The sequence below is a fragment of the Doryrhamphus excisus genome, linkage group LG4 (genome assembly GCF_037039965.1).
Source record: "Doryrhamphus excisus strain RoL-2023G ecotype Guam linkage group LG4, RoL_Dexc_Guam_v1.1, whole genome shotgun sequence".
Classification (NCBI taxonomy): Eukaryota; Metazoa; Chordata; class Actinopteri; order Syngnathiformes; family Syngnathidae; genus Doryrhamphus; species Doryrhamphus excisus.
The window spans coordinates 19,147,452-19,265,453 of NC_136360.1; the positions used below are offsets into that span (position 1 = coordinate 19,147,452).

At 40.5% G+C, this 118,002-nt stretch overlaps 1 protein-coding gene across 9 annotated transcripts; it reads right to left on the minus strand.

The window, feature by feature from the left end:
* Positions 1-997: 997 nt before the first annotated feature.
* On the minus strand, positions 998-115,801 carry ttll7 (tubulin tyrosine ligase-like family, member 7). Of its 9 annotated transcripts, none has more exons than XM_078790328.1 (24): positions 115,470-115,801; positions 106,699-107,056; positions 104,739-104,864; positions 101,213-101,334; positions 98,473-98,540; positions 97,573-97,731; positions 90,935-91,151; positions 87,259-87,423; positions 85,049-85,207; positions 69,715-69,809; positions 66,344-66,491; positions 63,807-63,880; positions 60,483-60,618; positions 54,985-55,071; positions 50,618-50,831; positions 45,057-45,352; positions 42,953-43,087; positions 36,357-36,437; positions 29,956-30,116; positions 20,457-20,630; positions 17,587-17,684; positions 11,933-12,040; positions 7,049-9,892; positions 5,217-5,440 (listed from the first exon to the last, which is right to left on the minus strand). In XM_078790328.1, exons 2-22 carry the CDS (start codon positions 106,721-106,723, stop codon positions 11,958-11,960), a joined length of 2,823 nt encoding a protein of 940 aa, XP_078646454.1. In that variant the 5' UTR covers positions 106,724-107,056; positions 115,470-115,801; the 3' UTR covers positions 5,217-5,440; positions 7,049-9,892; positions 11,933-11,957. The 9 variants fall into 9 exon arrangements, with proteins under 9 accessions (XP_057928649.2, XP_078646454.1, XP_078646458.1 ...); XM_078790331.1 differs by lacking the exon at positions 5,217-5,440 and adding an exon at positions 16,705-16,831 and having other exon boundaries at positions 9,851-9,892; XM_078790332.1 differs by lacking the exon at positions 17,587-17,684.
* Positions 115,802-118,002: the final 2,201 nt, after the last annotated feature.

Here is a 118,002-nt window from a genome sequence, read left to right on the forward strand (position 1 = left end):
AGAGATATGGTGACGTTGTCACACGTTACAGTAAAACGTGAGGCAGAATAATAATCATAAGAAAGCTGCTTTTATCAGGCGCGTAACTGCTTCCAACTAGCAGAGGTACATGTACCGCACCAATGTAGGAGGTGCAAGGAAGGTAAATCAGGGGTCAAACTCCCGGTCAATTTCTTATTTTTTTGGTGTCGTTTGTTCAAGTAAACAACCCGTGTGCAAACCACATCAACATCAACTGCACTTTTATAACGGTATGATGATAATTATATTATATTATATACGTAATTATGATAATGATATTAATATTATATTATATATTTCACATATTTTCACCCTTCTGCGGGTAGCGCTTCAGAAGAAGAAGAGTGGTCAAACGGTGGGGCGGGTCCCCCTAGGGTGTACGGTCAACTTTTGGTGTTCTCCCCCACCCACACCCCATCCCTCTCAACTCCTTGCAGCTCCCCCTTCAGCAGTGATTCACGACTGGTGGGCTGAAACCCAAAAGTGGGTCGTGAAGTTGCTTTCAAAAAGACAAATGTAATAACCCAATGTCCATGAATGCATCCTGCGTTTTTGTCTGTGCTATTCGCTTGCTACGCCGCCATGGGATGCATGCCACGTTTATTGGCAGCTTTGTCAAGTTTGAGCAGGAGGGAGTCTGTCCGAGACACAGCTGCACATATCTGCTGGAGAAAAGAGATCACATTGTGTTGCAAATAATCCCTTCATGTTTTTTGAGCTGAAAAATATCTGCAGTTTGGATCGCCGCTTGTCATTGAGTGGTACCAAAAATATTCCAAGCAATGTTGATCTAAACAATGTGTATAATGAATGTAGCTTACGTACAGAAAGTGGTCTGAGCCGCATCTTTGGCATCATTTTTCCTGTTCAGCTTGAGAATAAAATAGTTAAAGAATAATAAGCAGGAGTCACTGACTTCCCCTCCTGTTTCCCAGGCTGCCCGGGGGGGGGGGGGGGGGGGGGGTATTGATAACATCACATTCTGCAAGGCTCCACGCGTCCCCTGGGGCTCTCTGCAGCAAATGGATGAAGAGTCCCGGGACGCTCTATTGGCTCCATAGCCCAACTCTGCCGAAGAAGAAAGGAGGCAGGTACACACACACATGCCACATGTTCCCCACACCTCATTTATTCTCATTGTGCCCCCCCCCCCCCCCCCCAAGACTCCACTCCACTCCACTCCACTCTCACTGGCTGCTGAGACCAATGATCACAGGGTGAAGGGATGGACAGTCAGGTCGTCTACCATCACATGTGCTAATGCAGCGAGCAGCCCGACTTGTTAGGAGCCCAGATGGGAGAGAAAGTCACTTCCTGGCCTGCGTGTTCCCTCTCGTCAATCCTTTACTGATCGCCTTCATGCGCTACACACGCACACACACACACACAGTCGGGGTAAGACTGTGTTGTGAATGATGGTCATATGCAGAGCTGTGCTTGTCTGCAGCCACCCCCACTCCCCACCCGCCCCCCATGGTGGGAGTCTTTGGGTGTCAAGAGCAAGGTCACTGAGTGAAAGCCATGCAGGCAAGTACGACCCTGCAGCTTCAAGGGCGGGGTCAAAAACCATCAAAGTTAGTCAGGTGACTTTATGGCTGCAAGGCCATGGCTTTCAATATAATAATAATAATAAAGAAATCCTACTTCATGGAAATTCACTTATCACTGGAATCAATTAACCATGATAAATGAGGGACTGAATGAATGAATGAGTAATTAATCAATCAATATAAGTGTATAACGGACACTGAACGCCATTTTTTCACCACTAAAGTCTTATTGGTTTTGTTTTTTTTAAAGTTGAAGTGCAAGTTTATTTTAATGCTCTGCAGATGTAAAAAACAACGTCTAAACCTCACTTCCTGTCCGCCCCTCACTCAGGGAATATGATGTAATATTTAGTTAGAAACGCATCGATGATCAAACAAACCCAACTAACAAGTCCAATTTGTGCTCTCTGTATTTGTTTTCTCATAATATGGTGGTTGCAAGTTCAATCCTTGAGCATCTCCCGCATTTAACCTGAACTATTAAGATACTACATACGTATAATATATAATACCACCAGCTGTGTTTGGTAAAAATGTCCCAAAGGAGTTTATGACATAAGCATCCTGGAATTGTGATTGGATCTTATAAATATTGTAATGGAATGTTAACAGCGTGGGGTTCGAATATTTGCCATAAGTAAGTGCATACGTTTGCAAGGGTCATTTGGTGAACGCGTATGCAAGCAGATGACAGTAAATAAGCACAGCCCCCCGACTGTGACGCCTTTGTGGCTCCTCGGCATGTTGCTACATGAGTTGGTCCGTCGCTCCAGGATTTTTTTTGGTCTAAAATCTTGGATTTTGAAGCAGTTTGTGATGTTTGGAGGCTCTTTTAAATGTATACACTACCGCTGAAAAGTTTGAGATAACTTGGAAATCATTTTGGCCAGTCTGCTTTTTCTTGGCAGTCCTGCTATGAAGTCCAGCATCCTGAAGTCGCCGCTTCACTGTTGATACTGATACAGCTCTCTGAAGGGAGTAGTTAACAGCGTGGTAAGAGATTTTAGTTTTAGTTTAGATTTTTAGATGGCTTTTCTAATCATCTATTAGCCTTATAAAATGATGAACTTGGATTAGCAGCCATACCAGGAGATTGATGCAAAGGACTGACAGTTGTTGATAGTAGGCCTCGATACAAAAATGTACATCCTTCTTTGAAAATCATCTCATTCATTTTAACTGAAATGGAAACAAATGTTTGTGAAATGCAGGAAAATTTGTTTTTCTTTGGAAAACAAAGAAATTTGCAAGTGATCCCAAACTTTTTATACATATATATATATATATATATATATATATATATATATATATATAAAACGTTGCTTTATTACAAGAATTCAACAAGTCTATTCATGCCCCAATTTTTTTTTCTTAATGGCCAAATTACAGGAGTTGATATGTCCATAAAAATGTTACTAATAGTACCAAGTTAACATGAGAGGTTTTAAAAACTCCCTCCACACTTCAGGCTTCACATTTTACAGCCTATTATTAGTCCAAAAGCATTTTTCAGCCTTTTTTTTTTACACATTGTTTGCCCAATGCATTTTCAAGCATAAATGAAGTAATAATGAAGTAAAATACAAATATAAGGCATTGTGGTATGTAGTATTCTACACTGGTCACTAGGTGTCAGTGACGTTACTGTAATGTTGGGTGACACACAAGCACCCTGATCCCTGACACGAGCTACTGCTGGAGCTAAAACGTCTAAACCTCACTTCCTGTGTGCCCCTTAAGCACTGATACACATTTGCAGCAGACCACATGTCTTATTTATGTCTTATTTATTTATTTTATTTATGTCTACTAAATTGAGAAATAAGAGTGTAACGGTGACTGTAGGGGTGTTATTTCATGTCTAGAGGGCTCTAATTATGTTAATAAAATCCTATTTAGAAGGTTGTTGACAGGGTTTCTATGCTCCAAATATTCCATTTATAAATAAGGAATCCTACTTTGTGGAAATTGACTCGGCATGGTTGGGTCGGGAACCAATTAAAAATGAGGGATTACCGTAAATCCAACTGCTAAACCAATTTTAATTTGGTTTTATTGGTTTAATAAACTAAAGGTGAAGGAAATCTAAGCGTTTTTTTGTTTGTTTTGTTCAATTTCATGATAATGGCTTTCCTTTTCTTTGGCGCACTGCTGTTTGCGAGACATAATGGTTTGCTGCGATGTTGTGGGAGCGAGTTCCTAATCACAGAATGTCGTAAACGGAGAACTACACTGCATTTGACATATGTGAACGCATGGTGCACCATATAGGATTTATCATTACACTCAACAGGGAGCAGAGATACACAAGCTGGACACACAAAATAGTCCTCTGATAAGAAAGTGAAATCACTTGGCTGGAATTTTGTCGGAGGGGAGGGAAAAAGAAGGGAAGCCATGCTTGGAAAAAACATGTTCATAATGACAGAACAAATCACAGTTCTCTTCCCCCCCCCCCCCCCCCCACCCCACCCCGTGTCAACTGAAAATGGCGGATTAAGAAACAAAAGAGAAGGACATTTTGGAAGTCCGGCCATCTGTAGGAGCTTTCGTGCTACGTTATCCCAGCCATCCACCCCTCACAGTTCCCAGGCCAAGGAGGTCGGCCTTGGCCCCTGAAATGAGGTCATATGGGTCTTGGTGGATACTCTGCTGTCTGGACTTTGCTGGGATTAAAGAAGCCGGGGTTGGTGGTTGGTGGCAGGGGAGCGTGATGAGTGGAAAGGTCAGGACGGAACAGTGCAGCCTCGTTGCAGGGGGACGCTTTTGGACGGCACGCCAGGCTCACAGAGTCAGACTGTCAGTCTCTGCTCTGTAGATGTCACGGTTGGGGGGGGACGGGTGTACAGTAGATCCTCCATTTTTGCTGGGGGGGGGACGGGTGTACAGTAGATCCTCCATTTTTGCTAGCATTATGTTCCAGGACCATCGGCTAATGATGATAATGATACTGTCCTCTGATTTTGGATCAGCATTTACAATATCAGTGACTGTTGAAATTAAATACACCCAAACAACACAACATGTCAACACACGACACACAAGGTAACCTACACGCAATACCCATGCCTAAAAAACACTGGTATATTTCTGCTGCAAGGCATTCTGGGTAGTTTGTGGTACTCTCTCTCCCAACATTTTGCCATAAATTTTTTCTAGATTTCAAAATACATTATTTTATTAGTCACAGCTCATATTGTCATTGCATCTGGACTACCCAGCATGCCTAGTGGCCATTTGGAAATCACACGTTACGTGATTTATGCAATGCATTAACTTGCTGTGGATGTGTTGGTTTTGTTGCACCGTGAGCAAGTATGTTGTTCTGCTTGATGCCACCTATATCTACAAGCCCCCCCTTGTTAATCAAACAAACATATCAATAGGCCCTTTCGTTCAACTCCAATGACAAAACAATGACTTTTTTTTAAACATTTTATTGCTCTGTAACCTTAAAAATGGCATTCCTCCATTAAAACCTGCCTTTGAAATAACACATATCCTGTACATAGTCCAGCAAAGCTAAGTATTTGGTGTGTAAATTGTAGTCCGAATATGAGGGGAGTCGAAAACGACACTGCTGTTATTTTACTGTTTGGCACACTGAGTCAGAGCTGCTAAACTACTTAACACACAACACGTCTCTCCAAAAACAACATGTTTATTTCTTTTTTTTACCGTACTTCAATGAAGTACTACGCTGGTTTGTGATATATTAGCATTTACACGTGAAGTAGGTGTGCTTCTTACTGGCACACTCCTCCGTGTTTTATTCATTTTTAGTATCTGGGCTGCGGATCCCGTTCAGTCAACGAGCTGCACACAATCCATGAGTGAAAAAACACATCTTCATCTCAGCTGCTCCTCTGCTTACAGTGAAGAAAATAAGTATTTGAACACCCTGCTATTTTGCTATTTCTCCCACTTAGAAATCATGGAGGGGTCTGAAATTTTCATCGTAGGTGCATGTCCACTGTGAGAGAGATAAACTAAAAAGAAAAATCCAGAAATCACAATGCATGATTTTTTAACAATTTATTTGTGTGATACAGCTGCTAATAAGTATTTGAACACCTGAGAAAATGAATGTTAATATTTGGTACAGTAGCCTTTGTTTGCTATTACAGAGGTCAAACGTTTCCTGTAGTTTTTCACCAGGTTTGCACACACTGCAGGAGGGATCTTGGCCCACTCCTCCACACAGATCTTCTCTAGATCAGTCAGGTTTCTGGGCTGTCGCTGAGAAACACGGAGTTTGAGCTCCCTCCAAAGATTTTCGATTGGGTTCAGGTCTGGAGACTGGCTGGGCCATGCTAGAACCTTGATATGCTTCTTACGGAGCCACTCCTTGGTTTTCCTGGCTGTGTGCTTCGGGTCGTTGTCGTGTTGGAAGACCCAGCCACGACCCATCTTCAATGCTCTGACAGAGGGAAGGAGGTTGTTCCCCAAAATCTCACAATACACGGCCCCAGTCATCCTCTCTTTAATGCAGTGCACTCGTCCTGTCCCATGTGCAGAAAAACACCCCCAAAGCATGATGCTACCACCCCCATGCTTCACAGTAGGGATGGTGTTCTTCGGATTGTACTCTTCATTCTTCTTCCTCCAAACACGCTTATTGGAATTATGACCAAAAAGTTCTATTTTGGTCTCATCTGACCATAAAACTTTCTCCCATGACTCCTCTGTATCATCCAAATGGTCATGTGCAAACTTAAGACGGGCCTTGACATGTGCTGGTTTAAGCAGGGGAACCTTTCGTGCCATGCATGATTTCACATCATGACGTCTTAGTGTATTACCTACAGTAACCTTGGAAACGGTGGTCCCAGCTCTTTTCAGGTCATTGACCAAGTCCTGTCGTGTAGTTCTGGGCTGATTCCTCACCTTTCTTAGAATCATTGAGACCCCACGAGGTGATATCTTGCATGGGGCTCCACTCCGATTGAGATTGACCGTCATGTTTAGCTTCTTCCATTTTCTAATGATAGCTCCAACAGTGGACCTTTTTTCACCAAGCTGCTTGGTAATTGCTCCGTAGCCCTTTCCAGCCTTGTGGAGGTGTACAATTTTGTCTCTGGTGTCTTTGGACAGCTCTTTGGTCTTCGCCATGTTACAAGTTAAAGTCTTACTGATTGTATGGGGTGGACAGGTGTCTTTATGCAGCTAACGACCTCAAACAGGTGCATCTGATTCAGGATGATACATGGAGTGCAGGTGGACTTCTAATGGGCAGACTAACAGGTCTTTCAGGGTCAGAATTCTAGATGATACACAGGTGTTCAAATACTTATTTGCAGCTGTATCACACAAATAAATTGTTAAAAAATCATGCATTGTGATTTCTGGATTTTTCTTTTTAGTTTATCTCTCTCACAGTGGACATGCACCTACGATGAAAATTTCAGACCCCTCCATGATTTCTAAGTGGGAGAAATAGCAAAATAGCAGGGTGTTCAAATACTTATTTTCTTCACTGTATGTATGATTGCCGTTCCTAGGCGGTGATTTTTGGTAAATGAACTCCAATGTCAATCACACGGTCCACAAAAAAGACAGTTTAGTTGTTTTACGGGGCAGATGGTTTGCCATGCTACTGTAGCAACATGACTGTTGTGTGGAGTGTTGATGTTGCTGATGTTGTTTGGGCCTGTTTTGTTTGTACCAGCATGGTGAAAAATGAAAGGCTGAAACAATTTTATGCCTTTGTTATATACACTCAAGTGAAAATGTGTCGTTCATATCAACGTTCCCCCATTTTTCCTTGTTTTTTTTTTTAGATTTTACAAATATTTCAGCTTTCTTCTTAAATAATCTCCATACCTTTTCTTATTGTGACTTAATTCCCATAATATTTTAATTTGATTCCCCCTTTTTCTGCAAACAATTTCGACCATTTTTTCCTTGTAATTTTGACTTTATTCCCATAATAGTTTGATTTTATTCCCATAATATTTTGATTTCATTACCATGATTTCTCCCCCAACCTAATTATCCATAAATTTTACCTTTATTTTGTTTTATAATATTACAGCTTAATTTCAAAATATCATAAAGATTTCAGCTCTAAGCTACTAGAATGACTTTATTTTTCTTCATATTACAAGATTATTTGTGTAAAATTGTGACTTTTTCTCGATAGAATGCAATGTTTTTTCTTAATATTTGGACTTTGTCGTAAAAGTACTGTTTTTTTCCATTTTTGACATGTTTCTTTCAGAACTATGACGTTATTCCCATAGTATTTTGACTTTATTCTCCTCTTTCACAACCCTAATTTTCCAAAAATTACATTATTCATCATTTTGTTTTTTAATTATACAGTATTATAACTTTTAAAAAGTTTTTTCAAGTTTTTTTTATATTCTGTCTTAATAGTAAAATGATGCAATGTTATTTTTTCTTGTTAGATTACAACTATTTTTTTTCTTGTGTTTACGAACCGAAATTACCGTATTTTCCGGACTATAAGTCGCACTTTTTTTCATAGGTTGGCTGTTCCTGCGACTTATAAATGAAAAAACTGTTTATGTTACATAAACACTGGACACCTTTTCTGTTCATGTTTATTTTTTGTGTAGCTGAATAACCATTGTGTTAGCATATCTTACACCTGTTCAGCCTGTTTTCTATTCTGTTATTGTTAGAACTTGCCTTCCAAGAGGTAATGTCTGATCTGGTCAAATAGTCTGTTTTGGTCAAATGCGACTTATACTCCAGTGCGACTTATGTATGTTTTTTTCAACCTAATTATGCATTTTTGGCCTTGTGTGACTTATACTACTGCTCAAAAGTTTGTGATCACTTGCAAATTTCTTTGTTTTCCAAAGAAAAATAAATTTTCCTGCATTTCACAAACTATTTTTTCCATTTCACAAACATTTGTATCCATTTCACAAACAATGAAAATTAATCAGATGATTTTCAAAGAAGGATGTACATTTTTGCATAGAGGCCTAAAGGCCTAAAGAAAAGCCATCTAAAAATCTAAACTAAAATTAAAATCTCTTACCATGCTGTTAACTACTCCCTTCAGAGAGCAGCAAAAACTGGGTCTAACGAGGACAGAAAAACGCTGCACAACTGTGCAAGAAGACAAATATCTGAGAGTGTGTAGTTTAAGACAAAGACGCCTCACAGGTCGTCAACCTGGCAACTGCATAAATAGTAGCCGTCAAACACCAGTGTCAGCATCAACAGTGAAGCGGCGACTTCAGGATGCTGGACTTCGTAGCAGGACTGCCAAGAAAAAGCCCCCAAAAATTTCCAAGTGATCCCAAACTTTTCAGCAGTAGTGTATACTCCGAAGCGACTTATAGTCCAGAAAATACGGTAAGTTTTTAATGATCTATGCATACAGTATGTAAACATGGACAGTCGTAACCCGAGGACCTTCTGTAAATGTTAAAGGGAAATGTTTGGAGGGGGGGGGGGGACTAATTTCAAGTATCATCCCAACTCAGCTCCTCTGTCTCGCAGGCTAAAGTCTAAGCATGCAAGCACGACTGCAAAGTGAACCCATTAAAAAAATGTTCTCATTCTTTTTCTGGGACAAACTGCAAAGTGCATATTTGGAACTAAGTGCTCGGCGAGACGCCGTGTTCTCTATGTGGCAACACACTTACAGTACATTCTGTTGTTGGAAAAAAAACAAATCCACACTTAATAGGATGTCCCCTCTGCAAAGTGGGTCATAAAGTCGCTATAAAGATAAAGACTCAGAGAAAAATAAGTAAAATTCCATGTGAATAGAGAAATAAAACATTGAAAACAGCCAGCGAAAAATAAGATTTGCAACTCATAGCTCTGTGGTTATCATTCCATAACGACATTCTGCGTCCGCATTCACTGCATTCGTGGAACATCTGAAAAAAATAAATAGATCCATAAATAAAATCCTTGCTTCGTTAGATACGTAGGTCCAGTTTCCTTTGTCGGTACCAAGACTGGTCACTGCAGTGCGTTGTTAAAATAAAGCAATTACAATTTGAGCGGTCTGCTGTTCTTGGGGTGAAGGCAACGTTCAGGTGGTCTGTTGGCACCGCCGACCTAAATGAAAGCTTTTTTCGTCGCAAACCCCCTGGCTTGTTCTTGGTCTTTCTCTTTGCCTGGCGTTCATCAAGCTCCGTCAGGTACTCCGAGTTAAAAAAAAAAACACACTGAGATCGTCCAGAGTTTGGCTGGGAGAAAGTCAAAGGCAGTGGCGGTGACCTCAAAAGCGGCCCATCCTGGCGGCGAAAAGGCTGCGTGAGCGTGGCGCGGCTGAGGTGTTGGATGAAGGCCACTTCATGATGAACTGGGAGGTCACTGGCAGGAGATACCTGGACAGACGGCGGCACGGATGTAATGAGAGGATTAGCGATGCGAGGAGCCACGTTTAGAGGTCAGGATGCTCGGCACTGACATCCAACCTCTCGGGTTTTCCATATTCCGTAAACGCTCCGATTATACCCAACCTTTATTTACTTAACGTTGGATGTCCGAGTTTGAAAAAAAAATGTTGTTTTACAATATTTCACTCAGGGACCAAAGAAAGTTGTGGGTACAATTCCTGCATGTATAATAATTATCTATTAATGTATTTTTGTAAATAATTTTGGCTGTCTGAAACAGATTCAGCGGTTTTACATTAACGTCCCTCGTTTAATTGGTTCCAGACCCAACCCCGATACATTTCCAAGACTTATGATTCAATGTTAATACATTTCATATTTTTGTAGTTAAAGTATAGAAAACCAGTTTATGACTTTTGAAATATGTATTAGAGCTCTGTAGACATGAAATAACACCCCTATAGGCACCTTTACACTCGTAGCATTCACTGTACACTATACAGACTGAACTGTCACAACAATATTTAGATTTTATTCCTATAATATTTAGACTTTATTCTCATAATATTTTGATTTTATTCTTATAATATTTTGATTTTATTCCCATAATATTTTGATTTTATTCCCATGATTTTCCCTAACCTAATTATCCATAAATTTCACACTATGCAAAACCTATGAGCAATGCTTGCTAATTTATGCTAAATTAATTATTGTCTATAAAAGTGTTGGATTTTCAGGGATTTCAGATGGTCACGAGCTGACAAGCTAGCAATATAAACTTAAAAAGGCAAAAATGTACCACTTCCACACGAGATGGGAGGATTTTTTTTCACACATGCCATGGCTGACAATATGACTTCATGCAGCGTTTATATTACTGATTTTATTCCCATAATATTTAGATTATATTCCCATAATATTTTGATTTTATTGCCATAATATTTTGATTTTATTCCCATGATTTTTCTCAACCTAATTATCCATAAATTTCACCTTTATTTTGTTTTATCATATTACAACGTAATTTTTAAAAAAGCATAAAGAAGCATATTTTTTATTTAATATTTCAGCTTTAAGCTACTAGAATTACATTATTTTTCCGCATATTACAAGATTATTTATGTAAAATTATGACTTTCTCAATAGAATCCAATGTTTTTTCGTAGTATTTGGACTTTCTTGTAAAAGTACTGGTTTTTTTCAATTTTTGTTTCAGAATTATGACGTTATTCCCATAGCATTTTGACTTTATTTTCCTCTTTCACAACCCAAATTTTCCAAAAATTACATTATTCATCATTTTGTTTTTTAATTATACAGTATTACAACTTATATTACAACTTAAATATTCTTTCTTAATAATACTAAAATGATACAATGTTCTTTTTTCTAATGAGATTATTCTCATAAGATTACGTCTTTTTCTTGTTAGAGTGCAAGTTTTTTCTCCTTTTTTGAGCCTGGCCTAAAGTAGACTTTACCATACCGTTTTTAACCTTCGTTGCTGTGCGGATCTCGTTCTCGAGCAAATCTCGGATTTACTAACCAAAATTAGGTTTTTAACGGGATTTCAGATGGTCACAAGCTGACAAGCTGGCAATATAAACTTAAAAATGCAAAAATGTACCACTTCCAAACGAGATGGGAAGAATTTTTTTTCCACACATGCATGGCTGACGACATGACTTCATGCAGTGTTTACATTACTGACGCCTAGTGACCAGAATACTACATATCACTTGTATTTCAGTGTTTTGACAAATAGGCCATAGTCTACCACGGCACAGCCATAATTTACTCATTAATTCATTTATTAGAAACCACAATATAGCGAGGGAACGATAACCGAATGGCAATATTGCATGGACTAGAGGATAATAATTGGAGCATTTACGGTATCAACTCTACTGTTATGGCCGTGTAATGTATTATTCGTCTACTCTATTATTATTCTACTCTAGAAAGAAGTACTGTATGTCCGATGTTTATAATACTAAGACCTTAACATGATCGAGAAATCCTCACCTATCATTCGGCGGCGGCACCGACGTCAGTACCTCTCTAAGACCTTCCTATGACACCTTCCACCGAGACAGAGCAGTGAGGCAGCTCCTGCTAACAGCGTTCCAGTACCTGAGAATGAAACCAGCGTCAGCTTGAAATGCCGCTCATCTGACAGGAAATGAGTCAGATATGGTTGTCAAAGCAATGTCAGATGAGATGATTCAATCCGGGCAACCTTGACCGTGAGGAATATTTCTTCCAAACGATCATTTTGGAAGAATTGCTCACATTTGAGATCTGCGACATATCAGAAATCTCCACAATCGGAGATCTTTACTTTAAGTGCGGCTTTCTTTTAGTTAAACAAACAGTCAGGAGAAATAAGTTCCTGAGGAGACGTTTCCGTCAGTCTAATGAAAGAGGGAGAAGCGGGCGCTGAGGATTACACAGTGACGGCTCTCTTTCCTCAGCAAATAGCTTTCGGACAAATTTGCTAGGCCGGTGTCTTCTAATGTCGACCGGCAAGAATAGAAAGCGTGTCGCTGAGGGCGTTCGCTGCAACCCCCGCGCCCAGGAGAGTTAGGATGGATTCAAATTAACTTCACTCCGTCCGACGAGTGTCCTTGAAAAGGCTTCAAGTGGGCCGTAGGAATCGGTGTGGCGCTCCCTCTGCTGTCATGAACTCCACCAACATCTCACTTCAGCTTATGTAGATCGAACGTATACGTAGAATTACAGTTTTGCTGTTTATTATAACTTTTTATGCCTGCTCGGCACCATATTGCATCACTGTCCGGTGATCAAACTAGGGATGCACGGAATCTCATTAACTCGTTCAATACCCAATACTCAACCCGAACACCAGATTCTGACAACATATTAATACGTCTTTTATGGTTTTTGCTTATGAGGCTAAAACAGGTGATACTTCACTAACACATTTGGCTTCAAAGCAATTTTAAGCAATACAAATGGCCACTAGGTGGCAGGAAGTGGGAGAGTGTGGTGTGGAATCTTACGCATGGTAGGGGAATTTTAACTCATGCATAGTTCAGTCGAAAATATAAAAAATTGTACATTCATTCATTTTCTACCGCTTACCGCTCACGAGGGTGGCAGGGGGGTGCTGGAGCCTATCCCAGCTGTCTTCGGGCAAGAGGCGGGGTCCACCCTGGACTGGTGGCCAGCCAATCACAGGGCACATATAGACAAACAACCATTCACACTCACATTCATACCTATGGACAATTTGGAGTCGCTAATTAACCTAGCATGTTTTTGGAATGTGGGGAAAAAACTAAGTACCCGGAGGAAACCCGCGCATGCAAACTCCACTCCGAGGGTAGAATTCAACCCCGGTCTCCTAGCTGTGAGGCCTGGCCACTAACCACTCGTCCGCCATGCAGCCCAAAAATTGTAAATTCATAAATAAATTATTTTGATGTAAAACAACCCCTTGTTTGCCTAGTTTATGTTGGTATAATTGTTGCTGGTTTTCCTGGTTTCTTGAAAACGTACCTTTATTTTACCGCTGCTCAGCTAAAATCATCTACTAGTAGTCTTTGGGAAAATGGCTGCTATTGAATGCGCTGGTATTGAAATCTGGCAATTGAATAACTGCGGGAATATACACTACTGCTCAAAAGTTTGGGATCACTTGGAAATGTTTTTGGACCAGTCTGAGGTATGGCTTTTTCTTGGCAGTCCAGCATCCTGAAGTCGTCGCTTCACTATTGATACTGACACTGGTGTTTGACGGCTACTATTTAGTGCAGCTGCCAGGTGACCACCTGTGAGGCGTCTTTGTCTTAAACTACACACTCTCAGATATTTGTCTTCTTGCACAGTTGTGCAGCGTTTTTCTGTCCTTGTTAGACCCAGTTTGTGCTGCTCTCTGAAGGGAGTAGTTAACAGCATGGTAAGAGATTTTAGTTTTAGTTACGATTTTTAGATGGCTTTTCTAATCTTCTATTAGCCTTATAAAATGATGAACTTGGAACTTGTACATCCTTCTTCATCTGATTAATTTTCATTGTTTGTGAAATGGAAAAAATGTTTTTGAAAATGTGTTTTTCTTTGGAAAACAAAGACATTTGCAAGTGATCCTAAACTTTTGAGCGGTAGTGTAAGTGTTACACAACTCTTGATTGGGCTATGTGAGTGTGTGTGAGTTATTAGACTGAAAATGGTGAATAATAATAATGTCTAGAATAAATAATAATAATAATAATAACCATACCAATTGGTTAGGATGATTCAAAGTCTGACTCTAGCCAAAATGGACACTAAGCGAATACATTTTTCCCATCAAAAATAATGTCAAATTCATCAATTTGTTTCAGAAAGCCAAACATATTAATACAAAATTTAATAATATCGGCGAAAATACAGGAAAAAAAATTTTTTGACGAGTGTGTCTCCCTGTGGTTGACTGGTGATTCCTCCCGTACTGCAGTGGCACGGGATGAGCTGAGGTGATTGGGGGTGGCCCCTAGACACCATACAGATAAAGCTTCCGAGCTTGCCCCCCCCCCTCAAAAAAAGAGTATACTGTAAGTGCGGAAGCACGCACCTCATTTCACCCCGGAAACATCTTTTTGGAGGTACACGTCAACCCAGGCCGACTGAACTGAAACTGAAATGAGTAAAATGCGTACCTAGACAGAAACAAGTGTATACGTGTATTCAATAGACGGAAAGAATCACAGCAGTGGTAGTAGTGAACATCTTCCTCTGTTACTGCCGGCTACATTTAATTGGAAACCTCATTCGTCATATTCAATGTTAGCCATCACTTTGATCACGAAGAAGATCTTGAGTGGGAGGTTGAACCTTCTGCTTTGAAACCCAAATCACCATTGCTTACCTCCATGTTTACACACTAACAGCAGTCGGGCTTTCTATGCCACCGCCATGCTGGATGGGCAGGTCGGACAAAGAGACTTGTCGTCATGAGGGATGCGGGGGGAAGGGAGGTGCTACAAAAGCTGACGCAATCACAGACCGACAAGTACAAAGCGCCTTCAAGGTTATCTGCGACCGATACTGGACTCGACACCCCAATTAACCCTAATTACTTCTCAGTCCGATGAAAGCTGACAGAATCTGAAACTTCTTGTCATCATGGTGAAAATTGTCTTGAGGATGGAGACACTTCATTTCAGGCTTAACAAGGAAGTCATTAGTGGATCCATTTGGCCACTTCTTCTCATCCGCCCACACAGACTGAAGAACTCGCATGCCTGTTGACACACCCAGTTAGGGTACTCCGTGGGGGAGTGATGCTTGAAACAAGGTGGCAGGTGTGGGCAACAGCAGAGAACCTACACACCCCAATGGCAAAAGCCTTTGGATGAATGCCCAAGCTCTTGGGGCCTGTTTGTGTGGGGGTGGGAGTGAGTGGGGGGTTGGCGGGGTGGCGGTGCATGCACCAGAGATGATTTGTAAATGTTAAACGCATTTTCCTTGTCTCTGATTTCTAATTACACAGAGTGGTTTATGAGAGTGAAGTCACTCGCCGAAGTGAATCGGGTACTTGAATCACTGGTCACCCGGGACTCAGTTAAACTCGAGTGTTAGCTGGGAGTCCATGAGTCCATGAAACCGGAGTCTTGATCTATTACCCATGAGTCAGTGAAACCGAGTCTTTATCTATTACCCATGAGTCAGTGAAACCCGAGTCTTTATCTATTACTCATGAGTCAGTGAAACCAGAGACTTTATCTATTACCCATGAGTCAGTGAAACCCGAGTCTTTATCTATTACCCATGTGTCTGTGAAACCCGAGTCTTTACCTTAGCCGGCCCAATTTTAGTCTGTGTCAACCCGTGAGTCAGTGACAATCCGGTCTTTGTCGAACACCCGTGAGTCTTCCTGAACTCGTTGGTCAATGATATTCGCCAGCCCAGTGAATAGTTTGTTTTGTTGAGTCTGTGATGAATCTCAGGCAGGAGGGGCACAGGAGAGTTGATTTCATCTGATACAAATGCAGTTACACAATTAACTGTTTATTTTTTTAATTAAGGTAGCATGTGTAACAAAGTAAATGAGTTATCAGAGATAAGTAGTTGTGAGTCCCCTTGCAGTAAAACAAAACAACCATTGGAATGATTCGTTCATGGCTGGCATATCTCCACTGTAAAGGACTGTATCATTGGATTAGACTCCATTTTACTTGAATGAGAGCTGGTGCTTTTGTTTTTATTAATTGCATTTTATAATATAAATTTACGCTTCGATCGCATTGGTAGATTCAATAACTGAGATTTTGTTATACATCATTTAGTGTAAAATCCACCCAATATTCTTAATTTTCTATTTTGGACACGTCCAACAGTTTGGTGAAGGGACCTTTCTGTTGTAGTGTTGTAGTGTTGTAGTGCTGTGGTTCCATACAGGCACATTTGGATGAGTCCGGTGTCCAAGAACCCCATCAATCATCTTTGGGATGAACTCGGCCATCGCTTTGTCATCACTCACCTCTGACTACAGTAAGGACAAAAATTCCTGTAACAATCATTCTGAGCAGAGTTGAAGCCATTATAGACCTCAGGGGACCAACTCTATTGGGTTCAATGTAAACAAATATGCCTGTTTTACTCTGACCCATTGTTTGCCTGTTTTCTCTCACACTGGGTCCCCCCCTCAATCCATCCATTGTCTTCCGCTTACGTGGGGACAGCAGTCTAAGCAGGGAAGCCAAGACTTCCCTCTCCCCGGCTAATTCGGCCATCTCTCGGGCATTCCCAGGTCAATCAAAGACATTATTTCTCCAGTGTGTCCTGGGTCTTACCAGTCGGACGTGCCCTAAACACCGGCCCAGGGAGGCATCCGGGAGGCATCCCGATCAGATGGCCGAGCCACCTCCTCTGGCTCCTTAGCAGAGGTTCTCCTGGATAACAGTGCTTCTCACCTTATCTCTAAGGCAGAGCATTCAGAACATTCAGCAGCTTGTACCCACCATCTACCCAAAACGCATGACCATTGATGAGGGTAGGAAGGGAGATCGACAGGTAAATGGAGAGATTTGCCTGTCGACTTGCTCCCTCTTCACCACAATGGATTGATGCCGAGTCCACTTGGGGCACCCCACCATTCTCTGGGTATGAACAATGGACTCGGATTTGGAGGTGCTGATTCTCATCCCAGCCGCTTCACCGTTTTTCCTCCAGGTTTTGTAAAAGAAGCATCTCTAAACAGGCAGACTTGATGGGAACACGCCGTCCATACAGAGTTAGGACAGAATGTGCCTGGAAGAGTTCATGCTTGGGAGAACTAGCTAGAGTTCCGCCATGTGACACAAATACTCTTTATTAATACTATTGATGTGCAAGTAGGCCCTTTTTTAATAGAAAGTGCACTCAGGCAAAGAAGCATTGAGTGAAAAGCTGAGTTTTAGCCATGTGGCAGCAGGGTGACGCACAGCAAGCCAGGCCGAAAGGTTGCAGCATCGATAAACTCCAAACAGTCTCTCCTTCCCTTCAAAAGACTTACAAACACAATTTGGAATTGATTTCATCCAGAATGGGCCCTCATTTGATTGCACATGAGAGGAAGGAGAGGAGAGCATGCTCGACTGTTCTAAGGCAGTGGGCAAGCAGAAGGCAGTGAGTTAGGGACAGTTGCTGAAAGATGGGGGGGGTTGGGGTTTAGCACAACTAAACCAAGCAAAGACCTGAATCGGGGGGCGAAGAGGCGGAGGAAGAGGAAGCGGCAGCGACAGCAGCAGGGGTGGAGCCATGGGTAGAGGCTGGTCCAGCAGCAAATGGTACGCTTTTTTTCACATATACAAACACAGAAGAAATAAGGAGAGACAGGCACGTGCATGCTTGAATAGACTCTCAAGGTTACTACACTTGTTACACAAACATGGACTTTTATCATGCGTTACATTTACTTCTTAAAGGGACAGTTGGGATTTTTTTACATGAATTTGTATGACATCCCCATCAGCACCCCCCCCCCCCCCTTTTGTCCTGTGAACCGAGTTCTGGGTGGATTGTTGGTTGTTGAAGGAAGTACCGTACTTTCTTGTGAAACTTTGAACCCTGCCGCAATGCGCCATATGCAGCCACAAATTTGTGACAATTGTTTAAATACTGAGCCGCTCACGAGTCAGTGAGGAAATGGTAGCCTTTTTTTTGGCAGGAGCCAATCACAAGCTGACGGTGTGACAGCAGTCCAACCCACAGTGTCATTTTTCTAAGAATGCTTTACTAACACTAAATTCATCAGACAGCAACTTAACACTCAATATGTATGGCTCAAATATACAAGCATCTACAAATATGAGTTGGAAATGCAAAAACACGCTTGGTTTTCCCATAGAGCCTTCTCCATCGGTGCCCCCACCCTCTAAAGATGCCCCATTGATTCCGTGCTTGCCTTTCCCAGTTTCAAAAAACAACTAAAAACCCACCTCTTTAAATCTGTTTTTAATGTCTAATGTTTTATACCTGACTGCTGTGCCCCACTTTTACCCATGTTTTTGCTGTGTATATACGAATGAATGTTGTATTTTATTGTATCTTTTATTCTGTTTATTGCTTTTATTCAACTCCATTTTTCTGTAAAGCGTCTTTGAGTATTTTTGAAAAGCGCTATACAAATAAAATGTATTATTATTATTATTATAATACATAGCGTATGAGCAATGCATTCATTGTGGCGCTATAATGACGTCAGCCTCCCTCTGGCCTCCGGGTCCTCTGGCTCTCTCTGGTGGACCAAAGCAGCATTGCAGCACCATCCACCATTTTCTATGCTGCTTGTCCTCCAATTAAATGGTTTGAACGAAACATGTACAAATCATATTTGTACATGTTTCTATATTTCTGAGGTATACACTTTGATTGTCAAGATGCTGTGTGATGAGTTTGTTTGTAAAATGACACCGTGAGTCAGACTGTTTTTCAGTCAGATATCATTCAAATATAACAAACACCAGGAATTATGGCAGGGTCAAATCCTCCCCACACATCGTAACCAAACGAGAGTCGACCACGCTAACCAGTCAGCTAAAAGCGGGGGAGTGAGTTTTACTCAACGTACTATCCACACGAACTGGTGTCCGTTACAGAACACAAAGCCCACACACTTCTTGGGTTTTTACACTGTGGGTGCTAAGTGATAGCCTGTTAAAATATGCGTGAGAGTTATGAATCATGTAAAATGAGGCCCCGGGAAAAGAGGAGCTCTCTCTCTCTCTCTATCTCTCGCTCATAAGGTCATTTGCTGCACAGGCTCATCTGGGCTCTAATTGAATTAAGCAGGCCTCAGGGGGGCCCCCCCAGCTAACCTGAGCACTAATCTGTGGACCATTTTTTCCTATTAACGGCAGACTCGCCCAACCCCCACCCCCCTACTCCATGCTCTCTCCTGTGTGCTGGCCCAAAGCATGTGCACTTTAAAAGTTCACTCACTAAATCTGAGCGCCTGCTTCCTGCAGGGCTGGAGCTGAAAGAGGATGATTTTTGGTGGCCTTTATTAAATCCTTATTGGGTTTTGTGATGGAGATGATGGCTTGGAGCGCTTTGAAGGAGATGTGACAAGTGTTTCCTGGGAAATTAAATTGTTCAACATTTTCTTGACCACGTTTGGATATTTGTTCATGTATTCCCTGCATTTCATGTGATATTTCAGCGCCTGATCAAAGGGGTTTCAACCCGGTTAGTGTAATCTGAATAATGAATGCTTTCAAGGAAAAGTGCACTATGTTTTGGAATTTTGCACATCATCTACAATACTTTTATGAATCATGACCACATATCTTTACTTTCTCTGTGCATTCTAAAGAAGGAAAAACAGCTAGCATGTGGGAGCTACAGGACACACCCTAAAAATAAAACCCAAAACACGGCAAAAATGTTTGAGTTTACATGACAAGAGACTCATTGCAAGTTATTGCAAATCCTTGATTGCAGTTGCTTCTGCAAAGTGTGGCCAAACTAGCTATTACGTAGGGGGACAATCACTTTTTCATGCAGGGTCATCTAGGTTTGGAATTTTTCTCCCTTAATAATAAAAAGTTTCATTTAAAATCTGTTTAGTGTTATTAAATATTTCAATTAGTGCACTATTTTGTGGAATTTTGCACATCATCCACAATCCTTTTGTGAATCATGACCACATATCTTTACTTTCTCTGTGCATTCTAAAGAAGGAAAAACAGCTAGCATGCAATAAAAAGTTTCATTTAAAATCTGTTTAGTGTTATTAAATATTTCATTTTGTTTGATCTGAAACATTTTGGATGTGGGCAAACACTTTTTCACATGGTGACGATAAATCATCGAAGTTCCTTTATAAGCTTTATTCTAGGTGAACTTTTCAAGAGTTTAGACTAGTAACGGTCTTCCCGGAGGTAAAGCTCAATATCTCGTGCCAGGATTTGTGCAACCTGAGAGCAACTAGTAGATTAGACTTCTTAAATCCTTTCGAATGTATCCTTCAATCTTACCCGGCCACCCAGATGGGGAAGTGCGTTTACAAAAATAAGCTTCACAGGACAAGGGAAACTTCACAGGGATGTTATTTTGTCCTCACCTGGTGTCGTCCCATTCCGGGCTGAGCCCAGTCAAAGAGCCCCGGGACTCGGAGACAAACTTGTAGACGACCAATAAACAGTCTCGACACAGCTGCACCAGCCTGCGGCAGCATTGCAGTTCCTGAGGCGAAACCACCTCACTGCTCTTACTGAAGATGCTCTCCCATGATGAACTAGAGGAGGGCAGCGGAGATAAACAAACAGTTTAGTTTGCGGTTCAGGTCACATTTTAGACATATTAATTATTAGTATGGAGACGAGGAAGGCCCTGCATGGATGCGTTCAAACACTTTGACATGAACTGGAGTGGAGACAGTGTTCATCAGTGACCTCACATATGTAATTCCTCAATAATAACCTAATAATAATAAATTCTTCCCAGAAGAACCCAATTCAATCCCTCAATTTCCTGTCGGTGTAATTGGCCTCTCAGCTGGCCCAAGACGTCAGGCCGTATCAGTTTATTTATTGAATATGTGGATTTTACAAAGACTGAATTATACCCTAGTTCAGGGGTGTCCAAAGTGCATTCAGGGAGCCATTTACGGCCTGCGGCTGTTTTTTTTGTTGGGTTTTTTTCAGTCGTAGTATGAAAGGAAAATGTTGTATTCCAAGAAGAAACAAAAACCTGTGATATTACAATAATAATAATAAATGATGATAATAATAATATACAATAACAAATAACAATAACAACAATGATAATATATGATAATAATATATGCCCTGTGATTGGCTGGCGACCAGTTCAGGGTGTACCCCGCCTCTCGCCCAAAGACAGCTGGGATAGGCTCCAGCACCCCCCGCGACCCTCGTGAGGAAAAAGCGGTAGAAAATGAATGAATTAATGAATGAATGAATGATAATAATATATAATCATAATAAAATAATAATCATAATAATTTTAAAAAATGGAAGTAAACAAAACACCGAATAATGTTGTAACTTTTGAGAACTTTTGAGTTGGACGATATAGAAATATGGATTTTTGGAAAAAAGGGTACAGGCCTAGGGTAAATAAATAAAGTAATTTTTTTAAAATAATATATAATGTATTTGTAAATCTATTTTTTAGTAATTTTATGAAATTAATTTATACATGTATAAATTATAAAATAATAAAATAATAATGTATACAATTATAAATATAATGTAAAAAGATATACAATTTCTTTTAAAATAATTTTTAAAATCCTTTCTCATTTTCCAATTCAGTTTCTGTCTTTCGGGGATTAAATTCACCTTCCAAAAGAGGCCAAAGTCATGCATCTACTACAAACAGATCAAGGACAGCTTTCATTTATTTTGGGTGCGACTTTTTTTTTGCCGATTTCGCCCAAAAACAAATCCCAGAATGTTACACTTTTGAGTTCGAAATCACACATCCCTTCCGTCACACAGACGGACAGATGCACAAAAAGGAAGGGTGAACCAAATCCGAGTACAGTTAACCCCCTTTAAAGCCCAGACATACCGCTGACTGAGCGAGAGCTTCAACAAAAGAGCCGCACAACCCTGGGTGATGCGTTTGATGTCTACCCTCTTGCACTCCTTGGGGGGTGGGCGCTGCCTCGTCTGAAAGGTTTCAAAACTCTTCCATCCCCTCCTTCTTAAACATTTCCAAAGCCTGTTGAATGCATTGGCCACAATGCAGCTGGGCTGTTTGATTGTTGCTAAGTCCCTAAGATAAAGTATCAAACACCAGAGAGGAGCGGGTCAGAGGGGTTACACATGGATTTGTGCTGCTCTTCTTTACTGTAGCCGCCCCCCGCCCCCGGGAGTCTATCCATGTTTGGGCCATGACACGCTGTTGGGAGGTCCTGCATGGACAATATGGATGCAAGCTAGCTGGATTAAGCAGGTCATGCTGTGATCACAAAAACGCTCCATGAGGTGCAGCTGTTAGTGGTAGCATGAGAAGCTAAGCTAATCCTTGTAGGCCGCTGAGCCGTCCACGCTTTCTCTGCCCGTTTTTGTGATGTCTCACTTTGAACGACTTCAGCTTCAGCTTCAGCAACCTTGACTGCTCTTCTGACATTGTGAGTGTCAAAAAAGTAACCTGGGAGTTGAAAATAACTGTCAAGTCTCCCCTTTTTGCTGGGAAACTCTCGTAATTTGCCGCTGCCATCCCATTTAAGGAGGACAATTCAAGATGTCCCTGATCCATCCGCTTATCCGAGGTTGGGTCGCAGGGGCAGAAGGAAAGCCAAGACTTTGTCCAGCTCCTCCCGGTGGATCCTGACGTGTTCTGGGTCATCCTCCAGGTCTCCTACCATTCGGATGTGCCCTGAACACCTCCCCGTGGAGCCATCTGGGAGGCATCCTGTCCAGATGCCCGAGCCACCTCATCTGGTTCCTCTCAATGCAGAAGTTCTAATCTGAGTTTCTCTCAGATGACAGAACTTCTCACCTTATCTGTAAGGCAGAGACCAGCCACCCTGCAGAATAAACTAATTTTAAACTTGCTTATACCCGCCATCTTGTCCTTTCGGCCACTACGCAAAGCTCATGACCATAGTTGAGGGTAAGAACATAGATTGACGGGTAAATTGGGAGCTTTGTCCTTTGGCTCAGATTCATTCATTCATTTTCTACTGCTTATCCTCACAAGGATCGCGGGGGTGCTGGAGCCTATCCCAGCTGTCTTAGGGCAATGTCTTGGGGCGAGAGGCGGGGTACATCCTGGACTGGTGGCCAGCCAATTACAGGGGACATATAGACAAACAACCATTCACACTCACATTCATATCTATGGACAATTTGGAGTCGCCAATTAACCTAGCATGTTTTTGGAATTTGGGAGGAAACCGGAATACCCGGAGAAAACCCACGCATGCACGGGGAGAACATGCAAACTCCACAAAGAGATGGTCAAGGGCGGGATCGAACGCAGGTCTCCTAGCTGTGAGGTCTGCGCACCAACCACTCGACCACCGTGCAGCCTGGTGCCAACTTTGCACCTGAAAAAACACTTGAAAAGGGGTCTCAATAAAAACCTGTGGGCGTTAAACCCCCCAAAACCCCCCAAAATGTCAACTGCGCTAAACTGGAAGATACTGACACTTACTGACACTGACACTTCAATCTGGTTCCTATCCAACAGCACTAAACCCAAAGAGAGTAATCCCTCGTTTATCACGGTTAATTGATTCCAGACCTGACTGTGATAAGTGAATTTCCATGAAGTAGGATTTCTTATCTAAATGGAATACATTTGTAGTAACAGTATAGGTTTTCTTAGCATTTTTAGCGTTTTTTAGCATTACTAACCATGAAATAACACCCTCAGTCATCTTTACATGAATTTCTGATGACCAACCACAAAACAGTGACAACAGAAGGATCCAACAGAAACACACTTTGTCAACCAACAAACGCTAAAAATATGAGGTCGTCTGAAAAGCAACGAGAAACAGCTCGAGCAGCAGACGGGTTTGTTTAGGAATGCGATATCAAACTGCTTTTGTGTTGACTAACTTATTGTATGATTATTATTGTATACCATCTTTGTTTTCTGATTTCACATTGGAAAGGACGTGAACCTGCAGTCCTTGCAGTGACTTCTACCACGCTTTGTCACATCAACAAAGTATGATAAGAATAAGCTTTAGGAAATACATTTCAGAAGCCTTCACAGTTTCCCATAACAAGCTCGAGCAGAGGCAGTAAAAGGCCGTCAATCACTTTTACGTCTCAGTGTTGGTCTCTATTGCTTTCACCTGTGAATGTGTCCCGAGACAGCCCCCCCGATTGCTGACCTTAATTTGCACTGCGTCGCCACACAGTTTCAGGAGAGTGCAAGTGGGGTCGGATTGGTTTTGTCAGTCACGTTTTGCCATTTGCTTCCTCAAACATGTCAAAGTGTCACTAGTGTCAATAAAAGTGGAAAAATTATGAATAGATCACAGGGGCCTGCGGACATTGTACTCTCGGGGCACTGAATACGTCACAACTGGACTGTTCAGAAGAAAGGTAGTCTGTAGCCACGTTTACATGGACCCAAACATTCCAATTCCATTCGGGTTATTTGCTCCTCATTCTGAAAGAAAAGTGTATGAATATACAGTGAAGAAAATAAGTATTTGAACACCCTGCTATTTTGCTATTTCTCCCACTTAGAAATCATGGAGGGGTCTGAAATTTTCATCGTAGGTGCATGTCCACTGTGAGAGAGATAAACTAAAAAGAAAAATCCAGAAATCACAATGCATGATTTTTTAACAATTTATTTGTGTGATACAGCTGCAAATAAGTATTTGAACACCTGTGTATCATCTAGAATTCTGACCCTGAAAGACCTGTTAGTCTGCCCATTAGAAGTCCACCTGCACTCCATGTATCATCCTGAATCAGATGCACCTGTTTGAGGTCGTTAGCTGCATAAAGACACCTGTCCACCCCATACAATCAGTAAGACTTTAACTTGTAACATGGCGAAGACCAAAGAGCTGTCCAAAGACACCAGAGACAAAATTGTACACCTCCACAAGGCTGGAAAGGGCTACGGAGCAATTACCAAGCAGCTTGGTGAAAAAAGGTCCACTGTTGGAGCTATCATTAGAAAATGGAAGAAGCTAAACATGACGGTCAATCTCAATCGGAGTGGAGCCCCATGCAAGATATCACCTCGTGGGGTCTCAATGATTCTAAGAAAGGTGAGGAATCAGCCCAGAACTACATGACAGGACTTGGTCAATGACCTGAAAAGAGCTGGGACCACCGTTTCCAAGGTTACTGTAGGTAATACACTAAGACGTCATGATGTGAAATCATGCATGGCACGAAAGGTTCCCCTGCTTAAACCAGCACATGTCAAGGCCCGTCTTAAGTTTGCATATGACCATTTGGATGATACAGAGGAGTCATGGGAGAAAGTTTTATGGTCAGATGAGACCAAAATAGAACTTTTTGGTCATAATTCCAATAAGCGTGTTTGGAGGAAGAAGAATGAAGAGTACAATCCGAAGAACACCATCCCTACTGTGAAGCATGGGGGTGGTAGCATCATGCTTTGGGGGTGTTTTTCTGCACATGGGACAGGACGAGTGCACTGCATTAAAGAGAGGATGACTGGGGCCGTGTATTGTGAGATTTTGGGGAACAACCTCCTTCCCTCTGTCAGAGCATTGAAGATGGGTCGTGGCTGGGTCTTCCAACACGACAACGACCCGAAGCACACAGCCAGGAAAACCAAGGAGTGGCTCCGTAAGAAGCATATCAAGGTTCTAGCATGGCCCAGCCAGTCTCCAGACCTGAACCCAATCGAAAATCTTTGGAGGGAGCTCAAACTCCGTGTTTCTCAGCGACAGCCCAGAAACCTGACTGATCTAGAGAAGATCTGTGTGGAGGAGTGGGCCAAGATCCCTCCTGCAGTGTGTGCAAACCTGGTGAAAAACTACAGGAAACGTTTGACCTCTGTAATAGCAAACAAAGGCTACTGTACCAAATATTAACATTCATTTTCTCAGGTGTTCAAATACTTATTAGCAGCTGTATCACACAAATAAATTGTTAAAAAATCATGCATTGTGATTTCTGGATTTTTCTTTTTAGTTTATCTCTCTCACAGTGGACATGCACCTACGATGAAAATTTCAGACCCCTCCATGATTTCTAAGTGGGAGAAATAGCAAAATAGCAGGGTGTTCAAATACTTATTTTCTTCACTGTATAATCGGATGCACAGGGGTGGAATATTCCTTTCCCCAATCCGATTGAGGTATCTTGTACCCGCTCAAACGGAAAGTTGCTGCGCGTTCTTTCAGCGAATGCTGAGATATGACGTAACACGCAGCTCGAGACATTCTTCGATTTAAAAAAAATGGAGATGAGCAATCTGCACTGGACTGCTGCGTAAAGTTTGTTTTTGATTCAAACTAAATTTCAAGACTGAATGAACGAAAAAATGGCAATACCTAGTTATTCCAACAAGTGAAAGAAAAACTCGAAGTCGGTATCACGTGATGTTGATGTTTACGTTTTACTGGGCATGCCCCATTGACTATTCTGGTTGATTATAGCGGCGCATGGAGACACGCGATTGGAATATTCCTTTCCATGTATACCACTGCTTTCGGAAAGGTCATTCGGAAAGATTCCATTCTAAAAGAGAAGAACTCCTCATGTAAACGTGGCTAGCGATTGTCCGCTTATACCCACTTTCTTCATGTGTCGGCATCATTAGCCATGTTTACATGAGGAGATTTAGCTCTTTCCGAATGTAATCTTGACGTACCGTCTGGAAAGGAATATTCCAATCTCCTGTCTACCTGCACTGCTATAATCAAACGGAATAGTCAATGGGGCAACGTAAACATGATTCATCGAAGATGGCGGACGAGAGTGTGATTACCACGGTTGTTGGGACAGTTGCTATGCTTTTTTTACAACAGCAACTTGAACTTTCAGTTCTTTTAAAGTTTGTATCAAAAACGAATTTTCCGCTGTAGTCCAGTGATGACTCCTACGTCACAGCTGAGCATGCGCTGAAAGAACAAGTTTCCATTTGAGCAGGTACAAGATACCACAATCGGATTGGGGAAAGGAATATTCCACCCCTGTGAATCTGATTATATATTCATTTGGATTGGCAATTTTCTTTCGAAATGAGGTGTATACAAAGGTTACATTCTTTCAGTTTGAGCAAATAACCCGAATGGAATTGGAATATTTGGGTCCATGTAAACGTGGCTACTGTAAGACCAAGTAATTCAAGAAAACAACCATGTTGTATTGTATCTACACTACTGCTCAAAAGTTTAGGATCACTTGCAAATGTCTTTGTTTTCCAACAAAAAACACATTTTCATGCATTTCACAAACAATTAAAATTAATCAGATGATTTTCAAAGAAGGATCTACATCCCCATGCGTAAACAAGTAGGTTGTCTCTTTATAGAAACTCTAATTACAATTAGTTATTATTAAAGCCACAACAAAAAGAAACCAATCATATTATGAGAATGATGAGATGTTATTTCACGTAGAACGGGCTTATCATGTGAAAAACTGTATTCATAAAATCGTAAACAGGCTTTTTAAGCTCTAATTTATGAAAAAAGGAAGCCTACTTTGTGGGAATTCACTTATCAAGGCCGGGTCTGGTACCAAATAACTACGATAAACAAGGGGTTACTGTATGTGCCCTGTGATTGGCTGCAGCCCAGTCCAGGGTACAATGAATGATGTTCGAAAGCTGAAGTTTTCTTTTCGTTCATCATATACACTGCTGCGCAAAAGTTTGGGATCACTTGCAAATTTCTTTGTTTTCCAAAGAAAAACACATTTTCATGCATTTCACAAATTTTTTTTCCATTTCACAAACAATTCAAATTAATCATATGATTTTCAAAGAGGGATGTACATTTTTGCATAGAGGCCTACTATCAACAACTGTCAATCCTCTGCATCAATCTCCTGGTATGGCTGCTAATCCAAGTTCATCATTTTATAAGGCTAATAGATGATTAGAAAAGCCATCTAAAGATCTAAACTAAAACTAAAATCTCTTACCATGCTGTTTACTACTCCCTTCAGAGAGCAGCACAAACAAGGACAGAAAAACGATGCACAACTGTGCAAGAAGAAACAAAGAAACAAACAAGAATTATTCCATATGATCGGTGTCGGAATCGGTCAATTTCACTCATGGATGATTGGTACCAAAATCGGCAACATAAATCCCTCGTATTTACAAAGTCATAAACAGATTTTCCGTGCTCCAACTACAAAAATATTCCACTTATTGACTTGGAATCCTATATCGTGGAAATAAATTTATCACTGGCAGGTCTGTAACCAATTAATTCAACCAGGGGTGACTGTAATCATGAAGACAAAAAAAATCCTTAGCAATAGCACAAACTGAGTCTAACAAGGACAGAAAAACGATGCACAACTGTGCAAGAAGACAAATATCTGAGAGTGTGTAGTTTAAGACAAAGACACCTCACAGGTCATCACCTGGCAGCTGCACTAAATAGTAGCCGTCAAACACCAGTGTCAGTATCAACAGTGAAGTGGCGACTTCAGGATGCTGGACTTTATAGCAGGACTGCCAAGAAAAAAACCCAAAATTTCAAAGTGATCCCAAACTTTTGAACGGTAGTGTATGTCATCAATCAAGTATGTATGTTACAGTTTTCTCATACAGGTGATATAAGGGACATTTTTGTTTTTTGGGGGGTTGAGGGACCCCCAGTGGGGGGAAACTGTATGCTAGAATGACCCCAGTGCTGCGGATTAGCAAGACTTAAAGACCACAAAGCTAGACAGGCCGCTAACCAAACAATTCAATCCTGCTCGAGAATATTTTAATAAATGTCAGCTCTTATATCAATGAGAAAAAAATATCACTACTCCTCCCTCTGACCGTGACGCTGTGTCTGAGTGCATTCTTCTGATATTCCACAACATTGTCAGTGAATATTTTCATTCCCCAAGTCACTGTATTCTCAGAACATTGAATCGATCACAGATGGACTGTGAAGGTAGTTTTAGACGTTGCGCCTCTTGTCAAGGGGAAACTTTCTGCTGACTTCAAAATAGACAAGAAAAGTTCTTTGAGAATAATAATGGCACAATTTAATTTCAAGTAGACGGATCAATACAACCTGTCTATAACTTCTACAGGAAAAATATGTTGCTATTTAGAATATGCATATGGGGAGAGGGGAGAGGCTAAAGCTATCTTAAAATGCCCACACACCCATGGATGTAGAGTAGAGCATGTGAAGAACTTGTTCTAGGGACAAAAGGCGTCTAGCCTGGATCAGATAATCATAGCAAGTCTGTGTGACATGAATCACAGCAAAACAAATGTATGTTAGTGCTTATTTATAACTATTACTAAAATGGACACTAAACATTGTATACGTATGTTTCAGTAACAAACCATATTTTCCTGACATGTGTCATCCAAGCCAACTTCATCAGCATATGCTGGAAGACTTCGTAGGACAGCTCTATTCTGAAGGGATGGTGCAAAATTCGAAGTATTTATCCTAGAACGATATTCACTCAGAACCGCTACAGAGAAGCCTCTGCCAGCCGATGTCGGTCATTAGCGTTTGTATTTCATTCAGTTGTAGGAATGGCGGTATTGATGAGGTTTGCGACACCACCTTGCTCCCATTGCTGTCATTTTACCCTTTCCTAAAGAAAATCACTCATAAATAATTTGGTTTCAGGTGCATCCATACCCATTGTCAAGCAATGATGATCAACAATTAATCAATTGTGGTGGCACCAATTAATTGATTAATTGATGGTTAATCGATTATTCAATAAATAGACTATTTTGGGAAGAGAGTCATCATGATTGTTGGTGTTTCTGCACTGATTTGCTTTGTGACTTCCAATTTATTTCTTAATAAAGCGACTGATTTTTTTTTGTTAATCGATTAATCTAAAAATTAATCAACTGAATAACTGATTAGTTGTAGCCCTACAATCAATGTCAACTTTTTTTTTTTTACTTTGAGGCACGGTCAAACCTACCTGGAGTTGGAGAAACAGTTCCACAGTCCCTGGCCGTGACTCCAAAGTAGTCGGTTGAAGACGCGGTTAAAGAGGCGGCACAGGTGAAGACTTTCCAGATCGGGCTCCTTCCAGATCCGCTGCAGTGCAGAGCGCACATTGGTCCTCACAATGTCCAAAACCTAGAAAAGAAAGGAAAAGGCTCAGAAGAAAATCGTAGTAATGGTAATGATAATGGTTTTATTTCATTTGAACATGCATCAGATTACAATTGAGTGCATCCCATAATCAGTTCACAGTTCCACATGTCCAAAAGGAGTAGGAAGAAGCAAAGCTTATTAAATCCCACCCCTCCATCTGGTACTTTTACAATCAGTAACTGTTACATTTTTTCACTTCCTGCTTTCCTAATATAGTTTAAGTTGCAATTAATTAGTTTGAGTTTTTTTTTTTTTTTTTTTTTTTAATTTAATTTAATATTTTTTGTCACAAACCAAAGTACCAGGTGATATGTCCACACATGACATAATGGGTACCATAGTATATTGACAGTTACAGTTACTGACAGTAACTTTCAATAGTATATTGACAATTACTATGGTACCCATTATGTCATTGTATGGTCATATCATATCATCATAAATAAAAAAATATTCATTCATGAATGAATTAATATTTTTTATTTTATTAATTAATTTTAATGTATTTTATTTTCATTTCATTCATGAATGAATTTTTTTTATTCCTTTATTTTAATTTATTTTATTTTTTATTTTTTTGGCCCGTACCGAAGTATGAGGTGATATGACCATCCAATGACATAATGGGTACCATAGTAAGTGTCAATATAGTGATATATATAGCACATCATGACTGGTTCAAGAACTTCATCTTCATCCTTCATCCTTGTATTTAGCAAACATGTGTGTTGTCATTTGTTGTAGAAGTTGTGGTGTTTTTAATCATTTTATAAGCTTAGCAATGACTAAGAACTAATGCATATGTTCCATCCTGAACTATATGCCGCATGTTTAATAAGCCATCTCGCATATCTCTGCATGTTATGTTCACACATAGTATATGTCTGGTGTGTGTGTGTGTGTGTGTGTGTGTGTGTGTGTGGAAGAGACGATGGGAAGGCGTACCAGGGCTCGGACTAATTGCTGTAACCACGTCAATCTTGGACAGAATGTGTCAGAATGTGAGGACACCTTCCATCTTATCCTCCTTTTTTCGTCACCTTTTCCCTTCCTCTTTTCCACCCTCCTATCAGAGAGCCGCGCTGTGGCTTTTTTGGACTTTTGATTCCTCGCTCCTCATTACTGACGTGCCTGTCAGATTGTGCGGGCGTGCGTGTGTGTTTGCGGTGGGACGAGCCAAGATTTGCCTTCAGCAACGCGAGGCGAGCGAGACATGCGTACACGCTGTCAGACAAACTGATAGATGAGTACACACACACACACATAGGCATGTTTTGGTATGGTAATCAGATGGCAGAGCGGTGGGCGCTTCATTCCTGACCTCTGCCTGCTGCTCATTAGGCTGCTCCACTCCAAATCAAACATCAGCACCACCGCAGCCCACAACAAAGCCGAGCACAGCGGGTGGCTGAGAGATGGCATCATTAGGGGCATGCCATTTCAAAACTCCCCCCCTCTTCTATTTTGTTTACATCCTCTTTCAGGTTCCTTGATGGCATGGTAATGAGCCTCATGTTGGTCTGAGTTTTTCTGGTTTGATGTTACATTGTGTTCATGTAACACATGGAGAATCGTGTTATAGATTTCGGCGCGATGCTGAATATCCTCGCACATTGGCCATTCTGAATTGACCGCACCGTAAATTAGAGATCCAATAATAAGAAATCATTTTAAAAATGTATATTTACAAGGCCATAAGTTTTTCAATTAAAATATTCCATTTGTAACTGAACATTTGAACTGGTTAACTGTGATGAATGATGATATACCAGGGGTGGGCAAACCTTTTGACTCATGGGCCGCGTTGAGTTAACAAAATTGTGCGGGGGCCAGAACATTTATTTAACACACACACACACTATTTTACACTCTAATTTTATTTTATAAAAGTGTCATACTATCAGCTATATGTTCTCATTTCCCTCAAACAATGAAATTTAATTTTAATTTTTTTTTACTGATAAGACATCATGTTAAAAGTTGAAATACTCTGAAAGTAAGTATATACGTACACTACCGCTGAAAACTTTGGGATCACTTGGAAATGTTTTTGGCCAGTCTGAGATATGGCTTTTTCTTGGCAGTCCTGCTATGAAGTCCAGCATCCTGAAGTCGCCGCTTCACTGTTGATACTGACACTGGTGTTTGACGGCTACTATATAGTGCAGCTGCCAGGTGACGACCTGTGAGGTGTCTTTGTCTTAAACTACACACTCTCAGATATTTGTCTTCTTGCACAGTTGTGCATCATTTTTCTGTCCTTGTTAGACCCAGTTTGTGCTATTGCTAGGGATTTTTTGGTCTTTCATGATTACAATCACCCCTGGTTTAATTAATTGGTTACAGACTTGCCAGCGATAAATTTATTTCCACGATATAGGATTCCAAGTCAATAAATAGAATATTTTTGTAGTTGAAGCACGGAAAATCTGTTTATGACTTTGTAAATACATGGGATTTATGTTGCCGATTTTGGTACCAATCATCCATGAGTAAAATTGACCGATTCCGACACCAATCATATGGAATAATTCTTGTTTGTTTCTTTGTTTCTTCTTGCACAGTTGTGCATCGTTTTTCTGTCCTTGTTAGACCCAGTTTGTGCTGCTCTTTTCTAATCATCTGTTCGCCTCATAAAATGATGAACTTGGATTAGCAGCCATACCAGGAGATTGATGCAGAGGACTGACAGTTGTTGATAGTAGTGTCACGCCCTGTGTGGGTTCCCTCGTGACAGTTTGTTTGGTTTCCTTTCTGGACTCTTATTTTGTATTTAACGTCCTGTTTTGCCCTGTCTTCCTTGGTTGCCTCACTCATCCACACCTGTCCCTAATTTGTATTGGTCTATTTAGTTCAGGTGTGTGCTTCTCCCTGTGTGGGATTATTGTTGTTTGTCCGTCAGCGAGTTGAGTTGCATTTTCTTCTGCTGCTATTATAGCGAGAATAAATATTGTTTTACCTGCATTTGGTCCAGCTCTCTGCATCCTGGGGTCGCACCGCAACATTGACATGCCGTACCGTGACAGAATAATCCCACCTAGTGACAACGACCTCGCGCAGAGTGATTTTTGGACCTGGCAGCTCCTCAAGGCCATGGAGGACGAGGAGATCGCGATACCGCCATAGGAGATGGAGGACTTGGTGCGCGGTCCGGACGACACGTTCGTCTCTACGGCGTGGCTGTATCCCGGACCCACCGACGACACTCCAAACCCTCTGTGACGCCGACGCAAGCCGCGGCGCCAAAGAGCGACGTCACATTCGTTCTCTCCTCCACGCCAAGCTAAGGTGCACCCGCCCTCATGCCCTGCCGGCTTCGACGAACCCGACGACGATCTCGCGGAGCTCGACGAATGGACCTGGCAGTTCTTCAAGGCGATGGAGCAGGAATGTGCATGGTACACACCGGAGGAACTGGAGACCATGGTGTGGGGGCCGGACAGCACCCTAGTGCCCATGGCATCGGTGTTCCCTGTACCCGCTGCACACCCCCCGACGCGACGGCGTCGCCAGCGCGCGGCACGTCGCCAAGAGATGTGGCCGCCCTCTTCCGCCTCGCCATGTCACGCCACGCCACGGCACAGTTCAACCCTCTCGCTGTTGCCGAGTCGCAGCCCGTCGTGCATTCCCCGACGGCTTCCGTGCCAAGTGGCGAGGCATCCCGAATTCCTCCAGTGCCCAAGCCACGCAGCCCCAGGGGTTTCCAAGACCCGGCTCCCGTGCCAAGCTGCGTGGCGTCACAGATTTCTCCAGTTCCCAAGCCACGAGGCCTCTGGGGTTCCCAAGACCCGGCTCCCGTGCCAAGCTGCGTGGCGTCACAGATTCCTCCAGTTCCCAAGCCACGCAGCCCCAGGGGTTTCCAAGACCCGGCTCCCGTGCCAAGCTGCGTGGCATCACAGATTCCTCCAGTGCCCAAGCCACGCAGCCCCTGGGGTTCCCAAGACCCGGCTCCCGTGCCAAGCTGCGTGGCCTCTCAGATTTCTCCAGTTCCCAAGCCACGCAGCCCCAGGTGTTCTCAAGACCCGGCTCCCGTGCCAAGCTGCGTGGCGTCAAAGATTTCTCCAGTGCCCAAGCCACGCAGCCCCAGGTGTTCTCAAGACCCGGCTCCCGTGCCAAGCTGCGTTGCCTCACAGATTCCTCCAGTCCCCAAGCCACGCAGCTTTAAGGTTCCTCAAACCCCGGCTCTCGTGCCAAGCTGCGTGACTCCACAGATTCCTCCAGTCCCTAAGCCACGCAGCCCCAGGTGTTCTCAAGACCCGGCTCCCGCGCCAAGCTGTGTGGCCTCACAGATTCCTCCAGTCCCCAAGCCGCGCAACCCCAGGGGTTCCCAAGACCCGGCTCCCATGCCAAGCTGCGCGGTGTCCCTGATTCCTCCTGTGCCCAAGCCTCACAGCTTCAAGCCCAAACAAGTGGCTGCAGCCGGGACTGCTGACCTGGAGGAGCCAGTGACCCTTCTCCAAGCCTCCCTCCTCCCTTCCCTGGTTTCGGCTCCCTCTGATGACGGCGTCTGGGATCCGCCTTCGAGAGGGGGGGCTAGTACCACCAGCTGGGCTATGCTGGAAGCACAGCCCAGCCCGCCGATGGAGGGGGGGATGGCGCCACCTGCTGGGGGAGTGAGGAGGCACAGCCCACTCCACCTGCAGGACGAGCAGCAGGGCTTGGTCAGATGGAAAGGCTCTGGCATGGACGACGCCTGCTGCTTCACCGTCGCCGCGTCAGGGACGGACGCCTGCTGCTTCACCGTCGCCGCGTCAGGGCCGGACGCCTGCTGCTTCACCGTCGCCGCGTCAGGGCCGGACGCCTGCTGCTTCACCGTCGCCGCGTCAGGGCCGGACGCCTGCTGCTTCACCGTCGCCGCGTCAGGGCCGGACGCCTGCTGCTTCACCGTCGCCGCGTCAGGGCCGGACGCCTGCTGCTTCACCGTCGCCGCGTCAGGGCCAGACGCCTGCTGCTTCTACACTTTCTGCCGGAGCCCAGGTTCTACACCCAGGGCGGCGCTTGGTCGAGGGCGCCCCCCGGAGGGTGTTTACCGACCCAACCATTCCCTCCATCACTTGGAGGGGTCTTGCTGGCTCCGCCAGTCCTGCCGCCCCGGCCGACCCCCTGAAGGGTCCCGTCGGCGACCCACCTCCGGTCCCCCCACCACCCATCCCTTTTTGACTTTTAACTGTCTTGGACGTCTGGGATCCGTCCCTGAGGGGGGTGTACTGTCACGCCCTGTGTGGGTTCCCTCGTGACAGTTTGTTTGGTTTCCTTTCTGGACTCTTATTTTGTATTTAACTTCCTGTTTTGCCCTGTCTTCCTTGGTTGCCTCACTCATCCACACCTGTCCCTAATTTGTATTGGTCTATTTAGTTCAGGTGTGTGCTTCTCCCTGTGTGGGATTATTGTTGTTTGTCCGTCAGCGAGTTGAGTTGCATTTTCTTCTGCTGCTATTATAGCGAGAATAAATATTATTTTACCTGCATTTGGTCCAGCTCTCTGCATCCTGGGGTCGCACCGCAACATTGACATGCCATACCGTGACAAGTAGGCCTCTATGCAAAAATGTACATCCTTCTTTGAAAATCATCTGATTCATTTTAATTGTTTGTGAAATTGATACAAATGTTTGTGAAATGGAAAAAAAATGTTTGTGAAATGCATGAAAATGTGTTTTTCTTTGGAAAACAAAGACATTTACAAGTGATCCCAAAATTTTGAGCAGTAGTGTATATCCATATTATTCATTGGATATGTTTTTCCTCCAAAAATAGCTCATTTTTAATTCTTAAATATATTTATTTTAAAAAGAGGTATTTCTAAAAATAAAAACTGTTCCCATTTTTTTTATTTCTCCACACTCTACTAGTGTATAAATAGGTGATTATACAGGTAAGCTACAAATACTGTCCAGTACATTAGCCGTGTGCTATACATGATGTTATGTTGTTATGTTGACATTGGTGATAGTGTGTTTAAACATGAGGCATTAGCTTCCCTTTTCAGCGCCAAGAGACTATCTAGGCCGCATTAGCACATCTCTGCCGACAGCCTTTCAGCCTGATACAGCTGTTGATTTAAATGAGCATATTCTTGCGTTCTGCTCTTAATTATGCATGCATTGACCACAAGACGCAGCGATGTAATAGATCCACATAATTGCAAATATCAAGAATGTTGTATGAGGCAAAACCGGAGGCGATATTCTCATAAGAGCATCAAGCGAATACTTGCACTTACCTTCCGTTGTTTGGTGGAGTCCAGCTTCACGAGCCAGTAGGAGGCTACCTTTGGTTTATGGTACTTCCAGTTGTCAAGGATCTGTTATGTAAAAAAAAAAAAGTCAATTGTTTGATGGCTTTGCTTGTCATGAACTCCACTATAAAAATGCCCGTTTTATATACTTCTGTTTCTTCAACTATTATTTCATGATGAATCGGAAAATGCAACCGTTGCTGAAACCTTTTGAATGTTGCCTTCACATTGGCTGCATTGTCTTTTGCGTAACCATTTTCAATTCTCGTATATCGATAATGTTTGATCGCGAATGCTAACCGGACGTAATACAGAAACTGTGTGTCCTAATGAATGCTATTTAGTTATTTTTGACTGACATATTATCATGTGTACTTACCTTTATTGCCGTAGTGAATATAATTATGATATCAACTATTTGAATTATCTGTCAACTTTGAATTTTAAACTAGAAAAGTATTTCAAATTTTACTGGTTAGATTTTACATATGTTATATGTTATGCTGAAAAGTATACACGTGTGTACACTGAAAGTAACCTGCATGTTTTCTGAGACACGGGGCTTAGGTATCAAGTAAACACAGTATGTTTGCTCACTGTATTGAATGTAATTATGATATCAACTATTTGAATTATCTGTAAACTTTGAATTTTAAACTAGAAAAGTATTTCAAATTTTACTGGGTAGATTTTACATATGTTATATGTTATGCTGAAAAGTATATGTACACGTGTGTACACTGAAAGTAACCTGCATGTTTTCCGAGACACGGGGCTTAGGTATCAAGTAAACACAGTATGTTTGCTCACTGAATCTTTCCAGTCTGTTTGCACCTCGTCTGGTGAGCCGCGTGCTCATTTGTCACGTTGGTTATAATAGGCACACAAATTACCCTCAATTAAAGCATAAAAAAACACACTTGATGCATTTCACCTTTCAATGGTTGCAACCAAAAGCGGCTTTTGCGCGTGTGACAAAGGAGGTAATTAGTCCAACAGGCACACACGTCGTTAGCACAACTTGATCTCAACTTGAAACCATGGGGGACGTCAAACATCGAAGATTGTTTTCATGCTAAGTGCGGGCGGAGAACAGAGCCTTAGGTGTGTTTCTCTGGTGATATCATGAAGTACGCTGGAGCCTATCCCTGCTGATTTTGAAGGAGAGGTGGGATACATTTTTCTCAAAAATTCCTTTCTAAAAAAATGCTTTATGCTGCTGAGGGTACATTGATAACACTGGGGAACACTCAAAATGTTGCATTTAAAGTAAGACTTGTTTTTAGTCAATTTAAGTGTGCTGAGTTCAAATCTGAAGTTAGTTTTTTTCTGCAAGCTACAGATTTTATGCAATCTTTAATTTTTATTAAAATTATTATTATTAAATTATTATTATTATAGGATATTGCAATGTCAGCCACAAATCAGTATATTTAACAAGGCAAAAGAAACAGAACATTAAAATGTGATTTTAGATTAAAGTACACCATTGTTAGAAGTGCCATATGTTTTTCTGGAAGCGTTTCTCAGAAAACAGTCTTTATCGAAACGTGAGATAAGCATAATTTACAACGTTCTTCAGATAAGAGTCAATCACAGCTAATAACGCTTATCACTTTCTGTCAGTACAGTATTTTATGCCCCGTAAACATTGCCATTATGCAAAAGAACACACTTGAGACTGCGTTTAGAACTGTCTATAAAGAGCCGCCATTCAGTTGGATCATAGTGAGGAACACCCAGTTCTTTGAGAAGACCTGGGATATCATGGCAGTAAACAAACTGTCTTCAGAAAAGAAGGTCACAAAAAGCTGGTCGCGCTTTCTGTAATATGACACTTGACACATGACACATCACAGTGTGATCAACAAGATTTTTGCCTTGTAATGTTGATGCCAAAAGCTCAGCTGCTTTCTTTGAAAGACCTAAATCCCGAACTAAGTCATTCAGTTCAGTTTGGTGAAGAGGCTTGGGGACTGGGGGAGATTCAGTCTCTGAAGAACATTCCTCGGATTGTTCCCACTCAGTTTCTGGCAATTCATTGTCTCAACTGTCTTCCTCGTTCGTATCATGTCCAATGTCTTTATCGTTTAATGAAGGCAAACCTTTGAAAACTGGAACAGGAACTTCTTCAGAGTGCAGAGCAGGCCGAATAGCTGAGGGAATGTTCGGATATACAATCTTATGTCTGTTTTTCTTGCCCACACCCGCTGTGTTTACCATGCAAAAGTAGCAATCAGTCACATGGTTGGTGGGTTCTCGCCAAATCATTGGAACTCCAAAAGGCAGACCATTGCGTTTTCCTTTGGTCCAGTTTCGGAGCATTTCCTCACAATTGTGGCACACAACATGAGGAGCCCATGGCTTGTCTTGGTCACCAAGATGAACGTCAAAATAAGCCTTGTAGGCTCGCTTCACAAACAAGGATATGTTACGTCTCTGATGATGGAGTGTGTAGCAACCACAGATGTAACAGAAGGCATCAGGCTTGTTTCTACAGTGATGTCTTGATGAGGAAGCCATGTTTGACCGGGAAAAAAGAAGCATGATAAAAATATTAGAATCTATCTATGTATATAATCTCAAAACGCATAGATTTGGGTTATGTAAGTTCATATATTTAGACTATTTCATCTATCTCAAATTGCATGAAAACTAGAGCTTATGGAGAAAAACTAATTTCAGATTTGAAATCAGCGCCTAAAAATCATTCAAAATCAGTTAAAAAATCCAATGCAACAGAAAGTTGAAAAAATTGTGTTCCCCAGTGTAATACAGCAATAAAGTTATTGTTGAGAGTGTTAACAGTTTTAATAAAAAAAAATAACAAATTTACAAAAAAATGTCACAATTTTTTTATTTAAATATTAATTAAAATGTATTAAAAATAATTTTTATTATTTTCAAAATATACAAGCTATTGCCTGGAAATGTTAAATTCCTCTTTGCCTGAGGGTACATTGACATTACAGCAACCAAGCAAAAACAGTGTTAATTTTTTTAAAGAATCCCACATTGAGAGAAACTTAAAAATATATTATATATATATATATATATATATATATAGATAGATAGATAGATTTTTTTTAACAAAAAAGTAAAAAGTGAAAAAACAGTTTAAAAAAAAATATATATTTATAAATATATATATATATATATATATATATATATATTTATTTATTTTAAACTGTTTTTTTCACTTTTTAATTTGAAAAAAACATGTTGCATGCAATGCAATGTTTTCGAATGTCCATTGACTTATGCTCGCTACAAACACTTGGTCGGCCCGTGCAGAGAAACTACCTCTATACTAACAAATCAGAAGAGAAGCATTTGCGTATTTAAGCGGTGATCAGCATCAAAAGGCCACAGCAGCCGCGTACATTATCAAGTTCTAACTTTGACGGAATGTTGCTCAGATGTCCTTGTCCGCTTGTCTTTGTCTGACCTTTCCAGATGATATCCCATCCCAAAACGCTTTGCAAGACTAGACTTGAAATAAGTCACTGAACAAATTTCACCGACTGACCGTGTTGTTTTGCTGCTAATTTGTACGTGAAGGTTGGGGAGAGTCCGGCATCGGGCTGTCTTTTCAGCACCACCGGGGCTTTGGTGCTGAGCGGACAGCTGGTTCTGAGGACAGCGATGCCTTTTAAGAGGGTTTGAGTCTGAAAATGAGACAGATGGGTGCTTTCATTGCACTCCCAGGCATATTTATTGGACCGAGGTGCTGTTGACACGATACTTCTCAAGGATTTTCAAAGTTGTTTCAAACAGAGTTCCGGCAAGGATCCGTCCGAGGATCATTTTTTACCAACTTGTATCCAAAAAATATGAAAATATAAGAACATGAAAAATGCGGGCCCAGGGAATCATTTTCGGTCCGTACCTGTTCTTTTATTGGCCTGTGGCACATTCTAAAAATATAATTTAACGAGAAAAGTGCAGCAGCAAAAATGGAAAATCAGCAGTAATTTAATAAGAAAATGTAAAAATAAAAATATATGTAAAAATATGAATATAAAAAAATAATGCAAAAAAATCATTACGAGAATAAACACATGAGTAAAAATAATTAAATTTTAGTAGCATAGGGTTGACATATTAAAGAAAAAATAGCTGTCATATTATGAGAAAGAAACAAATATATATGGCTGTATTTTAAGTTATAACAAGACAAGAAAAGATTATTTAAGAAAGAAAAATAGTGGGGAAAAAGAGCAAAGAGTGATTTTGAAATTAATAATGTGAATTTTCACCGATATGACAAAGATGTAGTTTGATGTAGTTTTGATCATTGATCTATATATATACAGTAAAGTCTCGTTATATCGATATTCTCGGGAGTCGGAAAAAATACCGATATAACCGGACTATCCATATATCCGATCCTGCGCCGAACTGCATTAAAAGTGGGCGGATCTTTGATATGACATGTAATTTTCTCCTTGAGTTCATGGATTGCGTATCTAGCATGCTTTTGTACTACAATAAATTGTGTACTACAGTAAATAAAAATAAACTTACGCTGTAATGATAGGTTACCGGGACATAATTCACCCCGGAACTATTGATAGGGAAGGTGTTGCCACCCGGAGGGGTAGGCGCGAGGGACGGGGGTTTTCCGCTTCCTGTTGTGGCCTTCATGTCTTTCATGCCTTTACGTAGCAAGAGAGTGCAAGTTAATGTTGGCAAAAAAATAAAGTTTTCTCCCAAATTCGACACTCCGCCTCAGACTCCAGTTCTTCGGCACTTCAATGCATTAAATAAAAACGTCTTTACACTTTTTTAATGACTATTTCTTTTCTAAAATTCAACCAATGCAAAATCCTCACCCTTCAGCAGACAAAACCATAAATATTGTTGCAAAAAATGATTGCATTCATATACATAACACAATTCGGTTAAAGTCAGATGGGTCACATTTTTTTTCAACATTTATTATTTTCATAACGCACTTTTGCAACTCAGTACATGTATGAGTACATGTATGGAAAACAAAAACTGCAACGTTTACATTACTATTATTGTACTTATTCTGCAATACGTACTTTAAAAAATCTTCCATCTTCTTCTGCTTCCTCTTTTCACCTTTTAACACAAACGATTCAATATTGTTTAACATTTCTAAACAATCTGATGCATTTTCTCTCGACTCTAAGTAACCTCGTAATTCCATAACACTTTGCAACGCTTGTGTCTTCGTTGGAATCGGTGTGTATGCTATGTCAGTTGGTTCTTCTGTTGCAGGCATGTGTTTGGCCAGCTATGTGGAGCGGGTTGAGCATGACCTGTGAACCAGGAAGTGCGGGAATCGGTGTGTGTGCTGCGCTCTGGTGGTGGAAGTGTGAAAAATAAAGTTGACTGGAAGCAGCCGTTCGCCATGTTCTTTTTTGGTATTGAAATCCTTAAGCAAAGATTGATTTAAGCTGCTTTTGTATCGATATAAGCAGACCAAATTGGCTGGCGGGAGATGAAAAGGGCATCGTAGTAACCGGATTATCATAATACCCGGGTATCGTACTAACGGAACTAATTATATCATAAAAGACTAGAAATTTGCCGGGAAATGAAAATAGTATCGTAATAAGTAGTAATTCGTTATAACCGATATCGATATAACGAGACTTTACTGTATATATATATATATATATATATATATATTATACTACCGCTCACAGTTTTTTCCATTTCACAAACAAATAAAATGAATCAGATGATTTTCAAAGAAGGATGTACATTTTTGCATAGAGGCCCACTATCAACAACTGTCAGTCCTCTGCATCAATCTCCTGGTATGGCTGCTAATCCAAGTTAATTACCCAATATAGTCAACATAATAAGACAAAATATGACATATAAGACATAGACAACCTGTTTACCACCTTCTAAATACAATTTTAAACATTAGGAAAGACAAAATAGGACATACAAGACTAAACTAAACTTGACTGCTAATCCAAGTTCATCATTTTATAAGGCTAATAGATTAGAAAAGCCATCTAAAAATCTAAACTAAAATCTCTTACCATGCTGTTAACTACTCCCTTTAGAGAGCAGCACAAACTGGGTCTAACAAGGACAGAAAAACGATGCACAACTGTACAAGAAGACAAATATCTGAGAGTGTGTAGTTTATGACAAAGACGCCTCACAGGTCGTCACCTGGCAGCTGCACTAAATAGTACCCGTCAAACACCAGTGTATAAATATATATATATTAATTCTTAGCATATATATCAGAGCGGCCCTTGCATCCTTTCCTTTTTCACTAAGTGGCCTTTGTCCAGCTCCGCTTTAAGCCAGGAAGGCGGTGATTGATAGAAAGCAGTATGGACTCGGTAAAGACGCAAACATGGCACCACTGTACAAAGACAATGGAAGGTTAGGCTTGGTATTGTGCAGGGAAGCATCTGGCCACAGAGGAGCTTGTGGGAGAAAAACGGGGGCCTGGATTCACTCTTGGAGCTCTTCTTCACTCCCACACACTTCCTATTATTTCCATCTTTTCTCTTTCATACACACTCTGTGCTTCTTCAAATTCTGACACGAGTATAGTCAGAGTTGGAAAAGACACCCACCTCATCCAGCACCGCCTCGGCCTCTTCCTCCGTTTTGCCAGGAAATCGGATCCTCATGGCCATCAGCGCAATCAGTGTTTGACGCACGAGTTCCGCCTCCTGCTCTTTACTCCTCAGGTTAATTAGTGGATCTCCCTGAGCACCGTAAGAAAGGAGAAAGTCGAATGAAATTCAAAGGAGGGACTTGGTCCGCATACAGGTTTGCTTTAAGTCCACTTTTATTGGAAGTGGGACCCCAAGTCCCACAAAATGTACCCACACAAAGTCGTGCACGACGTACGCAGAACCCAAGAAGCGGCTTGGCCCGAGTGTTGATCATAACATGTTGAATTTCCCTTCTTTTCACTTTCACTTTCCTTTAACAAGGTGCATATAACCATTTGTATACTTCTGTTTTGATTGTCACTACAGGACTATTTGAGAGGTGGCATTTCCCTTTGGTTCCAGCCAACCAAAGATGGAAGAAGCGTTGGCCGCATTCACGTGCGGCATGCGTCTCGTGGTAAACCTACAATAAAGTAATCCCTCGTTTATCACGCTTAACTTGTTCCAGACCCGACCAAGACAAGTGAATTTCCATCAAGCAAAAATTAGTTTTTGGTGAAAACCTGTTTACTACCTTCATTTACATTATTAGAGCCCTCTAGACATGAAATAGCACCCCTATAGTCACATTTACACTCAGATTACCCAATATAGTAGACATAATAATAGCATTTCAGTATGTGAAATCAAACTATGGAATGGATTGAGTAAGGAACTCACACAATGCACAACAATGAGCCAATTCATGATGTTTGCTTGTTTGCTTTGTTTCATGATGTACTATATATATCACTATATTGCCAGTTACTATGGTACCCATTATGTCATTGTATGGTCATATCACCTCATACTTTGGTACGTGACAAAAAAAAAACCCAAAAAAACTTGAACTATATTAGGAAAGCAGGAAGTGAACAAATGTAACAGTTACTGATTGTAAAAGGACCAGATGGAGGGGTAGGATTTAATAAGCTTTGCTTCTTCCTACTCTTTTTGGACATGTGGAACTGTGAACTGATTATGGGATGCACTCAATTGTAATCTGATGCATGTTCAAATGAAATTAAACCATTACCATTACCATAATAAGCAGAAATAAAACATAAATAAAACATTTTTAGGCCAGATCGGGGCTGTGGAATCCGAGTGTTACAGCCAAAAGGAGAAGAATACAGATTTACCCTCTACACAACTTTTATTTTTTTTTATAAAAGTTGTTATATTTCATGAAACAAAGCTTGCTATAGGGTGAACAAGTGGTTAGCGCGCAGCCTCACAGCTAGAAGACCCGAGTTCAATTACCCCCTCGGCCATCTCTGTGTGGAGTTTGCATGTTCTCCCCGTGTATGCGTGGGTTTTCTCCGGGTACTCCGGTTTCCTCCCACATTCCAAAAACATGCTAGGTTAATTAGCGACTCCAAATTGTCCATAGGTATGAATGTGAGTGTGAATGGTTATTTGTCTATATGTGCCCTGTGATTGGCTGGCCACCAGTCCAGGATGTACCCCGCCTCTCGCCCGAAGACAGCTGAGATAGGCTCCAGCACCCCCTGTGACCCTCGTGAGGATAAGTGGTAGAAAGTGAATAAATGAGCTAGTTCACTGCTGGGATCCAATATTACTTTAAAATCCCAGAAACGAGCAAGATAGGCCACCTCTAGGAATTGTTAGTCCCAATATTACTGAAAAGCATCATTTCTTTTTGAGCGTCTACGTTTTCCAGCCAGTACCAACACAATTGTGCAGCAGGATGGCGAATGGAGGAGGCAGGCGTTAAACAACAGATGGCAACATAATAGACAGTCATTGTCACAGAGGACAGTTGGCCGTGACGCTAGTTTTTTTTCCAATAGAAAAGTTGTAAAGTAAGAAAAAATCCAAAGAATTGTGGGTTGGAAAGCTTAATGGAGGAAAAGTACATTACTTAGTAGAAAGTCTCAGAGCGGAAGATTTCCACATTCCGACAAACTGAAAGGGAATTTACTCCACTTCCTCTTGACTGACACCTCATCCCGCTTGGAATATCAAAAAGGTTGCGAGTGCGTGCCTGAAATCTTACCATGCTGGCATGGATGGTTCCCAAGCTGTTGCTGTGAGGCACGCGGTGGGCGGAGCCACTGCGGCTCAGCGAGTGAGAGCGTAGCGTGGCGGAGCTGGGCCGGACAAGGGTGGTGATGACAGGAACATTGGGGGAGGGCCTTGTGGACAGAGCTCGCACTTCACTGGGCGACGAGAGGGAAGCGATGGAACGAGGACAGGAGATGGAGCGCCTGATTGGGCCTGAGAGAGTCGGGGAAGCGGAAGGGGCCGGACCGGTTTTCATCGGCTTGACTGCTGGCTTCCAATGCATTCGGCCTGGGAGGGGAAAAGGAGGTGCAGGAACTGTCAGTTTGAGATGTGCAGCAAAAAAACAATGTGCAGTACTGTTGGTTGGAAGATGAATTAAAAACATAATTTAATAATAGAATAATTTTAAGGTACCACTGGTACGCAGGTTCCATCTGGTGTATTCGGAAACACCAGACATTTATTTCAATACAAAGATAAATTATATTAGAGATCTATCCAGTACATACTGTATGTAGACAAACCTTGTTACTAACTCACTGACCGTGCATTTTTTAATTGAGTCCAACTGCTAAATAATTAAAGTATCCATTTGATAAAGAAACACTTGAATACAAGAAAAAAAAATCGCATAGTGCAAAGATAGTGTCACCTCCCATCCTCTCTCGTTGCTCCTCGCCGTGCCCTCCAACAAGAGTCTTCAATCAATGTAAAAGTCATGTGAGATATTATCATTTTTAATCTTTTAAGGGGTGTTTGGAAGCCAGGTGCAATCATCCAAAGAGCCATATCTGGCTCCCAAGCCGTAGGTTCCCTACCTCAGTCTTAAACCTTCCTCTCTTGGAAGACAAAACCAACTTACAGTGTCACTGGGAAATGAACATCCAGCAGCAACACAATGTTTTGCCATGACTGCTATATTGATGAAAAATACACTGAAATAAGTCGACGCTCGACCTCGAGAAGCGTTTGTTTACTCTTCTTTAGCGGTGTCACCCCGATTACATCACTTCTGGAGATGAATGAATGAATCCTAACTAATGCATTAAAGAGGACTACAATGTACAGAGCAGTAAGATATTGGAATAAGTTTCCACTACATTTAACCATGATAAATAACAAAGCAAGATTAAAAAATAAATTAAGAGAAGCAATATTTAGGGTTAGGGTTAGGGTTAGGGTTAGTCAGTTTCTAGTTGGTTGATTTATTCTGAAATTCTAAGTGTGTGAATTGGAATAATTTTTGTTCTGTTTCTGGTTGGCCTCATTAATTTTAAGGGTTGTATTCCATTACATCTCAGATCATTTTTGTTTACATTTAGTTATATTTAATTGTAATGACTGTTTTTATTGTATTATGTTTGAAGTTTGAAATGTAATTGTTTGGACCCCAGGAAGAATAGTCTTCATTCAGTGAGGAGCAATGGGGATCTGTAATAAACAATAACAATCCCAGCTGACCCCGGGCGAGAAGCGTGGTAAACGCTGGACCCTTTAAATGTTCATTTATCCCATTCTGCATGTAAAACTATAATTGCATAACAATGCACAACGATGAGCGAATTCAAGAAACAATACAAGCAGGTGATAAATACAAGGATGAAGAGCCTTGAACCAGTAAAAAAATAAAATAAAAAAATAAAATTTAATAAAATAAAAAAACAAAAAACATTTATAAAATAAAAAAAAAACAAAAAAACATTAAACTATATTAGGAAAGCAGGAAGTGAACAAATGTAACAGTTACTGATTGTAAAAGTACCAGATGGAGGGGTAGGATTTAATAAGCTTTGCTTCTTCCTACTCCTTTTGGACATGTGGAACTGTGAACTGATTATGGGATGCACTCAATTGTAATCTGATGCATGTTCAAATGAAATTTTACCATTACCATTACCATAACTATAAAACATATTTTGTGTTAAGATTTTTGACTGTCTGGAGTGGATGAAGTGGATTTATTTATGGTTAGACCCTTTAGAACCTATGATGCTAACCAAGGTTCCACGGTAACAATAATAACAATGGTATTTTTTAGGGGCGCATAAGCCCTAACAATTGACCTGCTTGCATCTCGCACACACCGAATCCACACTCTCTGTCGCCCTTGAAACTCCTCCAGCTTGTCTCGCAGCCAACATATGTGCGTCTTTGCTGTATATTTGCTGTGTGTGTGTGTGTGTGTGTTGAGGCATCCAAGGTTTGCATGCATGCCAAACGAGCGCATGATGGGGCTTAGTCCTTGCAGCCCTTTGATAGCTTGGTGTGGAGTCGGGCTTGGCAGGGTGGCTGTGTCTCCGTGTACACACATCCACGTCCACACTCGTTCACAGTCCAAATGTTTCACGGCTTTGTCGGCTATTTCATGACAAGCACAGCAAGCTCATGCACGGATCCTTTTCTTCCTGCTCCAACAAGGTCGACATACGGACCGTGATGAAAGGTGCTGTCTTTACTATTTGAAATACAAGAGACATTTAGGCATATATTAATATATATACAGTGCATCCGGAAAGTATTCACAGCGCTTCACTTTTTCTACATTTTGTCATGTTACAGCCTCATTCCAAACTGAATTAAATTCATCTCTTACCTCAAAATTCTAAAAAAAAAAAGTTTTTTTTGGACTTTTTTTTTATTTATTAAAAATAGAAAACAAAAAAATCACATTTACATAAGTATTCACAGCCTTTGCCATGAAGCTCAAAATTGAGCTCAGGTGCATCTTTTTTCCACTGATCATTCTTGAGATCTTTCTACAGCTTAATTGGAGTCCACCTGCAGTAAATTCAGTTGATTGGACATGATTTGGAAAGGCACACACCTGTCTATATAAGGTCCCACAGTTGACTGTGCATGTCAGAGCACAAACACCAAGCATGAAGTCAAAAGAACTGTCTGTAGACCTGCGAGACAGGATTGTCTTGAGGCACAAATCTGGGGAAGGATACAGAAAAATTTCTGCTGCTTTGAAGGTCCCAATGAGCACAGTGGCCTCCATTATTCGTAAATGGAAGACGTTTGGAACCACCAGGACTCTTCCTAGAGCTGGCCGGCCTTCTAAACTGAGCGATCGGGGAAGAAGGGCCTTAGTCGGGGAGGTGACCAAGGCCCCGATGGTCACTCTGTCAGAGCTCCAGCATTCCTCTGTGGAGAGAGGAGAGCCTTCCAGAAGGACAACCATCTCTGCAGCAATCCACCAATCAGGCCTGTATGGTAGAGTGGCCAGACGAAAGCCACTCCTTAGTAAAAGGAACATGGCAGCCCGTCTGGAATTTGCCAAAAAGCACCTGAATGACTCTCAGACCATGAGAAACAAAATTCTCTGGTCTGATGGCTTTCGTCTGGCCACTCTACCATACAGGCCTGATTGGTGGATTGCTGCAGAGATGGTTGTCCTTCTGGAAGGCTCTCCTCTCTCCACAGAGGAACGCTGGAGCTCTGACAGAGTGACCATCGGGGCCTTGGTCACCTCCCCGACTAAGGCCCTTCTTCCCTGATCACTCAGTTTAGAAGGCCGGGCCAGCTCTAGGAAGAGTCCTGGTGGTTCCAAACGTCTTCCATTTACGAATAATGGAGGCCACTGTGCTCATTGGGACCTTCAAAGCAGCAGAATTTTTTCTGTATCCTTCCCCAGATTTGTGCCTCAAGACAATCCTGTCTCGCAGGTCTACAGACAGTTCTTTTGACTTCATGCTTGGTGTTTGTGCTCTGACATGCACAGTCAACTGTGGGACCTTATATAGACAGGTGTGTGCCTTTCCAAATCATGTCCAATCAACTGAATTTACTGCAGGTGGACTCCAATTAAGCTGTAGAAAGATCTCAAGGATGATCAGTGGAAAAAAGACGCACCTGAGCTCAATTTTGAGCTTCATGGCAAAGGCTGTGAATACTTATGTAAATGTGATTTTTTTGTTTTCTATTTTTAATAAATAAAAAAAAAGTCCAAAAAAAACTTTTTCACATTGTCATAATGGAGTATTTTGTGTAGAATTTTGAGGTAAGAGATTAATTTAATACAATTTGGAATGAGGCTGTAACATGACAAAATGTAGAAAAAGTGAAGCGCTGTGAATACTTTCCGGATGCACTGTACGTATACATGTGGCCTACGCGTCGTTTAATAAATAGGCAACATTTCAGCATTAAAGTTGAGGTTGTTTCAAGATCAAATAATTTTTTTTTCTTCTTCTAAACTTTTCTTCCAATGAGATTCCTTGTTTTGAACATTTCTGACGCTACTTTCACCTGCGACTCTTAGGAACTGCGCTCTTTCATCTCCTCGAGTGCTTTCTAGTGCTTCAACAAGTGCCTATGCACACTATGTACGTACGCACACTTGCAATTTATTTGCCATATCAACAACTAAGAGCCACACATATCGTGCCACTTGTATTCTATAAAGTGGATTCAAACCTTCCTCCTTCTATAATGATACATTCAAAATGCCATCCATCCGTTACAGGTTCGAGTTCCTAATGACTGCAACATGAAGGATAGTAGTAAAAGTACAGTAGTTAACACAATGAAACTACTTCATTGGCAAACTTGTGCAGAGAGTGTTTCCATCAGCACACACTATAAGGTTGCAGCTAAGAATTATTTTCTTGGTCGATTAATCTGAAGTTGTAGTTTTGATTAATCTAGCAATCAGTTGGGCCCTAGATCAGGGGTGACCATTTGCAGGCCGCTGCTGTTTTTTAAATATTTTTTTTTTATTGGCCTGCAGCACATTCTAAAAAATATATTTTAACAATAGCAAAAACTAAGAATCAGCAGTAATTTTACAAGAATAAAGTTAAAACAAAGAAAAAAGTTACAACTTACAATTTCAAATATGAGGGAAAATCATTTTAGAATCAAAGTTCAAATATTAAACATTAAAACATTATTTGCAATATCATGAAAAATAAATCAACTCAAACAATGAATGAAGTTGTAATTTTTAGAAAATTAGGATGCAGACAAAAGAAAAAGGAAAAATATTATGGCAAAAAAGTCTTAATTACGAGGAGAAAATTTTAAAAGTAGTACCAACAAATAGTTGGAAAATAAAAAAAAACAGCAGAATTAAAAAAAAACGGCTGTAATTTTAACAGAATAAGGTCAAAATATTAATATAAAAAAGTCCAACTCTGATGAGAAAAAAATTCTATATTTTCCGAGAACGCACTTGTAATATTATGAGGAGAAATACCGTACTTTTAGTATGTTATTTACAAGATATACTAAATATCGTAATATTAACACGAGGTTAACTAACACAAAGATAATGGTCTGCCTATATGGATGACTGAGGAAATGTAAAAATATTCACATATCTTGTCAATTATTTGGATATTCATAGATTCTTCGATTAATTGTCGCAGCTCGAAACTACTTCTCTCGCGTGTATGGGCCAAAATGTTTTAAACCGAGAAGCACCTGCATACAGCTTGCTTCCATTACGGTCGCAGGTGAGCTTGAGCCTACCCCAGCTGACTTTGGGTGTACAAAACGGATAGATGGGTGCCAGAAATTGGCAAAATCTACTCCACCCGCTTGCTTTACCTGAGCGCTCGGCTAAGTTCTTCTCCTTGAGCCCAAGGTCATATGAGACTTTCTTCTCCCTCTTTTCGCCGCCTCCCCCTCCTGCTTTCCTCCTCTCTTCTTCGTCTGACGAAGAGCAGGAGTTTTCAGCGCCGCTGCCGCTGGTGAAGTCAGCCAGGTAGTCTGGCCGTTGACGTCGTGGCGTTTGGCTGCACTCCGGCATGGTGGTTAAGGGCTGGCAGGGATGAGCACAGTTAGAATGGTAAGGATGATTACGTATAAAGTATGTGTACGCAGTTTCATGTGCAACAGAACATCGAAAGTTGACCGTCAGAATTGGCTAGAAGTCGACAAATGGTGTTGCTGCCATGCACAAGTCCTCTTCATGCTTACTTCATGCTTACTGTATTGCCTAATTTCAAATAACCTTGGGTGTCTTGGCATGTGAGTCTGACCTTCATAGTCTCTGTCCCTCCCCTTTGCTCATATTGCTCTTGTTATTCTCCAAGAACGTTTCTCGTCTCTCATCTATTTTGGAGCCATTAAATTGGGAAATAATTATTCATAAGCCGCCCGGGTACATCGTTGTTTCCACAATGAGTTAAGCTGACGTTGTGTTTAATGTCCTCCTTGCCTCCTGTATAATACTGCACAATCGAGACCCAGCTGCTTCAGGAGCGTAACTTTGAATATTGTCTTCAAGTCTTCACACGTATGATCAAAATTAGGCATGATGTTCATCAAATGGCGCGTCTATCTCACATTCCGCTAGGCGACAAACTGATTAATAAAGCATGTATACATCTGTTATGCTACGATTAGCTCGTCAGCGCTGTCAGGCCAGCCTAACTAATTGGGCAGGAAGTGATCAGGGGGGCTTACACAGTCACCACAGGGTAGTTATGTGGGTGAGTGATGGAAGATGATGAAGACGGTAAGAGATTAAGCACACGAGGAGACAATAAAGAGGAAGACGGGAGCAGCAGGTTAATAGAGGGAGAAATTAGGAGGAAGACCAGCAGAGAGTTGAATGCAGTGCACCGGGGATGGAGATACCTGGAGCTGTTTAGCATGTCTTCCACGAGGCCGGGATTGTGCATTCAAGAGGCAGTGTGTATTTTAATTAAAACCTACAAACAGGTGAAAGCTTGCGCCAAGCGTGAAACTGATAAAAAAAAAAACGGAAACCGGAACTTCAAACTCAACCGTTTCAGCACTTCCTCGCTCAAAAGTGAGAATATGACAGACTTTAGTTTGCAAAGTTTGGTGCTCATGAGAGACAAACACTACTATACTACTAACATCATATAACATCACCAATCTAAGCTCGACAAAGACTCGAGAACCACTGATTCACAGGTACTGGACTGAGACACAAGTTACACTGACTCACAGGGCACTTTGGGAAAACTCGAGTTTCATCGACACACGGGTACTCGACATGTGTCACAGAGTCAGCATGCTTGACTCAGACTCTTGTTCGACTGATCCATGGTCACTCGACAAAGACTCTAGAACCACTGATCCACGGGTACTGGACTGAGACAAGAGTTACACTGACTCACAGGGCACTTTGGGAAAACTCGAGTTTCATCGACACACGGGTACTCGACATGTGTCACAGAGTCAGCATGCTTGACTCAGACTCTTGTTCGACTGATCCATGGTCACTCGACAAAGACTCGAGAACCACTGATCCACGGGTACTGGACTGAGACAAGAGTTACACTGACTCACAGGCACTTTGGGAAAACTCGAGTTTCATCGACACAGGGGTACTTGAAATGTGTCACAGGGTCAGCATGTTTGACTCAGACTCTTGTTCGACTGATCCATGGTCACTCAACAAAGACTCGAGAACCACTGATTCACGGGTACTGGATTGAGACACGAGTTACACTGACTCACAAGGCACTCGATTGGGAAAACGCAATTTTCATCGACACACTGGTACTCGACTCTTGTTCGACTGATCCATGGTCACTCGACAAAGACTGGAGAACATCTGATTCACGGGTACTCGACTGAGACACAAGTTACACTGACTCAAAGGGCACTTTGGGAAAACTCAAGTTTCATCGACACACGGGTACTCGACTGGGACGCATGTGTCACTGAGTGAGGATGCTTGACTCAGACCCTTGCTCGACTGATCCATGGTCACTCGACAAAGACTCAAGTTCCGCTGACTCACGGGTACTTGGCAAAGACTTGTTTTGCTGACACACGGGAACTCGCTAAAGACTTGTGTGTCACTGACTCATGGTCCTCGACAAAGACTTCAGTCTCACTGACTCCCTGGTGCTCGGCAAAAACACACGGTTGCACAATGAATATGCACTGGTATTTGAAGACTTGAGTTCGACTGACTCACAGGTGCTTGATGAAGACTCAAGTGTCGGTGACTCATGGGTGCCCAACGAAGACTGGAGTTCAAAAGTTCACAAAGATTCAAGTACCTCTGCTGCACAAATACTCAACAAAAACTAAAGCTTTGTTGGCAAATGGCCAGCTAGCAAACTCCACTGGTAGCACCACAGGTTCATGGTGCATGGGACCAGGGTTCAAATCCCGGTCAAGGTCATAGGCTAATTGGCGACTCCAAATTGTCCATAGGTATGAATGTGAGTGTGAATGGTTGTTTGTCTATATGTGCCCTGTGATTGGCTGGCGACCAGTCCAGGGTGTACCCCGCCTCTCACCCGACGACAGCTGGAATAGGCTCCAGCACACCCGCGCGACCCTCGTGAGGATAAGCGGTAGAAAATGAATGAATGAATGAATGTTGACAAATGTGCTTGACATAGACTCAAGTTTCACTGACTCATGGGTACTTGATGAAGATTCACGTTCTTTGGATCCACAGGTACTCAACAAAGACTAAAGTTTTGCTGACTCACACATACTCGACAACGACTCACGTTTTGCTAACTCACGTAGCTACTCGACACAAGTTCCACTGACTCACGACTATTCAATCAAGTCTCAAGTTTGAGTGTTCAAGAGCATCTGCAGCTCTTATCTACATTCACCCAACTTGTTGCACATGTTTGAGTTTCGATGAGTGACTCGGGTAAATCAAGAACCCAATTCCCTTCAGTGAGTTACTCATAAGAACGAGTCAGTAAAAGGAGTTTGAAAAAAAAGTTTCCCATCACTAGTGTGCAGATATGTACTGAAGTTACATTGCCATCTGCTGGTAAGACATTTGTTAGCAGCTATCATTACAAACATGTACTCTATGCTGTATATGTTATACTCTATTATTATTTACATATGAAAAATAATATAACGAGCCAATTGAAGAAACAATACAAGCAGATGATGTTTGCTAAATACAAGGATGAAGAGTCTTGAACCAGTCATGATGTGCTATATATATCACTATATTGACACTTACTATGGTACCCATTATGTCATTGTATCGTCATATCACCTCGTACTTCGGTACGTGAAATAAAATAAAATAAAATAGGAAAGCAGGAAGTGAACAAATGTAACAGTTACTGGTTGTAAAAGTACCAGATGGAGGGGTAGGATTTAATAAGCTTTGCTTCTTCCTACTCCTAGACATGTGGAACTGTGAACTGATTACGGGATGCACTCAACGGTAGTCTGATGCATGTTTAAATGAAATAGAACCATTACCATTACCAAATTATGAGGATCTACTAGATAGAAAGGATGCGACTGGGGTTCTAAGTTGGGCACTTCCTTCATCATTTCCATCCTCTTCCTGTCGCTTCATTTTTCCCAACTCTCTTGTCTTATTTTTGGTCTCATTTTCACCAGATGGCTTGTGACCACAAAACTCTGCGTTGGTGAATTTGCCCATCACAGCTCTTTCTTTCTATGGCTCGGAATGTCTCCTGGCGAAACTGACGCCATCCAAATGAACTTGGACAACAGCAATTGTGTCTAAACAAGTCCTTATTCTCACTAATGCATCACTGAACTACCCTGTCGAGTGAGCGTTCCGGCCAATTTAGCCCTCAAGTGAGGAACGGATGTAGATGTGAAGGGCGGAGGAGGGGTTGAAGGGAGGCGAGAGAAGGTGATGGAGAGAGTAATGTGCTAGCGGGGGCGTGTAGGTGCATGTGACAGAGGAAGAGGGTGATAGAAAGGGAGTGCGGTGAGAAAAAAGCGGTCTGACAGCTGTCCCCTTGAGGCACTCGGGTCTTTTCTTTAGGGTCCTTTTCTGATTCTTTTCTCTTGAGCCTAACACACGAGTCCGAATCTTATCCCGTGTGCTCAGAGTGGGCATTAGATCCAAACGCCTGCCTGCCTATCACCCTCTGTACTTCTACCGGGACTCCCTGGAGGCATGAGGCCTCCATTCTCCCTTGTCTTTCCCAGTTTGTACGTCTCCCTTCTTCTTGCTCAGGCACCTTAGGGCCCCGTTGCCTGGAGGATTTGCCCATCAGCTTCTCGTCGTCCAGCTCACATTGCTCCAGCAGATCCAAGATGTCCTCCTCCTACATGATAACACATAGAGAGAGAGAGATGAGAGCGAGGGATGGCTGTGTGAGTAAGCCTCACTCCCCTGACGCCTCCGAGAGATGTACTGCCCTAAAACCTCCCGGTAGCTTGCACTTCTCTGATTTCGGATCAACATTTGCTGTAGCTCCAATTGTAGCTCCAATGGTTAGGTTGGATTCTCCTCTTCTCGTCAATATGCCTCACACATTTCTAGATGGATGGATAAATAGATGGACTTAAAGGCACGGTGTAAAAGTTATATACTACTGCTCAAAAGTTTGGGATCACTTGGAAATGTTTTGGGGCTCTTGGGGGTTTTTCTTGGCAGTCCTGCTATGAAGTCCAGCATCCTGAAGTCGCCGCTCCACTGTTGATATTGACACTGGTGTTTGACGGCTACTATTTAGTGCAGCTGCCAGGTGACGACCTGTGAGGCGTCTTTGTCTTAAACTACACACTCTCAGATATTTGTCTTCTTGCACAGTTGTGCATCGTTTTTCTGTCCTTGTTAGACACAGTTTGTGCTGCTCTCTGAAGGGAGTAGTTAACAGCATGGTAAGAGATTTTAGTTTTAGTTAGGATTTTTAGATGGCTTTTCTAATCATCTATTGGCTTTATAAAATGATGAACTTGGATTAGAAGCCATACTAGGAGCTTGTTGATAGTAGGCCTCTATGCAAAAATGTACATCCTTCTTTGAAAATCATCTGATTCATTATAATTGTTTGTGAAATGTAGGAAAATTAGTTTTTCTTTGGAAAACAAAGACATTTGCAAGTGATCCCAAACTTTTGAGCGGTAGTGTATATGTTTCACTTTTGGAACTGTGATGCGTTCAAGGACTGTCAATCAAGTGCAAAATCTCAAAGCTTGACGAGCATAAAGATTTGGGCAAATTAATCAGTTTTCCAATTCATCTGTATAATGTTAATGTGTCCTCTAGAGGGGTGTCCTCTAAGTAAAAACAAATATTTAAATTGAGCACAAAAATCAAAATTGAGCAAAAAATCCAAAAGCAATAAAACTAATGTTATTATTAATGCTTAATCTGATTCAGAATTTTGTATTTTTTTTTAGCTCTATTCTGAGGCATCCCTTTGGGTCTCAAGGGTTCTAACTGTGTGTTTTTCTGGTTGGGGGGTGGGACCCCAGAGGGTTTAAACACACCACGGTTTCTGGATTTGAACGTCCCTCCTGCATACCTCATGAGACTTCAATTCACCACACTTTAAAGAGTGATCTTGCTTTTTCTTTGGCTTTCTTATTCATATTAATGCGTTGGCCTTGGACTTATTGCCCATGATGACATGCAGGAGGCAAAGGTGATTGACGCTATTTTACCATAAAAATATTTTTGCTCCTCATGAAAAGCGATTTTATTTCAAATGAGCCATCCAAACGCATCTGGGGTCTGATTCTTTTTCTGTGGTTTTGTTCCTGATTATCCACTTTAACTTCCTCTAATTAATAAGCGTTCCTCTTGGATGTCGGTTTGATTCGCAAACAGCGAAACTCGCCTCTCAGACTGGCTGACTCATATCAACGTAAGCGGATAGGAAGCGTCCTGTTGCAGTACTTAAGGGTAAAAAGTTCCCAGACTTTATTATCCAACTTTTCTACTACCCGAAGAACAAGTGTGCAATCCACTTCTCCTCAGAGCAAACTTTCTGCTTGTTAAGGCTCGTTGAAAGAGCAGTATTTTATATTTATCTCTTCTTGGCAGCTTCTGCCGTGACATTCTCTGCCTCCGCAACCTGGCCCCCGTGTTTGCACAGGACGTTAATTTCTCTATTTATTTTTCTATATCGTAAAACTTGGACTCAAGTCAAGTTGCGGTTTACACGGAACATATCGTGTCATCATAGAAGGGGATTCTTTTTCAAAAGGAGAAAATGTTTCTTAGTTATGGTGATGCCACAAAAATGTGTCCTTCTGGAATGACACTTTCTAAAAGTACCAAACACAAACACAATACAAGCAGTTGATGTTTGCTAAATACAAGGAGGAAGAGTCTTGAACCAGTCATGATGTACTATATATATCACTATATTGACAGGTACCCATTATGTCATTGTATGGTCATATCACCTTGTACTTCGGTACGTGATTAAAAAATATAAAATAAATGACCAAAAAAAAACTTAAACTATATTAGGAAAGCAGGAAGTTAACAAATGTAACAGTTACTGATTGTAAAAGTACCAGATGGAAGGGTAGGATTTAATAAGCTTTGCTTCTTCCTACTCCTTTTGGACATGTGGAACTGGGAACTGATTATGTGATGCACTCAATTGTAATCTGATGCATGTTCAAATGAAATAAAATCATTACCATTACCATTAACATAATCAGTGTAAGAACCTTTTGGTGTGAGGATTTGAAGACATTAGCCACGTTTACATGTGGAGTTTTCTCTTTCCGAATGGAATCTTTCCGAGTGACCATTCCAAAAGCAATGGTATACGTGGAAAGGAATATTCCAATCTCTTGGAATGTGCTGCTATAATCAACCAGAATAGTCAATGGGGCATGCGCAGTAAAGCGTAAACACCAACATCATGTGATACCAACTTCCCTGAGTTTTTTTTTCACTTGCTGGAATAACTTCGTATTGCCAGTTTTTCGTTGGTCCAGTCTTGAAATTTAGTTTGAATCAAAAACAAACTTTCCACAGCAGTCCAGTGCCGCTTGCTCGCCTCCATTTTTTTTAAATCGAAGAACATCTCGAGCTGCGTGTTATGTCATATCTCATCATTCGCTGAAAGAACGCATCCGGGAACAGGAAAAGATAAAGTTCAATCTTGCTAATATTTTATAATTAAGCTCGGCACATGTTTTATATAGATATGTATTTTCTTTTTTTAATAAAACTGGACTTGTGAATGGCGTATAGAAGGTTTTAGATTCTGTTCCACAGATGGTAGTATTGCACACGAAAGCTGCTTGCTGCTTGCCAACCGCCAATAAACAACAGAAGAAGAAAAACACCACAAAGAAGAACGCACCCTGACAACTTTCCGTTAGAGCGGGTACAAGTTACCTCAATCGGATTGGGGAAAGTGAATCCGATTATATGTCCAATTGCATTGGCATTTTTCTTTTGGAATGAGGTGTATACAAAGGCTACATTCTTTCCGTTTGAGCAAATGACCCGAATGGAATTGGAATATTTGGGTCTATGTATACGTGGCTATTGACTCCTGAATACAGTGGTGCCTTGGTTAACATCATTAGTTCATCAGTTCTAGAAGGACCGACCCAAACCAAAATGGACTCTAACCAATGCACATTTTAGCATAGAAAATAATGCAAATCCAATGCACCGTTACAGACATGAAACTGGGGGTGTCACAAGACCGTGTGAGATTAAAACATGTCTATATTTCTCATTCAAGCGCAGTAAGACTGGGGCGATCATAAATAAGTTAATTCATCCCATGATAAATGATAATGAACTGAAAAATATTGCCAGCCTCAAAACGTGTCCTCCAAGTTCACATTCTCATGCTATTGAATGAGAAGTGCATCTAAACTTGTGGTGCTGCATATCAAAACACGCTCCAGTGGGAGTATCTCCATGAAAGAAGGTCAAGCAGCGTGAACCAAGCCATCAGAGGAGTTAAATGTCTATAAATAGCATGACGAAATAGCACTCCGCCTAAAAATCTTAATTGATGAAGCCACAAGTTCAGATCTAATTTGTCGTGACTCTAAACTGTTTCAATTCTTGCAAAAGAACAGCCTTGTTGTCACATTGGGGCACGATTATCCAAGTGTTCTTCTCATCTCCACATTGTTGCGCTTTGAAGAAGATTGCATCTCTGCGTGTTGACTAAATGACATTTTCTTCCTCCTTGTGCCTCCATTGCGTGATCACTGATTGTCACCTGTACAAAAGGCATCCTAAGAGTTTTCGCCTTGGAAAACAATAACCTTCTAAAACATGTGCGGTGGCGCACTACAAGCTGATGTCTCAACAAAAGCTGCAATAGTTGCACATGACGTCTTTGTCTGGTCCTTTCAGATGACTTTGTGTGGTGTCAGTCCAACTGTCAAAAAAAAGCACACTCGCAGTTCTTCTCTTAGTCTTTGCAATAAGTAGTAGTTATCAACTTTGAAGCCTTTTCACAACTCATATTGACACAAAGCAGAAAATAAGCCAGGAAGAGTAGAAGGAAACATGATATGTGAAAACGTCTCTTGCCATTGTGTAGGATTTTAAAAGCTTGTGTATGAAATGGAGTGAATGGCGTCCGGATAAAAAGAATAATTCATAAACTGAATATTTTTATAGTTTTTGTAGCACAGAAAACTTGTTCACGACCTAAATACTATTTTTAACATCCTTAAAGCTTTCTAGATGAAATAGCACCCCTATAGTCACCTTTGCACTCCTATTAGCTAATAGACAAGAAATAACAAGAGAAAATAACATAAGTAAAACACAGAAAACCTGTTTATGACCTTCTAAATACACTTTAAACATTATGAGAGCCCTCTAGACATGAAATAACACCCCTATTGTCACATTTACATTCTTATTAGCCAATAGACGAGACATAATAAGAGAAAATAACATATGTAAGACACAGAAAACCTGTTTATGACCTTCTAAATCACTTTTAACATTATTAGAGCCCTCCAGACATGAAATAACACCCCATAGTCACCTTTACACTCCTATTATCCAATAGAGTAAACATAATAACAAAAAAATACATATGGAAGACACAGAAAACCTGTTTATGACCTTCTACATACACCTTTACCATTATTAGAGACCTCTAGACATGAAATAACACCCCTATAGTCACCTTTACAGTCCTATTAGTGAATAGAGTAGACATAATAAGAAAAAAATACATATGGAAGACACGGAAAACCTGTTTATGACCTTCTAAATACACCTTTAACATCATTAGAGCCCTCTAAACATGAAATAACACCCCTATAGTCATCTTTACATTCCTATTAACCAACATAGTAGACATAACAAAAGCTAAGCCATAAATAGGAGACTTGTAAATGTGTTCCAGTGCTATGGGAGCTGAGTGGGAGTCAGACATTGCGTGTAGCATAGCGTGACAGTAGGGATTACCGTGTTAGGGATTATTGTGTCTGTTGTAAGATCATTGCTGCAATAAAAGCCTGTTGTTCCGGAGATCAAGTCTGGTGCTTGTGTGTCTCACCTAATATAAGTGACATGATTGACACCAAGTGACTTATATTAATATTATAAAACTATTAATATTAAAAAACTTAAATATTTCCTTAAATATGCCTTAAAAAAGGCTTTTTTTCAATCACGAAACAGCACGGCGTATTCATTAAGATATTTTGGAAAAAAACAGTGAAGCTTTGAAATTGAAATAACAAAGTGGATTATGTATTTGTACAACATACGTGCCTTCATTTGTTTCAGAGGATTATTCATTTCCTTCTGAAGTGAGGCAGCTCGCCCGGCGAGGAAGGTCTGAAAGGCGGCGGAGAGCAGGCTTTCATACTTCTCCAACAGCAGCTTGTCGTCTGGGGGGTAAATACGTCTGTTGGCCACAGAGACACACACACACAAACACACAAAGAGAGAGAAAAGTGCGGATAGTGAGGGAGGAGCGTAGCATCAGGGAGAAGGAAAGAAACACGGGTCAGAACTTGGGGAAATGACGAGATGGGAAGAGGAGGCAAGGGGAATGACAGTGGTGCTGTAACAGAAGATGAAGGCAGGCACAGAGAAGATCGAGGCTCATCATCATCAAAATAAGATGAAAAAGAAAATGAGCCCCAAGAATGAATTTAAATGAAAAGGTGTGAAATAATGAGGCCAAAGACAGGTAAGAGGCAGGAAGCCAGGAAAAACATGAATGGATGAATGCATGGGAACCAACATGCAACACATAACTTTACTGAGAAGTCCAACCCCCCACCAATGAACTAAGTGTGCTCAGTTTGTCAAACTGAGCATACAGACATGCATGCTAGGTTGCATGCTAGGACTACGTTAAAAAGCCATAGCATTTCAGTATGTGTAATCAAACTATGGAATGGATTGAGTGAGGACCTCAAACAATGCACAACGATGAGCCAATTCAAGAAACAATACAAGCAGTTGATGTTTGCTAAATACAAGGATGAGTCTTGAACCAGTCATGATGTGCTATATATATCACTATATTGACAGTTACTATGGTACCTATTATGTCATTGGATGGTCATATCACCTCGTACTTCGGTACGTGAAATAAAATAAAATAGGAAAGCAGGAAGTGAACAAATGTAACAGTTACTGATTGTAAAAGTACCAGATGGAGGGGTAGGATTTAATAAGCTTTGCTTCTTCCTACTCCTTTTGGACATGTGGAACTGTGAACTGATTATGTGATGCACTCAATTGTAATCTGATGCATGTTCAAATGAAATAAAACCATTACGATTACCATAGGTTAATTGGTCCATGAATGAATGAATTCATACATTGTGCATCTCTAATTTATTTTTAAAAAACTCCAATGTCAATGGTGTCTTACATTCATTCATTCATTTTCTACCGCTTATCCTCACGAGGCTCCCGGGGGTGCTGGAGCCTATCCCACCTGTTTGGGTGAGAGGCGCGGGGTACACCCTGGACTGGTGGCCAGCCAATCACAGGGCACATATAGACAAACAACCATTCACACTCACATTCATACCTATGGACAATTTGGAGTCGCCAATTAACCTAGCATGTTTTTGGAATGTGGGAGGATGGTGTTTTGCAGTCTTAAATCATTTTTGTTCATGTTATTCATTCATTCATTCATTCATTTTCTATACCGCTTATCCTCATGAAAATTGCATTTTATTGCTTTAATGCCGGTGCAGAAGAAGAGGAGAAATAGGTTGTCGTTTTTAAACCATGGAACCTTCAAGCCCTACAAATGTATCCGTCCTGGCTGCTCAGCAGAAAACTGCTCATTTATAATTATGATTATTGACATAATTTCCTACTTTTATTCGAACCCTTTGGAAGACATAAATAACAAAAAACCGAGGTACCACTGTGGGTATTTTTTTTTTTAACTCCCAAAGCATGAAATCATCTTCAAAACGAAACATCAATACGACATTCTTACTAAACGCACATAAAAACTCTCCTGTCCCCCTAACAGCTGCATCAAGTGAAGAGAAATGATAATATCTGAGAGAAGCCAGGACTTGTCACTCCTCAAAGAGCTCCATAAATCACACGAGCGAGCGGCAAAAGGCCACCGCTTTAGTAGCGTCTGCTAACAGCTCTCCGGCGCGCCCTCCGTCCCTGAACATATGGACTTTTCATTTTCACAATGACCCTGCAGTACTTTTAATATAAAAGCTGACACTGTCTCCTTCTCGCACGCCTTCAATTGGGCCTGAAGATTCCCATTCCATTTCCATCACTAAGTAGTGTCTTTCTGGCGCCCTGCGTGTGAGATGTTAAATGGATGGCGACGGTGGCACAATCCAGCCGGCTCGTCTGCACCCAGTGATGAAGTTGTTACCTATGCAGCCAAATGACAATAATCACACTCCACTCTCGGGCTCAGACGCAGTTTGAATGCTAACGAATCTCGTAACTCAACCGTCGATCGACAATACTATAGAAATGAAACTTTACCATGCTATTAACTACTGGTGCTGTTAACTACTCCCTTCTGAGAGCAGCACAAACTGGGTCCTGCTATGAGGTCCAGCATCCGGAAGTTGCCGCTTCACTGTTGATACTGACACTGGTGTTTGACGGCTACTATTTAGTGCAGCTGCCAGGTGACGACCTGTGAGGCGTCTTTGTCTTAAACTACACACTCTCAGATATTTGTCTTCTTGCACATTTGTGCATCGTTTTCTGTCCTTGTTAGACCCAGTTTGTGCTGGGAGTAGTTAACAGCATGGCAAGAGATTTTAGTTTTTGTTTAGATTTTTAGGTGGTTTTCTAATCATCTATTAGCCTTATGAAATGATGAACTTGGATTAGCAGCCATACCAGGAGATTGATGCAGAGGACTGACAGTTGTTGATAGTAGGCCTCTATGCAAAAATGTACATCCTTCTTTGAAAATCATCTGATTCATTTTTGTGAAATGCATGAAAATGTGTTTTTCTTTGGAAAACAAAGAAATTTGCAAGTGATCCCAAACTTTTGAGAGGTAGTGTATATCTTTAGAATTCACAGAAAAGAGAAAGATGTGTGTCCATGTCTCACATAATGATATAAAAAGTACACGATTGATTAAAGTGAGTGTTATAATAACCAGGCTCTTGCACTTCTAAATGCAGTTATTCATGTCAGTGAGAGCAACATAGCTAATAAGTTATTGGATTCGGAGCTTACGCTATTTGTACTGTTTCAAAACAGCCTGAAAGTTCCCTGGCTGCTTATGTGTACATACTAAGCGAAATAGTTCCAAAGTCTCGAGTGGCGTTAGCGAAGGAAATAACACAAGCACGGGCGAGAAAGTACAGCCAATTATCAAATAAAGCCCACGTACTGATTCCAAATTCTTATGTCCTTTCTAGAGCTGGTTCATATTCTACTTTTGCATATGCAGCCTTCATTCTTGTGTCAATGTTCTCCCAACTGTTTTATATTGGTTCTCTCTTATTTGTTCTCCTTAGAGCTCTACAGATGGTCCCATCATTGTAAGTGGAGCAGGCAAGGCGGGGTATTACGGGTGCAGCTCCTGGAGGGAAAGTTCTCAACAGTTTGCCATTTCCTTACCGGTAGTTGCCCAGATGTTGCTTTTCGTGCTCCTCTCTGCAGATCTGCTTGCGCACCTGCGCCAGTCGCTCTTTCTAGAAGAGGTGTAGAAAAAAAGCAAAAATTAAAATTCGCCCATGAGGACACCGATAATATCAGATTAGCATAAAAAATGTTCATATCGGTGTAGGTTTTAATGTTACTGTAATGTTGGGTGAGAGACACACAAGCACCAGGCTTGATCGCAGGCTTTCATTGGCGGTTTGAACAACAGGCACCGTAATCCCAAATACAGGCTACTCTTGCAGCCATAAGATAAAACCTTGAATCACCGACATCACTTCCTGTCCGCCACCCACTCAGCTCCTCTTGCGCGAATGTTAAAAATGCATTGACAGTTGTAAACATTCATTCATTCATTTTCTACCGCTTATCCTCACGAGGGTTGCAGGGGTGCTGGAGCCTATCCCAGCTATTTTCAGGCGGGGTACACCATGGACTGGTGGCCAGCCAATCACAGGGCACATATAGACAAACAACCATTCACACTCACATTCATACCTATGGACAATTTGGAGTCACCAATTAACCTAGCATGTTTTTGGAATGGGGGAGGAAGCCGGAGTACCCGGAGAAAACTCACGCATGCACGGGGCGAACATGCAAACTCCACACAGAGATTGCCGAGGGTGGAATTGAACTCGGGTCTCCTACCTGTGAGGCCTGGATGCTAATCACTCAGCCCATCACTCAGTCATTCATTCATTTTCTACTGCTTATCCTCACGAGGGTTGCGGGCGTGCTGGACCTATCCCAGCTGTCTTCAGACGAGAGGCGGGGTACACCCTGGAATGGTGCCCAGCCAATCACAGGGCACATATAGACAAACTCACAAATTCACACTCACATTCATACCTAAGGACAATTTGGAGTCGCCAATTAACCTCGCATGTTTTGTACTTGGAGAAAACCCACGCATGCACGGGGAGAACATGCAACTTCCAAACAGAGATGGCCGAGGGTGGAATTGAACTTGGGTCTCCTAGCTGTGAAGCCTGCATGCTAACCACTCAACCGCCATGCAGCCAGGATGTAAACATAAAATAAATAAGGAATCCTACTTTCAATATTAACAATTGCAATGTGATGTAATACAAAATATGTCAGTTTTAAAGACAGTTAAAAGCCGTGCAGAACAGGTGTGTTTTAGCAATTGTCACCGATTTCTGTACCCCCACCCCAGGTTCGGTGCATCGCTGCTTTTGTGGTTTTGTTTTGTTGTTTTTTGTGTAATCCTGCTCACTATTTGTGCTGCTATTCATGATTTTAAGACTAAAAAGGTCATTAACATCAATTCGAGTCGTAATAATGCAGGAAAAAGTGTGAGCACCAAATGACAAGTACAGTACATCAGAGGTGCATTTCCGCCATCGTCCTCTTTCCTACGACACACTGATTAATGGCTCATTCAAATGCAAATGACAGAGGGTGCGGGCATAAAGTAGTAGTAGCTATAGATGAGAAAAAGCTTGTTCAAGTTCAATGCCAAAATAATTAAATGTTGGAAAGCTGTCAGTGACTACAAAAAGGTGACTTTTAACTGTGAGGAAAGTGGAGAGCTTATGGGTGTAATGAGTGGCTGTGCATTTCAATGTGACACTGATAATGCATACAGTACATGCAGGTGATGCTTGTTTTGTAATGTGTATATGTCAGGGGTGGGCAAACTACGGCCCGGGGGCCACATCCGGCCCGCCAAGTGTTTGAATACGGCCCGCCCAATCTTTCCAAAGTATTTCATTTAAACTCAACATACAACCTGGCATCATGGCCTGAGCCAACCTTTTGATGGTTTTATCAATTTCGTTTTTTGACATGGTCTGTTGTTTACAAAGTGCTCCTGAAAAAAGGGACACAAGCACATAATAATAATAATAATTATTATTATTATTATAATTAGATTATTAGATTATTATAATTATTATTAGAACTATCCTGATTATTATAATTATTATATTAATGCTAATTATTATATTAATTATATATAATATTATTGTTATATTTGCATATTTTACATAATAATAATATAATAATAATTATTATTTTAATTTTATTGTAATTATTATAATATTTTATTATTTTTAAAATATTTAAATATAAATATAAAATAATAAATAATAATAGCAGATTGCATGACAATTTTCCAGATACAATAATACCAGGTGGACTGTTACGTGTAAAATATATAGTCTGCCCCCCCGTAAATTTTGTCATATCAATGCAGCTCGCGAGTCAAAAAGTTTGCCCACCCCTGGTATATGTATATCTTGTATATCTCTTTTAAATGATCCATCCATCTTCTTCTGCTTATCGTGGGAGCAGCAGCTTAAAGCAAATTGTGTCCATCATCTACAATCCTTATGTGAGACATGAACACACATCTTTCTCATTTCTGTGTGTTCAAAAGATATAAAAACAGCTAAAAAAAAGACACACGTCTAAGAATGCATGTAATGGCCTATAAACGCCAAAACCATATAAACCAAGCTACAAATTACCAGCTCTTCTCGCCGTCGCTCCAGGGTGTGACGCTGTCTCTCCCAGTCCGATGACGCAGCTGAGAGTTTCTTTACAGATCCATGCCCGTAGAGCCGCCTCTGGGCCTCTGCTTTTTGCTGAGCCAAGTTGCGTTTTTTATCACTGGCTCTGCAGAAACAAAAACAAATAAAGTCGAAACAATGCTTACTGAAACACATGAGGAGCCGATACAGGAACCATTATCTCTCTGGTTTTACCATATCTTACTTATTGTGTGGAAATATGGGGTAATAACTATAAAAGCAATCTTCACTCGCTACATGTACTGCAAAAAATGTCAGTAAGGATAATTCATAATGCCGCCTACAGAGAACATACTAACTCCTTATTTCTAAAATCACAAATACTTAAACTTGCTGATCTTCAAACAGCTAAAATAATGCATAAGGCTAAAAATAAACAATTAGCTAAAAATGTCATCCAATACTTATATGTATCATATGATCTCAGGGAAGAACTCAATTTGAAACACTTATATGCTAGGACTACATTAAAAAGCCATAGCATTTCAGTATGTGGAATCAAACTATGGAAAGTAAGTAAGGAACTCAAACAATGCACAACGATGAGCCAATTCAAGAAACAATACAAGCAGTTGATGTTTGCTAAATACAAGGATGAAGAGTCTTGAACCAGTCATGATGTGCTATATATATATATCACTATATTGACAGTTACTACGGTACCCCACTATGTCATTGTATGGTCATATCACCTCGTACTTCGGTATGTGACAAAAAAATAAAATAATAAAATAAATTAAAATAAATGAATAAAATAAAATTAATGAAAATAAAATTAATTACAATTAATCAATAAAATAAAAAATATTCATTCATTCATTCAAGAATTAATAATTTATTTTATTAATTTATTTTAATAATTTATTTTAGTTTATTTTTTGTCAGGTACCGAAGTACGAGGTGATATGACCATACAATGACATAATGGGTACCATAGTAACTGTCAATATACTATTGACAGTTACTGTCAGTAACTGTAACTGTAACTGTCAATATACTATGGTACCCATTATGTCATTGTATGGTCATATCACCTCGTACTTCAGTAAGTGAAAAATAAAAAAAATAAACTTAAATTATATTAGGAAAGCAGGAAGTGAACATATGTAACAGTTACTGATTGTAAAAGTACCAGATGGAGGGGTAGGATTTAATAAGCTTTGCGTCTTCCTACTCCTTTTGGACATGTGCAACTGTGAACTGATTATGGGATGTACAAAATTGTAATCTGATGCATGTTCAAATGAAATAAAACCATTACCATTACCATTATCATCTCCACGTTCTTCTTGTTTTAAGGGCCCTGTGCCATCTTTAAGGGGATGCATGATGACAAAGCCACCAAAATCCAATAAAAACAGTCACTGAATTTGAGTCTTGTGAGATGCGTTTCCCCAAAATGTTGGTTAAATCCCATACTTTACCACTTCAGGGACATTTTGATTTAGACACTAAACTCCACTCTTAACTAACATGGGTAGTTTTAGTTTTTTGGGGGGGCAATTTATGCACAATAAAAGGAAAAAAATCCCTGCAGACATTGAATACAGCATAAAAATAGCACTGACACAAAACATAAGCTCACTCCGGATGAACCTGAGCAGACATCAAGTGTGTGGCTGCTGTCTGGAGAAAGGGCAATTCATTTTAGTCAGTCGCTGGCCCTTTAAATTGGATATTGAGTACCGTTGGGGTAGGGGCAGGGGTTTATCAATGTCCATGCACGGTTGGGTCTGAATTGATCCCACGTTGATACAGTTGGTGTTGCAAGCAGAGGCATGAGCCACCAAGCTATCCCTTTAAGGGGAAGACCAAAGAGCTCCATGTGGGCAAAAAATAGAACAAAGTGTGACCTTGACCAAGTTGTCAAGTGGAAAGAGCGCCACCACTGCCACCCTGTAAGGTCTCCTACAATAAGGAACCGCACCAAGCTGGACCATGAATGAATCGTTTTAATGAGAGGTTAGCCTGTGCTGTACGTACGTAAGAATGAAAGCGACATTTTCCTCCTGTGGGGTAGTTGCAACCCCCACCAGAGCTGACCCGACCGGATCTATTCCACATGCAACCAATCAATCGTGTCACTAAAGAGCAGGGAGCCGAGTGTACAAAGATCAATCAGTGGGCAAGTTCATTGTAGCTGCAGAACCAGGACTTAGGAAATGTACTCCATCGACTACCAGGAAAGCCATCGTTTAGGCCAGCATGGTGGTTTAGTGGTCAGCATGCCTGCCTCGCACGGTAACTGGATGGATGAACTGACTGATGAGTTAGTACACGTTATAAAGATTTGTTATTTTTGCACTTCGAAAACCATCTCTGACAGAGTTTTAGCTTGGAGTGGATTATGGTTGCATTATTATTATGATTATTGAATTATCATTGTGCCTTTCATTGGAACATTCCAACCTGCAATAAAAGCCTGTTGTTTTGGTGATCAAGTCTGATGTCTCATCAAACATTACATTACAACATGAGTGACACCTAGTGCCTAGTGCAGAATACTACATATTCAAAGCATCTTTGAATATGTCTTCTGAATGCCTTATATTTGTATTTTTATTGATATATAATTCATTTATGTGCATTAAAATGCTTAATTTAGGCCCAGAAAAATATGTGCACTTGAGGGGTTTTTTTGACAAATTTGTCATATTTGTTATGCTTTTTCCACTTTTCTGACCTAAAAATGTAGTTAGAATTTTGTGTTCTTGTGTTAAATGATGTCAAAGTTTCAGATAATGAGGTTTGTGCATTTGGAAGTGAGCCCTGAAAGAAGGTTGGGATGGCTCAAAACACGATGTCGTTTGTTTTGATAAACGTTTCACCTCGTACTTCGGTATGTGACAAAAAAAATTATAACAATACAAAATAACAATAAAAAAATACTTAAAATTATATTAGAAAGGGCAGGAAGTGAACAAATGTAACAGTTACTGATTGTAAAAGTACCAGATGGAGGGGTAGGACTTAATAAGCTTTTACCATTACCATTACCACAATGAAAGCGCGATGCTCACCAGTCCAAACCATGGCAGCAACTGAAAAAGAAACTAAAAAGATTGGCATTGTAAACTTTTCTTAAATAAAACCATCCGCTGTTCAGAGTCTTTGTATTTATTTCCATGATGTAATGTCTGGGAAATCATGAAGAGGAGCGAAGGCATTACAGTAACTACGTGGCTACCTTGTGCGTGGGCATGCACACTGCCCAAACTTGTTAGACTTTAGGTGTGAAGTGGACACAAGAGTCCACCCTAAAACGCATCCAATAATGATAGAAACACAAGAGCCGTTCAAATGAATACCTGATGTTGAGCAGTTGGAGAGCGTTAAGCAGAACTCCTCTCTTCACATCGAAATCAATCTTCTGATCGGTCCCAAAGCTTGGTGCTCGATTGATCTGTCCATGAAAGGAGGAGAGAACATAACATATTATTTTTCCAATTTTGTCTGTGTAGATTCTCAGCCAGCCAAGTCTTGGTTATCACCATCTAAACTAAAACAGAGCAAAGCAAAGAAAACAAGTCATGAGTTATAGTTGCTAGTTACTTTCCCCAAAAACGTAAACGTAAAAGAATATTGTGTATTAAATTGAATATTGTGTGTTGCTTATTTCCACAGAATATTTATCTTATTTCATAATACCAATGATGACAGGTATAGCGCAACAAAAACTCTCGTTAGCCACGTGTACATGGACCCAAATATTCCAAATGCATTTGGTTTATTTGCTCAAACGGATATGACGGCGATATGACGTAACACGCAGCTCGAGACGTTCTTCAGTTTTAAAAATGGAGACACTGGACTGTTGCGGAAAGTTTGTTTTTGATCCAAACTTAATTAAGACTGGACGAACGAATGTTGATGTTTACGTTTTACTGGGAATGCCTCATTGACCAATCAGTTTGATTATAGCACCGCATGTAGACAGGAGACCTTTCCGCGTATACCATTGTTTTCGGAAAAGTCATTCGGTAAGATTCCATTCAGAAAACTCCTCATGTAAACGTGGCTACTGACTAGCTATTTAGCTTCCTGTGTGTCATTGTAGAGAACAGTGGCGAACGAAAAACTCGCAATATCGAAGTGAAAGAAAAACTCGGGAAGCCGGTATCACGTGATGTTGATGTCTACGATGTTTACTGGGCATGCCCCATTGACTATTCTGTTTGATTGTAGCACCACATGTAGACAAGAGACCTTTCCGTGTATACCATTGTTTTCAGAAAAGTAATTTGGAAAGATTCTATTTGGAAAACTCCTCATGCAAAACGTGGCTACTGACTAGCTATTTAGCTTCCTGTGTGTCGTGGTAGAGAACAGTGGCGAACGAAAAACTCGCAATATCAAAGTGCAAGAAAAACTCAAGGGAGCCGGTATCACGGGATGTTGATGTTTACGCTTTACTGGGCATGCCCCATTGACTATTCTGTTTGATTGTAGCACCACATGTAGACAAGAGACCTTTCCGTGTATACCATTGTTTTCGGAAAAGTAATTCGTAAAAAATTCCATTTGGAAAACTCATGTAAACGTGGCTACTGACTAGCTATTTAGCTTCCTGTGTGTCGTAGTAGAGAACAGTGGCGATCCAGATGGTTCATATCAATATCGGTTCTTTGTTTGTATGGTTTGAAATGGTCATTAATTAGATTATCTGTTACAGAAAAACAACCTTCTTTTCGTCCCCGTTACCACGACACTATTAGTACAGCAGCCAGAGTCGATAAAACATGTATCCACCGGTGTCAATCCTTTTTAGAAAGGACACTTAAATACGCTGTTAACTCTGCAACAAGGAGCCACTCAGAAGCTTAAGGAAGAATGGAGTGGAAAAACATCATCAGTCCACTTGGAGCCATAACGATTTCTGGTGTGAAAAAGAGCAAGAAAAGAAAAGAGCTTCTTTTGCAGAGATGTGCAAAGTCGCCCGGCCCAGCGTCCTCCATCCCTCTTTTTGTGTCATTACTAATCCTCACACAAAAGTTGCCTACTGTGGTGTGACAGATTGGGGAACAAAGCTGCAAGATGATATTTCACAAGCATCCCGGCATCTGACCCAGCCAGCTTGTTGACTGTGGTGCCAAAAAAAGGGAAGAGCCAGCACAGAAACTGGAGTCACAATTTAGTGAAGGACTTGACTTGAACTCTCCATTAATTGTCTTAGCATCATTGAGAAACAAACTCTAACATCCTAAACCAGTGGTTGGTAACCTGCGACTCCTCGGCCGACCTTTGTGATTTATTCATTTTTTTAACAACAAGGTGTTTGAAAGACTCTGTGAATGGATCTACACTGCCTTCTGATTGGACGAGGCATGAAAAAGACATGAAAAAGACGCATCCATAGTGTGCTACCCTCGCTGTAAGCTATCCATAACTGTGACTACGTCCCTAAAATAATGTATACTGTAAATAAAACAAGTAAGTAAAGCATACATTCATTACTGTTTAAAAATACATTTACCCATGTTTGTCTTTATGGCTTCACTGATAATGTTTTTGTTTTTTTGGAGGTCCTTGAACGCACCACAGTTGAGTGCTGTGACACAAAACTTTGGCTATATTAGTACTAATTTTGACAGTCAATCCGACCTCAAAACTTGGAAGTAACAGCTCAGTGAAACGCCTTTGCTAGCCTGCTAGCAACTAGCACTAGCCTGATGAACAGGACTCCCACTCTGTTCAGAGATGATTGGTAGTATACATTTCATGCTTTAAATGTGTTTGGGGCATTTTTTGTACTTAAAACTGGAGGGGAGGTTTTTGGAGCTGAATCGAATCTAATAAGAGTCACTTTTATTGCAAATGTTGATCTGAAATCGTAGGAAGGAGGTCAATGACGAGGCATGTTAGCGCGCCGACCTCACAGCTAGGAGACCCGAGTACAATCCCACCCACGGCCATCTCTGTGTGGAGTTTGCATGTTCTCCCCGTGCATACGTGGGTTTTCTCCGGGTACTCCGGTTTCCTCCCACATTCCAAAAACATGCTAGGTTAATTAGCGACTCCAAATTGTCCATAGATATGAATGTGAGTGTAAATCGTTGTTTGTCTATATGTGCCCTGTGATTGGCTGGCTGGCGACCAGTCCAGGGTGTACCCCGCCTCTCGCCCGAAAACAGCTGGGATAGGGTCCAGCACCCCAAAATGAATGAATGAATGAATGAATAATGTTAATATGAGGCTGCACGGTAGATGAGTGGTTAGCACACAGGCCTCACAGCTAGGAAACCCCATTTATTATTAAAATAATTTAAAAATAACATTGATAAAATAGATACATAAAATAATGCTTCAAAAATAACAGTTGGATTGTTGTACATCCAAGAAGAAGAATAAAAAATAGGATTATTGTTAATTAAAGTAAATAAAATCCAAATAATCATAAAATCATTGAAAAAAAGCATGCGTTCAACCTTCAGCGAGGTCCACAAAGACCACGCAGTAAACCTTCAGCCTCCATGTGGTGTAGAGTATCGGCTCATGCTTTTTCTGTACAGCAAACATTTATCAGGAGCGGAGCCACAGGTGATGAATGACCCGTTCCGCTGCTTTCACTCAATAGAAAACAATCAACAATGCATTCTTCTGTGTACTGAGCCACATTTGGGGGGAAAAAAACAAACAAAAGAGGTCTGTTTCCATTTAAGCCCCAGGCAGATGCAATGAAAAGAGTTTGGCTTTAAAAGACCTTGAGGTAAAAGACAGACTGGCAGGGATCCCGGGGATGCTTGTCTCGTTACGTGTCTTCATTTCTTAGTTTGATTTGTGGTGTCAAGCTGTCAAGGCAGACGGGCAAGGCAGCACTGGCTGAGTCTTTTCTCGCTCCGTCTTCCTCCCAAACCTGCCGCACTCATTTACTTTCTCCTCCTTGCCGACTTGCAGCCCATGTTCTGCCCACTGTCTGCTCGCTACCTTATTCATCTCTCGCTGCGTATGTTTCCTCTCCCTGGCAGAGGAAGTTGGGCCGGTCTGGTCATAATGAACCCCTGCTGGCTCCCAAAGCCCGACTCTGATTTCCTTAAGTGACTCTGGCAGCATCTTAGTGCAGCCTCGGTTGCTCCAAGACGCATTCAATAAAAATGTCAGATGAAAAGATTAGGCGCTCCTTTTACTCCTGCTTTGATTCCTTTTAGCAGGGACATGGCATCCATGTAAGATGCGGCAAATATCACTTAGTCAACAGCCGAGTAAGCAGGCGAGGATGGAAGGTATCACGTCACAGGACAGCTTTATCAACTGCTGTATGTCATTCCGCACCTTTGTCCCATGCTGGCATTAATCGAACCGAGACTACTGTCAAAACAGCTGTTGGTACAAGGCACACCTCCCAACTTTTTCTCCTGCTTGATCTAAATCCAACAGCATATGTAATTGTTGGTTCCATAAATCTTGTCAGGATTGCATATGGGTAAAAGAATAACCTGTGGTGGCTTGGTGGTGATTGAAATTACCATTAATCAAAATAAATAAAACTAAAACCCCAAAATAAAATAAAAATGTGAAAAAATTATGATTGTGAATGAAAATAATGAAAATAAAATAAAATCCTCATTATAAAATAATTTTAATCAGTAAAATCCTAATACTCAAAATAAATACATAAAATATATGTAAAATATGCATAATATATATGTAAATAAAATATTTTTTAAAAATAGGAATTTTGGAAATCATAATATATAAAACTAAAACCCCATATATTATTAAAATAATTTAAAAAATAACATTGACAAATAAATACATAAAGTAATAAGTAAAAAATAAAATTTGGATTGTTGTACATCCAAGAAAAATAATGAAAAATTGAATCATAAATCAATCATAAAATCATTTAAAATAACAAATAAAATAAAAATGTGATTAGAATAAATATGATTGTTGTAAATAAAATAAAATCCTCATGATAAAATAATTTTAATTAATTAATTATTGTTTAATTAAATCATTAAATATAAGAGCAGCAAATAATTGTTTTTAATTTTTTATTAAATTATAATTGGTGTAACTCAAAAGCAGTAAAATCCCAATACTCAAAATAAATACATCAAATAATATGTATATGTAAAATATACATAAAATGTATGTAAATAAAATAATTTTTTAATAGAAATTTTGGAAATCAAAATAAATCACATCCAAATAATAAAATAATTAAAAACTCATGACAACAACAAGTAAATAAAATCATTTAAAAAATGATGGTCATCAAAATAATAATAATCCAAATAATAAAATAATTTACAATTATAATGAGAGCAAATAGATACATAAAATAAAGCTTTTAACAAGTTATTAGTATTGTTGTGAATCAAAATTAATGAAATCCAAAAAATTGAAGCCTTGAGTTGATTTTTCCCAAAAGGTGATTTTGTACATATTTTACATTCTAGTCTGAGTACATCCGTCACATTTAGGCACCCATTTTGAACCCAGTATATCTTCTCAAGGATCAATACTATAATACTATATAATACTATATAATACTATATAATACTATATAATAATACTATATAATACTATATAAATGAAACTCGGACATACAGTACTTTAAAGGAGTCCAGCTTGTACGGCAGTATAGATGTACTAGTCACTGAAAGTGAGTCAAAACAAGTGAGTAGCAAAATAATTGTGTCTTGGTGGTGATAGCGTCATGGTCTGGGGCGGCATCAGTGCTGCCGCCCCTGGGGAGCTTTGGTTCAGTGAGGAAAATCAAAAATTCCACCTAAATGTGCCCTGTGGTTATTACTTTTCAAAGTAATTTCAAACATTGAGGTAGTAGATTAATGTAAAATTGAGTCTGGTCACCCTCATCACTGATTATATGACTGAAAAAGTGTACTGGGAAACAGTTTAGTGTCGACGGCCTCTGCTGTGTCACGACAATATTAATAACATAGCAACTGTGATGGATTAACAACAATCAGCAGCTTCACCAAAATCAGCACCCATCGTTGTGCGCAGAAGTCAAACAAGCCAAACAAGTGCAATGGCCATCTGTGATTAATTGCTTTAGAAAAAATGCCCCCTCTCTCCTATTATTCTAAGAAATTTGTAAACAAGGTTCCTTTCTGCCACGCACACTCCAGGCAATCGGCACAGTTCACCAACCGTCGGAATGATGCAATCAGGCACACAGAGACCCCGCTAAGCCGTGCTTTTATTTCAGTCGTCTTATCAATCATGCTTGTGTGTGTGTGTTTGGTGTTACAAGGGTGGAAAAAAGCAGAGCGAACTTATAATACTTGAGGACTTGTGTCCAAATACTACAAAGGTTATACAGCGTCAGAGTCAAACATGGTGTATTACGTCAAAAGGTCTACAGTAATCCCTCGTTTGTGTGATTAACTGGTTCCAGACCCGATTGGGATAAGTGAATTTCCACCAAGTAGGATTCCCTATTTATGAATGGAATATATTGCTAATTTGCACATGTTTACAGCCTTCTAAATAGGCTTTGTTACATTATTAGAGCCCTCTAGGCATGAAGTAACACCCCTAGAATCACCTATACAGTCCTATTACCAAGTAGACATTACATAGTAGACATTCATTCATTCATTTTCTACCGCTTATCCTCACAAGGGTTGCGGGGGGTGCTGGAGCCTATCCCAGCTGTCTTCAGGCGAGAGGCGGGGTGGCCAGCCAATCACAGGGCACATATAGACAAACAACCATTCACACTCACATTCATACCTATGGACAATTTGGAGTCGCCAATTAACCAAGCATGTTTTTGGAATGTGGGAGGAAACTGGAGTACCCGGAGAAAACCCACACATGTACGGGGAGAACATGCAATTGGTGGAATTGAACTCGGGTCTCCTAGCAGTGAGGCATGCGTGCTAACGACTCGACCACCAGCCTTGATATAACATTAACTATATAGCGCCATAGCGGTTGTTTGACATTTACGTCACTTTCGGAAAAATGAGGGAGAGCTAGATCTTATGTTATTTTTACAAATTTACCGTTCTCTTTCAAAAATTTGAGCCATGGATGGTCCCATGTCTTGATGGACAGCCAGTGAGATCATTTTTGGGGGTCTAACACTTGACTTTGTTTTGTTCCATGAGCCTCTGAATGTTTGAAGAAGTTTCAAATTACTGTGTGCTTGCTTTTTACTTGCTTTGTCAATTTTTGGATAAAATTGTCCTCTTTTGAAAAAGAAAACAAACTTACAGTAACAAGCGAATACTATGAACATCCAGCAGCAACACAACATTTTGCCATGCTACACTGAACCAAGTGGCAGCATCAACTATAAATCTCATATTTGCAAATTTGCCGTTCTCTTTCAACAATTTGGGCCATGGATGGTCCCATGTCTTGATGGACAGCCAGTGAGATCATTTTTGGGGGTCTAACACTTGACTTGTTTTGTTCCGTCAGCCTCTGAATGTTTGAAGTTTCAAATTACTGTTTACTTGCTTTTTTACTTGCTTTGTCAATTTTTGCATGAAATTGTCCTCTTTTGAAAAAGAAAACAAACTTACAGTAACACACGGACAATATGAACATCCAGCAGCAACACAACATTTTGCCATGACTACTATACTGAACCAAGTCATAGCATTTGTTTGACATTTACGTCACTTTCGGAAATGAGGGAGAGCCATCAACTATAAATCTTATTTTTGCAAATTTACCGTTCTCTTTCAAAAATCAAACAATGTAGAAAACCATTACAAACAATATATGTATAATCGATTTAAGCAAAGTTGATCAAGCATATCAGGAACAATTTAATGCTCCCATTTTTCTTTCTGCATTTTAAAGCCCTGTTTGGAACCTCCTTAAGATCCGGCCATACAAAATGCACATTGTTGCCATATTTCAGTTGGTCTTAAGATTTTGATCGGGAGGAGCGTGTACTTTCTTCCGAGCATCCCGTACCTACCGACACACACGAGTCTATGTTGGTTATTTACATGCAACATATATCTTCTGCCCCCACGCTGCCACACATGATGATAAATGACTAAATGCTGAAGTGTGCTTCCAACTGCCCCATATATGAGCTACGGTATGTGCAACCCTAATTTGATACATATTCTATGAAATAGTCATCTTGCAGGAAAATGGACGTGGATAGACGCAGACAGTCCCATACGTCATTCTAATTATTCCTTAATAAACCTCTGTATGAGCCACGGCCTTGCCTGCAGGTATCTATTGCCACCTAGAGGTGAAAAGGGAAAACACAACCGCCCTTCACAGTACTGTCTGAGCATTTAAATAAGAATGAATCCCACTAAGTGCGGCAGATTAATTAAAGGCAGAGGGGAAATTAAAAAAGGGAAGGGGGTATTAGAGGGAGAAAATGAAGAATATAAAACTATGGATTCGCTATCATTTTTCACCCCCGGAGTTCAATAAATTGAATGAAGAGGATATATACACTGTAGATAGCAAAAGTAAGTCACAGTCACTGTGAAGGCAGGAGAATAGATTCTGTTGGGTGGGGGGAGGGGGGGTGAGAACATATCTCAGAGGCTGCCAAACCTGGAAGATTCAAGGCTTACGGCCGCCATGCCGATTTACAGCCGTAAGAACGTCGACCTTTGACCTCCCGCGCTCGCTCCCGGAGAGAGTTTGATTTAAATGGCTACAAAATTAAACAGCAGTATTTACACTGCACGGGAAATTCACAACTACGCAGCAGTTGCATTTCATTTGTAGTGTTTGTATGTGCCAGACAGGGGTGTTCAAAGTGTGAATAAAAAAGTAGCAGTGTGAAGAAAAATAATGTGATTTAGCAGCATATTTGAAAAAAAAATAAAGATGTAATTTTTTTGGAAAATTAGGTTTGGGTAAAAGTAACAATTAAATGGGAATATAATAAATAAAGCGGCACGGCGGATGAGTGGTTAGCGCGCAGACCTCACAGCTAGGAGACCAGGGTTCAATTCCACCCTCGGCCATCTCTGAGTGGCCATCTCTCCCCGTGCATGCGTGGGTTTTTTCCGGGTACTCCGGTTTCCTCCCACATTCCAAAAACATGCTAGGTTAATTGTCCAAATCCAAATTGTCCATAGGTATGAATGTGAGTGTAAATGGTTGTTTGTCTATATGTGCCCTGTGATTGGCTGGCCACCAGTCCAGGGTGTACCCCGCCTCGCGCCCGAAGACAGCTGGGATAGGCTCGTGAGGAAAAGCGGTTGAAAATGAATGAATGAATGAATAAAGTAAATAAAATTATAATTAATATTAACAATAATAATAAAATGTTCTGGGAATTAAGTCATATTTTTTGTAATTTTTTTAATTAAATTTTTTTACTTTTTTTTTATATTTGTAATATTAACAGCAAAAAAGAGTGATTAATAGATTAAAAGAGTGTATTAATAATACACTTTTTTTTTACATCTTTTCATTTTTGTGAAAGATGTGGCCCTTGCTGGAAAAGGTTTGGACACCCCTGCACTTGGATGTGAAGGAGAATAAAACCTGTGTGTGTGTGTGTGAGCATCTGTTTACACTTGCCGTTGCATATTAGTGCCCCCAAACACACACACACACACACACACATTTGCAGTGGAAAGGAAAGGAAGTCTGGATTATGTTGGCTCTGAGGGATGGACAGTTAAAGCAAACTCATCTTGAAGCACTAAAAGTTGCAGGAAAGGGGAGGGGGGGTGAGGTATCGCCGCCCTTGGGGAAGCGGTCCAGCTGCAGTCTGCTGGTCTGTTGTCGTTATGCCAATTCACACACAAACACACACTAACAGTGAGACACAAACAACCCATGCCACGCTTGACCTAACCATACCCGCCTCATTAGTTGCCAATCACTCTGCACAACCCTTCTGGAACAGCGTGGGGGGCTGGGGGGGGGGGGGTGGTGATAGAAAATGGGAAGGAATGGATGGCGAGATGTAATCACAACCATCAATAATCACGGTGCTGGCACCACTGGCATCTCTGGAGTTCCACAGACGATAATGAGGCCGGACCTCAATCTATTTGTCTTATGTTGCGCTTGGTGGACCCCCCCAACCCCCACCCCCCTTGAAAAAATGATCAAGTAGCATTTATTCACTGCATTTATGCAGTTGTTGTAGCTGAACTTGAGAGCAGAGGGTGCTGTGTGTGCCATATCGCCGCATCCAACTTCACATGCTGCTTCAAGTGTGATGATACTGCTTAGGCACCGTCTGACTATTCATGTACATGGAACCGCTCTTGGGGCTTTGGTCCTGGTCAAATAAATAATCAATCAGCAATTGAAAGAACCTCTTCAGTCCCCCGAATCTTCAATATATAAGAAACGGTGTGGGGAGGTACTTTTCTTTGTTTTAAAGCGCATGTAGAAGTAAATAAAGCTGCAGGATGCGGGCCACTCATGATACTTCCACCCATCCATTTTCCTCCGCTTATCCGGGTCCAGGTTGCGGGGGCAGCAGTCTTAGTAGGGAAGCCCAGACTTCCTGGTCCCTGGCCACCTCCTCCAGCTCCACCAGGAGGACACCAAGGCATTCCCAGGCTAGCTATGAGACATAATTCCTCCAGCGTGTCCTAGGGCTGCCCCGGGGCCTTTTCCCGGCTGGGCATGCCCGGAACACCTCACCAGGGAGGCGTCTGGGAGGCGGGAGTAATCTCATGATACTTCAGATTCTTAAAAACTGAACATTTCCAGAGTGAGAGCAAAGAAAACCTGTTTAGGACCTCCTAAAGGACCTCCTAAATATGTTTTTAACATTGTTAGAGCACTCTATACACGGAACACCCCTATAATCACCTTTATACCCCTATTAGCCAATATAGTAGACATAATAAGAGAAATTCTTAAAAAGAGATTCTTGAAAAATTTATATTTCCATAGTTAGAGCATTGAAAACCTGTTTAGGACCTCCTAAATATGTTTTTAACATTGTTAGAGCTGTCTATACACGGAATAACACCCCTATAGTCACCTTTATACCCCGATTAGCCAATACAGTAGACATAATAAAAGAACATAAGACACATACTACATAACATGGGCAGTTTATGCCTAAAAATGCTTCATTTAGGCCAAAAAGTGTTTAAATATGCATATTTTGGGACTAATAATTCAACCACTAAACAGCCCCAAAAATAGGAAGCCCGAAGTGGTGAGGTCTTACAGTATTTCCTTCTTTATCTTTACGAGGTAAGCAATATATCAAACTAGGAAACTTCTGCAGTGTCTATATCAATATAGGTTCCTTTTCAATCGGCAGCCAATGCAAAGGAAAGGACTCAGTTCATTTGATGGCACCTAGCGTTCAGGTGACCACCTGGCTTTGACTTGACACACGTCGGACTTCCATTTCCTGGCAGCGAGCACGCATGTCCAACAACCAGCTTTGACATTTGAAGGCGTAAGGCAGGACGGCCGGCGTCAGGAACAGCAGAGCGGGTAAAAGCAGCAAGCAGGCGTGGCGCGGATAATTCACAATGACACCAACAGCGAAACCCGAGAGCTGGCGTCTGCATATTCCAAACAAACCTGGGAGGACCAGATTGTGATTCCATGCCAGGCACGACTCAGCGTTTGGGGGAGGACAGAAAAGTTGAAAATGAAAAACAGTGGAAGGGTTTGAAATAGATTTAATTAACCTCAAAGTGTAGCAAAGTAATGTCTTAATATATCAAATTCAAGCTTGAGGGCTTGCCACTGGGCAGAGTTTGCAGAAAGCCTGTCCTTGCTGCGTGTTGAGTCCCCGTTGAATAGCAATGCGCATCGACAGGCTACGCGAGTAATAAAGTTATTTTCAGACCTGACAGCCTGTGCACACAGCATTTGAGAAAGGGTCTCCACGCTCACAGACATCCCCTGACTAATCATTTTCAGTTTTGGCAATAAATGGATGTTGCTGTAAATGTTGCATGAAAGAGAAGTCGGTGTGTGTGTGTGTGTGTGTGACGGATGTTAATTGATGAACATTATAGAGCGCTGCTCGTCGCACAGGGGTGATCATTACTGCTAGAGTGGAACGACTGCATTCATGAGTGTGTACCATACACACACACACACACACACACACACCATCGGTCTCAATGACGTGGCAGTCAAATGGAGCACCACCACTCTTGTATGCCCAATTACGAGACACACACTCACACACACACACACATATATATATATATATATATATATATACATTTGTTGTGGTAATTCTGAGTGTTTATTCTTAAGCAATGATTCGTCCAATTAATGGACAGCTATTTCGGTTTGTTGATTTAAAAAATGTAAATAACATCGATTTCAGACTCTTTCCTTAGTCATCCACGAATGCAGACCTGCTATCTTTGTTTTATGCAAACAACAGCAAAAACGGAAAAATCTGCAGTAATTTTACAAAACTAAGTCCAAATAATATAACATAATATAATGTAATGTAATGTAATGTAATCATACATTTTATTTGCGCTTATAATAGCGCTTTTCAGAGTACTCAAAGACTCTTAGAGTCAGTAGAGAAAAAAGAAATAAAAATAGAGTTGAGTGAAAACAGAGTAAACGATGCATTAAAATACAATATCCATAGATTCATTCAAAGCTAATAATAATACATGAATAATAATAAAAAGTTAGACATTAAAAACAGATTTAAACAGTTGTTTTTTGAAGGAGGGAAGGTTGGGGCAAGCACGGGGCGAATAGGGCAAAGAGTTCCAGAGGGTGGGGGCAGCAATGGAGAAGGCTCTGTCTCCCCAGGTTCTGAGTTTGGTCTAAAAGGGGAGTGCCAGGAGGTTAGAGTCTGAGGAGCGAAGGGGACGCAGGGGATTGTGTGGATGGAGAGGTCTGTGAGGTATAGAGGGGTCAGATTGTGGAATTAAAAAAGAGATTAAGATTAAGAAAGAAGTCATCCAACGATGATATGTCAGAATTGTACAAGAATAACATAGTATTATGAGCAAAAACGTTGACATATAAAAATCATCATACTGTGAAAAACAAGATCTTCACACAAAGATCAGTCCAAATGGCCAGTACTGAAGGGGTGGTCTTTTGAAAAATGGCTGGGACTAAATGAGTTCATCCCAACAACAAGCTTCAGATGAATCGATTTAGCAAAAAATACATGTTAGTTGCATCACTAATACTTGTACTATTACTACAAATAGTCCCTTACTGCTGTTCATTAAAGTCATTGAAAAAAACAAACAAAAAAAATCACCTTATGTTCTCCATACTTAACTCGATTTTCATGGGGGGGGTATAGGAATGGAAATGAGGTGGATGGGGGCATCTGGGGGGTGTCACTCAGCCAGGAGAGTTTAAAGATTTAGGTCAGGCTTGAACTGATGGCAAGACAGAAATCCTGGAGTGGACCCTGAACCTGAACGCCACTCTAGAATGACTGACAGTGAAGGTGGGTTTCTTGCTACCTTGACCTATATTTAGTGTGTGTGCGTGTGTGTGTGTGCAGTTAATTCTGTACTCCTATACTACGTATCCTGTGTGTATGAGTGCATGCCTCCATGTAATTGTGCGTCTGCCTATCTAAACAGTCCTTTGTGTGTACACAGGGGTGTGTTTCATATTCGGGGGTGCATAAATACATACTGTATCAAGGGCCGCGTGGGTGTTTCGGTGCTCGGGGGGGGGGCAGGACGAGCATGTGCAAGCAAATCAGTGTGTGTTTATGCCTTCTGTCAGTGTGGGGCACGGGCATGCGCCCTCTCCTACCAATGGAACAGTGCTTCACTTCACAAGCCGCTGTCACTTTGGTAGCAGCGTAGACAGGTGACACTCCACAGACTGCAGTCCTTGTTTTCTGACCCAGCACGCCCTCACATAAAACCTGATCAGGGGGCCTACCCCTTCCCTGAAATGACTTTCTAGGACATTTTCAGGGACCGATCAGAGCACCCCTAAAATGATGCAGTTTCAGTAGAAAATGAGTAGGAATGAATGTTGACATACGTATTCTATATATGGTAATGGTAATGGTTTAATTTCATTTGAACATGCATCAGATTACAATTGAGTGCATCTCATAATCAGTTCCCAGTTCCAAAAGGAGTAGGAAAAAGCAAAGCTTATTAAATCCTACCCCTCCACCTGTTTTTTAACAACAGTAACTGTTACATTTGTTCACTTCCTGCTTTCCTAATATAATTTAGGTTTTTTATTTTATTTTATTATTGTTTGTTTTTTTATTTTATTTATTGATTTATTTTGTCACATGCCAAAGTACGAGGTGATGTGACCATACAATGACATAATGGGTACCATAGTATATTGGCAGTTACAGTTACTGGCAGTAACTGTCAATAGTATATTGACAGTTATATGGTACCTATTATGTCATTGCATGGTCATATCACCTCGCACTTCAGTACGTGACAAAAAAAATTAAAAAATAAATAAATTAATTAATTAATTAATTAAATTTAAAAAATAGTCATTCATGATTGAATGAATTAATTAATTATTTTATTAAATAATTTTAATTAATTTTATTTTCATTTCATGAATGAATATTTTTTTAATTTTATTCATTTATTTTAATTTATTTTATTTTATTTTTTGTCACGTACCAAAGTACGAGGTGATATGACCATGCAATGACATAATGGGTACCATAGTAAGTGTCAATATAGTGATATATATAGCAAATCATGACTGGTTCAAGACTCTTCATTCTTGTATTTCGCAAACATCAACTGCTTGTATTGTTTCTTGAATTGGCTCATCGTTGTGCATTGTTTGAGGTCCTTACTCAATCCATTCCATAGTTTGATTCCACATACTGAAATGCTATGGCTTTTTAACGTAGTCCTAGCATAGAAGTGTTTCAAATGTACTTCTTCCCTGACATCATATTTCTCCTCTCTTGTTGAGCAGTATTGGATGACATTTTTAGCTAATTGGTTATTTTTAGCCTTATGCATTATTTTAGCTGTTTGAAGATTAACTATATCAACAAGTTGAAGTATTAGTGATTTTAGAAATAAGGAGTCAGTATGTTCTCTGTAGGTGGCATTATGAATTATCCTGACTGACCTTTTTTGCAGTACATTTTTAGAGAGTGAAGATTGCTTTTATAGTTATTACATATGTGATTAAATCTATAACCCGTACAACGATCGAACAAAATGGCGAGATGACCACTCTACGACCCGAGCCGTGTCACCGTGCACAGAGTAAGCACAACGTTATACATCATGTTAAGTGCAACATGAATTTCTACCAATAGGGGGTGCCATTAATAGCTGGAGAAAATGTCACAGAAAAAGCTGACAAATGGAAACTAGACAGTCTTTTAAAGTTCTGATAGATAGCCTATTGCAAAAATAGTGGATGTAAAAACTGAGTATATATAAATATGTTGAACCATTACACACGGAAGCGAACCAGCAACCACGGTGTTGGTGTTTGACAATCAGTCTAAAACCTGAGCCACGCCTATACTGTAGAAACAGTTTTACAATTTACATCCAAGGTTCCCAAAGTGCGGTACGCGTATCCCCAAGGGTAAACCAAAAAACAATTTTAGTAGGAGGTACGTAAGCAAAAATAAACAATCATCCCCTCACACGCCTGAATGTATATGATATTGATGAGGCTTTCAAATTCCATAATTCATTTCAAATGTGTCTGAGTTGATTTCTCTATGCTTTCATAAGCCAAATAACACACACTCACACGTGAACGTACCTCAAGGAGCCAAGGTTTGAGCTTGCGGTCCAGGATGATGTCAAAGCCCAGGACCTCAAAGCAGACACTGTCGCTCCCTGGTGGCTGACCGGGGCGGCACATGCGGTATGCGTGCAGAACATGGGGCTCTGCCACAATTAACGTCTTCACGACCAACTCCTGCACAAACACAAGGAGACAATGAGAGAATGTCAACACGAGCTGGAGGAAAAACAACAGAAGCGTTCATAGTAAAATGCTAACATCGTATAGTACATCTATAGTCGGCAGCACATAGTTACCAGGAAGTCAAGTTGAGGTGAATACGTATGCGCTTACACACACACTGAGCTTCCTGTCTTTAGTCGAGTCCCATGCGGTGTTGCTGGCCCACAGGCTGCCCACAGGCTGTAATGTTCTAGCCTCGGACTGCTAAGGCAGAAACCCCGCCGTCTGTCCCTCGCTCACTTCCACGCAAGTGTCCGATCCGCAGGCAACCTGCTGCACCTGCTCCCTCTAGCCGCCTTTATAAAGTGTGTCAGCCCTGAGCATCAGCGGGTTTTGTTGTTTTTCAATATCACTTCCAGTATGCACAAAGTCTTTGTTTGTGGCTGTGCTCGCTGTAGGAAAAGGTTTGTACCGTGTCTGAATGCATCAAAGTGAAAGCACGACAATGAAAAGGGAAGGAGCGTTGGGTGGAGAGTAACAGCAAAGTGCCAGTTCAGACAAAATCGGAAAACATGGTGAGAGAGCTGGGGAGGAAAAGGACCTCAGGCCGAGTCAGAGGGTGACATGTTGGTGTGGGAAAAGGTCCGGAAGACTAAAGCTGATTTTTAAAAATATTTTCACTTTGCTTAACACTCAAACATAACCCCGCGAGGGTCAAATTCTTCCTTATGAAGCAGCAGGGCTACAAAACAGGCAAAAAGAAGTGGAAGATTGTGAGAGGAACGATGGTGATGCTGAAAAGTTCAATACAAAGTGGAAGGAAAAGAAAAGGTGTTTAGTGTCGCAAGACACTATACATATAAAACAGCATTAATTTGAGACCAATTAAGTTATAATTACACTGTATATACAGTATAATAATAATAATGCAATGTTTCTTTTAATACATCATCGTTCACTGTTGTAAAGTTGTGTATTTGATGTTAGTTACATATATTTTTTCACAGGCCATCCGTACTGTCAAACGTGTGCTGCATTTCTGGTAATGCCGTCTTTTCAACCGTGTTAAAGAGCAGCCCTACTTCTACGATCTTTGTCGACCAAACGTTTCAGTGTGTTGATTGACAGGCTAAAGGCTCTGTATGTCAGTGTGTTTTTCCCTCATGCTAAAACTGGGTCGGGTGGTTACTATTTTGGTGGGCGTTGCCTTTTTGTTGACACCACTTTTTCGGCATACGGTCCGGATTGATGGGCTCACCTTCTTCATTTGAACTAATACATCATCTATCACGATTGTAAAGTTGTGGAATTGACGTTTGTTACATGTATTTTCTCACAGGCCATCCATTCTGTCTGTCAAACGTTTGCTGCATTTCTGGTAATGCTGTGCTTTCAACCGTGTTAAAGAGCAGCCCTACTTCTATGATCAAGTAGGGCTGTCAATCGATTAAAATATTTAATTGCGATTCATCAGTGCAAAGTTAACTCATATTTAATTGCAATTATTCGCAGATATCTATAATATGTAGGGATGTGAATCTCTTTGTGGTCTGTATGCATCTTGATACCTGATACGGATACGTTAGCATGCATTGCTCCTTGCTAGGCTACACTGTTCTGCTGTGTGTATGCTAGCAGCCCCGCCTCTCCTCACAGAGACTGACAAGAGGGCCGACTTTGTTCAAGCCATATTCATATGGAGCAAACGCGCCTAAGGCCTGAAAACAAGCACAGAGTGAACCCTCTTCCTGCCTGTTTGGAGGGGAGAGGAGAGGAAACCACACATGCATGCACAATTATCAAGTTCATTTGCCATGGGATGAATTAATTGATTTATTATCACAGTCTCTATCACAGTGTTTAGATAAGCTGGGAATAGTGACCGGTCGGGCGAGCTCACCCTCCGAGAATGATGTTTTGGCCGAGCTCTTCCACTCACTTCTGAAAAGCCATGAAGCTGACTGTCACAACACAATGTCATCAAACCTTTCCCCGTCATGTGCGTATGAGAAGGTGCCCTTCCAGATGCAAGTGAGCATGCTCTGTATTTGCCGAGCACATACCGAGACGTCTCCCCAGAACTTGGCCACGTCGTAGTCATTGGTGCGCAGGAACTCTGTGAACCAGCTGACGGATCTCTTGCTGCCTTTGTCCACCGTCTCGTCTCGCTCGAAGTTCTCGTTGTGTTTGTTGACGGAATAGTTGGTTAGATGCATGTAGAGCTGGCTCTGTGGAGATCAACATGGGAAATAAGGACAGCGCCTTTGGATGACCACTTCTAACCATTTTTGTGTTGTGGCCACATATAAAAAGACAATGTGCGTACACCAGATGGAAGTAGAGTTTCTTGGTCACCCATCAATTTCCTTGGTACCAATTCACTGATTTTCCAAAACTGTGTGTGCAACCATTGAAACTGACTTTTATGGTTTGTCTCATACAAAACGCTATCTCACATTTTTAAAGGAAAAGTGCAATTAATTTAGTAATTCTGCCTATCATCCCCAATTCTTATGTAAGACATGAAGTATATGAATTTGGGGAATTGTTATGGGGCTGCACCGTGGTAGGTGGTTAGCACTCAGGCCTCACAGCTAGGAGACCCGAGTTCAATTCCACCCTCGGCCATCTCAGTGATGGATAGGCTAGGATAAGGATAGTGAAGAAAAGCGGTAGAAAATGAATGAATAAATGAATGAATGTGGTTATGAAAATAGCTCTTCAAAGCATTCTAAATAATGTCCAACAACATCGGTGGCTGTTTGATGAAGCTGGAGTAGCTACCCAGGTGGTGTGGCGAGGTGTCACTACACCAGTAAGATAGTTCTTAAGTGTAACAATGTTAATAACAATAATGATAATTTTACTGTAGCTTGGTAAATATGCAGTTCACATGATGTAAATGCAGCATTGTTGGTGCATATGTAGGTTTTTCAAAAGGCTTTACAGATAGAATAAGTGCGTCCCAATATGTGCATTCTTAGAACTTGGCCACACAAACATGGATATTTACAAAAACACATTTGGATTTACGTTTGGATTTGTCACGGTTCGGCTTCATTGCTTTAATGTTCGACCCCAGGATGCAAAGAGCAGGACCAATAGCAGGTAAATAATATTTATTCTGTGCAATAACAGCAACAGAAGAACAAAGCAAGGATTTGAATCAGGGATTGACTGACAAACGATAATGATCCAACAAAGGGAGAAGCACACACCTGAACTAAATAGAGAGGACAAATTAGGGACAGGTGTGGGTGGCTATGGCAACGAAAGCAGAGGAGGCAAAACGGGAAGTCAAATACAAAATAAGAGTGTCCAAAAAGGAAACCAAAGCCCAGACAGGGAACATAGACAAACTGGCACGCAGGAACCCACACAGGGCGTGACAGGATTTACATTATTTTGTATAGGAAAATTTGCTGTTTAGGCTCCAGCACCCCCCGCGACCCTCGTGAGGAAAAAGCGGTAGAAAATGAATGAATGAATGAATTTGCTGTTTGAGTCGGACCTTGCAGAACAGATTAACAACATTAACCAAGATACCACTGTTCATTCATTCATTCATTTTCTACCGCTTATCCTCACGTGGGTCGTGGGGGGTGGGTGCTGGAGCCTATCTCAGCTGTCTTTGGGCGAGAGGCGGGGTACACCCTGGACTGGTGGCCAGCCAATCACAGGGCACATATAGACAAATAACCATTCACACTCACATTCATACCTATGGACAATTTGAAGTCGCTAATTAACCTAGCATGTTTTTGGAATGTGGAAGGAAACCAGAAGAGGTGCGACAGCTTGAGAAAAATAAAGACGCAAAAAAACCTTTTCTTGCTTCCTATGACAAGAGAGTAAATAGATTTTTTTTTTCCAGGGATGAAAAAGCCATGATAAAAAAACACTATAGCATTCAGATAATGCGTATAAAAACGGCCATCAGTGTGGTATTTGTTGATTTTTTGAAAAGCGCATGTATAAATAACTGCATTTGCATCTACTGTCCTGCAGCAGGGACATTTGACGTTTGGAGATGCTGAAAAAACCTGGTTCTCGACCTCCAGCCTATGAGACATACCCTTGGAGAGCAGCTGTGCATTAATGCTACATGCAGTAAACAAAAGTGAACCAGATAAGAGCCTCATAGTTCCCACACAGCGAAGCTGAGCGGCTGCCTATTAGTGGCCTTGTTGCACACCTCTCGTTATAATGCATCCATGGTCTTAGCTACAAGGTAATAATGCTGTGACCGCAGGCCACTCTGCCTCCTGATGGCTGTCTGGCCGCCTCTCTCTGCGGGACTGAACATCCATCTCCACGGCACGGCGCACTCCATCATGTGTCACACACTTGGAGAGAGAATACACACCCAGTGTTGATAATACGCATCCTGTTCCGTGCACATCTGTGGGTGTGTTGGAGCAAAGTGTACTTAGTGGTTGCAGAACCTCAAGAAGGTGAAATATTACCGGGAAATATATGGATATCTCCAACCGAGCCTGCACGTTCTACGTGAGCATTCAAATAAGCATTCAGCTTTCTTAAACACACATTTAAACGGCATTATCAACTTTAAAGGGAATAAATATTCAACCATGTGCAAAACATTTCTGTCGTAGTTTAAATTTATCTAGCATCGATGTGATGACTGCTCCTCCGCAGCGTGACGCACACCCCCCCCCCCCCTCCACACACACAAACACATCACACTGACACAATTTAGTACGATATATAAAACATTTCTCTCATCATTAAAGTTCGTGTTGAGCACGAAAGAAAGACCTCTCATAAGCAGACACGGCTGCTCCAATTCCTTCTGTGTGTGTGCGCGTGCTCGGAGAGAGTGCACACACATAACATGACATGCATTTAAAGTTGCATAGTTGTTCATTCTTGTTCTGCTCAACTAGTGGGAGTGCTTTTATTCGTCTGTTGCATTGGTATGTGATGTTTTTGGGCTTTCTTGTTGTCACACTGTGACTTAAACTGTTATGCCTAGTGATCACCCAGTGAAATGTGATGGGCTTAGTAAAGTGTTAAAAGCAAGCTAACTCTATTACTTGTGAAAACGCACCCTTGATGTGCTTCAACAGTGGGGGCAGGGTATCGCGACTACGTGTGTTGCAGGGTCCTCTGCATCCTCTGCATCCGCCGGGGCAGCTTTGTGTTGCCCCGGCGGATGCCTGACTGTAAATCATGCGGTGCAAAAAAATATCGGCGAAACCATGCGCGTATCAGCCGATACCGATACAAGGGAAAAAAACGCAAATATCGGCCCGATGTATTGGTCGATCCTTACACAGGACCTCCTGTAGTCTGTTACTGGTATATAACCAAAAATTGTCCATGAATGCTCCGTGGAATACCGGAAACATGTTGATTAGCGTCTTTAGCTCCACTTGATGCTTTCACCATAAGCCATGATTGCGGAAAAGTTTAGGTTATAAGAATAAGGGAAAACATTTTGCAATTAAGTCATAATTATGCAAACAAAAGTTGTAATTTTGCTGGAATAACGTGCTGTAATAAAGTATATCTCAAACCTAGAAATTTGAATGCCCTATCTGTTGCCTTAAATGTGAAGGAAAACCTGCCTCAAAAGTGCAACTGTGCATCATGCAAGCAGTGACTGCAATCTGTACTAAGGTTCCATTGGATGTGTGTATATACAGTATATATATATATACAGTATATACAGTATATATACAGTATATACCATACTGTATGCATAAAATGACTCACCAGGTTGGCCTCGCTGGGTGCATGGTATTTCTCTGTCCCCATGCGCACCAAGCCGTCATTGTAGAGGAAAATGCGTAGCGGGTCGCAGGAAGTGACAAGGATATAGATGCGCAGATCAAACTTGTAGCCCTCCATCAGGAAGGGTTTGTCCAAGTACTCCTGCACGATAAAGTGCTCCTGGGCTGGCAGCTTCTCGCAGTTACGGATAAGTGAGATCCTGCGTAGACACACGCCCGATTAATCCTCTGGGGGGGGAAATTGGAATGTCTTCAGCAGCATCATAAAATATGGCATAGGAAAGACAAAAAGATCATTTAACAAAATGAGAAATGGCCTGAATAGCGAGCATGAACATAGGCTGATGACATCGGCACTGTGTAGTACAGTAGAAGTAGCTGATAACATTTGGGTGAAATTGTACGCACATTTTCTCAAATGGTCTCAACCTGGGACACACATTAAGTCACAACAAACTTTTATTTAAGTAATTTTTATTTATAGATTTTTTTTTCCTTTAAGTCACTTTTGTTATATATTTTTTTAATTATGTATTTTTTTTAATTAAATTTGTATTGTTTTATTTGACACTTTTCTTTAAGTCACTTGCATTTCTTTTTTTATTTCTAATTATTTACAAAATAAATAAACATGCTAATTCATTTACTGTAAAAATATACATGAAAAATATATGTAAATAATATTTTTCTTATCTATTTTAAACAAATCCTATGAAACCCAGGACATACAAAACCAAATAGGTTGGACAGTATTATGAAGACATTTTAAAAATGTGTTCTTGGGGAACATAAAGGGTTATTTCTAGGGATGTCTGATAGTTATACTGATAATTACCGGCCTGATATCGGCATACTGACTTTTTCCGCTTCATGAAAACCGATATTTAAAAAATATATGATAAGAGACGGGCTGCACTGTGGTCGAGTGGTTAGTGCACAGACCTCACAGCTAGAATGTGAGTGTGAATGGTTGTTTGTCTATATGTGCCCTGTGATTGGCTGGCCACCAGTCCTGGGTGTACCCCGCCTCTCGCCCAAAGACAGCTGGGATAGGCTCCAGCACCCCCCCACGACCCTCATGAGGATAAGCGGTAGAAAAGGAATGAATTAATGATAGGAGACACATATCGGTTTTCAGACAAAAATCTAATATCGGACATCCCTAGTTATTTCTTTACAGTGCGACAAGATTTCTATATGTACATTAAAGTTGTGGAGTTGGTGGTGGGGGGGATAAAAGCATTGGAAGTGCCCTGACGGTATGTACTTCACATGACCTTGTACTCCTGCGGAGGCGTCACTGAAAAGACGTTGTGTAAATAAAAGCCCTTGGCTTGATATATGGCTCGTCTCAACTATGTCTTCTTTGGCCGTCCGAAACGTATTCCTGCTACTCTACTACATGATTCCCAGGCCCCGTCAATAAAAGGACATTTAAAAAGACAGACACGTATGTAAGGGGACTTGGAGAGCATTGTAATTATCTGAGGAAAAGTCAAAGTTGCAAGGTCACTTGGGTAAACATGAGCAGTCCAGGGGCTTTGTTTCTAATTCAGTTTCCTTTGGTCTCATGTCACTGGCACTCAGGCTTTATGGGTTTGTGTTTGCGTGGGACAGCGTGACTCTGTCCTGCGTGCACGCGAGCTGCTGGCTTAAGGGGTGCTTGTTAAACTGTCTCAAAGCAGCATACGACTGACCTACATCCCCATCACTCATACTTAAAGTCCACCGGGCCTAAATTGGTTGCATGCGGAGCCTGGAAGGACGGCTCCATTATGTAAGGAGGGATTATACACACGCACATATGTCTGAGATGTACACACTCTACTGGGACGGTGAGGATATTTCTTATTTAATGCCAGTCAAAGAAAGTGAAAGTGAAAAGTGAAGTGAACTTGGACATTGTAAATGAAGAAATATGTGAAGAAATATTGCTTGGACTAAGCCAATGGTCCTCAATAATTTTATATCATCTCTTCTTATGAAGGCTGCACGGCGGTCGAGTAGTTAGCGCGCAGACCTCACAGCTAGGAGACCAGGATTCAATTCCATTCTCGGCCATCTCTGTGTGAAGTTTGCATGTTCTCCCCGTGCATGGGTGGGTTTTATCCAGGTACTCCTATGAAATGGGAACGTCTTCAGCAGCATTATAAAATATGGCACAGGAAAGACAAAAAGATCATTTAACAAAATGAGAAATGGCCAGAATAGCGAGCATGAACACAGGCTGATGACATCGGCACTGTGTAGTATGGTAGAGGTGGTGGATAACATTTGGGCTAAACTGCACACACATTTTCTCAAATGGTCTCAACCTGGGACACACATTAAGTCGCGACACTTTTATTTAAGTCATTTTTATTTATGGATTTTTTTTTTCCTTTAAGTCACTTTTGTTATATTTTTTTTATTTATGTATTTTTTATAATTAGATTTGTATTGTTTTATTTGACACTTTTCTTTAAGTCACTTTCATTTCTTTTTTTAATTTCTAATTATTTACAAAATAAATAAACATGGTAATTCATTTACTGTAAAAATATATATGAAATATATATATATGAATATGATATGTAAATAATATGCATGGGTTTTCTCCGGGTACTCAGGTTTCCTCCCACATTCCAAAAACATGCTAGGTGAGACTCCAAATTGTCCATAGGTATGAATGTGAGTGTGAATGGTTGTTTGTCTATATGTGCCCTTTCATTGGCTGGCGACCAGTCCAGGGTGTACCCCGCCTCGAGCCCGAAGACAGCTGGGATTGGCTCCAGCACCCCCATGACCCTCGTGAGGACAAGCGGTAGAAAATGAATGAATGAATGAATCTCTTCCTATGAAATGGACAGTGATAACTCATCAACCGAGTGTCCTTCCTCCTTTGCAATTCCTCTCTTGAATGACTGAGCAGTAAGTTCCCACTTACACTAAACGGAACGGAATGGAACTTGTACGTCTTAGCATATTTACAAAGTATCAAAATGACAAAGTTGCATCCTTTCGTTTTTCACTGTGGCCCTCTGAGGAGCAAGTTTGCCCCCCCGCACGCTGTCATAACCTTATCAATCAGGCTACGTTAGCATTTGCTAGGCTGCGTTAAAGAGCAGTGCTTCATCTCCCCACTTATCAGCACTCTTGAGCAAAACCAAACAGCGACAAGCTGATAGCAGCCTGACCAATAATGCGAGTGGGCCTAAATGGCAGCCGGCACGTTGATTGATGAGGACGGGGTTAACAGCGTTAGTTAGTCAAGGAGGAGTCGGCGAGGGGAAGACGACGTGATTGATGAGCCGGAGTGTCACGTAATCATAGCCCACTCTCCCTTGCCTATTTCATTTGGCACCAGAGGGGATCTCGCCCATGCTTTGCTTTTGTTACCTTTATAACAAGCTCTGCTTCAGACACAAACAATAACTTCACTTAGTGGGCCCACCGCAAAATAAATTACGGGGGTAGGTCTAACTTAATTTCCTGCCGCAGCATAACATGCACAAAAAAATAGAGGCAAATCTAATCTTGTGAGCCCTGTGCTGTTGAGAGGTTGAGCTAAGCTCATCATCTTTCATATTCTAAATGTATTGCAGTAATTCAGCCTTAGCTGCATTTTATTCTTTAATAAATAAGAGCTTAGTGCGGCATGGAGCTATAAGTAATGTGCACATTATAGCAGAAAGGACAAATTCACAGAGAATTAGAGGGAGAGGTTGAGCACTCTGAGTTATTCGCACACCAATATCCCCATCTATTGGCTCCTATGATGAATGCAAGTGTTGTATGTCTCATGGTACAGTAGGGACATCTGCCTGGGAGTTTTCAGCATAGACTTACTGCGACACGAATGACAGGGTGAGGTCATAAATACTGCCTTAACATACACTACCACTCAAAAGTTTGGGATCACTTGGAATTTTTTATGGCCAGTCTCAGATATGGCTTTTTCTTGGCAGTCCTGCTATGAAGTACAGCATCCTGAAGTCGCCGCTTCATTGTTGATACTGACACTGGTGTTTGACGGCTACTATTTAGTGCAGCTGCCAGGTGACGACCCGTGAGGTGTCTTTGTCTTAAACTACACACTCTCAGATATTTATCTTCTTGCACAGTTGTGCATCGTTTTTCTGTCCTTGTTAGACCCAGTTTGTGCTGCTCTCTGAAGAGAGTAGTTAACAGCATGGTAAGAGATTTTAGTTTTAGTTTAGATTTTTAGATGGCTTTTCTAATCATCTATTAGCCTTATAAAATGATGAACTTGGATTAGGAGCCATACCAGGAGATTGATGCAGAGGACAGACAGTTGTTGATAGTAGGCCTCTATGCAAAAATGTACATCCTTCTTTGAAAATTATCTGATTAATTTTCATTGTTTGTGAAATGGAAAAAAAATGTTATGAAATTATGAAATGCAGAAAAATGTGTTTTTCTTTGGAAAACAAAGAAATTTGCAAGTGATCCCAAACTTTTGAGCAGTAGTGTATGTTGGTCAGGTCTGCAACTAATTAACCGTGATAAATGAGGGATTACTGCATTCAAGTCAATACAGTGCAGCAGATCCTGCATATTTGTGGAATTTTGGTGGATTTTTTTCTCTGAAGAAACTATTTTTTGGTTTGGGATTTTTTTGCATAAAACGCATCTCACTTACCATAATTTGGAAGTAATCTATAAATATTTAATAATACAGGTAAAGTGTACACCATAAATACGTCTGATTCATTGATTTCCTCAAGCGTTGAAATTCCGCACTTTGTTATCTGTCCTTGAACGCACCATTGTTGTGTGTTGTCACTGGCTTCCCAGTGGCTCTGATTTATTATGCTGGTTTATGATACATTTTACTACTTTTAAGTGTTTAAATGTCTAAGGCATATTTAGGTCTTAAACGTCTGCAGTCTCCAAGACCAGAATTTCACTATACATAGTTTTGGGAAAAAGTTCTAAGGTTATTGGGACAAAAGAGACAAGGTAACCTCTGTAAGAAAAGACATAAACATAAATAATAATGTATATGGGTAATAATGTATATGTAGATGGGTTTTCTAATAATCTATTAGCCTTATAAAATGATGAACTTAGATTAGCAGCCATACCAGGAGATTGATGCAGAGGACTGACAGTTGTTGATAGTAGGCCTCTATGCAAAAATGTACATTCTTCTTTGAAAATCATCTGATTCTTTTTCATGCTTTGTGAAATGGATACAAATGTATGTGAAATGGGTAAAAATGTTTGTGAAATGCATGAAAATGTGTTTTTCTTTGGAAAACAAAGAAATTTGCAAGTGATCGCAAACTTTTAAGCGGTAGTGTATGCGTGTTTTACTTGTTGAATTGTATAATTTATGACAATGACACAAGAAAGTGATGAACAGTAGCCACGTTTACATGAGGAGTTTTTCCTCTTTCTGAATTGAATCTCTCCAAATTACCTTTCCGAAAACAATGGTATACAATACCAGTGCAGTACAGTACATTACGCTCTATCTCAAAACCGTGATTTAGCGACGCTGCAAAATTGTGCAAAGTGCAAAGTGGCGAGGGGTTAATGCAATGCTTTCTATGTTGTACACTGAGTACTCTAACATAGTCATGTTCCATAGTACTGTACCTGCCGAAGATATACCGTATTTTCTGGACTATAAATCGCTCCGGAGTGTAAGTCGCACAAGGCCAAAAATGCATAATTGGGTAGAAAAAATATACATAAGTCGCACTGGAGTATAAGTCGCATTTTTTGCAGGTAATTAATTTTCCAAACTACTTGACCAGAAGAGACATTAAGTCCTCTTGGAAGAAAAGTTCTAACAATAAAAGAATAGAGAACAGGCTGAACAGGTGTAAGATATGCTAACACAATGGTTATTCAGCTACATGAAAAATAAACATAAACAGAAAAATGTGTCCAGTGTTTATGTAACATAAACAGTTTTCTCATTTATAAGTCGCTCTGTAGTATAAGTCGCAGGAACAGCCAACCTATGAAAAAAAAAGCGACTTATAGTCCGGAAAATACGGTAATAAAATGGTTGCTGTAAGGTGAGGACTGTACTCACTCCTGTAAACAAATACATACAGAGCTCACATTTCAAAATAAAGTAGATTGTAGAGTAGATAGTAGAGTGGCAAAAGTGTGGCATCTACTGGTGAGATGAGCCTTGAAATACTTGGATGTCATGTATGAAAAATGTATCTCTCCATCTTCTAAGACAAGCCTTCCACCCTCTTAGTCCATTTCCCAATCTGCCTGGTGGGTGCCAATGGTGCCTCATAAAGGAATCCAATATTCATAAGCACATACCTTCAGGGGAGGAGGTGCCGTCACTACCAGGGTCATGTGTGTGTGTGTGTGTGTGTGTGAGTGTCATCTCGCCACGATAAGATCTGATTTATGGTGATTGTGACCATGGAGGACAAAGAGGCCAACAATGAGATTTAGCACACCTGCTCAACCCACATAATCAATCTGGACCAGACCATGACGCCATTTCCATACCAGGGTCAAACACCCTTCACTGTCTTTATTTCTTTATTTATTTCTCTTTCAACTTTCTCACTTCCTGTCTATCTTGTCATGAAATCAGTGGGTTTGTCTGTGTGCGTGTGTGTGTTCTTGCCTCTGACCTACCCGTGACCCATGGCCCCGTTGGCTGGTTTGACGATGAAGGTCTTCTGCTTGCGTTTCCGCCGCAGCTCCTTCACGTAGGTTTGAAACTGCGTGTACTCAGCGGGGAATATCCAAGTTTTGGGTATGAAGCTGTACTCTTGAGGCTGGCACTTAATCATTCTGTAGAGACAGAGTGGTAGTTGTAGTCGTAGAATTCACAATGTAAAACATTCCTGTAAAAATCCATCTGATGAAATATCAATATATCTGGTGAAATACTTAACAACATAGGCCTGATGTGCTTTTTCTTTGACTTTTTGCGACACACATCATAAATATAAGCGTTATAAAGGAGTATAAAATAGTATTGTTGTGTTATTTTTGGTTTGGTGAGGGAGGCGCCCGTTTGATGACCTCCTGTTGGTTTGTGTTGAATGTTTAAAAAATTAACAGGAAGTTACCCAGTATGCCTTGTGGGATATAAAGTAACATAACAAAGTAACATATCGTTGTGCATGTAAAGTATACTAATGCGGAGGCGTCTATTTCAATACTCGCATGGTCTATGTGTGATACTGTAACTTTGTGTGATATTTTTGGTTGCACTATGAGCGAGGGAGGCATTTTATTTGATGATTTTGTTTGTGATGTGTAAGGGTATAAATATCTGTGTTGGAGAGTTAAAAGAAACATTTTTATGGGACTATCTTAAGCCCACACTTAAGGGTACACTTTCCCAGCATGCCTTGTGGGTTATATATTACATACAGTATATTAATTGTATTGTTTTGCGTGTACACTAGTCTGTAAGCATCTAGTGTGCTTCCCGCAGAGTCTGTGTAGTCATTTGTAGTTTTGTGGACTCAGTTAGAAATAGTTTCAAAAGGAAATGTATTGACACAACTCCAAGGCGAAACTTACTTCGACATGTTTCTTGCTAAGCAGTCTTTGCGGCAAATTTCGCCCATCCCAGGAAAATGGTTAATTCTCTGCAGAGGGACAGACAGACATAATAATGTTGTTAGGGCCATTACACCTCTGGATTCCACCACCGCCCCTTCCTAAAAATGAGCACATTAGAGGCGGCAACCTGAAGTGAGCTTAGAATGTTCTGACATTTATGCCCAATTACGGACGTAAAACAAAAAGGTGACGGTGAGACCTTTCGCAACCCTTATTTAGTTTACAATGTTTTTCAGACTTTAAAGGTTGGGGAGGGAAGAAATAAGTAAAAAAAAATAAAAAAAGATCAATCTTGACTCTGAGGGCTCGAGGTAATTGGTTCTGCATCGTAAGTTCCTGCAGTGACAGCTGAATGAATTGCTTTAAATGCACCAACAGTGGGGGCGGGGTGGGGGGACGTGTATAAGAAATCTGTAGGGGTTTTTTTGCCTTGTTTGACCAAATGAGCTTGAACAGGGGCGTTAATTAGGTTCGTATGAATTTAAACTTGACAACAAACTCCTATAGTACATCGCTAAAAGGAGGGGGGAGGGGGCTGCGCCAAGAATTCAGAGTGTAAAAAGGATACGTGATTATTATCCCAGCGAGACACATGCAATTAGGCATCGGGTAGAAATTGCGCAATTATGCCAATGCTGCAAGACGACGCTGTTCGTGAGATAAAATCAAAAGTTTCTTCTGAGAAATAATCCAATGAAAGACCCTCCCCGCACAAGAAGACGTGATACGGTATGGTTGTCCAAACTTTTTCCAGTCAGGGCCACATGGTGCAAAATTATGCTAAGGGGTAGCATATTTTCCAGACTATAAGTCACACTTTTTTTCATAGGTTGGCTGTTCCTGCGACTTATACTCCAGAGCGACTTATTAATGAAGAAAGTGTTTATTTACATAAACACTGGACATCTTCTCTGTTTATGTTTATTTTTCGAGTAGCTGAATAACCATTGTGTTAGCATATCTTACATCTATTCAGCCTGTTCTTTATTCTTTTATTAATGTTAGAGCTTGCTTTCCAAGATGACGTAATGTCTGTTTTTGGTCAAGTAGTTTGTAAAATAAATTACCTGCAAAAAATGCAGTTTATACTTCAGTGCGACTTATGTATGTTTTATTCTACCCAATTATGCAGTTTTGGCCTTGTGCGACTTATACTCCGGAGTGACTTATAGTCCAGAAAGTATGGTATATATATTTCAAGAAAAAAGTGCATTTAATTCTTGTGTAGTCGGTGAAAAATCCTATTTTTATATCAACTTCGGCCTTTGCTCTTTTTTTTTCACATTTTTGCAGTTTTTTTCCAAATATTTCAACCTTTTTCCTAAAATTAAAAAATGTAAATTTTCTTCTTGTAACATTATGACTAATATTTTGACATTGTTCACACCATATAATTTTTTCTCCACCCAATTGACATATTGACATATACATGGTGCATTACGTCAAAAGGCGCACAGTAATCCCTTGTTTATGTGATTAACTGGTTCCAGACCCGACTGGGATAAGTGAATTTCCACCAAGTAGGATTCCCTATTTATGAATGGAATATATTGCTAATTTGCACATGTTTACAGCCTTCTAAATAGGCTTTGTAACATTATTAGAGCCCTCTAGGCATGAAGTAACACCCCTACAGTCACCTATACAGATTACCAATATAGTAGACATATAGTAGACATTCATTCATTCATTTTCTATCGCATATACTCACGAGGGTTGCGGGGGTGCTGGAGCCTATCCCAGCTGTCTTTGGGCTCGAGGCGGGGTACACCCTGGACTGGTGGCCAGCCAATCACAGGGCACATATAGACAAACAACCATTCACACTCACATTCATACCTATGGACAATTTGGAGTCGCTAATTAACCTAGCATGTTTTTGGAATGCGGGAGGAAACTGGAGTACCCGGAGAAAACCCACACATGCACGGGGAGAACATGCAAACTCCATCCAGAGATGATCCAGGGTGGGATTGAACTTGGGTGTCCTAGGTGTGAGGTCTGTGCGCTAACCACTTGTCCGCCATGCAGCCAGTAAAATTACAGCTGTTTTCCATTTCTGCTTTAAATGTTTAACACAAACAATTTCAACGTTCTTCTTGTACATTTTCTTCTCATAATGATGACTTTATTCTGGGGGTGACCAATATTGGCTTTTTTTGACGTAAACTGATATGCCAACTGTCAATATCAGCCAATGCCGATATGCGTAACATGACATATCTCCTGTGGTGGAATGAACACATATGTGTTGTATACAGCATTTGTTTTAAAATGATGATGATCGGGAAAAAAATCAGATACCGATATCAGCCGGTATTTGCTGATTTTTCCATTTTTGCTGTTGAAAAATTCAGCTGTTATGAAACAGAAATGGTGTCAACATAAGATAATTGGAGTAAAACGCCCTTTGAGGGAGATCCTCTTATCATTGGATGTTCAAACCACTGCATTCATCCTACACGCATGTTACTTTTTACAAGAATCTCTTTCACCTTTTCCCTTAAAGGAATACTTGGGGAAAATCCTCCCTCAAGCACTTGGAAGGACAGGTTTATAGGTTTTAATGTTTTGTTTGAGCAGTGTTAAGCAGTGTGATCTTCTTCAGATGATTCTATTTTGCCTAATAACTTTATGGAGCCATATAGCCTGCTGTGGTTTTCTTTACAAATGTGCTGACGGAAGCCATGCAGAGTACCTGATAATTCCTCAGCTCAGCAATTTTCTCATGCTGTACGGCCGAATCATTCCAGATGAGGTTGGCGGTCTCGTCTTCGTCTCTCGTTTTGAGAAAGCCCATCTCGCTGATGACGATGCGGACTGGTTGGAAGACATTCGCATTAGATTGGAATAGAATAGGCAATAGTCTTAGAATAGAATAGGCTTTTCATTGAAGTTCCATTCCAAGAGTATTGGATGAGTTGTATTATAATAATATCAGCACACAGATTTATATGTCACTATAACAGTAAGATTCCTTATTTATGAATGGCATAAATGGCAAGTACAGAAAATCTACAAAACCTTCTAAATACAGTTTTTAGCACTATTACAGTCCTTTAAACATGAAATAACACCCCTAAAGTAGTCTTAAATACGGTTTGTAACATTATTAGAGCCCTCTAGACATGAAATAACACCCCTAAACTAACCTTTACACTCCTATTACACAATATAGTAGGCATCTATCCATCCATTTTCTATGCTGCTTATCCTCATTAGTGTCGTAGGAGTATGCTGGAGCCTATTGCAGCTGACTTTGGGCAAGAGGTGGGGTACACCCTGGACTGGTTGCCAGCCAATCGCAGTGCGTATATGCAAACGGTCTAAAATATGGTTTATAACATTATTAGAGCCCTCTAGACATGAAATAACACCCTTATAGTAATCTTGACACTCCTATTACACAATATAGTAGATATCCATCCATTTTCTATGCCGCTTGTCCTCATTAGGGTCGTCAGAGTATGCTGGACTTTGGTATGCCAGCTGACTTTGCGCGAAAGACGGGGTACACCCTGGACTGGTCGCCAGTCAATCACAGGGCACAAATATGCAAACAATCTTAAATATGGTTTGTAACATTATTAGAGCCCTCAAGACATGAAATAACACCCCTATAGTAACCATTACACTCCTATTACACAATATAGTAGATCTATCCATCCATTTTCTATGCCGCTGGAGCCTATCCCAGCTAACTTTGGGCAAGAGGCAGGGTACACCCTGGACTGGTCGCCAGCCAATCGCAGGGCACATATATACAAACTGCCTTAAATACATATTTATTAGAGCTTTCCAGACATGAAATAACATCCCTATAGTAACCTTTTACACACACTCCTATTGCACAATATAGTAGACATCTATCCATCCAAATGTGTAATAATTTGACAGCCCTAAAAGGCATCTGCTACTCCTTTCACATTTTCCATGCACAACTTTTATTTTGTCTTATATATTGCTTAAAAGGAGTGTAAAGGTGATTATAGGGGTGTTATTCCATGTCTAGAGGGCTCTAATAATGTGAAAAGCGTACTTACAATGTCGTAAACAAAAACTACGTAAATATTACATTTATAAATGCGGAATCCTACTTCCCAGAAATAAACAAAATAATAATAAAAAATCATTCATTTATTTTCTATGCCGCTTATCCTCATTAGGGTCGCGGGAGTATGCTAGAGCCTATCACAGCTGAAAGGCGGGGCACACCCTGGACTGGTCGCCAGCCAATCACAGGGCATATATAGATCATAAATACAGTCTTAAATACAGTTTGTAACATTATTAGAGCCCTCTAGACATGAAATAACACCCCTACAGTCAGCTTTACATGACTATTACTCAATAAGGTAGCCATAACAAGAGAAAATAAGACATCTTTTTAACTTGTGGTGAGAGATTACAGTAACGGGTTAATTACGATTCATAAAAACCCTACAGTTAATTCCCTGTACAATACATGAATTGTCCTGAATGCATTCAAATCCCACTGGAAAGTATATAGTATGAGAGATAGGTGGTGAGCCCATTTGGACATGAATCCACCAACTATTCATTATTTAGCCAGTAATGAAAGATTCATGTGCCCGAACGTAATGACATATTCATTCATTTCTTCAAAAACCTACACAAACCTGACGCCAGTCTGCCTAATGTTGCATGCTGGCGCTTGAAAGGGAAAAGCATGTTTCCAATGCGACTTCATCAATCTGCTGGTGCTGGTGGATGTTAACTGTATTTTCATAACTAGAACAGGGCCTGTGCTTACAAGATATTTGTGCGGATACTGACATGAACATAAAATATCGGTTCACATCGGTATGTTTTTTTCATGCTCCACACGGATCAATCAATCAATCAAACAATCTGGATTACGTATGTGATACACTCAATTGTAATCTGATGCATGTTCAAATGAAATTAAACCATTACCATTACCAATTAACCATGATAAACGAGGGACTAGTGTTTTGGATATTTTTAGGCCCCATTCATAAAACCTTTTAATCAGTTTACGTGGCCCCCTCAGCAAATTACACCATTCTTTGATCTCGCACCTTTGTGCGTAATTCAGTCCATTCTAAAACAAACTGAAAAAAGGAAAGAGCAAAAATGAGCCATCCATTTACCTTTTAGTGTTTATTTATCCTGGTAATAGCACAGCTCTACCCTGAAAATGGCTAGCATGAGGGTCTCATCACAGCAAGCCAAGTGATTCACAGCATGACTCTCATCTACATGCCGGATCCCGACAGCCCCAAATTTCTCCTCCACTGCTGCTGACTCCTTTGTTTCAAAGGTTGAAGTTCACCCCTGAGAGCTTTGCCGCCGTGCAATATCACAAGCATGTGAGGATTGCTTACTGAGCTCTTTTAAGCCCATCTCTAAGACAAAAAAAAAAAAAGAAACACTCACCGCCACGTTAGATTACCTTCAGTAAAGATTTAGCTATGTATGTTTGCCAGGGTTGTCTCCACACGAGCACTTTCACCGACCTGAAACTTAATTAGCTTTCATATCAGATGTTAAATGTCACCATTATGCCTTCCGAAACAGCAAAGGGGCATTGTTCGGGAGTGACTGACCCTTATTGAGTCCACTTTTCCCAATTTGACGTCCACATTACCAAATGATGGCGCTGCCCAACATTTCCATGGCTATATTAGTCATTTTCTTACTGCAATTAGGATTTTTCCCAATCTAGTGGAGCTCTGGAAAATGACTAACTGAATTTACAGCAGTAATACCAGTGAAAAGACTCTTATAATGTGCGGTACTGTGCCAAAGTCCAAGGCCGGGGTCTCAAACTCAAATTTCCTGGGCGCCACAGGAAGTACACTCCGGGTCACATCAAGTATTACACAAAAAAAGGCTTTCAAGTACACTGGGACCTTGGTCAGCATCATCAATCCGTTCCAGAAGGGCTGACTCAAACCAAAATGTACTCAATTCCAGTGGAGTTTTTTCAGAAATTATTAAAAAATGTGAAAATTTCCCAGCATGCCTTGCAGCTCACACTGCATGTTCACATGTTGATTATTCCCCTTGATAGTCGTAGTTAGCCTAGTTGTGTTTAGTATAATTGTTCTTAGCGTTCTATCTTTTTACTGTGTCAAACAAGTAGTCTTGACCGTAATGTAATCTTGCTTATAGTTCAGTTTGGAAATGATTGTTGTACCAAAATACCATCTCTGAAAAAGCTTTTTTCAGCTTCATACCTATCTCATATTTGGTTCCGGCGACATTGGCGCTGATGATGCCCTTCTTCTTTTTGCTGCGCACCTTCCTCTTGCTGTGATAGGAGCCCACAGAAGGCAAGTTCACGGGGGATGCTCCGTGATCCTCTGGAGGAGAAGACGGCACACGTCAGTGCGAGATGTCGTCACAGCATGCAAGCAAGAGTGGAAAGGCACCTCACGTCTGCAGGGAATTATACGCTGGTGTAGTTACTAACATGCACGGGTCGTCCTTGGTTGTGTGTTGCCCATTCATTCAGTCATTCATTCATTTTCTACCTCTTATCCTCACGAGGGTTGCGGGGGTGCTGGAGCCTATCCCAGCTGTCTTCAGGCGAGAGAGGCGGGGTACACCCTGGACTGGTGGCCAGCCAATCACAGGGCACATATCGACAAACAACCATTCACACCCACATTCATACCTATGGACAATTTGGAGTCGCCAATTAACCTAACATGTTTTGTACCCGGAGAAAACCCACGCATGCACGGGGAGAACATGCAAACTCCACACAGAGATGGCCGAGGGTGGGATTGAGTGTGTTACCCAGTGTACTCTAAATGAATTCAAAACATCATTTCTGTCCGTGAACGCGCGACTAAGAATGCAGTGCTGTATATGGATGGGTAGCATACGTTAAGCACTTCATTTTGTGTCCCAATTAGCAAAGAATGCAAAGAACAATTAGCAAATGCCAAAGAAAAGGAAAGCCGATATGTTGGCCACTATTTTGGTCCCAACTGTGGGGTGCATGTGTGGCGCACGACACACATATGGAGTCCGCAAGTGCGACGTACAAACAAACCAAGCCGCGTTGGCCGTACGGACGAGGCACAAAGACGTACACGACCACTCAAAAGTTTGGGATCACTTGCAAATGTCTTTGTTTTCCAAAGAAAAACACATTTTCCTGCATTTCACAAACATTTTTTTCCATTTCACAAACATTTTTTTCCATTTCACAAACATTTGTATTCATTTCACAAACAATGAAAATGAACTAGATGATTTTCAAAGGAGGATGTACATTTCTGCATAGAGGCCTACTATCAACAACTGTCAGTCCTCTGCATCAATCTCCTGGAATGGCTGCTAATCCAAGTTAATTACCCAATTTAGTCGACAGAATAAGACAAAATACGACATATAAGACATAGAAAACGCGTTTACCAACTTCTAAATACAATTTTAAACATTATGAAAGCAACAACAACATGAAATAACTCCCCACAGTCATCTTTATACTCCTATTACCCAATATAGTCAACATAATAAGACAAAATAGGACAAGACTAAACTAAACTTGGCTGCTAATAAGTTTATCATTTTATAAGGCTAATAGATTATTAGAAAATCTAAAAATCTAAACTAAAACTAAAATCTCTTACCATACTGTTAACTACTCCCTTCAGAGAGCAGCACAAACTGGGTCTCACAAGGACAGAAAAACGATGTACAACTGTGCAAGAAGACAAATATCTGAGAGTGTGTAGTTTAAGACAAAGACGCCTCACAGGTCGTCACCTGGCAGCTGCACTAAATAGTAGCCGTCAAACACCAGTGTCAGTATCAACAGTGAAGCGGCGACTTCAGCATGCTGGACTTCATAGCAGGACTGCCAAGAAAAAGCCATATCTCAGACTGGCCCAAAAAAATTTCCAAGTGATCCCAAATTTTTGAGCGGTAGTGCGCGAAGTCACACAAATACACATAAACGTGCATTTCTTGCATGGTATGCATGTATAACTGTAGGAGCCCGTTGTGATCTCGACTTAGCAACAGAACTCTTTGGTAACCCGATGACCTCCTGTATTATGTTTGTTTGCAGTGTTTTCCAGACGGAACAACATAATAGTGTATGATCCTTATGTATCACAGTACACAAGTTGTATGTGTGCATTTTTTTGTGCAAGAACGGTCAGTCCGGCATATCTGACTCACCTCCATCATTGGGAGGCGAGGGCATCTCCGGTGCCGGAGGTGTGAGGAGAGATGCCAAGCTTCCTGCCAAACGTGGCAGGTGGGTCCCTCCGAGGACACGCTCGAAATCACAGCAGATAGTCGTCACGGTCTCGGGCTGCGTAGACGATGTGTTTCAGTCGGTGGATCATCTGAGCATCTCCCAGGTGCCTTCCAGCAGGGATGAGAGCGGCGGTGGTCCGGGTGGAAGTTTGAGGAGGGTAGCGGTGATGGGAACAATTGATGGAAGAAGAGGTCGGAGGCACGAGTGGGGGTGATGGGGAGGGAGAGTGCAGGGGGGGGTCTCAGGAGTGTACACAGGCCCAGCTTATTTACAGCTCTGTGTGGGAAAAGGCAGGGAGGCGGGAGGGGGGGGGGGTAATACAGAGATGGATAGGAATGCATGAAGAAGAACAGAAGATATTTTACAGCTGTTCCAGGGTGCTACAGTAAGCACACAGGTTATTTATTTATTGTGAGCGTGGGGGGTGTGGGGGGGGGGGCAAACCAAACCATAGTGAAACATGAAAGGATGCAACTTTGCCACTTTGATATTATAAGATGTGATTTTTTTAATCTAGATTAGAGATAAAACTGCATCTCAGATTTGCCATATAGATGAACATTTTTTTATTCTTTTTCAACAATTTTGGTAAATGTCCTTTATATTTTGGCTTTATTCCCATAATAATATAACTTTTTTCCTCACCTAAATATTGAGAAAATACAAATATATTGTGTTTTGTTTCATAAAATTACAACTTATACAAAATAAAACTAAATTTATATTTCATCTCTATGTTACTAGAATTACATTATTTTTCCTCATAATATTATTAATTTATTCTAATAAAGTTGTTTTTTCTCTGAATATTTTGATCAGATTTTTTTTTCTGCTGTTGTTTTTTTTTCAATTTTCCAACAGTTCCAACTTTCTTTTTGACTTATAATTTGTAACTTTTTCCACAACCTAACTTTATTTGTTGTTTAATTTGTTTCTCATTTTATGACTTTTTTCAACTCCATAATATTTAAACTTTATGCTATTCAAACGATGATAATATTGTGATGTGATTTTCATAAAATAAAAACATTCTCTTAAAATTTTGACTTTATTGCCATTAAGTTACGTTATATTTCTAGTTAAGTTATACTTTTAGAATGTGCCGCAGGCCAGTAAAATTACCCCAGCACTGCTTTAGCGTATTCAAATTCACTAAAGTCCACAAGTTCGTGTCAATAGGTAGCATAGCAGAAAACAGGGAACTTTCATTTTTTCCTAATGTGATGTTTCTCTCGCTCATATTCTCCATTGTAGGTTAACCATGCACATTTATTCTTGTCACTTGTAACTTTTATGTTAACTTGCAAAGAAAGTTGGTTCGACACAAAGCAACTTTGTGTTGGATGTGACTGCACGGCTTGAGAGGTCATTCACGCAGATTTCACAGCAGTTTGTCAAGTGGACGCGTCAGGCTACCGACAATGTGAGGAATTAACGCTCGTCCTCTGCCAAATTCCGGTGTCTGCGAGCAGGCCCGAGAAACAATTGCTGTTTTCTCAGCCGTCAGCCGTTGCTGTCACTTATTATCCAGCCGTGCCTCGGAAAGCGTGATAGTTCTTGAAGCACATCATTGTTCCTTGACTGTCCTCAGGTGGGCAACATACTATCTTGTCCTGCCATGACGGCGTAAACCATGGCTAAAAGTGGCTTATTAGTTATGTATAAACCTCAAGGATGTGTCAAAAAACAAAACAACAAACAAAAAACAAGAAGCATTTAACAAGATACTGTTACTGTTACGGTTTTCATATGCTGTCTCAGTTATCATAGAATATTGTGCATGACAAACTAGTCACTAGTTTGCTGTGTACCATATCATTCCTGCTAAATGGGGCCAAAAAAAGTTGCAAGTGACAGCAATTGAAACCCAACTCAATTCAAGAAAACTCAGCGCAAAGTTGTAAGATTACACTCCCCCTTACACTCCTCGCTCTATAATCTTTGCAGTCTTCACCCAACTTCAGCAAAGGCATCAGTGATACTAAATGTTCACTTATCAGTTTCATTCCTCATGTTTAATTCAACTTGAATTAATTTAATTATAATTATCTCTAAAAAAATTATTTTTGTGTTAATATTTATGATTTCCAATGAGAAACAATGCTTTGGTTTTCATACGCACCAAAAATGGAGGTACCACTGTATTGCATCCAATAGAGCTGGGTGGATCAATCCAAATATCGTTATTATCAATATCAGAGTAATATTTGCATTGGTTTGATGCTAATGTAATGGGATTGATATTTCTCAGTTTAATTTATTTTTACAAATACTTTTATTTATTATTCTTGGACACACAAGAACCAATGGCAGGTTTTGCTTTTAGATTTTATTCATATTAAAATATTTTTTTTAATTAATTACAATTTTATTAAAATATTTATCTAATATACAAATTTCAATTTGAATATGTATTAATTCTGATTATAATCATGTTCAACACATTCAAAGTAAAAACATTACAAAATAATTCAGTGATCTTGAAAAATGCTCAGTTAAAGGGGACCTATGATGCTTTTTCCACTTTTCTGACCTATAACTGTCGCTAGCATGTTGTATTCCCGTGTTAAACCATGTCAAAGTTTCAGATAATGAGGTTTGCGTATTTGTGAGCCCTGAAAGAAGTTCGGGATGGCTCAAAACGCTCAGTTTTAAAAGGTGTGGTAAAACTTCCCCTTATATATAGAGGCGGACTTCCTTATATGGGCGTGTCTGTCAGCCAGTTAAACACTCTACCCTTTTCTGTTCACTTGCTAACAAAGCCACACTTGTTTCCAATTCCTAACAACACAACCATCAAGCACAAGTGGTTGGAGTTCCCGATTTCCTACCAGCAAAAGAAATCTCTCATTAACTCCTATAAATTAGCGGTGAAGTGTTCCTACGCACGTGTGTGTGACCAACCACAGCAGAATGGGCGTGCCTGGGGGCGGGCCGTGGGTGAATCCATTAAAACAGACCATTTTACAACTATAGAGTTGTTTGTGCTGGTTATTGTGTGTAGCTGCTCTATAGGAGTCCACAACTCAGTACTCAAAAGAGCCCAATAATGAGCAGAAGGTATCTGTATGGATATTGGTGATACAGTCCATGCACGTATACTTGGTATTAGATAAACACCAAAAGTTGTAGTATCACCCGCCTCTATATATAACAAAGTCTTAAAAAATTAAAATTCTCAGAAAAAATGCAAACAAAAGAGTTGTTGTCAATTCATAACAAACATAAAGATTCCATAATGTATTTGGACATTATCACAGATAATGTCCAGCATTCTTTCTCCTCCATACAGAGACCAACATTGCCCTCTACTGGTCAGATGCAAACCCCACCACTGTCCACACACACACGTTCCCCATCTATTGATACACAAAGAATATTCAGACATACAGTACACTTCCCCCATTGATCCAATCAGTATCAAAAAAGTGAAACAATCATTATTATCATTACTTTGCATCATCATTGAACGTCACTCTCGTTGGTCTTTTTGACCCAGTGACCCATCGATTCAGACTAGACTGGAATGAGTTTAGCAGGGAGCCAAAACACCAACAACAGTCCACGTGATGAAGTGAGGCAAGCTGTGCTTTTGACAATACACCGGCCCAACCCACCCACCTCCCAGTGGCTTGCTGGCTTTCTGTACGGTAGGCAAGGAAGGAACACTCTCTCTAGAGGACCAACACACCTTGATGTCATGTAAAACCCCCTTTGGAGACGACCCCATATATATACATATACTGTATATACAGGATATGATGTATGTATATATAAACGACCACTCAAAAGTTTGGGATGACTTGGAAATGTTTTTGGCCAGTCTGAGATATGGCTTTTTCTTGGCAGTTTTGCTATGAAGTCCAGCATCCTGAAGTCACCGCTTCACTGTTGATACTGACACTGGTGTTTGACGGCTACTATTTAGTGCAGCTGTCAGGTGACGACCTGTGAGGCGTCTTTGTCTTAAACTACACACTCTCAGATATTTGTCTTCTTGCACAATTGTGCATCGTTTTTCTGCCCTTGTTAGACCCAGTTTGTGCTGCTCTCTGAAGGGAGTAGTTAACAGCATGGTAAGAAATTTTAGTTTTAGTTTAGATTTTTAGTTGGCTTTTCTAATCACCCATTAGCCTTATAAAATGATGAACTTGGATTAGCATTTGTTTTTCTTTGGAAAACAAGGAAATTTGGAAGTGATCCCAAACTTTTGAGCGGTAGTGTATATATATATATATACATATATATATATATATATATATATATATATATATCCACCATGTAGCCTCGGTAGAGCGCATATGAGGAAAATCACACATGAAAATGATCGAGTGATAGAGAGTGTAGCATGCAGAAGGTTGCATCATTGTATGGAAATGTAAACACATGCACACACATGCTTCAGTTCCATATGTGAAAACGGTCCTTGTTCAGGTGTTATATTTGTTATTTTGAAGTAAAACAACCCCTTTTTGTTTTGATATTTGAACTGTCACAAAAGCAAAAAATGTGTCAAACTGAAGCTGCTTTTTTCACTTTTTTAGTTAGGAACTAAACTTCCTGAAACTTACCTATGTTCTACTGCTGATTACTAAAGAACAGAAAAAGGTAGGATTTCTTTTCTGATGAAAGACAGGATTCTAATGTTTCTTTTGGTTTATAAACCCATGGAACACAACATTTTAGAACCTGGAGTTCATAGCAGGACTGCCAAGAAAAAAACATATCTCAGACTGGCCCCAAAAATTTCCAAGTGATCCCAAACTTTTAAGCTGTAAATAAATAAAAAATTGTGTTAAATAAAAATTTAATTGATTGCATTTTGGTCTTGCTCTTGTGATAGAATTCTGTGTTTGACCAGGATAAACTGGTGGAAGTTGGAATTACATGGCCGTGCAATATAACAATACAACTAAATATCAACTTTCTACTCCAAGAACTGTTACTATGCCCGTCTTCCACTGTTGCTGTGACTAGATTCGAACAACAGATGGAGCCAAACGGCCATAAAGAACTGCAGGGACAGAGAAAGTGCTGTTAAGGATTCTGAGCTCATTCAAGTCCTCTGTCTCAACACACACTTCATTGTCTTCATCCCCGTCTGTCCCAGGCCATGTCATAAACCATAACAAATAAATGTTTGTCTGTTGACATTGTATGCTGTTGCAGTACGTTGTTGTTGTCTGTAAGCGTCTGCGGTATTTAAAAATGATCTAAACATCTTTCAAGGAAGTGATTCATGTAGGTGGCACCGCAACCTCGCTTCCATACTGTATCAAAGTCAAAGACATCAAGCGCTACGAAGAAAATGCTGACTCTTTAAAAAGTGGTACCACACATATTACACTGGTCTCTTCAAGAATGTCCCAGAGGGGGGTTGTTTTTATCCTGCATTACATAAAAAACAAACATCCAAGGGAGAGAAACTAAAGAGAGGCTTGGGGAAACCTCATTTAGCTCCAAGTTCTTATCTGCAGAGGCACATTTCCCTTCTTCCTACTGGAGCTCAATGACCTCAGGAGATTTGACGTCACTAGCGTGCTTTTTCTTTGGCTTTGTGTGTTTTTATTTTTACAACTTGAACAAGAAAGAGAACAAGGCTAAATAATATGCAGTCCGTCGCTATATTGTCGGTCTAATATATGCAGTCAGGCTGTCAAATGATTGTGAATTTAAATTAGATTAATCACTCAGTTTTTAAATTAATTAATCATGATTAATCACCATTAGCGATTATGTGCGAAATATGCCAATTGTTTCATCCGCGGAGTGGAGGTTATGATTTTGCCAGTTTGTGTTATAAAAATGTAAAAAATATATATAATAATAGTGACTTCAGGGCTGCACTGCGAGTGGTTAGCGCGCAGACCTCACAGCTACCTGAGTTCAATCCCACCCTCGGCCATCTCTGTGTGGAGTTTGCATGTTCTCCACGTGCATGCATCGTTTTTTTTCCGGGTACTCTGGTTTCCTCCCACATTCCAAAAACATGTTAGGTTAATTGGCGACTCCAAATTGTCCATAGGTATGAATGTGAGTGTGAATGGTTGTGCCCTGTGATTGGCTGGCGACAAGTCCAGGGTGTACCCCGCCTCTCGCCTGAAGACAGCTGGGATAGGCTCCAGCACCCCCTTGTGAGGATAAACGGTAGAAAATGAATGAATGAATAATAACTTCAAATGTTCCGAATGAATTTGGACGACATTGTCGGGAATTTTCAGACATGGGATATGGAAGAACTGATTCAATTTTGTGTGTGATCTGAATCACTGTCTGGATTCAGGACATTTTTAAATGACTCTTTAACATTGCAAGATAGGACCTTTTTTGGCATTTGTGTATATAAATCCACAAAAAAAGGTCGGAGCACTTGAAAAAAAAAACTACCAAAAAAAGTTTCCAACAGGTTCTACAACATATCAAAGACTAGAATAATTATTTTGGTGTAAATGACTATGCCGCTCATCTGCGATGAGATGAAATGATTTTATGTTCCTATTCATATTTGCCATAGGATTGCTGGTGTTGCAAAAAGGATAGAGACGTGATGTACGTGTTTTGTGTCTTCTTTCACATAAGCGAGGAGCAACACAGTGTGGGAGAGCTCAGCCCACAACACACCGAAATACACCAACAGACACCTGAATGCCAAGCAAACACATCTGTCAACACACTCAGCCTCGCTACACCACCAGCACTGTGCTCTTACAGCGATACGCCTGCAGATACAGCCTATCAACTTAGCCCATAATTCAACACAACAGTATTCCATTTGGAACAGGGGTCTCAAACTCATTCCACTGTTCTCAAATATCTTAATTTTTAGTTTTCTACACAAAATGAGATGAAAAAATAAATAACCAATTTAACATTTCATTTAACATTAAACTTTCATATCAAGGTGGGGGCCTCAAACTAGCGTCCCGCGGCCGCATTTGGCCCCCGGGCCACAAGTTTGAGACCCCCGATTTAGAAGATCTTTGACCGGCGTTTTTGTTCCTTCCAAATAGTAGATAGCTATTGTCTTATAGAGGACCTTTGACTAGCACTTTTTGCAGTAGGCCCTTAGAGTATGAGCAGCACAGTTACCCTGTCATATAGAGGATCTTTGACTGGTGTTTTACATCCTTGAAAACAGCTGAGCTCTCCGTTATATAGAGGATCTTTGACTGGATTTTAATGTCTTTGAAAACAGCAGATCAGTCATGTCATATAGAGGATGTTTGACTGCCGTTTTTTGGGGGGGTTTTTTGTAGTAAACATAACACCACTTCTGCTGTATAGGGGCTCGTTGACTAGAATTTTTTGCAGTTGGTCCTTAAAGTATAAATGGCAGAGAGGTCCTATGATATAGAGGATCTATGACTGGTGTTTTAGGTCCTTAATAACAATACTGTGCTCCTGTCTTTGTGCAGGAGGTCCTGATACAATAGCAGTGTACTTCTGTCATATAGAGGATCTTTAACTGGAATTTTAGGTCAGTAAAAACACCACAGCATTCCTCCCGTAGAGAGAATCTTTGACTGGCTTTTTTTCCCACAATATATCCTTACCTTAATAAGACCACTTCTGCCACACAGAGGATCTTTGACTATACACTTATTGCAGTATGTCCTTACAGTATAATCAGCAGAGTGCTCCTGTCATACAGATGATCTTTGACTGATGTTTTAGGCTCTTAATAATAATACCATGCTCCTGTTGTGCAAGGGATCTTGAAGTAGTCTTTTGGCAGTAGATATGACAGGAGAACACTTCTGTCATATAGAGGATCTTTGATTTGTGTTTTGGTAGTATTTCCTTAAAAACATAAGACCACGTCTGTCATATAGAGGATCTTTGATTTGTGTTTTGGTAGTATGTCCTTAAAAAAATAAGACCACATCAGTCATATAGAGGATCTTTGATTTGTGTTTTGGTAGTATTTCCTTAAAAACATAAGAGAACGTCTGTCATATAGAGGATCTTTGATTTGTGTTTTGGTAGTATTTCCTTAAAAAGAATAAGACCATAAGACCACGACTGTCATATGGAGGATCTCTGACTGGTGTTTTAGGTCCTTAAAAAGAGTAGAATGTTCCTGTGATACAAATAATATTTGATTGCCTTTTTCTGCAGAATGGCCTTATATTAAAAAATAAATCTGTCATTTAGAGGATTCCCTGACTTGTATACTGTCAACACTACATGGCATGAATTCGTTCATATTCTCCCTAAGTGTTAAGGGGCTTAGCATGCAGCTGAACACTTTAAGAGTTATCTCACAAAGCTAAGCTAACAAGCGGTGATAGGACTAGTGCTTGCCACAGCAAAGACTGCAGGCCGTGAACTTTTTTTGAACAGCAGTGTTTCCAATTTACCTTTAAATGATATCTCTTTATGGGAGAAGCTGTGTTTTTTTATGAAAATACCCCGTAATGTCACGTCACACAACCTGAGCAGGTGTCCTCCGGAATACTGTAGTTGTTAGCGTGCTATTGCTAGCAGGAGGTCATAGTAGGAATCAAGCAATGCTACTATCCAAGAACATAGCAAGAGCTAAAATGAAGAAAAGTATCTGCTGCGTTTCGATTTGGCAACGCAGGAGAAGTACAATTAGTCCATTCATTCCATGCGTGATGCTAGGAAACAAAGACGCTGCACAATTAGCTTATATTCTTAGAGAAGGATTGGTTTAGGAGCTCGTTACCTTATCATTCAATGCAGTCAGCGTTAGCGCAGCTCCTGCTTTCTTCCCAGCCGAGGTAAGTCATCGTGCAGTTTGCTTTGTTATGCACACCCACAAAAAAAAAACACACACACAACACGGAAATTACAAATCTGTGTGTTGGAGCACTGTGGTGTGCAAGCGTGCAAGGAGCACTGGAGCGAACCCATGGACCAAACCATTTGCTGTGGAAAAAGGGTGGGTGAAGCTACCTGAATTGTTTTCAATCAAAATATGTATTATATTTTAAAACTAGAGTCTTGTTGAGGAGTTAGAAGCAGTTAGATGGCTGGGGATGTCCTTGTTGCTCCTTTTCCTCTCGGCTGAACGCAAACACTGGAAGCTACCTGGCAACAGTGTCGCTGACCGTGGTGCTAAAAATCCACCCCGTCATCATGGACGCACCCTACTCTTACGTCATCAAGCTGCCGTTCACGTTTTAGCACAGTGGGTGTCCAATGAGTGGCCTGAGAGTCATTTACTGTTATATAATTAAAACATAAAAAGTTTTTCTTTGGTTTTAATGTCAAATTGACTAAAATTGACTAAAATTTGACCTTAAAAAGTCAAAAATACATTTAAAAACAAAAAAAACAAAAGAGCAAAAATCGGAAAAGAAAAGTAATCATTTTACAAATAAAGTTATACTTTTACAACAATAAAGTTGGAATATTTGAAGAATTAACTTATAATTTTATAAGAAAAAAGTTCTAATCTTAGGAGAAAAAAATATTAGAAGCATACTCATAATATTCAGAGAAATTTTCAGAATATTCAGACAAAAACTATGTTTTTTAAGTTTTTCTTTGGTTTTAATGTCGAATTGACTAAATTTGAAAAAAAAAGTCAAAATACAATTAAAACGTGGAAAAAAAAGAGCAAAAATGGGAAAAAGTAATCATTTTACAAAAAAGTTATATGTACTTTTAAAACAATAAAGTTGGAATATTTGAATAATAAACTTATAATATGATAAGAAAATATTAGAATCATACTCATACTATTCAGAGAAAAATGTCATAATATTCAGAGAAAAATTATGTTTTTTTAAGTTTTTCTTTAGTTTTAATGTCAAATTGACTAAAATTGACTAAAAGTTGACTAAAAAAAGTCAAAATACAATTAAAACATGAGAAAAAAGAGCATCAGAAGATGACAACCTAGAAGATCACACTACCACCACCATATTTGACTGCTGTTATGATGTTCTTTCTCAGAAATGCAGCATTACTTTTACACCACATGTAATGGGACACAAAGTTCATCTTTTGTCTGTCAGACCACAGAGTATTTTCCCAAAGGTCTCTGGGATCATCAAGATGTATTCTGGCAAAATTGAGATGAGCCTTAATGTTCTTTTGGTGTGCAGGCCATTTTCTCCGGTGTCTTGGCGTCATGAACACTGGCCTTAATGGAGGCAAGTGAGGCCTGCAGTTCTTTGGATGTTGTTGTGGGGTCTTTTGTGGCTTCTTGGATGAGTTGTTGCTGCACTCTTGGGGTCCTTTTGGTTGACCGGCCACTCCTGTGAAGGTTCACCACTGTTCCATGTTTTTGACATTTGTGGGTAATGGCTCTCACTGTGGTTTGCTGGTGTCGCAAAGCTTAAGAAATGGCTTTTTAACCTTTTATCTCAATTCATCTCAGTTATGTTATTTTATGCTTTTTCACACAGGTCCATGTAGGTTTTTTTTCCATTAATGATAAAAATTTTCATTTAAAAACTGCATTTTGTGTTTGTGTTGTCTGTTTGACAATCCGAAACATTTAAGTGTGGCAAGCATGCACAAAAACAAAGAAATCCGAAAGGGGGCAAACACTTTTTCACACCACTGATAAGGTAAAACTATTATAATTATTAGACATACAATTCAAAAACATGTTTTACATGAACAACAGCATTTTACAGAAAAATACTTTCAATGAGTTTCATAAATGTGTGAGACATGTTTAGGATTTAAACCTGGATGGTGTCGCAACAATGACAATGGAAGAGAGCGGGAGAGGGTTATTGAGCGGAATCTAATTTAATAATGATAACAGTCACTTTTATTGCAAATGTTGATCCGACACCGTAGGAGAATGTTACCATGAAGCTAGCCGTCAAGGAGCAAAGGAGGCTCTCATTGCTGATGTATATGCTGTACATATACTGTATATATTTTTATTAACATTGCACATGAAATCATGTAGCATCAACCAGCTTCAGCATTTTATATGAAAGTAGTAAGTTCTCATGTCCATCTCACAGGTGTGTTGTTTTCAGCATCTGCTCGAACATTATTTCATTGGCCAATGGCAATACTGACACAGCTTGTTAATTAGCATATGATATACCCTTTATGTATTAATGACAAAAATATATTATATTATTTTGATATTTAGGTATTAATGTTGGACTGTAACCGCTCATGGTTCTTCAGAAGTCAGCGTCGGCTTCACATATCACTAATAGGGTAGCCCGGCTTATCTCTAAGTTGCAGGCATGGAATGATATTAGGTAGATATAGAGTAATAG

What these genes read in the sequence shown, in the direction of transcription:
- ttll7 (XM_078790328.1), bottom strand. Translation starts at nt 106,723, where the DNA reads ATGCCCTCGCCTCCCAATGATGGAG. An exon ending in CACCCAGCGAGGCCAACCTG is followed by an intron (nt 87,424 to 90,934) that starts GTGAGTCATTTT and finishes TGATCTCCACAG; the next exon opens with AGCCAGCTCTACATGCATCT. An exon ending in AGCGACGGCGAGAAGAGCTG is followed by an intron (nt 63,881 to 66,343) that starts GTAATTTGTAGC and finishes CACCTCTTCTAG; the next exon opens with AAAGAGCGACTGGCGCAGGT.